The 144,179-nt window shown below is 46.9% G+C and overlaps 6 protein-coding genes across 8 annotated transcripts in view; 4 read left to right on the top strand and 2 right to left on the bottom strand.

The window, feature by feature from the left end:
• LOC133350316 (L-lactate dehydrogenase-like) overlaps window positions 1-3,227 on the top strand; it is an 11,137-nt gene extending 7,910 nt beyond the window's left edge. The window contains 4 exon segments of the mRNA XM_061564529.1: window positions 163-336; window positions 888-994; window positions 1,567-1,719; window positions 2,238-3,227. Coding sequence (XP_061420513.1) covers window positions 163-336; window positions 888-994; window positions 1,567-1,719; window positions 2,238-2,402 — 599 coding nt within the window. The 3' untranslated portion in view covers window positions 2,403-3,227.
• Window positions 3,228-7,110: 3,883 nt separating this feature from the next.
• On the bottom strand, window positions 7,111-19,842 carry SMPD2 (sphingomyelin phosphodiesterase 2). Its single transcript, XM_061564774.1, is given in 14 exon segments — window positions 7,111-7,301; window positions 7,303-7,401; window positions 7,403-7,572; window positions 9,477-9,633; window positions 10,243-10,347; window positions 10,954-11,086; window positions 12,624-12,706; window positions 13,997-14,086; window positions 15,451-15,544; window positions 15,904-15,980; window positions 16,113-16,209; window positions 17,663-17,792; window positions 18,966-19,052; window positions 19,833-19,842. Coding segments are annotated over 14 exon segments (1,431 nt in total). The 3' UTR covers window positions 7,111-7,202.
• A 9,168-nt stretch (window positions 19,843-29,010) lies between these two features.
• Window positions 29,011-57,016, top strand: LOC133350315 (beta-parvin-like). Of its 2 annotated transcripts, none has more exons than XM_061564526.1 (13): window positions 29,011-29,153; window positions 39,347-39,436; window positions 42,846-42,916; window positions 44,004-44,106; window positions 45,996-46,136; window positions 46,882-46,997; window positions 48,580-48,638; window positions 49,656-49,675; window positions 50,521-50,582; window positions 50,865-50,933; window positions 52,276-52,377; window positions 53,326-53,398; window positions 54,736-57,016. In XM_061564526.1, exons 1-13 carry the CDS (start codon window positions 29,024-29,026, stop codon window positions 54,810-54,812), a joined length of 1,113 nt encoding a protein of 370 aa, XP_061420510.1. In that variant the 5' UTR covers window positions 29,011-29,023; the 3' UTR covers window positions 54,813-57,016. The 2 variants fall into 2 exon arrangements, with proteins under 2 accessions (XP_061420510.1, XP_061420511.1); XM_061564527.1 differs by lacking the exon at window positions 29,011-29,153 and adding an exon at window positions 37,611-37,801.
• Window positions 57,017-63,065: 6,049 nt separating this feature from the next.
• Window positions 63,066-89,410, top strand: LOC133350314 (beta-parvin-like). Its single transcript, XM_061564525.1, has 13 exons — window positions 63,066-63,194; window positions 63,859-63,930; window positions 64,606-64,676; window positions 66,670-66,772; window positions 67,028-67,171; window positions 67,920-68,035; window positions 68,976-69,031; window positions 71,648-71,676; window positions 71,806-71,867; window positions 75,218-75,286; window positions 85,453-85,554; window positions 85,903-85,975; window positions 87,253-89,410. The coding sequence occupies exons 2-13, from the start codon at window positions 63,864-63,866 to the stop codon at window positions 87,351-87,353; spliced, it is 993 nt and encodes a 330-aa protein (XP_061420509.1). The 5' UTR covers window positions 63,066-63,194; window positions 63,859-63,863; the 3' UTR covers window positions 87,354-89,410.
• On the top strand, window positions 76,873-83,230 carry LOC133350312 (uncharacterized). The gene is made up of 2 exons (XM_061564522.1): window positions 76,873-78,326; window positions 83,110-83,230. The coding sequence occupies exons 1-2, from the start codon at window positions 77,052-77,054 to the stop codon at window positions 83,119-83,121; spliced, it is 1,287 nt and encodes a 428-aa protein (XP_061420506.1). The 5' UTR covers window positions 76,873-77,051; the 3' UTR covers window positions 83,122-83,230.
• Window positions 89,411-89,432: 22 nt separating the features above from the next.
• WT1 (WT1 transcription factor) lies at window positions 89,433-125,839 on the bottom strand. 2 transcript variants are annotated; one of them, XM_061564523.1, is made up of 8 exons: window positions 124,513-125,839; window positions 108,481-108,618; window positions 105,261-105,375; window positions 103,191-103,278; window positions 100,637-100,808; window positions 99,017-99,106; window positions 97,471-97,563; window positions 89,433-93,980 (listed from the first exon to the last, which is right to left on the bottom strand). In XM_061564523.1, the coding sequence occupies exons 1-8, from the start codon at window positions 125,186-125,188 to the stop codon at window positions 93,859-93,861; spliced, it is 1,494 nt and encodes a 497-aa protein (XP_061420507.1). In that variant the 5' UTR covers window positions 125,189-125,839; the 3' UTR covers window positions 89,433-93,858. The 2 variants fall into 2 exon arrangements, with proteins under 2 accessions (XP_061420507.1, XP_061420508.1); XM_061564524.1 differs by having other exon boundaries at window positions 97,480-97,563.
• Window positions 125,840-144,179: the final 18,340 nt, after the last annotated feature.

The raw sequence follows: 144,179 nt of genomic DNA, 5'->3' as shown, positions 1-144,179 counted from the left end.
TAGGATAACGAGTAATTTTGTTTTCACAATCCTACACGATAAAGTTTTTGCGATCAGCGATTTGACACTGCGTAATGATCACCGTGGATTAAAGCGGTTAGTCTTTGTACATTTTTTTTTTCAACTGGAGTTCACAGCGTTTTTCTCCCTTGTGCGTGACAGTGGACATCTTGACCTACGTGGCATGGAAGCTGAGCGGGCTGCCCAAACATCGCGTCATCGGCAGTGGCTGCAATCTGGATTCTGCTCGCTTCCGCTACCTGATGAGCGAGCGCCTGGGCGTCAACTCCGCCAGCTGCCACGGCTGGATCATCGGCGAGCACGGTGACTCCAGCGGTAAGAAAATGTCTGGTCTCCCACAACTGCAAGCAAGCAATTATATTTGATAGTTCATTATTAGGAGCAGTGGCACAGTGGTTGTAGTGCACTACCTTTTGGAGCCCAGGCCATCCTTGGTTCTATTCCTGGAACTGGTGAACGTTATTGTGGCAGTTACATCTGAACCAGTATTTGGTACTCACCCCCACTTCACCCCTCCAAGTTTGATGAAATAACAGTCCATGGTGTGGTGATGTCTTTGTCCTAGCAGTGAATTGATGAAAGGCTGTAAAGTTGTACAGTTTGATTTCTTGTGTGGCTATAATAAGGCTCATTGTGATAGAGCTAATATTGATTTTAGGATTGTGTGTTTACCCCCCCCGCATCTAGATTACTTAATGTCACAAATTTTGCATTAAAATGTGTGAGTTTTAATATACAAGAGAAGAAAACACAATCTCGAACCATGTTTTATGTCATCCTTTGCACCTATTCATTGAATTATGAAAATTAAAATGATTCAATATGTATTTAATAATTGTGAGCATGCTTTGCTTGTGTGCTGCCAGTGCCTGTTTGGAGTGGCGTGAACGTGGCCGGGGTTGGCCTGCAGTCCCTGAACCCTGACATCGGCACGCCGAAGGATGGTGAGGACTGGAAGTCTGTGCACAAGCAGGTAGGTGGACAGGTAAGCTTCTGCTAACTATGCACATATTCTTAGGTTTTTTCGGTAAAGTCACGTAGGTGACTAAAAAGTGGGCCATTCCTGGCCCATCCCCCCCCCTCAACCAGTATATATACGGGGTAGTATCTCTTGGAATCTCTCATTTACTTGATACAGCAAGCGTGCTGTGACGGTTCCACCTGAAGACGGAAGCTTGTGTTGCCTCCGAAACGTCGTGATTTTTTATTTAATTTTTTATTTTACTTTTATTAATTTTAATTTTTTACCTACGTGACTTACCGAAAAAACCTAAGAATATGAATACTTGCAGTCACGAAAGCTTCAAATCTAGAATTAACTATGCACATTTAACATCCGTGTGCTTGAAAATTCTATACATGTAATGATGCACACACAAAGACTATAAAATATGCAGTTAAAAAACTTGAATAAATTGGTAACATTTTATGTTCATGTATAACATTTATGACTTCTGTCAAAATGTAATAAATGTATGAAGGATGTTTGAAAAGGTATGTTCTGCTGAGTAATATTTAAAGTCAAGAGTGATTCTTTGTGCACAGCATATTGACCACTTATGACGGTTTTTTAGTGCCTACGAGGTCATCAAGCTGAAGGGCTACACCTCCTGGGCCATTGGCCTGAGCGTGGCCGACCTTGCAGAGTCGATCCTGAAGAATCTGCGCCGTGTGCACCCCGTCTCCACGCATTGCAAGGTAATGTTCATTTAATGAATGCGGCACCACACACCACCTCTGTGTAAGCCACGTTGGCTGTGCCAGAGACACTAGATGGAATATTTTCAGTGTCTCCTTAAACTTTGCTCATGTGGTTGCCTTGTTTACGTGCATGTGGAATTTATAAGGACACTTTAATTGTCTAATCGGAGTTTGTTAGTTTTGCACGTTAAGTGAGAAAAGAACTAGCAATAGCATGAACACATTCATGCGGAGGGAGCTGGTAGGAACGTTGGGTTGCTCGGTCAATGGCCAGGGTCAACGGCGGTGTGGTGTATTCTGCAAATATGCCCGACTGTGAGAGTGGGCACAAGCCCCTCCCCACCCAGCCCCTCCCTGTGGGCTGGTGTAACCAGGAGGTTCCTACCAGTTTAACTACACACACACTGCTGTTTTTTTTTATATTATGTTTTTATATTATGTTATGTGATCTGGATGTCTTAGAACCTCTTCCGAGTGCTGCCATATCCAATACGCGTTTGCACTTTTTGTTGCAGGGTCAGCACGGAGTCCATGATGATGTTTTCCTCAGCCTGCCCTGTGTGCTTGGCTCCGAGGGCATCACTGACATCATCAACCAGACCCTGAAGAAAGAAGAGGAGGCTCAGGTTCAGAAGAGTGCAGAGACCCTCTGGAATGTGCAGAAAGAGCTCACCTTCTAAAACGGGAGTCGCAAACTCGACGTTCTGTAATGTTGAGCGTCGGGCATTTGAATCTAGAAAGGAAACATTTCTGGCTTTGGCACTGCTAGGCATATATACTTCCCTAAGCCTAAGTGAGCACAGCTTTGCACATTGTGTGTTAGGCTTCCAGTGTAATCGTTTGTCACCACAAACCTTTTGAATGTTGATGTGTGTACCTTGTGTGCCCTTGTAACAGCAGAAGTAGTGACACAAAAGTTAAATGTCTGAACATTTTCAATAACTTTATTTGAGTGCTGTACTGGAGAACAAAGTTTGCATCAATGTTCTAGACCTTGCCGTTCTCACGCCAACGTAAATAGTTATCCAATTAACAGAATCGATCACCAATTTGCAATGAACTTTGGTCCATTTATCAATGGCTGTGCATATTTTTTAAACCTACTCATGTTTGTCAATGTGTCCAATGTGATAAGCTTAACATCGTAATAAATAAATACATGTGATCAACATTTTGAAATAGTAATTAAATGTGATTGGTCAGTATATTTCACGCATTCAGTGTTTGCAATACCACTGGTTGAGCATGTGCACTTGTTATCATGTGTTTGTGCAGTCTTTTGAGTACATCTGACTAATGCTCTCCACTGGCTGTGCTTTGCTCTGTGTAACTACATGCAACACAAAGTTATAAGTACTGTTAACTGTGCTAGACGTATGTGGTGGAAAATGCCCACACGTTTTGAAACATAAGGCTGAACCCAAGGACGTAATCTGCATTGCTGTACCCTTTGCAAGAAATGGAATATCTGAGCGCGTCTGTGTCATTAAACTAGTTAAAAACCACACTAATGCGTGATCTTTTTTCATAGACATTCACTTGCAATACTGTCTTGTTAATGTATAAGCACCTTAATTAAGGCACTTCAAAGAATTAACAATTTGTACAGCAGAATAGTAAGATGAGTTGAGAAGGATGGTGGTACATTAATACAATCTGTGAATTAATGATGAAAGTGACAAGTGGTTATTGATGAGCGAGTCTGAATGGGTCGGGAAGTTGAGAAAATAGATATTTTTTTAAATCATATTTTGGTACTGGCAAAGGAGGTTCCAATGGTGTAAATGCTTACCCCGAGCTCTCATACTCTGATGGTGCATTGCCTTTGAGTTGTGTGCCTTTTGCCGTCATCTGGTCCAACACCATGTGAGACGAGGCTCTAAGAAAAGCTGTCGGGTGTGGACCAATCAATTTCAAGGACAGTGCATACATTATCAGAGTTGTGTTTTTTTTGTTTGCATTCCGACCGCAAGTATTGTGGTCAATGCAAACATGACTCCTTGTAAAAAAGGTGTCAGTTTTGTTGCCAGATAAAAGGGTAAAACATTTTTTTATCAAAATCGATGGTCTTGGCAAACGCTGAAAATCACGAGGTGGTGCTCAACTGTCTGCAGTGCTGAACCATCGATGGGAATTCCGATGGTGGTGTCTTAACCTGCTCAAGACCGCATGAATTGAGGGGATAGAGTGATGGAATCAGCTTGGAGGCAGGCATTAGTTTGGTGTGGATCGTTGCACGGGTGGATCATGAACTCCTGTGGCTTGAGGTCTGCATCCAATATCGCATTGGCCACTATATAAAACACATTCCTGCGGAGGGAGCTGGTAGGAACGTTCGGTTGCTCGGTCAATGGCCAGGGTCAACGGCGGCGTGGTGTATTCTGCAAATATGCCCGACTGAGGGTGGGCACAAGCCGGCGTGAGTAGGTTAAATGTTGAGTTTTATAAGGGCACCACGGGTTGACCAGCCCCTCCCCACCCAGCCCCTCCCACCCTCCCCACCCAGCCCCTCCCTGCACGACGGACACAATAATTCCCTGTGGGCTGGTGTAACCAGGAGGTTCCTACCAGTATAAATTACTGTTTGTACCAGTGGTTACATACGTGGTTTGCAAACTGGATGTTAGGACAATACAGGATTATCATATGCGTACAACTATTCTTGTGATAGTACTCCATGTTTATACTTTGTCGTGGTAATTGGCCACCGCTTCCACAAATATATGCTATACAACAGTTTTAAACGAAGCTGTTTTTAATTTAACACGAGAATTGCCTTATAAGAGCAACTGGCAGATTAAAATCAGCGTAACACTGGTTAAAAAAACCGCACTTTTTTCAAAAAAAATTCTTGCTGTGGTTTTCACACTTGATGATTGCTTGTGTTGCAATCGAAACGTCGTGATAATTTTTATTAACTTTTTTTTCTATCTACGTGACTTTACCGAAAGAACCAAGAATATGAATCCCTGCAGTCACGAAAGCTTTGAATCGAAGTTTACACTAGTCATTATTTTAACGGGCACCATTTAATGGCACGGACATTGCAACCAACGAACACCAGCCATCATCAGTGGATTGATCATGGCTGATGCATGCAACATCGGAGTAAAGTTGGACTTTTGCGCCACCTAGTGCAATAAAGATGACCAGACCCTGCACAGTCCACGGGAAGTGACTGGTGACTTGTCAAAGGGAACTCCCCACAAATCTTGCTTTTGAATGTCAATCACTCTACAAAACAACTATAATAATGCACAAATATAATTTCGTATGACAAATCACGCATTCACCCCGAAGTCGTCACGTCTTAAGGTTCAGCAGGTTGGAGCCTGAATAATAGTTCTTGGAGGAGCAACTTTCATGCATAACAAATTGTGTTCTCGAGGATTTTGTCGAGACGTTTTGTGCAGCAGAGGGCGGGTGCAGCAAAACATTTTTTGGACTGAGCCGTGCCCCCCCCCCCCGCCTTCACCAGCCCACAGTAACCAACGTGGCGAAGTATGGTCAAATAACCCCCATGACTTTCAACGTTACCTCTGGACTAAATGGCCGTATATGTACAAACAATAAAATACAGAATATAATTTTCTATTTCAAACGCAGTGTCTCACGTGCTGTTCATTGAGGCTCAATCAAGATGACCCTTAGATATAACGTACACAAGATTAAACATCAATCCACGCAAGTCCAGTCCAACTGTCAATTTAATTTGCAAATGTTTAAATTATACAGCAACATACTTAACAGTAAAATGTGCATTTCCATATTAACAACTTCTATCATTTATAAAGTTTCACGCATTGAACTTGGTGGTAATCTGTTGAATGTAATCATTCAAACGCTGTTGTTGACACCCTAACATTTCCACTGATAGAAACATATTTTGGGGACAAATTACTGGCCTAAACATAACCAGGTGCAGTCTTCAGGGATCCTGTACATCTTCAGTTTTTAACGAGAGCTGAAAACGTAAACGGGGTTTTGTATTGCAACCCCCAAATATTTACAACTCCCATCATTTGGTGTTTTTTTCCCCTCCATGAAATTAAATCCAATATTGAAAATCTAAAACGCTCTTCTACACTTTCAATATACATAATGGGCTTCAAATTTGTATTATCAGGTCACACCCAAAGTCTTTTGTTGCAGCTAAATGTATTCAATCTGAAATACATCGCCATACGGATAAACGTTTTATCGATGAAGCGCTGTGTTGCAATTCGCGCACTGCCCTATGTACCTGGCAAAATGAAGTGGATTCCCAGCTATGGCTAAGATCCATGGGGAGTGATACCTGAATTGGTCCTGGGTATCCTCTTCATCAACTCACATTGACCAGCATGGTGAAGTATAATCAAACAATCCTCATGACCGACATGGCATGAGAAGGCCTTCATTCATCGGTGGGTCAACAAAGGGTTTTTAAGATATGATTTCATGAATCTCGACATGCTTCAAACAGGATACTATTCTAAAAGGCAGTCTTTCCATATGAACAGACACAAACAGACATATACCAGCAAACCTTCAGCAGAGACAATTATTCAGATTTTTCAAGTGCAATTAAACCATTTCAAGTACCTTCGTTAAAACCCTTCAGTCGAAAGCTCCTTAATGTTGAGCTAACCAAGAATATATTTAAATGTTGGTTCAGGCTATTGCACATTAATGGAGTGTAATCATCATTTGAGTTTACAGAACTTCAATTATAGTTTAAAATATTTTTTTGCTCGTCAATGCAAAATTAAATATCAAGAAGTCAAGATATTCTGTCTAGTTTCAGTCTGAACTGAATACAGTAATTGATAAGCCTCCAACAACTAATAAGCTTCTACACAAAAAATACGCAATGCATTTTGCGTCTATTTTCATGTCAAAGGTCTATATGTGAATGAAATATGAATGCACAACAGCTGAATACATATATATGAAATGTATATATTTGGTGACTTATTTTCCTGGTTTATAAAATGTACAAGTACACCATAATCTCTAGCTGCTTAAGAGGAGAGTCTGTGCATGCAGATTTGTACATGTGCAATCGCCCTTGCAGACAACAGCCGTTTTGGGCAAGTGGCGATGGTGGTGAATTCCCTGTACCACAACCTCGGCAAGCTAGCCTTGATGGCCAAGCACATAGTTATGCAACGTTAATGGTACAGCACGGACAAAGGCATCATTAAATAGACGCTCGCCAATAGTACATGTCATAGCAAAATGGGGAAAATGTTCGTTTTCTACGTATATGTATGATGGGTAAGCAGAAGAACACAATATTTTAGCATGTGTTAAAGCAGTGCATAATTAATTTTGCTGCTGCTTGCCTATGGAATGTCATCATTCTCTTAAATTTGTACCACTCTATTAACTCATGATGTGCGATGCTTGTTTTAAATACGAGGCAGGTTCAGCCGCGAGTACGCAACCCGCTACATCGTTCGGCAATGTGTTTTTACTTCATCACAAAATTTCAGGCCTTACGGATCAGCCCCCCTCCGATTCATCTTGGTCTTGATCTCCTCTTCGGCACCGCGCAGGGCCTTGCTCTCGGCCGAGAAGAGAATGTACATGACGAGCTGCGACGACCGCGGTGGCCAGCGCGCACATGCCCAACTCCGACGAGCAAAAGAGCGTTGACGAGAGTCCAGGGTCGTCCGGCTGGGAGCCCGAGATGAGACATCCATCGCAGGGTGGAGGCCACCAGCGCCACCACCTGGAGGAGCAGCAGCCCACCGGACAGCGAGCCCAGCTGCGCTGACAGAGTGCGGCGGCGCTCTGCGTGGCGGAAGCCCCGTGCCACTTCTGCACGCGCCTCCTCCAGCACTTCCTGCTCCTCTGAGCTTTCGGCTGCGAGAAAGATGTGAGGTGTGGACGTGCGACAGTACTCCAAATATAAGACAACTGTAACATCTTTTGGTGTCTGCTCTTCTTTCCGATAATAGGAAGCCACTGTAGCCATGCACTTTTAAATCGAGATTGAAAACTCGTTTCTTTCAAACTGCTTTGTGTTTAGTTTGTTGTGCATTCCCCCACACCTCTGATTAGCACGGTCGGCCTACGTAAGGTGTGGGAAAAGTTCAATATACATACAAAAGGCTTAATCTTATGTGGTCAATTGATGATAACTTCACTCACCGATTTGTCCACCCATGTCGAGGACTCTACCAGACTGTTTTATCACATCCGTAGTGTGTTCAATCACCATGCTTCAGGCTAAAACATTTTACTTTGTTTCATTCCTCGCACGCCTCGACTTTGGAATTATCTCCCATCGTCTCTCTTCCCAATATTTTAACACGTTCCTTCGGAGTGGGCAGGTAGGAACTTGGTTGGACAGCACATTCGTGCACGACAGACAGACAAATAATCCCTGGTGGGCAGTGTGGAAGCTGTTGTTCCTACCTGTATAAGTGTAGTGTATCGTGTCCTGTATAGTGTAGTGTGTAGGTTAAACGTTGAGTTTTATAAGGGCACCACGGGGTGACCAGCCCCTCCCCACCCCTCCCACCCGGCCCCACCCGGCCCCACCCCACCCAGCCCCACCCCTCCCACCCTCCCCTCCCACCCCCCACCCTCCCCTCCCACCCCCACCCTCCCCTCCCCATATGCACGATAGACAAATAATCCCTGGTGGACAGTGTGGAACCTGTTGTTCCTACCTGTATAACCTTGCTCAATTCAAGAAATGTATTCACTCTTTATCTATTATACCCTCAAATCTTCAAGTGCTGTTGGTTTCTGGCCATTTGTTGGGCCATTGGACCCCCATACTCGGCAATCATGATTTAAACCATATTGAATTTAATACAATTCTAACTATTCTCTGGGTCTTTCGGTAAAGTCACATAAATAGGTTCAAAGAAAATAACAAAAAACTACGACGTTTGGACCGCCCGTGTTGCCATCGAAACGTCGTAGCTTTTTGTTATTTTCTTTGAACCTATCTACGTGACTTTACCGAAAGACCCAAAGAATATGAATTCCTGCAGTCACGAAAGCTTTAAGTCAAAATTCTACATCTTGGCATTTTCCCCATATATCCTGGTCCTCTTTCTAAAATTATTCCTGTCCTGCACCATCTCCATGTCCACTCCACAATCCAACATCACCTCCTTATAGGTCTGTCACTCGGTCTCCACCCTGTTGCTTCCATGTTCACCACCTTTCTTCTGTAGTTTTACTCTCTTCTTATGACATGTGCTAGCAACCCAAGTTGACTTTCTGAATGTTATTAAATTCGAATTTTAAATAAGCTTGCTTGACCATTCTTGTCATAATTGACAGAACTTTGCATTTTTAGCTGCCCATTTCGTGGTCTAACAACTTTGAAAACTGGTCACAAGAAAACTTTGCACAATATTCATAGAAACAAGCTGCACAATATTCTTGGTTCTTTCGGTTAAGTCACGTAGAAGGGAAATAATAAACTAGTAAAAATACAACAATAACATTTATTTTTTATTTTTAACCAAGAATATGAATCCCTGCAGTCACGACAGCATTAAATCGAAATTTAAGCTGCATAGTCTTTACTTTGCCATTTATAAGTTATCACTTGTGCAGATATGACTGAAGAATGTGCATTAACATTGATATATATATCTATATTGTAATAAAAAATGTAAATATAGGCTATCTATGAGACTTAAATTTAGAACAAGAGGCACAAGTGGTCAAAATGCAACAGCAGCCATTGAAGAAGATGACACGGGCCACTTTGAACCTGGCCCTTGCCCAACCCCTGTACTCACCTAGTGGAGATGGCTTGGCGAGTTTGGGATCGGGAATTTTTATGAGCAGGGTGGCAGTCACAGACTCGTGGTCCGAGAGAGGCAACCCCTGTCCATCGATGCTTATCCCTGTGGTCGTGTGGACGGCTTCACAGCTCATGGAAAACCCGGCCACACCCTGCCGTGCCAGAGGAAAGAGCAACGACGTTGAGGTTCTAACTCGCATGGCAAGGGCCATATTGATAAGTGATATTTTAACAATATTTTCCCAACTATACAAAATACAATTTATGCCATATAAAATACCAGAATACATATTTATTTTCCATTACCACTCAAGTTCACATAATGGGGATTATGAAATATTGAATAAAAGTCCCTTTAAAATTCCATGGAACTTATTTTCATCTTTTAAAAATGAGATGCATTAGTGACACGGCGCGTAACCTTGTGGGGAGATGGAATGTGATGGCACCTTGGCCAAAAACGCTTTTACAAATGACACAATGACAAATTTGGGAAACCCTTTGATCAATTTAAATGCTTTCTATAGGGCAATTTCCCCATAGGAATGGAACTTTAAACTAAACTATGATTTATATTGGTTAATTTTTATGAGAGTCATCAAGAGATATGACAGATCGGACACAGCTAATACTTTCCACATTAGTAGTTGTTAAAAATCTGCTCTGCTGCAGGCATTTAGGTAAGGCTGATTACAGCTTGGAGCAACGATGTGGAATTCATGACAGGCTGCTGAATGGGTGGTCATGCGGGCAGGCAATACCTTGTACAAAATGTAGTCGATGCGAATTCCATTTGGAAAGGTAGCCAGCTCATTTTTGCAGGTAAAGCAGTTCTGAGGCAGCAGCGTGCACCCATCCTGTGGCCCCTACAACACACAATGAGACAGTTATCATTTCACATTGAACAACAGCACCTTTGCAAACATTTCAACTCTTATTATTTGTAGTTCTTCATTACCTGGCATACAGATAAACCTAAACCATGTTGCTGAATGCAAACCACTCTCCACCCCTAAGAGTGTACTGCAGAAATCTACAGATATGTGCAAACAACTTTACTGGTTCCACATCAGTAGAAACTATGCGTGTAACATTTAACCCCCCACACAGAGATATGATAAATCATCGTGGCAATATAACGCAGAATTATACGTCTCATTTTAACAATACAAACACAATGTTTGTTGTTCACTTCATTAACATTAAGATAACGTGAGCATATAATTTGCAAAAAAAATATTAATAATTGACTACCAAATATTCGACATGTATCATAAGCGTAACAACATTTTTCATCAATTAATCTATGTACTGTTGCATGCCTATTATAAAATAAACCCAGTAGATTACACGGATATGCAGATATCGTGGGAACCTTTACATAGAATTTAACTTGGGTTCTGAGTATTTTCTTTAAATGGCGGCCAGTCTGGGGAGTAGACAATCGTTGTGGGGGAAGATGGCCGCCTTGCCTCGTATTTTTGGGCCTTCTCATACGAGTCGGTGAGGCCGGCCACCGAGCGTAGCAACCGATTTCCCAGGTCCCCCGGGTGCATGTTGAGGTCTCCTCCAAGGAGAACCACATTGGCCACGTGCGATGTGTGACTGCGGTGGGCGGTGAGGGGGGGGGGGGTAAAATTAGTACATTTAATATACAGAATGTACTTGGGGGTGAAGGTAGCTCTGTGAAAAATATGTTAACAGGCCCAACTTGTATGAAATTATTATATTAGTGTGTTGTTTGTAAGTGTATGGAGCATATTATCAAAATGATGACTATATATGCAGTTACTGTGCTGTTGCTAAAGCAATGACTTACACATTACTGGTGTTTAAGGTTCAGATTTAAAAACCCCAACTTTGCATCCATTATCGTGTTAGAAAGTGCGGGTTTGTGAATGTGGGAAGCATGATGTGGCAGCATAGAAGTACAGTACAACATGGATTTCGCTGTTATACCCACCACATAGCCCTACAGTCCAATGACCTCTGTTTATGGTGGTCAACCTTCCAAGCACTATCCAGGCTCAACGCCGCTTTGAAGATCCGCTGAGATTGGGTGCATTCTGGTTGATTAGATCATAGTCTCTGATTGTTTAATATGCTGTTACTTATCCTATTACATTGCCTGGAATAAAAATCCCTTGATTAAACACAATGAACACCTGAGTGGACTTTGGCCAACAGAGTTATAAATGATTTGACATGTTGGTGAAATCGAACCTATGTAATGGGGAAACTATCCCTTGCTCATTGATAAGTAATGACTGTGGCTGTGAGCGCTACTGTTACCGCTTCTCATTGCGGAGCCACATGTGCACGAGACCAGATCCAGTGTTGTCTGGATGTTTGCCTTAATTGGCCCCACAACTCCTCAACTCCAACTCTTAGCAATGGAGTGAATTGTAGAAACCTTGTATGACTGGAATTCCTTCAGCAGCAAATACAAAGCCAGTTGACAAATCCAAAAGAAACACAACTGCAAATGCTTAAAATCGATAATTTGTAACTGTTAACCAGGCTAGAAAAACTGATATAAAGGACTGTTGCAAATGTGAAATTACAATTACCCAAACATTTGCAGAATCACATTTCAGCCTTTTAGGCAACAAAGGGTAAATGTGCCAGTTCACGTCAATAATTTTTACGTTACAACACACACTAAAACAAGGGCAGCAAGGTACAAATGAATATCGCAAGAGGTTATGTTTATTGATCGTCATCTGCAGCTCAGACTGATGTTCAGCATATAGTCAGCAACTTCTTTTTTTCTACCTCGTCTGTTAGTTGCCACATGGAGACTGACGATGAGGCTGCAAGAATTCTTGCACTGCTCGTCCTTGGGCACAGCGATTACTTCCGATACACCTTCGTTGTTATCTTTTAGGTCGTCATTTTTTCTACCACTTCACCTCTTGTGTGAATGGTCTGTACTTCTTGCTCATTCCATGTGACAGTGCAAGGGACATTGATGGTACATTTTTGGCCTATATTATTTCCACACGTCCAAATCAAAGGCGTTTTGAAAGTCTTTATACCTTTTGCACAAAAGTCTGCTGCTAACTTAGCATCTTCCTTTTATTTGCTAGTGACTGCGTAGGTTGTGTGACAGTGTGATGGGGAGCAGGTGTGTGGCATGTACCGGATGACTTGGGCAAGCTCCCAGGCCTGCAGCACGCGGTGTGGGTGGTAGGCATCCTTCTCGCGGTTGTACTCTGCATGCAGCTACGACAACCAAGACCACCGGGACAACGAGAAAGCAAGGGAGTTTAATATAAATACATACATCACCAGGTAACTAATCTATCCCTTAAGGTACAACCATCGTTTTGGCGAAATTCACGATGAATTAACATTTTGTTTCTCTGTTCATGTTGACTTTTTACATCAAGTGACAACGATAGCCTGTGCTTTAGATTTGTGAGTTACACTTAGGCAAAAGGAACCTAAAGGAACTTAAAAAAAACACAAGAACTGCACAGATAATGGTCTTCTGTGAGAATGCAAACTCAACTGTACAAGTATTTTGGAGATTTGAGACGCCTACTTAAAATAAAAGCGTACTCAAAACAACAGCCCTTTTAGAAACATACCTCGACTCCTGGGCTGTCTCAAATGAGTTTTAAACTTACTTACAGTGGTGTCTATAACGGTATATAATTCATGACCGTACTAAAGCATTATAATCAGTTAAGACTATAGACTGTTAAGTGTGGTTGAAATGTTCGTGACGTATTCTTTCTGCACAAGGTAACAAACAAAAATCTTCGATGGTTTTCAACAACGTATAACAAAAGCATTTTAAACCATCACAGCCGAGATGATGGCAAACACATTGGACTCTCTCAAACATCGATAGAATGCGTGTTGCCTATGCCATAGCAGATGTGGAGATTTAAAGGGAGGAAACTCAAAAGACAAAAGACTTCATTAATGAAGCTTCCAACATGTATCAGATAGTCTGGGATAAGTATCTAAAAGACAAACGCTATTTGTTGTACAGTAAAACCTTGGATTGCGAGTAACTTGGTCTGCGAGTGTTTTGCAAGACGAGCAAATTTTTAAATAAATATTAATTAGATAAACGAGCGAGGTCTTGCAATACGAGTAGGACGTGTATACGCTTTGTCTGCGAGCGTCACGTGATCACAACCGATATACGAGTGCTTTGGATTACAAGCACGTTCCCGGAACGAATTATACTCGCAATCCAAGGTTTTACTGTATGAAAATTGAAATTATTTGGTGCCATACGTAGCCGACTGTACTAATTGGAGGAGCGGGGGAAGGACAACAAACTAAACACAAAAAGCAGTTCTAAAGAAGTGGGTTATCATCAACCTGAGATGCATCCTTTTTAGCCTTCATAGTGTGCCTTTAGTTGACAAAAACCCGGCAATTCAATGTATAGAATAAAACATACCATGTCTATGTATTACTTTTAAAGTTGCACAACAGCAGTACTCAAGGAACGTTCGAACTTTAGAACCCGACATGAACAAACAAAGTGCCTACATGTGTGATGTAAGTGTTGACGGTGATTCCTCCAATGTCAATCACAGCCAAGCCAACGGCTTTGCCTCCAAACCAGTCTCCATGGTTCACCTGCAACACAACACCGTGCGCACATTGGCACAGTTTAATGCATGTTACTAATGCCCTTCAATCATGTGGCGAAGCCTCACTGCCTCAACTGCTTTGCAAGAGGGTTCTGCATTGACATGTTTGGCAAATTCTATTTGTGAGCAGTTTGGCTTGTGGGAAGAAAACTGGAAGAGCAAGACAAAACCTGCATCACAAGGGGTGGGACACTCAAAGCTCTGTCCAGGTAAAGTCAAGAAATAATTTCTGCACTGCTCCCTGTTGGTCACCCCACACCCAGCATTAAGCACAGGAAAGGTATGGCATGGCATATATTTTCTACACATGTAATCTTTTTATTTAAAGAATAAATCAAGATAAAGGGTGTATTATAGTTAATGCCACGAACAGTCATGGCCCAATGAAATTTGGCAAAGGAGATGAATTGAATGTCCCCAGAATTGCTACATCTTGTATTGTTTTTGTATGTAATATGATGACAAAAATGGACAACCAGCATGAAGTGACTGAAATAGGACCAGATAACATACCCAAGCCAGGTTTCATATTTACTGTAAAGAGAAGTGCACGTGGGCAGATCAACATCACGGGGGAATATTAAGGGCTACTGGCCGAGACACTAAGCACAGTGGCAGCCAAAGGAGAGAACGTGCCCGAGAAGATGTCCACCGCGGAGGTGTAACGATGAAACCAGCTCGTGTGCAGCAGCTAGACGATCATGGAAGGGACCCCAGCTTAGCAAAGCCTTCTTCTAGCAGTGGGGCAAAGGTCACAAACGGGTTTTGATTCCTTACCCGTACCCGGCCGCACCAGGGTCACAAATGGGTACCCGTACCCTGGCTGGGTAGAATACGGGTACCCGTACCCGATACCCGGCCGGGTACGGGTACCCGATTGCGACCTCTGGGATGAAGCCATGTTGCAGGCGCGGGTGGGTTGATTCTAGGAACTTGAATTGTGAGAAGAGACAAGACGTTGGGAAATGAGTGACAAACGGTTACTCACCAGTGACTCACGGCCTACCCGTACCCGTACCCGGCCGCACCAGGGTCGCAAACGGTTACCCGTACCCGTACCCAGCCGGGTACGGGTATCGGGTAGGGTACGGGTATCGGGTACCCGATTGCGACCTCTGCAGTGGGGTAATCACAGCTGGTGATAATCATGCATATTCCCAGGGCACTGAAAGGCAGGTCCTTGGACCTTGTCATTTTAATTTGTTAAGTGCTATGCTGCAATGCACTTTGCCTTAGCGGGCACACACTGAGCAACTGCTTCTTAAAAACTTGGCAGCAGTGCAGATGCTGACATCATGAAGTTTCTTTTTTCCATTTTTGCATAAAGTGTGATTGATAAATGCAGGTTACCATGTATGGGTAGCCGTTGACGGAATACTTGAAAAGCAGGGTGTCCACGAGCGGGTGTTTGGAGAGGATGCACAGGCCACTCCCAATGACTCCACTGTGAAAAACATCGTAGCATCGTAAACATGTTTTACTATGTCATACAGGGCCTCGGAGTGTTAAACACAAGACGTAAGACTGATTGAGAGAGGTAGTTAATAGAAACTCATTCCTACTTTGCTCGCTATTATACAAAATGCATCTGCAATTTTCCATACGTATCCGAAACTAGAATTTGTTTTCAGTAAATCTCATTATAGCAATTAATAGCACCTCCGATTAGCATGGTTGGCGATGTACTGTGCGAAAGAAGTTCTACATATATACAACAGGAAAAAAACACACACAGATGACATGTAGGTTTCCCACCACAGCTGTACGCAAGCTACGGTTAAAGTAAACCCTTGTAATTGTTACCTCCTGAAGTAATGCGAGTGTGGGTAGGTCTCCCTGGTGCTGTCCTTTATTTGCAAGTAATCTTTCTCACTCCACACCTGTTGTACAGAAATGAAGGCAGAGTTTAGGCTAACTCAGAGTGACGAAGGTGCCCTAGACCGTCTTGTGCCCACGCGGTGCTTTCATTGGATAGGCTCGACGTCCGACTTAAAGGACAACAAAGAACTTGCCTCCTGCAGCATCACGATGTCGTACTTTTCGGCGAGTAGGCGCTTCTGCAGGAGGTCATAGCGTTCGCTGCACTGCTTGCTTAGGTACCGAATGCCCCTGTTGGAGAAAGAATGGATTTCATACAAGTGTCGAGTCGTGCTTCGTGATTACAGACAAAGACCGAATATACAGGGCTGCTTGCCGTTTATTCACACCGACGTCCGCACACTTCTTCCTGTCGCAAGTAGCCCCCTACTCCCTGACTCTCGCCCTCTCTCCTGACTCCCTCGACCTCCGTCCAGGCTACCCCCCTACTCATCCACCCGTAGCCTCCTTTGTCTCTCCGGCCCAGGAGCCTTTCTCCCTGCTACCTGGCTTCTCTCTCTCTCTCTCCGACTCCCCTTTCTCACTCTCCCCTCCCCTCCCCTTCCGTCCAGGTTCCCCTTTTATCCCCTTAGCCCGGGCTCCTCCCTTTTACCTGGCTCTCCTACCTGGGGTCTTTCTACTTACCCTCCACTCTCTCTCCCTTCTGGCACTCCCCTTTCTGCTTGGACCCCTTCCCGCTGTTGCCCCTCGTTGGGTCCCCACAGTACTCCTCGACACAAGATTTACATTTTAATTTGCTGCACGACGTTACACACAGTGATAAAACTCAACACATTGTCCTCCCCCACTTATGAACAATGTCAAATGAAAAACGCTGATATGAATGATTAAATTGAATAGCTGTACATGCAATGACGTACAGAGTAATTATAGTCACAAGGTCACTGATGGTGCTTTATGGCAGTAGGTTCCTCAACCTTCACTCTTATATGCAACTCAGCTATTGATTTGGAAGGCAATTCTGTATGCGATGCACAGATGATTGCTGATAGGCACGTAAATGTTAACTATTTATAGTTGAGCCCATTAAGGATGAAACTGAAAATCACTCTGGTATTAAAAAAACATATACAGCTGTTTTGATAAGGAACACGCGATTCACCCCTTTCATGTAATTTTTATCTCAGAGATTAAAAACAAACAGCCTGTTCTTTCATCTCACACAATAGGAATGGACGTAAATAATAATAAATGTTATCAACTACAAAAAAAGACGCAGGCTGACCTGGTACATGGGAAAACACTAAAATTACACGCAACTCGACGTACCAGTCGGTTGTGTGGCCTTGTTTTGGAGTGCCGTTGTGAAAAACCACTTCCACCCACCAAATCTCTGAATAGGTCAGCAATACATTCTGCCAACGCATTAACTTTATAAAAAATAAATTAAGAAAAACAAGGCTAGATAGCATCCAGATTACTCAACAAAGACATAGTCTCATGACTTTGTTGAGCGGAGAAAGCGAAGCAAACAGCAAAGCAAGTGCCAAAGACCCATTTAAAATGCACTCTTTTGTTATTTACATACAAGTACTTCATTGTTCATAAATAACAAACCTCAACTCATTCGTCAATAATACTATCTTGAACGGAAAATTACATTATGAGGGGGCGTTTCGGGCAATGTATATTCTTCATAGCACACAAAGCCATTGTTTCGTATCACGCTCACGGTTCATCTTACCAGCAGTTAAGAGTGAGGACCCTCAGGCGGATGCAGGACTTGTCCGAATGCATGCTGCTGCGAGCTTCGTCTCGTTGCCTTGGTGGTGCTGCTGCTGCTGGTCGTTTGGTTAGTGGATGTCGAGTCGAACCTGTGTGTTTAAAGCAACAGTAAAACTCTCATCTACACAATCAGCAGCTCCAGAACGTTGGCGAAACACCAATATCCGTAACAAGGGTCTGATCACGAATCCCAATAAGCAGGCTTCAGAATTGAATCCACCCTGAAAACTATGGTCCACATGAATTAATATCATCGACTCTCACGACAGCTCCCAACACCACCTTCACAAGTGGACATTCAAGGAAAGCGTGGTGAGCAATTGTGAAAACACGACACCATGGACTAACTGCACAGCAGTGAATCGCTGAATTCAAAACGGTATTCAATGAATTCACCGCCGCACATCAACTGAAAGCCATTTTCCTGGCCAACTAATCTGGACTTAAGACTATCCACGTCGGCTATTAATCCAGCCATGTGTAAGAAGAATACCGGCTTAAAAAAAAACACTCACACTGGCCAAAAGGCACAGTCATCAACCATTCTCAATCCACTGCTGGGTGAATTTCTCTCCCAACGGGGTCCCGTTTCCTTCTACATTTCGTCATTCCTGGCCACTGCGAACCGGCTGGCACAATGCGCTGGTGCGCACTGCGTCAAACGAGAATGCCTTGAACGCGGTCAATTTCACACTAAATTGAACCCAAACTCCAGTCCAGGGCTACGGAATTAAAGCGGTCGGAGACGGAACAAAAGCGCAGAGCCCTCGAGTCAAGGGGCGCGCAGCCTGCAAACCCATCAACAATGACAAACAACGTCGCTTTCGGCGACGCACAATTACGACCGCAAGGAAAAAACATCTAAACGATGACATTGCCTGCCTTGTTTCACTCGATATAGCTCCGAGCATCACAGCGGGATTCGTAAGCATGTACCGTAAACAAAGGCAGCAATAACAATAACAGCAGCGTGTGTGCGACGTCCCGACAAAGCCCCCGTCCGTTTAACCATCGCACGCGAATTCGCACCGATCTCGTTCATTAAGAGAGAGAGAGAAATAGAAAAGGAGAGAGACACGGGGGTGGCGGAAGACTCAAGTTACTTCATGGCTATTTGAAGAGCAGGCTGGCACTCTCGCGATGACATTCGCCGTTGTATGTGTGCGTGGGGTTTTTAAAATTATTATCGCCTTAGTAGAAAGAGTGCAAAGTCAAACGTCTCGGTCTGTCGCTCGCTGAAAGTGCGGAGCGGAGCGGCTCACCAAGTGCCCTCGCCGCGCCCTGGGTCGCCACGGAGCCGGCACTGCCACGCGCTTCCGGGTCCGGGGAAGCCACGCCCACGACCTCGCCTCATTTGCATGCAAGTGCACGCCCCCTTTTTCTCTTCCCCCCCTTTCTTACCCCCTCTCTTATCCCCCTCCCCCCTCTCATCCCCTCCCCCCTTTCACCCCCTCCCACCCTCCCCCCTTTCACCCCCTCTCACCCCCTCTCACCCCCTCCCCCTTTCGCCCCCTCTCACCCCCTTTCCCCCCCTCTCACCCCCTCCCCCCTTTCACCCCCTCTCACCCCTCCCCCTTTCAACCCCTCTCACCCCCTTCCCCCCTTTCACCCCCTCTCACCCCCTCCCCCCTCTCACCCCCTCCCCCCTTTCACCCCCCCACCCCCTCTCACCCCCTCCCCCCTTTCACCCCTTCTAACCCCCTCCCCCCTTTCACCCCCTCTCACCCCCTTCCCCCCTTTCACCCCCTCTCACCCCCTCCCCCCTCTCACCCCCTCCCCCCTTTCACCCCCCCCACCCCCTCTCACCCCCTCCCCCCTTTCACCCCCTCTAACCCCCTCCCCCCTTTCACCCCCTCTCATCCCCTTCCCCCCTTTCACCCCCTCTCACCCCCTCCCCCTTTCCCCCCCTCTCATCCCCTCCCCCCTCTCACCCCCTCCCCCCTTTCACCCCCCCCACCCCCTCCCCCCTTTCACCCCCTCTCACCCCTCCCTCCTTTCACCCCCTCTCACCCCTCCCCCCTTTCACCCCCTATCACCCCCCTCTCACCCCCTTTCACCCCCTCTCACCCCCCCCCCCCATCTCTCTCGGCGCCTATTGGTTTATTGCAAAGCACTAAAATTGAAAGCACTTTGACCCATCATGCGCTTAACTTCTACGATTACGATTTGTTTTATGTTACCAGCTAAGGCCCACTGAGCTATACTGTAGAACCCCACTTAACGACCACCCCTGTTAACGACTAATCGCTGTTTCTTTTAATATTGTTTTTAATGCTGTTAGTATCTTTATGCCTTAATATCCATTGTTTAAATATTTAAAAGTATGTTTTTAGGTGAAAAAGGGTAACTTTCTATGCTATCGGAACGAATCAATTCTTTAACATGTATTTCCTATACTCGCTTAACGACCAAATCACTTAATGACCGGTTTCTTGGAATCAATTTCCGTCGATAAGAAGGGTTCCGCTGTACAGCTCTTTATCAGAATGCGATTTCAACCCTCGATGACGCTTGGAGAGCTGAATGGAGTTCAAAATAACTCAAAATAACGCCACCTTGTGAAAGACACAACGCAGAAGATCCCTCTGGGTTTGATCTTCCACGAAGCTCATGCTCCAGCCGAAATCGCATCCACTGAACAACATTCCATGGCAGGTGCGAAAACCCGATGTACAAAATATGGAAATTTCGATTTAAGGCTTTCGTGACTGCAGCGATTCATCTTCTTGGTTTTTTCGGTAAAGTCACGTAGAAGGGGAATAATAAAATAATAAAAATAAAACATAATAAAATACAATTCTCACAACGTTTCGGCCACAACGCAAGCAGCCGTCCTCAGGTGAAGAACAGGGCTGTGGCCGAAACGTCGTGAGAATTGTACTTTATTATATTTTATTGTTATTATTTTAATATTTCCCTTCTACGTGACTTTACCGAAAGAACCAAGAAGAAAAATATGGAAAGTTAAGAACTATCCAGTATGCGACTGTGGTCATTCCAAAACAGACCACACAACATATAACGACGCAATGGCCGATCCACAAATACAAAGGAGCAAAGCCGTAATTATAATAGATATTGGGGGGGGGCACATCCCCTCCAATATTCAAATATGCTCAAAATGTTCCCCCCAATATATTGCTATAAATTTTTGTCTTTATATGCTATGTAAATAAAAACAACAATTTGCTAAACCTTGGCCACAATATCTGGACTTGTCTTCATATAAATCAATGCGTAGATTTCTGTTTATATGATTGTGGTTATGGTTATACTTTATTAATCCCTAATCTCTGCCATTACATACAATGCATCAAGACATGGTAAAAAAGTAAAAACAGAGCAATGTAATACAATACACTATTAGACATTATTGTAAAAAATAAATAAAAAGTCCATCCCATGTGTTAGTGAATTTTAAAATATTTTAGGCAGGAAATGAGTTTTCAAATTTCGATATTTTTCTGGGTTGGGACCCCCCCAATGTTGACTACATGGCTACGGCCTTGCAAAGGAGACATCAGGGAGATCCACTCCGCTGCTCTTGACGCTGTTGTCTGGCCTGACCACCTGAATGTGAATTTGTAGCTGTCGTTCTGCGTCTACATCAGCCGTACGACAAGAAAACGCAACTAAAATAATTCAACAACACTGTGTGTGACCTTCAAAGGATTCATAACCGGAAGTTTATTGTCCGACTGAATTACCCATTGAGCTATGCAGCTCTTCTTCAAGGGCGATTCGACCAGCAGACAGACACATACATAAATAAACACGATATAAACATATGAAAGTTTAACACGTAGGCTTTCGCGACCAATATCATCCATAATAGAGGTTTTTTTTTGTACTAGTGACGAATTGGCATGTTCTGTTTACGTGACAACCCTTTCTAGTTAGCTGTGTCGGGTGGTGGCGGGTTTAACGACACATTTATATATTTACGCGATCTAACCCAAAAACCTCTATTATGGAAAACATTAAAATATAAACAAAATAATTATACCCAAATATATAAAAAAAAAGTCCGCATATTCGCATTTGTTTTTGGATTAACATGGAAATTAAAAGACGTTTCTGGCAATGGACCTTCTTCATAGCACATGAATAGTAGGGATGGGGAGTCGATCCCGGTACAATCGATTCCCGATTCCTGAATGGAGTCGACTCAAGCCCCAAGAAAGATTCCAAATCTGGGAATCGAAATCACACGATTGGCTTAATTCTAGATTTGAAGCTTTCGTGACTGCAAGGATTCATACTCTGAGTTTTTTTCGGTAAAGTCACGTAGGTAAAAAAGTAATAAAATAAAAGAGTAATACATTCTTTATTTAAATGATTTATTTTCTCTTATTATTATTATTTTATTATTTTTTTACCTACGCGACTTTACTGAAAAAACCTAAGAGTACGATTGTCTTATTTGTAATTAATTTAAAACAATCCTAATTGATTTAATTGACGAGTCATTATAAATGCTTCTTGTTGTTAGTTATCATCTGATGTATTAAACGTTACTTGGTAGTCATATATTCTTTGGGTCTTTCGATAAAGTCACGTAGATAGGTTCAAAGAAAATAACAAACATATCTACGTGACTTTACCGAAAGACCCAAAGAATATTAATGTTACAAATCAAAAGCACTCGATCATAGGCGCCGTTGAGTCTCCTGTCAATCAGGCGATTGGAGGGGGAGGGAGAGGTTGCAATTCCACAACAGCGTTAGCAGCAGCAGCAATGTCAACAATGTCAGCCGCGTGGCGTTAACTTTTCGCTTGTTGGGGGCCGCCCATAAATGACGTCACGCACCTAGGGGGGGGGGGTCAGACATTTGTAACGATGTGTGACGAGGGGGGGGGGGGGGAGCAATGTGACGTTACATCAAAATGCGAAATTTTAAATAAATATAGCCAACACGTTCTACTTAATTAAATAGACTTTTTAATAAATGTTTTCTCCTATAACATCAGAGTGCAGCGCCACATTAAATACGCACTACAATGACAATAGGTTAAAGCGATTTGAAGCATGTTTTTTTGGGGGGGGGGGCAGAGCTTTGTGACGTCATATTTGAGCGGGGGGGGGGTTCTGACTTTTTGTGACGCCGTGTGACGAAGGGGGGGGGGGGGGTAAAAAATCGTCCAAAAGCGCGTGACGTCATTTATGGACGGCCCCTTGGCGAAACGCATCAGAAGGTGAAATGTAACATTAGCAGATAAGAGCTTGCTGCGTACAGCAAGAAAAAAAACTACCCAACATCGCCCGTGTGGAAACACCTTGCAATGTTGGCATCCGACGACAGAGAAATGGGCATGTTTAAAATCAAACCCGCAGGTATCTGTCTCTCGCCGAGTGGTGAAAATAAATGAAAATGTGTAATTCACCAAACATCTAATCAGTAATAACACTGTACCAATTTAATTATAGAGATTTCTTTGGGTTAGATCTCGTAAATATAAATGTGTCATTAAACAATTATAACCAGCCTGATTAGGCTCGTTGTAATTACCGGCGAAACGTCGTTCTCGAATTGTAAATGTTGTGGGTTCACTCTCCAACACATCTGTGTGCTGAACTAGTAACGAATTGGCATTTTTGTTTACGTGACAAACTTTACTAATTGGCTGTGTCGGGTGGTAGCGGGTTTAACGACACACATTAACGCGATCTAACCCCAAAAACATCCCTCTATTATTGATATTGGTCGCGAAAGCCGACGTGTTAAACTGATATAAATGTGATGCTATTTTCGAAGGCTGTGGCAGACAGCGGCCTGTGGACAGACAGCCACATGAGCGGAGGGCGATCTCTAAATGTGGAGCAGAGCCCCTGACACAAAGACGCCCAAAACTCAAGGACGAGCAGCTCAATCGTGGCTCTCTCCCTGTACCACAACCGGCAGCTGAACGAGGAATGTTTGGTGTGTTTCGTATGAAAATAGTTCTCGTGGTGTGAATTACGATCATAGTTTGGCTACGATTTTCATCATTCAAGGAGGTTGCTTCTGATGAAGAGCTATATATATCAGTGGGCCTTTACCTGGTAAAATAACAATACAATGTTTAGCTTTACCGACCTGGGATGTTGTTTACTGTAGTTTAGTGATTTTAGTACACACCATTGTGTGTTTTTTTCTTTCCTAAATTCCCCGCCAAAAGAGTTTAACTTTAGCTCTGGAGTATTCCCTTATAACGTAAATGCTGTTTGCTGGGCTGTGTTGTCAGCAGCGGGAAGTGTAGCAAACATCCTCTCTGGTTCTCAAATCAAGACTAGCGAACATATTTAATTGTACCATCATCCTTCGTTACGCGGCATCTCAATATGCGGAATTTCGCTAGAACGTAACTTATAAAGAAGGGGACGGCAATGTGATACGCATGTGTTATGTAAAATTTCACTTTCACGGAATTTTTGTAAAATCTCTAAATAAGAAAACATTTTTGGTGGGGGGAAATCCATCAAATGCACGGTCTTGTTGTTTGTGCCCGCGTGCATTTCAAGCCGCGCTCGTTTTCCGCTCTCAAAGTGCCCTCATTGACCGACCTTGGCGCGTGTTCGTGCCTTTTTTGTGTGTTGATGACGCCTTTAACAAAAAAGGGTTGCAACATTATTAAAAGTGTGATTTTATTACGGCAATTTTTTCCCCCGCTTAGGGACATGTACATATCTAATAGAAGTCAATGGAAAAAATGAGCGTTCGATATACGGAATTTCGATTTACGGACACATTTTTATGAACTTATCTGTTCCGTACATCGCAAGATGACTTTACTGTACTAATGCTCCAAAGTATACGGTCCGAACCTTGACCAACCCGCACTGGCCATTGTAGGAAGGCTCTCATCCAGCAGTGGATTAACAAAAGGGGGCTGTCCGTGTACAAAATACTGTATATCCACTCCATTAAACTTTTTGAATTATCAATTGTCTGATAAAATAATAGACAAATGCTAGTTTAACCACAATACATTTAAAATAAAATTCAACCTTCTGAAACAATGTTTTCCAGGAGCATTTAAACCTTCAGCTTGTGTTTCATTTAATTTATCATTGTCCATGTATCTGATCCATATGCCATAACAATAAAAATGATAGATGATGGATGATGATTATGTCTGGCAATGTTGACAGTGTCCCTTTGTGACTGGAGGATATAAATGTGACAAAGTATGGGAGCAACCGTGATTTGCACTGACATTGAAACCAGCGTAGCAATATAGTATATGTGTAGTGGTGATACGCGCTGGCAATAGGGATCGTGTGGCAGCGCGTGGTGATTGGCTGTGTGTCGGTGACGCGCGCTGACAGTGAGGGATCATAGGGCAGCGCGGGGTCATGGGTTATGTGGTGGTGATTGGCTGTGTGTTGGTGACGCGCGCTGACAGGGAGGGATCGTGTGGCAGCGCGGGGTGATTGGTTGTGTGGTGGTAACACGCGCTGGGAAAACGGATCGTGTGGCAGCGCGTCGTGATTGGTCGACTAGAGTGGGTGCTCACATCGCGGTCCGCATAGGCTCCGTCTCCTCGGGAGCGGAGGACTATAAAAGGCGGTGCACGCGGGCGCTCGGAGAGTGGGTGACCAGTGAAGACGGAAGACGGAGGAGGAAGAGATAGGGCCCTGAGGACCCCTAGTCCCGCCGTCCTTGTAAGGCTCAGAGGCGGGACCTTGGGACCCGGGGCCGGACGTCCGTGTGAGGGCCGGGCCACGGGACCCAGCGGTCGTGACCCATACCCAAGCTGGGGTGGGTCTGTAGGTTCCCCTGGAAGCTACGGGGCTGGAGAGCCCGTGTGTGTGTAGCCGGGTGGAACGTGTAGCGTGAGCTGTAGTGACCACACGTGTTATTGTGGCAGGAACAGTGAGCTGTAGTGACCACACGTGTTATTGTGGCAGGAACAGTGAGCTGTAGTGACCACACGTGTTATTGTGGAAAGAACAAGTGTTAATAAAGTGTGCTACCCGTCAAGTGGTCTCCCGCCGTAGTTTACTATACTACATATGCATTGATAACTTTTTTCGCACCGTACATAGCCAACCGTGCTAATCGGAGGTGCGGGGGAAGGACAACAAACTAAACACAAAAAAACTGTTCGAAAAAAATCTATTAGTGCAAAGTCACTAACTGCCTTTCTACAGGCAAACCTAAGTTATATTCGCATCAACCACACAACTTACACATTCAACTCTAGTACAGTACTTGATTTCGAATTATGGGGAATGTATTTATTAATTAAAATATTAACATAATAATGAGCATATCAACAATGGAGTCTATGCAATGCAATATGAAAGCACAGTCGTATGCCCAACTGTATTTAAAATGTTATCATATGCTTGGTAAAATAAAAATCATAAAGTTTAAACCCACATTGTTAATGCCATGTGCAACTTGCATAAATTGCATCCTCTACGTGTCTTCCTGCAGAGGATGCATTTAGCAGTATTGCACTTCGATACAACTTAGCGATTTCATTGCTAGACATAGCAACTTTTGGGGTTTCCCTTGCAACATGTCAAAGCGACGAGCGACAAATCATCTAGAGCGACTTTCTAGGAGGAAGACATGGTGCAGATGTATGAGTGATCCAAATGCATCTATTAGGGATGCCGCATCAACGTACTATGTGTGATATAGTACATTTGTGACATGTTTTACGACTTCAGAAAGTCTATCTGGCGACATCTCGCCATTTTATGAGATTCGTTTGATAGATCTTTTCGCCTGAAGGAGTTTGGAAACTGTCCAAAGACACCTCCAATGTATTTAGAAAAAAACAAAGGGGTCACCATACCACAATACTTTACAGTCTTCTATTCACAACCTATTTCGCATTATCGGGAATAGATTACGCTTGTACTTGACTGTTTTTCAGCTCCTATCCATCATCAGCATGCACCCACCTACCTACTTACCAGCCCCCACTGGACGTCTTTGAAAAAGAGCTTCATAGCTCATCGGATTCCTCCTGCAGTATAAATACATATTCTGATTAATATGAATCTCTGTTGTAAAATGCCATGCTATTTCTTTTGCACTCAGACGCTGACATACATTTAATTGTATCCACTTACGTATTATATACACTTATTATAACACCGATTTCATTGCGAATACTGCATCTAAACTGGACCCAAAAAGATGACCAACGTAGAAGTTAGAAAAAGGTCGCACGGAGAAGAAGACAACCTGATGATGATGCAGGCAGTGATGACAATGAAACCGGCACTATTTGGGACACACATATGTAGGATGCACAACAACAGGAAAATACAAATTGTGTTGTTCGGAAAAATGGAAGGAAGTGAAAAGAGAGGAAGACCTAACAGAGAATGGCTTGACGACGATATCAGAGATTGGTGCCAGAACTATGTCCACGACTTGAGCATCGTGGCACAAGGCAGAGGAAAGTGGAAACAAATGACGGAATGTGCAGCGGGACACTTAAGGGCGTTGTACACCCCTAGCTGCCACTTCTATTCAGTGGCCTAAAATCAAATGTTTTCGTTCCGGACGACCGCTGCAACGTATGATCTTGTGTTTTGATTTAGTGTGCTGATCTTGTGTTTTGATTTAGTGTGCTGATCTATAAAGGTGCATTTGAAAAATGATGATACTCCTACTGATGCTCCTGCTGTTGTGGAATGAGTCATGCAGCCAGCTGTGGATACAGGGTTTGGTGGTACATGTTGTTTATGTCGTTTATTGTGAAATTTCGGTCACAGTTCCTATGATCACTGTTACATTGCTTATGGCTTTATTTTGGTGATTTCGAAAATAAATTTGGTTTAGAATGATGGCTTTAATCTAAGTTGTCTTGTGGTTGTTGTTGTTGTTTGACTTGCATCCCACTGGGATTTTTGCACAGCGTTGGTGTACGGTGCTTTTTTTCTGAAAGACTTTTAAGTTTTTACCTGGATTTTTCTGTTTGCACATAGTTACTTTAATATGTTTTCTTGTTCATGTTTTTGTTTTTTATTTGTTGCTGTTGCACCCGATTCAAGAGCCGAACGGCTCACAGGGCGAAACCAAATAAATTAAACTGAAACTGAATCTTCCCACGGATCGCGATGATTATGCATTTAAATGCATCAGCTTTAGCCATGGTAAATCCATTGCTGGATGGTCTCTGTAAACCGTCTTGCACTACCACATCTCAACGAAACCACCGTGCAATGTAGCAATCCACTTAATTCCATCGCCCCATCTCATACCTTTCAATCCCTGATCAATGCCTACCTTATTACAGAGCAATTCAAACCTTTTTGGTCACCCCGTGCTCTTATACATCTCAACGTCCATCCTATAAAGTCCCATCACAAGGGAGAAACACAAATAGACAAAACTCGTTTTTTTTTGCCCCAATTGAAACGGCTGTACGCCCTATGGAGCTGAAAACTCAATTTCCCTGTTCTCCTTAAAACATGTTGATATATTAAGACCTGTTTTATTTCCACAAAGGGTAAAACCTATTCTTTTTTTCATACTTTAATACTGGCAAAAAGGTCCCATTTTGTAGCTGCTAACTCCCGAGGTATGAATGCTCTGAGAGTGGCATTGTCTTTGTGCTGTTCGCCTTTTGGCGTTCTCTAGTCTGACACTGGTGAGACTCGGCCTTAAAGAAGGCTGTGTCTGGTGTAGGCCAATCAGCTTCAAAGACAATGCATTTGTTATAAGAGCATGTTTTTTGTTTGCATGTTCACCACAAGTTTTGCGTGTGGTTAATGCAGACTCGATTCCTTGCCAAAATGTGTTTTTATTTGGCGTTTGAACATCTTGACACCTGTTTTATTGCCAGAAAGGGTGAAACATATTCTTATTTTGTCATGGTTATCCCTTGGCCTGCCGATGATCACCCCCAACCCTACCCCCTGGCAAATGAGCCACGACAAAGCGGGGAGCGAGAATGACGACCCCACCCCCTCCACCCCCTCCAACCCCAACGCCCTCCACCCCCCCACATCCACCACCCCCACACCCTCCAACCCCCACCCCCCATAACCCACCACCCCCTCCACGTCAACCACCCCCTCCACCTCCTCCACCTCCCCCACCTGCCCACCCCCCCACCCCCTCCAACCCCCACCCCCTCCACACCCCCCACATCCACCACCCCCTCCATCCCCACCCCCTCCACATCCACCCCCCTCCACACTACCCCCCCCCACATCCACCACCCCCCACATCCACCCCCAACCCCCCCACCACCACCCCCACCCCTCCAACTCCCCCCTCCACCCCCCCACCCCCTCCAACCTCCCCCCTCCACCCCCCCACCCCTCCACCCCCACCCCCAGTCTGTGTGACGCCACAAACCCGCGGCTATGGCGGCGTCTCCGCTGCGTTCCCCAGCGCCGCAGACTCCCCGCTCCAGGAGGGACGACTCCTCGTCCTCGTCCTCCCTGCTGGGGAAGCTCGGGGGCACCCTCGCCCGCAAGAAGAAGTCGAAAGAAGGTGAGGAGGAGGCGGCAGGCAGGGACCCGGCAGGGGCGTCGTCGGTGTTACCGCGTGTGCGTCTGTGTGTGTCTCTGTGTGTGTGTCGTGTGTATGTGTGTGTGCAGTGTGTGTCGTGTGTAGTGTGTCGTGTGTGTGAGTGTGTGTGTAGTGTGTGTGTAGTGTGTGTGTCTGTGTCGGTGTGCGTCTGTGTGTGTGAGTGTGTGTGTGTGTAGTGTGTGTGTCTGTGTGTGTGTGTGTGTGTCTGTCTGTGTCTGTGTGTGTGTCTGTGTGTGTGTCTGTGTGTGTGTGTCTGTGTGTGTGTAGTGTGTGTGTCTGTGTGTGTGTGTGTGTCTGTCTGTGTCTGTGTGTGTGTCTGTCTGTGTGTGTAGTGTGTGTGTGGTGTGTGTGTGTCTGTGTGTGTGTCTGTGTGTCTGTGTGTGTAACGTGCATCTGTGTGTGTGTCTTTAGTGGTGCTGGCCACACACCCCCTCGTGTAACCGTTCCGGCCTTCACAGGTGCTCGCTAACAGCACTTGCCCCTACAGTCTGTCAAGGCTACACGGGGGATCTTTGTCTTTGTCTTCTGTGTGCCTTTGTTGCATTGAAACTGGGAAGAGCAGCGGAAGAAGCCGGACGTGCTTGTCTCAACTTTTGCGCAATTCATTCATTGTACGGCATTCATTCATTCAATGTGCCTCGGTGTGTTTCAACGTGTAGTGTCAGACTACTGGATGTGTGAGTCTGTGTGTGCTTAGTACCACACATGTGTTTGTGTGTCGTATTCTTTCATGGGACTTAAAGACAAATACGTCAACAATACAAGTGTCGTCGTGGTTTTGGTTCCACGAAAGCACAGCGGTGTATTGTGTAGAGGAATCCTAGATGCGCACATTGTACCAGTGTTGAACTAATTGTAAATCTGCTGCTGAATGAAGACCTCCTCCCCTTGTGCTGTGAGGGGAGCGGTGGCGCAGCAGTTAGCGCTACGAACCCGGTCCTGGGCCTCCCCTAGGTCGACTCAGGCCTCAAACGAGTACCTGGTGCGGTGTGTAGGGAGACAAAGGCGGGTGGGCGTGGAGCTGGCCACCCACCCCCTCGTGTGCCGTGCCGGCCTTCATAGGTGCCCGCTAACAACACTTGCCCCAGCAGTCTGTCACAGGTTATACAGGGAGATCTTTGTCTTTGTTGAGGGTTGTTTGACCGTACAGTGCTTTTACTACCCTTCCCCACCTGGGGCAAGGAGTGGCCAGAGCTAATTCAGATAAAACACTTGCCACTGATGCCAGCCGTGGCCAGGAATTCAACTCGTGTGCCTGGGGTCAGAGGGCAGTGCGCCATCCACTGCACCACCGCTCTTCAATATTGATGTTTCTATTTTATATACAATCCAGTGTTGTATGTTATTTGTGACAAATACCTGGGTGGGCAATGCAGGAACAATACAAATACTCGCGTGATTAGGATCCTGACATAAAACAATACAATCACAGACTCACACAATGTCTTATTGTTGATAAATCCGTCAGTGCAATGCATAACAAGCACGCTGTTGCTTTTGGTGTAGAGATGTGATCATGAATGTGTTTAAATTAGTTGTATTAGTTTGTTCAACTTAAAGACAACACAGGGACAACACATGATCTAGTCTTGTTTGATTTTGTTTCGTAAAGAAACGGAATTGCAGTATGTAATGTATAGGATTTACTGATCCTTAGATTAAGCATGTCATTTTATCCAGCATAGAGCACGTAATTTCTTTAATTGCAGGTACAGTATGTTCATTCAAAGTGATATATAGTCAAGCGTTTAACTTCATGACGCAGTACAGGAGAAAACAAACTTAGTGTCAATAGGTTCCATAAACGAAACATTGCCTCTCGGAAGGATCGATCCACAGATTAAGCATGTCATTAATAAAATAGAGTGCCTTTAAGTAAGTTATAAAGATTTTCATGAGATATGTATTTCAAATATAATTTAAGAGTTTTTTTGTTTTCATTGTAAACAGTGATAGATATTTGAGTATCTGAATCTTAAGTTCAATACCAAATTGTTGTTCAGCTATACTTTTATGGCTATTTTGGGCTGATTTTAGTACCCTTCTATGCTGTACTGGACTTGAAATAATACGCTTTTCGTCTCTAAGTTCATCATCGTCAATAGCAGCTAAGCTCTATACTGCTGGATGAAAGCCTCAAGTCCTCTTAAGTGTGTTCACTCATTTGACTGCAATTCCATCACCAGTCTCAACCACCGGCCTTCATCACTTCCAGTGACGTCTCCTGGCCAAGCGAACTTTACCTTTCTTAAAAGTCGATGACTCTAACTTGAGTGTTATAATTTGTCCCTATTTCTGTATCTCAGTTTACAGTACAAAAGCATCCACCCCTCAAAACTGCTTGGCATACTTTTGAGCGTTTCTTTCTTTTCTTTGTCACTGTCCACGTTTTAGTACAATCCACAGATCAAATGTGAGGCGTGTTTACGTCACAAGGCAAGGGATTTTGAAGATTTAAGTACATACATTATTAATTTAACTGCTCTTTATTAAATCCACGCATGGATGAAGACCTCCCCCTGCCTTTCAGTCATGGGGTTGTTTGACCAAACTTCACTATGCTAGGTGGTGAAGGGAATTTGGAACTCTATAAAGTTGTATAAGCACCTTACCTGGATTTTCCTGTCATACAAGACAGTACTTAGCGTTTAAAATGATAAACTAAATTCCACGTAAGCTGTTAAAAGCAGCACCTGCCGAGAGGCAAGGCCAATTACCTACGGGGCCACACAAGTGGGTGCCATCTTTGTGAAGGGCCATTTGCTTGGAAAGAAACAGTTTCAGCTGTAAACTTAATGGGAGGGGTGAAATACATTTAAAATGCTTGAGACAGCAGATGTTGCGAATGAACTGCGCGTTTGGAGTAGTGCTGTCCTTCAAAGTTCGTGCTTGATACCATGGAGTTCTGACCTCGTGAAACAATGTCAGTTGAGGGGCTATGCTTGCTTACCCCACTAAAACGTGCTTGTATACATTTGCTGCCGTGTTTTCAAATGATAAAGATGATGCTAATAGTTTTTTTACCCTTTTATCTGGCAACAAAACTGACACCTTTTTACGAGGAGTCATTTTGCATAGACCACAATACCTGCAGTCATAATGCAAACAAAAAACATAACTCTGATAATGTATGCACTGTTCTTGAAGTTGATTGGTTCACACCCGAGACAGCTTTCCTTAGAGCCTAGTCTCACATGGGTTGGACCAGATAACGCCAAAAGGCGCACAACTCAAAGACAATGCACCATCAGAGTATGAGGTGTCAGTTTTGTTGCCAGATATAAGGGTAAAAATACAATTGTCATATATTTTACTGGCAAATGAGGTACCAATGGTGTAAAAGATGCTGCTGTTTGAGGTGTAATAGTTGGCACACTGGACTTTTAATCCAGAGGACATGGGTTCAATTTGATCTCCCGGAATTGCATCTGAATCGACTCACCTATGTCCACCCAGCAGCACATTTCACATTGGCAAAATACACGACCCTCTAGAGAGCCCCTCTCTAGTGGAGGCCCTTCTCTCAGCAGTGGCGTTAACAAATACTTGGGCAGCATTGATATTCAGGGCCCTCTCGGTACTCGGTGGGGTCCCGTGTACATGGGGTGAGGCAACGTAGAACCCAAAAGATGGATTTAGAGAAAGACATAGAGACACAAAGGGACAATGAGAGAGATAATGTACACGCAGGGAAAGACATGAAGAGAGACAAAGAGAGACATGGGTGGAGACAGACACGACCATGTAACAACCGGTGATTATGCACGTGGTTGTATACATGCGTGTATGGCATAGCATACACGCTTGACACTGAGATGGTAATACAATAAGAACTGATGTGGCATGAGACGTGTGTGCATACATCACGTTTACATTTTCCATTACTTTACCAAGCTAGGTTGCGAGCATCTGCTCTGCTGAAGCGGCATTCACCACGGCAGCCCTCAAGAGGGATTGACACCCGAAGCATCATGCGCTACACCAGTGGCTCTCAAAGCTTTTTGCACCACGGACCACTTAGCCGATGCAAATATTTCCACGGACCACCTAGCCCCCCCATCCCTAGTGACAAAACACATTTGCTTATCTCTCTAAATGCCAGTAATGCAAAGGGATTCATTTTACCAGAACATAAAACATTGTTTTTGAATGCAGTGATAAGGTTACATTTTTTGGGCAGGGGAGGGGGGGACATTTAGATCGTAGGGTTAGGGTAGTTTCATCAGGGTAGTTTACTTAACTTAATTTTTTTAAATTAAATATCACAAGTAAAATATTAATTCACCTTGGAAACAAAATGTATAAACGTTGTCATTATTGCCTGGATCAACCTGCATTTGCATCACAGCCCCACGAATCACTTGAAGGACCTTCACAACCCACCAGTGGTCCAGGCACCACATTCTGAGGACCACTGCGCTACAACAGATGATTCATGGCTGGACTCGCTGCTCACGACAATGGCAAACTGCGTATATGCCGTACCCTGCTGTCTAAGCAGATTTCCGTTGGCATGTCAAGTTTAATCCCACATCCAAGGCCCCGCATGGTACATTAGGTAATGGATTTTCCACGTCCACTCTTATTTGATGAATTAGGGTAAGGCATATATCCTGCAGACCATGGAAAATTAGCATCAATAGAAATATACAATATTTAGAATTAACTTACCAACCTTGAATAAAATACACAATTAATACTGTATGGAACAAGTAAAGGCAAACTGACATTAGGAGTGCATGCTACAATATGTAAATAAAGTTTGTTATTCTAAAAATAATAGGCTGTCCATAAATTAAGTTAAGTACAGTACTGTCGTAAGGGTTTTATAATCAATCGGCTGAATAACAAAACACCTGAATGGATTATATATAACAGTATTTATTTTTTTCGTTTTGTCATTCAACTGCTGGATGAAGGCTTCCTATGTTTGTTCAACTTGTGTAGGTTGAACTTCCTACAAACCGTACCTAGCCAACCGTGCTAATCAGAGGTGATGTCATGTCAGTCATTGGGGTTGTTTGGCCATACTTCATCATTCTGGTCGGTGCGAGTTCGTGAATGGCGAGGCCGAGGCCAAAGACCGGTTCGGGTTTTACTGCCCACCAATGTTAGCTGTGGCTGGCAATCGAACTCGGTTTTAGCCAGGCTGATAGCGCGGTGCGCTGACCACAGCACCACCGCGCCCCCACATAATGGCCAGCAAAATATGAACATTGCTCTTGACTCTCTACGCTAGGGGTGTAAAGACGGATCCCTCCAGTGATTTGATTCATTTCCGTGATGCGGGTTTACAATCTGATTCAAGAATCAATTATATTTTAACATTGCGTTGAATGGCAGCCCCCCTAATGGCTTCAGGGGTCACGTGAACCCATTGCCTATAACGAATCGTATGGAAAATCAAAGCCATGGATTCGTTAATTATTTAAGTCATGTGTGCTGAGCTATAGCATTTCTATTCAATGCACTGAATGCATGTGATACCCACACTGTATAGTGTAGATTGATGTTAATCTGAGTACAAGTGGATTAGCCAATATTGTGGTCAAACCGTTCAGACAGTGCAATGAGCCCTTTTTATGATCAAGCTGCAACGAATTGTGCAGTAGCGATGGTGGTGGGTGGGTATGCATGCATCTGGCTCCAGATCAACGAACGCGCAGCTTCGCCCTGACACTGATCGAATTCTGTCATCACACGAAACATATTTCAAAAGTAACCATCATGTCACCCAAGATGAAAATATTGTGGCTTTGAAGAGCGGATACGTGTCTCCTCCTCCCCCCCCCCTTACGATTGTCTGAGTAATCGGTACATCACAGTCAAGGTTAGCTGGAAGCGGGAGCGGACGTAGTTTTGAAGCACCCCTTGGGGACAGTCGGCAGTTCAAACTTTGCGTTTTGCGGTTTCGTCTCTGGGCGCTTGTTGAGGGCGCGTCTGGCCTTGCCAATATTGGCAGCCGCATTGCGGGAACCGCCCAGGCGAGCGCCAGCTTCTCTTGGTGCATCGCCTCCCCCGGATCGTCAAGGTTACTCCATGCGAACTCACCGCCTCCTGCCAGCTTCCTCTAATGGGGCTTTAAAAATACGTTTTATTTAAACAGTGGAATGAAAACGCACATTGAAAACTGCTGAAACGGTGAAGTTATTTTTTCTCCTGGCTTTATACTTTATTCTAAAAAGAGTGTTGCTGGCTGGCTGGCTGGTGGGAGGCACACGTCGTCCAAAGGACGTGTTCAGGCTGCTCGTCATTAACACAAAATAATGTCCAGTGGGCTATGATTTAGCAATTTCAACCTGCACCAAGCTTTTAATGGAAACACATGGGTGACTTGGTTGTTTGATAACATTTATAAATCTTTGTTCTTTATCTGCCGCTCATAATGTTTAATTGATAGGCTGTCCTTGAATACTGTAGCCGGTTACGATGAGCAGACTGTCAGTATTTATTTTTATTTGCTTAATCAGCCGGATATGCTTGGTGGGGCCAAGTGTGGGCACTCATACCTTTCTAAGATGCCTGGCCAACAGCGTGGACAGAGTGGACTCAAACATATAATTTATGTTTTTACATTTTTTTAAATTTAGTTTTTATAGATGTGTAGCAGACCTCAGCAAAAGGGCTTCAGAGCATCATAGTTAAAATGTATACAAAATTAACCCCGCACATCTGCAGTTTACCAACATATCCTCAGACATGAGTAGCATTTTAGTTTCTTTCTCAATGGGAGAATATCGGTGTTCAGACGCAGTTCTTCAGGCAGAGCCGTTCAAAATCTTGAGGCCCAAGGACTGAAAAAGGCCGAGCTCTGAAACGTTCTTGCCCTCTCAGAGGAGGAGCTCTTCAGAGCTTCTTCTCGTGGCGTGAGGAACAAAGTGCTGAGCTGCACCTTCACCGTTCGTTATTTTTAATTAGTTGTTACATTTTAGGTGGGTTTAATTAACTATTTAAGAAAAAAAAAATTGGGTTTCCAACGTATATTTTTTTCGGTTTCAGCTTGCGGTTATTTCAATCACGATGTCTGTGTGCTTTCAATAGTAGTGATGTGGTACTGTGCTGTATAATATTAACTTAAACACTTTGCTATGATAACGCCTGGCAAGTCATTGTCACTTATAGTTGTCAGCTACTGTCGTGTGTGACGTTTATTATTCCCAGATAGAATGTTTCTGTTTGTGGTAATTCTCCCCTTAATGCCAATGACTACCCACGAGTGAGGGAGGTTAAAGCGTGGCTTTATATCCACGCATTTTAGAAGTTGCATGTAAGATGACATTTTGAAAACATCCAGTCGGAGAACAGGGAGGGCATCTTCAAAGCTAAGCTCTCGGAGGCTCTCGCCGTTCCTGTGTCTGTTCTGAAGCTACTTTTGCAGCGTTCATTCTCTACAATGTAAACTCTAAACCGCGCGATGCTCATTTTTTTTAGCACTCGCCACCGGTAAGTGTGGTCAGCTGCCGCCGTGTGTTTGATCTGACACGAGGGTGGGAAGAAACTTTTGAGTGGACGGTGAAATGTGTCTCACTTGTGTTTTCTCTGCACGCAGAGCAATCATCCCATTTCCTTCTTGGAGAGTGGTCCGCAGGAAACGGGATCCCTAAATCATTCCCAGATTTCCTACAATTCTGCTGAACTGGCAAAGTAAATTCAGAATCGTGACCCGCATGTTAAACCCCGGGTGTTTTATTTCCCCTTCCCCTAACTAGAAAGTTCCATTTGCCAATGAAAACCTCAACAAAAACCCACACAGTCTTCAAGATTATCAGGGGAATGCCCACAACAAGAGAAATAATTAAAACACTTTCTGGTGTTTTATCACTCTTGTGTTTTACGTCCATGGCGCATTTTCAGGTTGTACCACGTGTTGGGGTGTTCGTGCTGGGATCTTCTTCAGGAATTGCTGAACAAAGTTTTCCACCGTGTGGACCTAAGTTGAATTCCTGGCCCAGGCTAACATCACTGACAGGTGATATCTGAACTGGTCCTCGGTACTGCCATCCTTTACCAGCCCACACCAACCAGCATGGTGGAGTTTTGAAAGCTCCCAGAATGTGGAGTGAAATGTTGGACAATCTTGCCGAACAATATGCGGGAACAACCCTCAAACGAATTAGGGAGCTGTGCAGCACGACAGCAGAAACCTACGCAAATAGTAGAACTCATCTGTCTATTGTCTGTCGTGTTCTAACTGCAGTATATCGGCTTTTGTTTCCATGGCAGCTCTACCAACATTATTTATTGTTTAAATACGTCTGCTCCCCTTCGATAGCTGTGGATTATACGCGTGAGTGCGATCCACGGTGCAAACCGCAAAGTACATATCATTCCTGGCCGCATCACTTGCAGACACCCCGGTATCTGGAGGGGCAGGCGTGGCCCTTGCTGCTCGCTTTCCCAGCCGTTTTATCCCACAGTGGGCACACGAGCCTGGGCGTATACTTCCTGACAGCTCACACTCACAGGGTCCCCACACTATAAAGAACCATTCGCTTAATTTCCCAGCTCCTAGCCTAGTGCTGCCTTGCGTCGCGCAGTCCGTAGCTCGGTGGTGCCCTGCGTGTCCAAGATGAACAGTTTGTTTGGAGGAGTGAAGTCCAAGGGGGCAGGTAAGCTGTTGCTTGCAGAGGCCTTCATGCGGCACGCGATACATCAAGGCTGCTGATGATGATGGAAGATCGGCTTCGCCACTTGCTGTTAAATGGAATGAGGACCGCTGTTAAGGGATAAAATTATATTGCTGCATTTTGGTAGTTAACATAAAAATAATATAACAACGTGTTCAAGCTGGGTGACTAAGCTTCATAGTTGTCTGAGCCCAAGCAATAGATATGTTTTGAGTGCTGTTAAAAAAAAACGATTCCTGTGGAGAGGAATCTACAAAAGTCAACAAGAAATGCTTGGTTGTATGTATGCATGTTGAACTTCTTTCGCCACTGTACATAGCCAACCGTGCTCATCAGAGGTGTGGGAGATCTACTGATTGTAATCTACTGTCTTCGATTTGTACTGTAATTAAACAATGACACGTTCATAGCGTGTCCTCAACATAAGTACGTGCTAGCTATACATCATTCACATTTCTCATTTTCGGAGACTCATTTAATAGATTTAACCTGTGCTTACGCAACACGTGGGGAGCGGTGCAGCAGTAGTCCATGCACTGTGTTCTAAGCCTGCCCAGCTACGTTTAATTCCTAGCCATGGCTAACATCAGTGCCAAGTGCCGGGGCAGTGGTTGATGCACGTCTGTAGTCCAGCACTGTGGAGGCAGCAAGGGTTGGTCGATCGCACACAAATGTTATGAAACCTTCCTTTCCCCGCAGGTGTCTAGTAGATGCCATACCCAATGTCGCCAAGGGAAGGCAGTACAGGAAGTAGATTACTCACCATCTGTTTTCCTTTGTATAGGGATAGAGTGTTGCCCTCTCGTGTGCGTGGGTTTTCACTGGGTGCTCTGGTTTCCTCCTTACTCGTATCAGCCAATTAATGCTGAGTTGTGTTTATATTAAACACAACTCAGCATTAATTGGCTGAAAACGTCTTATAATAAAAACACAATGCAGCACCCTCCTGAAAAAAAGTCTTAAGACTCAGTGTGGCTTCCATGGATGAAGAAATTAATTATATGTATTAGATATTAGATTGTTATTATACGATTTATTATTATAAAATCTTCACAGGTCCTGGGCACCACTCCTTCACCAATTGACAATGACCAGCATGGTGCAGTATGCTTAAAACAAAATAACCCGTGACTGAAATGGCATGGGGGGGGGTGGAGGTCTTCATTCAGCATTATTTAAAATATTATTCCAGTCGTTATTTAATATAAGCTATGTTATCGTAATTGATATCGAATAAGACGTTTTCCTTAGTCACCTGCTTTGTGGTGGGTGAATGGTTCGTGTTCACCGTCCGGCGCTCGCCAGCATGGTAAAGTAATGATCAAATGACCGCCACACCCCACATGGCATGGGGAGGCCCTCATCCAGCAGTGCATCAATGAAAGAGCTGCACATGCACATGTATGGGTTGGTAGACTAAACGCACCGTTTAGCTACGGTCAACCTGCAGCGTGTACTCCGTACTTTGACGTCGCTTTCTATTTGTGCCCACTGCCCCGTCTCTCTCTCTCCCTGCCCCGCGAGCAGTGAACGAGCTGCAGGAGGAAGGAAAGAATGCCATCAACTCGCCCCTCTCCAACACGTTGCCCGACATCCGCCCGGAGGACACCTTCCTTGGTGCGTAAGTGAATCGTCTGATGTCGAGCCGGCCCAGCTAAATGCCTGCCAGCCCAGTGGCAGGAGCTATGCAGGGTTTAGGCGGTGCAACTGCACCAGACCCCATGAGCAGGTTCGGCCCAGGCACTGGGCCGCCAAGAGGGTGGGAGGGGGGGACGGGGGAATTGGACAGGCGCCCCATGTCAGTGTGGAAGAGTAGGCAAAATAGCCTCTGGAGGGGGCTCTCTAGAGCTCTGTCTCGTGGAGAGCTTCTAGCAGTGTCGTAAACAAGGAATTGCAGGGCTGCATCTTTACTGTTTCAACGTTTACGAGGGCCCATACCAACCACACTAGGCTACTTGTGCGCGTCATACCTCCAGTCATCTACAGGGGCACAGAAACGTATGTGTGTTGTCCCCTTATATAATTGTTTTTTTTTTCCGGGTAATCCGGTTTCCTCCCACGCACAAAAATGTTCAAAACATTGGCCAAAAATCTTCAACAGGATCCTCCTGACAAAAGGTTTGTGCAGACTCAGGCTTTTAATTGTTATATGAGCAGATGTCTATCATGATTCATAACTTGTCTCTTTTTTGTTAGATCGTGTTGATATGATTATACATTTTTTCTAATCTTACACCACCCGAAAGAGCCACTAATCACGTGGGCAAAAATGACAATTTATTTCATTTATTTGCTAAGTTGTAATGTTCAAAAGGAAGCAAACTGATCCTGTTTTGTGGTGTTGTGTCATTGGACAAAACGACCTTCTAGATCTTTTGCAAAGCAGTGCAACCAGTCATGTTATAAAACGACCCACAGAAGCAGATATCACCATGCTACCTCTGAGATCCCTTCACTTTGCCACTTGTACTTCGAGTAGAGGCCAGCACTTTCCCACCTGGTTTGCATATGAAAGTAATGTTCATAACATGCGAGGATTTTTTTATCATCAGAGCTGGAATTTAGAAAAAAAATTAAGTGTGGCACAAGGTTTAATGGCATGGGTTTTTACTGGTAGGAACCCACTGGTTCCACCAGCCCACAGGGGATTATTGTGTCCGTCCGTCATGCAGGGAGGGGCTGGGTGGGGAGGGTGGGGCTGGGTGGGGATGGGCGGGGACGGGCTGGATGGGGAGGGTGGGGAGGGGCTGGGTGGGGAAGGTGGGGAGGGGCTGGGTGGGGAGGGTTGGGCTGGTTGGGGAGGGTGGGGCTGGGTGGAGGGTGGGAAGGGTGGGGCTGGGTGGGGAGGGGCTGGATGGGGAGGGTTGGGCTGGTTGGGGAGGGTGGGGCTGGGTGGAGGGTGGGAGGGGTGGGGCTGGGTGGGGAGGGGCATGGTCACCCCGTGGTGCCTTTATAAAACTCAACATTTAACCTACTCACGTCGGCTTGTGTCCGCCCTCACAGTCGGGCATATTTGGGGAATACACCACGCAGCCGTTGACCCTGGCCATTGACCGAGCAACCCAACGTTCCTACCAGCTCCCTCCGCAGGAATGTGTTTGGTCATTGTGCTGAGACCATCAAATAACTGCACTTGAAAACCTGGTTTCAGTCAAGCAAATCTTCGATTTGAACCGAGAATCTCACCAGTTCTGGCCGATTGGTCTGACCTCTGAACCACCCGACCTCAACAAAAATGTATAGTTGACCTCTTGATACTTTGAAGACTTTTTCAAAGTCTCAAGAGGAACTGCAAATCAAAGTACACATTTAACCAAAAATAAAAGTATTTCAACCATAAATGTATTTTCTTTTATGTTTGATATACTAAAACTGTCCTCTTTAATATTGAGTACCAGTGGATTTAGAAACATTACTAGACCATATTCTGTGGAATTGACGACCTATTTTGTCTCCGACCAGTGTTTCATTCACACCCACCTGACTTCTTTGGCTCGTGTGGCCAGCATGGAAGTATTGAGCTGAAAGCATTCTGGGAGAGAGGCACACCCTCATCCTTGATGTGGAAACTACCTGTGTGTGAATGGCCTTCTCTTAAGTTATCCCTCCATACGTTCTGGATGGCAGAGTCCTCACAACCGGCAGCACCCGTGCTCACCAAAGAGGGCGATGGAACATTCCATTTTATGGAGTGGTTTATTTAACGAGTCAAAGTCCTCTCTGGGGTGCAAAGCTTACAACGCAAGCTATGCAGCCTGAGTGCAAATGACTGCCCACTGCTATTGCTGCTGTACACTAAAGGAGTAAACATTAACCCCCTTACCCCTCCCCTCCCCCCGGGGCGTTATGATGATGAATTGCTGAGAATTATGATAGCGATTCAATTATGTAATTTATTCTTAACATTGCGGTACATGGCAACACCTGTGGTGGCTGTAAGGGTCGGATGAACCCATAAAAGCATGCAATTTAATGAATGTGAATAAAAACCATGGCTTATTTATGCGATTCAATGCACGTATCGGGACCTTGGTAATTCTATTCATCGATGCATAGTTACCATGCCCCTATGTAAAACTATAAACTCAACTCATTTTATTTGACCAGGTAAGGCCCACTGAGCTACATAGCTCTTTTTCAGAAGCAACCTGGCCACAAATGATAGCTCAAGAAAGTGGCTTATCATGTGGAAATCTGTAGCAGCCAAATACTCTAAACGCATGTTTCTAAATGTGGAGGGAAAAACCTGGAGGACCCGTAGAAAAACCCACACGACCATGGGGAGAACATGCACACTCCAAATATCTCCTGTATACCAGGCGAGGTAGTTAACATCTCACTGCTGTTGCGCCCTGTGTATGTATGTTGAACTTTTTTCGCACCTTACGTTGCCAATCGCACTAATCTGAGGTGCAGGGGAAGGACAACAAACTAGGCACAAAAAGCAGTTCTAAAGAAATAAGTTGTAAATCTACATTTTTAAATCCTTTATATTAAGTTTGCTTGCTTGCTTACGACCGTGCAAATCTTTCGGTCGTTTTTTAACCCACTTCCCGTGATCCAATCGAGCTGACATTTTCCACACACACTCGTTGTGCGTGACAATTAATGTTCGTGAACATTTTTTCCCAAAATTTTACACTTTTTAGGACAAAAGTATTAAATTTAATTACCAATTGCTTAATGGTGCAATGCAATCATCTGACCCATAGGTGGCAGCCATCTCAAGCCAGAGAACGAGAGGACTCTAGCCGCCACGCATATAAAGGATTTATAGTGAAAAACTTTGTTTTTACGGGTTATACTTGTTTCAAAGTACAGAGCAGTTCCAGTGGCTCCCTAATATCAGAATGAAGAGTGAATACCGTATATTGATTCTTAACCGCATTGCGTGCGGATCAGCCCGCATTGGGGACAAGCCATTCGCACGCACGTTGATATCCGCGCTCAGGATCTGATGTGCACGTAGCCCGTGCGCGCGTGGCCCCGGTCATGCTGTTGAAGCGCCGCTGTCTTTCTCGCTCAGAGGAGAACGAGGAGCGCACCATGATCGACGCGCAGTCCAAGAGGGACCCCAAGCTGCAGGAGCTGATTAAGGTCTGTGGAAGCATCGGTGTGTGTACTGTGTTGTAATGACGATAATTTAACATGGAACTCTCACCGCCTTGTGTTTCATTTATGGCAACTATCATTATTATACAGGTAAAAAAAAATGTTTAACTTTTTAACAGTTTTTTTTGTGTAGTAATGCATTGATAATGATAGGGTTTCCCCCTTTTTTGCCAACAAAACTGAAACCTTTTTACAAGCAATCATGTGTGCATTAACCACAATACTTGTGGTCAAAATGCAAACAAAAAACACTGATAATATATGCATTGTCCTTGAAACTGATTGGTCCACACCAGATACGGCTTTCTTTTGAGCCTCGTCTCAATTGGTGCTACACCAGAGGACGCCAAAAGGCGTAGTGCACTGCATTATAAACCTAGTCACCCGAGTTTAATTCCTGGCTATGGCTGACAACATTGGTGAGGGATATTTTAACCCATCCTGGGCATCCACTTCACCAACCTGCACTGACCAGTTTTGTGAAGTATGGTTAAACAACCCCCATGATGGATGTGACATGGAAAAGCCTTCCCCCAGCGGCGCATTCACAAGGGATTAAAATTACGTGTTCGCACACACACATGCACTCACACATCAAATGACTCAATCGTGCATGGAACGCTAGACTGTCACCGTGAACATTCTTTGGGTTTAATGCAATTGCTAGTGGCTTAGAGTTAATGGCAGCTTTAGAATTCTCATGGTTCAGTGTTACTGCCCAAGTTTCACAGAGTCAGACGAAGGCTACTTTATGATTCTTTGAATCAACTTCTAGAAAGCCAGCATAACAAGTGGTAAGTTTTACACTTTGTGTAAAGAAAAGCACAATCATAGTATAGCACTGCTGCCATTTAATAAAATAAAATAAACATTCTAAACACAGTATATGAATATAAAATGTTGTATTTGGTTATTGATGGTCTAAAGCACAGACGACAGGCCTTTGTACATATAATTGCTAACATAGGGCCGGAACTATTAATGCCTGCAAGCTAACGCCATGGTGGCCACGTGTCTAGAACCTATGAAATATGATTGCGAGTGACATGACGTGTTTGACCGTGTGTCTCAGGTGTTGATAGACTGGATTAATGACGTGCTTGCAGAAGACAGGATAATCGTCAAGAGCCTCGAGGATGATCTTTTTGATGGGCAGGTTCTTCAGAAGCTCCTGGGTAAGTTGTCTTTACTACTGCGTGGGCTTTCACGTCTTTGGGTCGTGCCGCGTATTGTTAGTTTGGCATTTCACATGAAAGACCCAAGTTGCAGAAGATCCCTGTTTGATTTTCCACGAATCGCATGGTCCACCCTAAACCGCATTCACTGCACAAATCATGGCAGATGTTGATACATGATGCACAATTTTAAAATGTAAAACTCTCCAGTAGTTTGCGACTGTGGTCATCCAGAACAGACGGTACAACTGTATGATGACGCAATGCCCGTTCCACAATTATGAAGGAGACAGGGCGATCCACTCCCCTGCTCCTGACAGTTATCTGGCTTGACCAGCTGAATGTGAAATTGTCGTTGTTGCTCTGCATCTACATCAGCCGTACGAAAGAAGTAGATGGCATGTCACGCCGTGTGCTGGAAACTTCTTGAAGAATTGGCGTTTCAGTTTAATATTCAATGGTCACATCGGTGAGCTACACAAAATCATTATCTTCTTACCAGCAGAACCCTGCAATGCAACGTTTCCCTGCTGTCCCGGTGGCAGTATTCGGTATTTAAAAACGCTTAATGGATTCCGAGGGTATACATTGGATTCAGATAAACTTGGCCTGCTACTGCCGCTTATTGAGTGCAAGAGCCAAAAGCCGTCATTAACTTTGGACGATTTCCCCTTTTTCTTTCTATTAAAGTGCAAAGCTGAAACAGATGTTGTATCGCCCCAATAAAATCCCATGTGGTTCCGTTACCAATTGGTAAAATAAACAGTGGGGGAGGGGTATAGTGCTGACATGGGGCCTCTGGTGAGATGTTAATACCTCGCCTGGTATACAGGACATAATGGGTTCGATCCTAACCCTGACACCTGTTGTATAATTGGAGTTTGCATGTTTCCGTGGTGGTGTGGATTTTTGTCTGGGTCCTCTGGTTTATCCCTCCGCATTTGGAAACCTGTGTTGCGTGTATTTGGCTGCTGTAAATGTCCACGTGATGACAAGCCACTCCGTTGAGCTTTCATTTGTGGCCAGGTCGCATCTGAAAAAAGCTGTATCGCTCAGTGGGCCTTATCTGATAAAATAAATAGTTTAGTTTATAGTTTACCATAGGAGCGTAGTAACTACGCCTCCATGAATATAATTACTAAGGTTGCAATACGTGCATTGAATCACGTAAATAATCCGTAGTTTTTATTCGTACACATTTATATTGCATGCTAGTTTGTATGGGTTCATCCCACCCCTACAGTCACCACAGGCGGTAAGACTTGGTGGTAAACCGCACTTTGGCGAACTTGTCCACTAGATGGCAGTGAACTTCTGCAGAAGAACACAAAGCAAAGGCACCTTCAAAGCTTTCCTTGACTTGAATATTACATTGTAATGGTAAGCGTTTAGGAGTCGCGATAATAATGTTTCAGTCGTTATTTGTAATATGGGTGAGAATGGTTTACGAACAAAAGCCCAAATTTAATTTTTCCAAGGGAGATGGAGCATTGGCACAGTGGATCGCACACTGCACCCTGAACCCAGGTGTGGATCTGAGTTTGATTCCCAGCCACAGCGAACATCCATGGCGGGTGATATCCGAACCAATCCTGGCCAACTTCCCCACCTCCCATCCAACCTCACCTCCCCCCCCCCAACAACCACTTGGCAAACCCGCAATGACCAGCGCGGTGAAGTAAAGTCAAATAACCCCTCAAAACCCACACGGTGTATATATTTCACACTGCAACCTTAATCAGCAGCAAAAGCACGTGAGACGACTCACCTCATTTTCTCAATTGGGTCCCGTAGCAGCAACGGTTGAGTCGCCGTCTCTGGCACAGAGAACCCGTCCGCGGGGCTGAGAGGAACGCCGGTAACCGCCGGTGCTGCCCCCGCCTGTGCAGAGAAGCTGGGGAAGCAGAAGCTGAACGTGGCCGAGGTGACGCAGTCGGAGGTGGCGCAGAAGCACAAGCTGCAGACGGTGCTGGAGGCCGTGAGCGCCGTGCTGCGGCCGCGCAACTGGAACATCAAGTGGAACGTGGAGCGTGAGTTCACCGTCGGATGCCGCTGGCCAATGCGCTGGGACTGTGCGATCGCGTGAGACCGGGACTTTCTTGCTGGTGGTGAAGCCGTTACAGAAGGGCAGGGTGGAAAATGTGTGGTCGTTCTTTTGTTTGTTAATGTAATCGTTTCGTTTTTTGTCGGTTGGTTTCAGGTTGTGTATTTGTGTCTGTCATCTTCAGCCGTAGTCTGTCCAGTGCTGCATGAAGGCCTCCCCAAGCCGTCGCTATCACGATCCTATGATGTATCAATCCACCTAGCACCTGCACACAAGGCAGTTGTAGCTCACATGCATATCTTAGGTGGCGTGATCCTGCCTTTGGTTACTACATCATTAGTCTTGACCACAAGCCATCATCCATTCCAGCGACATCCTGCCCGATCAATATGATGTATTTAAGTTCAGTACATTCTTTAATCCATGCGTTCCTCTTCCTCGCTCTCAGTGTAATATGCCAAGCAGGCATCTCTCCATGCCTCTTTGTGCACTTTTCAGCACTTTTTATTTCTTGGCTATGCCAGCTGAATATAGTGGCCTCTCTAGAAAGCGATGCTGCAGTGTGTTTTCGACGTCTGCTTTACAGCATGCTTATAATTCACCAGGCATTTGCCAGGACTTGAATCATCGACTAGATGCACACAGACTTAGTGGCAAAACGAATTTGACCACTTTGCTGACCTGGCCACTACTATTTGTGATCCACGTTGATATGTCTCTCTGTGCTGCAGTGATTCATTCCAAAAACCTGGTGGGCATCCTTCACCTGCTGGTGGCACTCGCCATCCAGTTCCATGCACCAATCCGCCTGCCAGAGAACGTGTCTGTCCAGGTCATCGTTGTACAGGTAGGAACTCTGTTTTGCTGTAGTAGTAGTAGTAATATTATGATTGTCCTAAGGATGAAACCCTGGTTCTAAGAGACCCGGTATGATATGTCCTGCCTGATTTTAAACAACATTTAAAATGTTATGCCCCTAAGATTAAAAAAGTAATCTTTTGTGAGCAAATACGCATTCTTGCTTGCACACTGTCTTCCAGACAATGACTACTGGAACAGTGGAAAGTATTTCAGGTCTGCATCATAAGGTTAGATGCCAAAACCACAACTTGGATTTATGCGTTTATTAGGCTGGATATATCGTTTTTTCGTTGGTTTATGTAATTTTTTTTTATTTGTGAAGTACGGTGACATCTTCTTGGTTCTTTCGGTAAAGTCACGTAGAAGGGAAGTAATAAAATAATAAAAATATAACATAATAAAATAATATAATAAAATTATATAATAATATAATAAAATAATAAAATAATATCGTAATATCCTAATATAATAATATACTAATATAATATAATATACGGTGACATGTTTAATTTACAACCAATGTTGCAGTCGTTCTTGAGAGGGCTATTTCTTTGGATGCTACGTCGCACTTTTTGAGAAAGGCAAAGTCTGATGAGAGTCTAAATGCAGATCCTGTGAGACAACGGGAAGGTTATGAAGTATTTGGCGGCTACATCTTTCCATGCACGCCTTTGTGAAATTATAATGACAGCTTTACGCTTTGTGGGAGTAGCGCATTAGCGGCGGACTTTGACAGAGTGCTGTGTTTCAAGTGGCACCGTGTTAATTTATGCTGCAGCTACCATGGAATATTTATTCATTTAATGAGGTAGTCCTAGACCTCTGGTTTATTTGCTTGCATGGCCAATCTTGACTCAAACTAAAATGATCTTGGGCATCAGGGTTCCTGTTTCTTTAGCCCTAAGCTAAGAAACTTGCTTACCAAGTGAATTGTGTGACCCAGAATCATTACTATTATTTAAATTTCATTAATTACATAGCTTGATGCTCTTTTTAATGTTTCGAGAGCTATTTTTCTCTTGGTAGGTTTTATTTGGTTTTCACAAGGCACTGTGGAATGGCTCATTTGAAAAGGTGTATAAGCTTTTATAGCAAAAAAACAAACCTGCATTTCTGTGAAAATTAACAATGTTGCCACAGTAAAAAAATCGAGAATTATTCATCTGCATGAGCATATAAAGGGTTGATCAACATTTATTTCATTAGGATGTACTCTGCAAGTGTAATTGCTGTGTGGATGTTGCACTGTGTTGGAATCATGGTTGTGCTTAATTTCAAATACAATTGAAATAGCAGTTTTTAGTTTTGTTATTGAATACATGTTTAGTTTGTACCAATACATTTTCCCATTCTTCTATTTCATCCCATGCTTTAATTCTCAATTTTGCATTAATTTTCTTTACACTTGGAAATCGTTGTTTTAGTGCATATTAATGTTATTTAAATTATTTTTAGTAGTAAATTTTTGCATTTTTATGGTGTATTTAATTTTACTCAGATCTGCCTCAAACAAATGAGTACTGGTCTAATTTTGTAGGCTATTAGTAAACATCTCTTTTCTTTCACAGAAGAGGGATGGTTGCCTCGCTTCCCACAGAGTCACAGAGGAGATCACGAGTACCACCGAGTGAGTGAGCGCACGTCACTACACGCGCAGTGCGTTTTAGATTCATATATAGAGCCTCCACATGCAACAGCATATTCAGACGCTACGCAAGCAGTGGGACTTGGGAATCCTCGAAAAAAATGGGCATACTATATTCACCTGGGAATGAAACAAAAATGAAAAAAAATTTAACTAAACTATTTTTTTTATTTTCCCAGGTAAGGCCCATTGAGCTATCAAGCTCTTTTTCAGAAGCGACCTGTCCACAAATGATAGCCCAACGAAGTGGCTTATCACGTGGAAATTTATAGCAGCCAAATACTTGAAATGCATGTTTCTAAATGTGGAGGGAAAAAGCTGGAGGACCCGGACAAAAATCTGCATGACCACAGGTAGAACATGCAAAACTCCAAATATACAGACGTCAGGGTCTGGATCAAACACAATGTCTCGTGTATACCAGGCGAGGAAGTTAGCATCTTCGCACCGTGGCTTGAACCACACTGGTATTTATTTTATAGAGCAAAAGTGACAGTGGTAGACACAGGAAAGGTACATACTCTTTTGGTTTTTTCGGTAAAGTCACGTAGGTAAAAAAAGAAAATAAATTAAATCACGACGTTTCGGAGGCAACACAAGCGTCCGTCTTCAGGTCTTCAGGTGAAGACGGAAGCTTGTGTTGCCTCCGAAACGTCGTGATTTCATTTATTTTCTTTTTTTACCTACGTGACTTTACCGAAAAAACCAAAGAGTATGGACCCTTGCAGTCACAAAAACTTCAAATCTAGAACAGGAAAGGTAGTCTTGAGGCTGGACTAGAATATGGGCAGGGAGCCTACAGCACGGATGTCTGGAGGAAGGGAGTTCCACACTATGCAGGCAGCAGGAAAGATTGAACCGAGCGAAGGTTGACTGGGGGCTTTTTGGCAGGAAGCGCTGGTTGCTGAAGCGGAGAGTTCATGGAAGCGAGTAGAGCCAGATGAAAATGCAGTAGTCATTGTAAATTTCTTTCATCCTTAAACATTTTTTTCCCAACAGAGACATGACTGGAAAATATGGTGAGTTGTTAAATATACATTTTTATACATGTGCATTCACCTCCCTGTCGTAATTCAATAAATTGTTATGATTTTATTCAAGTAGCAAATGTTTATTTAAAATGAATGTTGTGGTGAATATAGCTCCTCGAGTTGCAGCTGGGGTCATGAGGACTCACATGCAACAAATATGAATCAGAAAACTGATTCGTACACACAGAGCCCAATGCATGCATCATCATTCGCGTAGGAATTAATTCGAATCAATTAATCTGCATTGTTACACACCTGGAACTCGTGAAATGCATTTCTGTAATGAACTGGTTAATTATAGTCGTTGCAGGCACAGCGATGTTTGTTTAATATTTCATTTGTCAAAATTCCACAGCAAATAGTACATGAGGACAGTGAATGCGACTAGAGACAAGAGACAGGGTAGAAGCACACGGAGAGAAATAAAATCAACAGCAGTCGAACTCATGCATGAGAACTGACAAGCACGGTGGAGCATTTGAGATCAGATCGGCTCGCGACAGTCACATGTGCTGCGCTACTTGTGCCTGATCACAAGCAGCGCAGCACATGTGCATTGGCACCGTGCTAATCGGAGGTGTGTGGGAAGGACAACAAACTAAAAAGAAAAAGCATTTCTAAAGAAATTAGTTTTCAATCTGGATTTGAAAGTGCATAACCCCAGTGGCTTGCTAATGTCGGAAGGAAGAGCGTTCCAGACGGCCGCAGAAGTGCATCTGAAAGTGCGCGCGCGATGCGGTGACCGTGTTTGTTCGAAGCTTCACAAGCTCCTAGATGAACGCCTTAGTTACAGTGGGCGCTCTGTGATGCGTGTGTGGCGTGGGAACCCACAGAGCGCGACGCCTTCGACACGCTCTTCGATCACGCCCCAGAGAAGCTCAACGTCGTTAAGAAGGTATCCGGAGGCTGCGTCTCGTCATCCCATTCTTCCCGCTCGCCGATTTTCTTCTGGACAAACTTGCGCCTTGACAATTTTTTTGGCCAGACAGATCAAGGCTTTGGCTGCTTAGGCCTGAGCTGTCAGGATAAAACATGTTTGCTTCTTCCTCCTAAACATCCCTTTCCGGCTCGTACCTTTCTGGTGTGCGGGCCCTGATAACATTAATCCGGCACTCATCAAAGGGCAGCGCTGCGCTGAGGAATGTTATTTTTACTTGTTGAATTTTTTTTTTCGCAGTCGCTCATCACATTTGTCAACAAGCAGCTGAACAAGTTGAACCTTGAGGTCACTGACCTGGACTCACAGGTCAGAGTCGTGTTTTGTGTTTTCTATTTGCACCTCGGTCACAACGGCGTCATTTCAGACGTTTCTCTCTATGCGCCACGCATCCAAGCCGCTGTAAGGCAAGGTTTGCGCGTGACTCGCTGGAAGTCCATGTAAACTCGACGAAGGGGTTTTTTGCAAAATACGCGAAGAACATTCTCTGCATTAGGTGTGTTTTTTTTTTCCATGTTGGGGTTTAACGTACAAGTGTCGAGACTGGGCCATACTTTTTTCCATTTATTTGACTGTGTTCCCCTCATCATCGCTGCTTGTTATCTCCCAGATGCAGTGTTTACATTTATTCCAGGAAGGATTTACTGACACCCATTTCTCCAAGTCCCATGCACTGTGGATGTCACTGCCATGATGTCACTCACTCGTAGACAATCATTGGGTTTCCGTTAAGATGTTAGGAGAATAAAATTCCTTACATGCATTTGTTAATCCACTGCGGTAGGGAAGGCTTCCCCAACATCCATAGAGTGTAAGCGGGGGTTGTTTGACCATACTTCCCCTTGTTGATGAGCGTGTAGTCGGTTCAAATTTCACTCGGCACTGATGTTTGTCATGGCGGGAATGGAACTCGTGTTCATAGCGCAGAGCGGGAACCACTGTCGCACCCCTTGTATATTGAGTGGCTTTCCATTTACCAAAAGCAAAATTACTTCTGATTAAATGCCCACTAATGCTAGTTCGCTGTGATTTATGCATTGGTTATTATTACAACTGTCTGCCTGCCTCATTCACTGCATTCTAAAGGCATTCATCAGAGTCAACAGAAAGGAGGTATACATTTTGATGCTGTCCACAAGCAAGATACGTTATCGTCACATCAATGTTACAATTTTTAATCAAATAAAGCAATTCTTTGGGAAGCAGTAAAGTAGTGGTTAGTGTTCTGCCCTATGAACCCAATAATGATGGTTTGATTCCATGCCAGAGCTAACATCAGTCGTGACTGATATCTGAAACGTCCCTTCAACCCATGCTGACCAGTGTGGTGAAGTACGGTCAAACAACCACCACGACCGTCATGGCGTGGAAAGGCTTTCAAAACAAGGAAGTGAATTGACAACGGGTTGTGGAACAGTACTCATTCTGACGTAAATGTCAATTAGAAGCCCAGTAAAGCTCGTCAATTAGCGTTACCTGATCACACAGCAGAGCGGTGTCGGGGTTGAAGACCAAGGAGACAAGTGGCAGAGAGACATGTCAGGCAGTTGAGCACCGCGAACATTGCCGACCTGTCAGTGTCTTGAATTGTACCTCCCAAAGTAAACCATGAAACTGATATCACGCGCGTTGTCTCTTTGTGCGGTGATAGTTTGCAGATGGAGTGTACCTCGTGCTTCTTATGGGTTTGCTGGAAGATTACTTTGTGCCGCTGCATAACTTCTTCCTCACTCCGGAGGGCTTCGAGCAGAAGGTAATACGGTGAAAGATACATTTAAATACTCACAGGTGCATACACAGGCTGCATCGACCCAGGGGAGACCCTGGATCAGTTCAGATATCCCTCGCCACGGGTGTTAGCTGTGGCTGGGAATTGAACCCAGGAGGCTGGGTTTGTAGAGCAGTGCGCTATCCACTTCACCACCTCTCCTCCCACATTCATACAAAGTTAAAGATTCCCAATGTAGCCTGAACAGACTGTTGAGGCAAGTGCTGTTAGCAAGCACCTACGGAGGCCAGCATGGCACACGAGGGGGAGGGTGGCCAGCACCACGCCTGGCGGATTGTGTTTCTCGAGTGATGATGTTTACACATTGCACCAGGTACTCAGTTTACTCGACCTAGGAGAGGCCCAGGACTGGGTCAGATAATAGTTACTGCTGTTGGCCACAAAACTACGAAGTTCACACACTATACTTGCTGCTCAACAACACAACAACAGATGTTTATTTTATTATTTATTTTATTATTTATTTTATAAACTGGACTTAACAATGTTGATCTTACCAAATATGGCCCACTGAGCTATATCACTCTTTTTAAGAGGTGACCTGGCCACAAATGATAGCTCAATGAAGTGGCTTATCACGTGGACATTTATGGCAGCCAAATACTCTAAACGCATTTTATCTAAAATGTAAGGGAAAAACCAGAGGAGCCTGAGAAAAATCCACTTGACCACGGGGAGAGAGACATGCAAACTCCAAATCAACGTGCGTGAGAGTAGGGGTCGAACCCACCAGCTCCTGCATAGCAGGCGAGGTAGATAGCATCTCGTCACCAGATGTCGAAAAATCCATATCCCAGTCTTGATTGCCAACGTAAGAAAACACGAACGGGGTGGAGAGTTTCGTTTCTGCTGAGCGTCGGTTTCTCTGCCGGCGGCACGATTGGAAATGACCGTGCCGTGTTGTTGTTCCAGGTGCACAACGTGTCGTTTGCATTCGAGCTGATGCAGGACGCGGGACTCAACAAGCCCAAAGCGCGTCCCGAAGGTCAGGCTCCCCTCGCCACTGGATCACCATGCTTTCACGAACGCTGCGCTGTGGTTACCGCATCGTCATATGTTTAGTTTGTTGCCCTTCCCCGCACGTCCGATTTGCACGGTTGCGTACGGTGCAAAATAAGTTAATCGTACATATATACATCAAGCTTTCCTCCCCGAGATGGGGATATTCTTGTAAATGAGCAACACATACAAGTGCAGCCCTCTCATTAGCCCTCACTGTAGGATGAGGGCCTCCCCACGAGGTGCGGGTAGCGGGGGTTATTGGACCATGCTTCCAACGCGTTGGTCAGCGAGGGTTTGTGAAGGTGGGACTGTCGATGTTGGAGCATTAACAGGGCAGACCGATGGAATTTTCTGCAACACCCTCTGCTTACAACGTAGCTCTGCAGCAGCCTATGGAATTCGTTTTTGTTCTGCACGGTGGTTACCGATCAAAGTTTATCTTCTGAGATCTAATGAGATCAGGTCCATTCTGAGTAATTTGGCAGAGACCTGATACACAAACATCCTTGTAACTGAGATATACTCATTGGATGTTCCTGACACAAATAAATTGTGCCAAATATGACAACACCTTTTGACAGTTTGGCCCCTTACACTGATCAACACGTGGGTGTTCATGCCCTGGCAAATATTTTGTTAGTGGATTATTACGTGGGTTATTCATCAAGTTTGAGCCACAGTTTAATGCAACACCACTGACAGAATCACTGACGATATTCCTAGATCCCATCAGATCTCGGAAGCTAAGCAGGTTAGAGCCTGGATAGTGCTTTGGTGGGTTAACACCGTCCATTAAAGGTGTCGTAGATGGCTGCTGCTGTTGGGCTATGTTGTCAGCAGAGGGCAATATTGAAATTGTTGTTTTTTCTCACCGTCCCATTAAAATGCTCTTGATAATACATTCTTCGACTACAAGGCTACACAGCCACTCCGTATCAAAAAAGTCCTTTAACTTTTGGCATCATCTGGTCCAACACCAATGGAGACTAGGCTCTAAGAAAAGCTGTCTCGGGTGTGGACCAATCAACTTCAAGGACAGTGCATATCATTATCATTATCAGAGTTTCTTTTTGTTTGCATTTTGACTGCTTGTGTTGTGGTTATTGCAAACATGATGCCTTGTATAAAGGTGTCAGTTTTTGTACCAGTTGAAAGGGTAAAAACCTATTACTATCCTTTAACTTACTTGCTGTTTTTGGACATTTGTGAAAAAGAGCTTGATAGGTCATTGGATTCCTCCAGTCTTGATTAAGATTCTGATTTTAATTTTCAGAACATCATTCTCAATGGTTTTTTTCCCACAATTTTTTTTCTTTTCAGATGTCGTAAACCTGGACCTGAAATCCACCCTGCGAGTCTTGTACAACCTCTTCACCAAGTACAAGCACATGGAGTGAGATGCCATGCTGCAGTCTGACCGTGGAAGGCTAGAACACGTCCCGACAGGATCCACTCGCCGCTCTCACAGAACGCAATGGCCGCTTGCTCGAACGCAGGATTCTCAACACATTTGGTGTCTCCGTGGATTTGTTGTTGTTGCTGATGTGTATCACTCGGGATGCAATTAATGCATTTTACTACTTGATTATTTGTAGGGGTATTTTTGTTTGTTGTTGTTGTTGTTCGTGTTTACTAATTTAAAATGTGCCACATTCTGTCAGCGCGATCTACAATTTAGCAAATACTGGAAATTACTTGACCATTAGGGCTCTCATGAGGTATATCAGTATTATTAATATCGTTTAAAATATATCAAGATCATGTTTGGGGTTTTATTCTAGCTTTGTAAGCCCGTTGTCGACGAAGCATTCTCATGCCTTGTCATTCAGTGATGTGTGATGGACACATTTTGGCCAGTAATGGTAGAGATCTAACCAATGTCCCAAGAACGTGCTATTTTGTAGCTCCACGCTCAAGATACACGCGGTTTTGGTTCGTGGTGTTAAATTGGTCTAACGACGGTGCCGCATTTGTTGAGAGATTTATTACATGCAATGAAATTCGGTGAAAATACACAAGATTAGACGTTTTATACAGGCATGACTGTATACAATTTCTATGATTGATACCTATATAGTAATGATTTCTAAATGAGGCATGCATTTTTCTTATCTGATGAAATCTATGCCGTAAAACATAATTTTTATGTCCCCCCAAAAAATCCTCATTGAAAAAAACCCCCAACTTAACATTCTCCCACATGGAACATTCTATTTGACTCTGTCCCCTGAGAAACATGTTACTCTATTGGAAAATATGGAATGGTAATTTCACCTTATTTAAACGTCTTCCCTGTATTTCATCGAGGGGTTATGCACTTGTTTGATGCTTCCCTTTTACTTCAGTTCGTGTGCATTCCATTGGGAGACAAATGCCCAGTCATCTCCACTCCGCCAAAGCTGAATGTTCCTCATTTTCTCTGAAGGCTCGTCCACGCTTGCGCAATCAGTTGCGCAATCAAATCGCTCTCGAAATCGCCATTTACATTTAGCTCCACTTTTTTTTATCGTTAGCTCCACCTACACCGTGTTATTGAAATGACCATCTTTGCGCACGTGGTGAAATACGTCACTCAAAAAAAAATCCGTCTCTACTTTGAGCAACCGGTTGCGCAACTGGCAACTTGCATGCGACCGAGTTGCGCAATGTCGCTCGGCTGTGGATGGGCCTCAAGGTACCTTTTGTACTGCGCTTCATGCGCTGTGTGAAGGTAGCGGCCAGCACCAAACAGAGTTGCTGTGAGCAGAGGGCCTCTCTCAATATGACTGCTTGCAGTCATGAGACATTTGTTCAGCTACATCTAAAGAACACCAAATAAGTAAATAATGCTGATTACCGTATAATTTGCCAAATCCGCACGAAAGGTAAATTTCCACCGACCGTCCTGACATGCGCGGTTGAAGTTGCACACAGTCACCGGCATTAAATCAAGAGCCGGTGCAGTGGTGCCACGTGGCATATGTGTGAGCTGTGGGCCATTCTAAAATTGCTATTTACGTCTGTTAAATCTCATTGCTGGCTTTTGATGATATAATGTGATGGGATTTGAGTTGACAGAGTTGTGGGAAATGCCTTGGTTGCAGATGCTCAGTGACCGCTGCCAGGTGTCTTCGTTTGGAGACGTTGAGTGGAATTTGCCTTCCTTACGGAGCTCGCGTTAAAAAGAAAATTGCACCCCGTTGCCTCGATGACGTTTCTAAACGCAATGACGATGTGCCTTTAAAAGTACGGGTCGCTGAGCATCCACTGCTGCCCGTTTATCAGGACTTTTGGTGAGATTTTTTGTTTTTAACGTTTACAGGTGTATCCATGATTGCCATATTTAGGATGTTGTGCTGCAGGAGTGGCAAGAAATAAAAAAAAAAATAACAACCAGTGTATTTATGCAAACCCCTGCAATGTTTCTGTTCGAAAATTATGCACTAAAAAGAAACGAGTAATATGCTAAACACTGCTTGGGTGGTAGAGGCTTGTGATTGGTGACCCTGAGGAAGACACCAGTATCAACATCGCGAAGTCATCATATTCCAGTGCAGTGTGTGACGTGATCTGTGCTTATAGTCTTAACATTAGTAATAAAAGTGACTACTTTGGTGTTTGAGCTGAGGGATTCAGTTTCAATGCTGTTTTTGAAGAAAATTATTCGTGTGTGTGTCATGATCCATGTGGAGAGCGGAGACGCTACGAACGCAACAACACGGGTTCGATTGCCGCTCACGGCCAACACCAGTGACTGTTATCGGAACTGGTCCTGAGCCTCCTTCTAGGTTGACTGAGCCTCAAATGAGTACCTGGTGCAGTGTGTAAACATTTCGACTGAGGAGACAAAGGCGTTCGGGAGTGGTGCTGGTCACCCACCCCCTCGTGTACCGCGGCAGCCTTCATAGACGCTCGCCAACAGCATTTGCCCCAAAAGTCTGTTAAAGGCGACATGGGGGAAAATTCTCTTTGAAGTTCTATGCAAATGAAAAGCAAAAGACAATCATTGAAGCAAAAACAATGAGCTCTTTATATTTTCATATCGACCATTGATTGGATATATGAGCCCATTATTCAATGTTTACGATACAAGGCAGTGTTAGTACCAAATGTGATGAGGCATGTAAGCAATATGGTGCACCACTACTGACACACTTCCTTTATATCTTACTTAAATATATCGGTTTCATCTGCTTTGTCAGCTGTATGTATCTTGTGGGTTCATGGGGGCAAATACAGCATTTGCCCCGTTGTAAACAAAAAAAATCAATTCTTGAGGATACACTGTGCTGATGTCTTCTAAATATTTTGATAACATAAGTCAAAGGCTCGTACGATAACCGTGGGGAAGTGACAGACTCAAACGATTACCGGAATTCTGGCCGACATTGACAAAACCCAAAGCGAGGTGACTGAACTGGCAGGGATGTGGCCTCGATTCACGTGATGGACACACGTTGTCGTGGCAATCACGCGTGTCGAACGGCCTGTGCGACGCCCTCGCTCAACGAAACCAACCACCCAACCAACCCAACCGATGGTCCATTTATCAGTCGACTGCTGGTTTGGTGTCTGGTGGAGGCTCGTGAAGGACGCCGCTCCTGGGCAGTCGAAGGCAGTCGCCCTCCGGCAACAACGGATGACAGAGGAGCGATGCTCGCAACAACGAGCGGAGCGCCGGGTGGCTAAAACGCAGCAAGTTGGCACAGTAGGGAGCACAGGTGGTGCATCAGCCAGTCATCTCAGTCGTCTCGGTCAGGCGACCCGTGGCACCTGCTGGGTCTGCCCCGTGACCTCCTGCCAGCGGGCGTTCGACACTTCACGTGGCCTTAACGTGCACATAGCCTGGCACAATCGCCGTGGTGATGTCACCGCCACTTAGTCGCGAATGGCGGTTGTTGTTGGTGACTTTTCACCGTGCTGGTCACTGGCCAGGACGGCTTCAGATGTCACCTCGCCGCTGGTGATGGCAATGGGCAAGCTCGGGTTTGCCGGATTCATAGGGCGCCGTGCTCGGCGTGTGTACGTGGTGCCGTACCACTTGTCATGTATCAATCATTTGGGTGTTTGGGTTTCTCGGGTATAATTGAATAATGACAGGTGACCCATGGATCAGCAGATTTCGTTTGATATCGTCGCATGCAACGGAATGGTTTCATACGCCTGGTAACCCACGCACACCGGTACAGGGCTTTAATGCAAGCCACTATTTTCTTGATTAAAAGCCCGATTGCCAGTCATTAGTATGTAACCAGTGACCGGTATAACTGTTCTGAATGTATATTGGTATAAATCAAAAAGCAAATCAGTCGGGCAATAATCTGCGTATAAAAACAAACAGAAAAAACCGCCCAATATCAAAAGGAGCAAATGTGTACACACGACTCAAAATTCATAAGGACTTGATACCACAGACTCGAAGTAGTTGTGATGCTTATTGACGAATGGACTTTCAGCACTGTCTGGTATCATTGATCTCAGTCGATAAGCATGCGTTTTCTCTCGCCTGTAGGAGGAGTTGCGCACGAGGCATCCTCCGGTGCAGTGCACATCGATGTTTGGGGCGCCACGGTGGCGAGATGTATCATGGACGATATTAGTCGCAAAAGCCTTCGTGTTAAACTGAAATGTTAACTACCTCGCCTGGTATGCAGGAGGTCGTGGGTTCGATCTCGACCCTGACGCCTGTTGTATATTTGGAGTTTGCATGTTCTTCCCCGGGTCGTGTGGATTTTTCTCCGGGTCCTCTGGTTTTCCCCTCCACATTTAGAAACACACGTTTTGAGTATTTGTCTGCTAGAAATATCCACGTGATAAGCCACTTCGTTGAGCTATCATTTGTGATAGCCGTGTCGTTTATGAAAAACATAGATATATAGTTCAGCGGGCCTTACCTGGTAAAATACAAATAAAAACTTTTCGTTAAATAGTAACGACGCGACACTGCAGCAACACAGCCACACGTGGCAGCAGCTGTCCAGCTTGATGAACGACGGTCACCGTCATGGTGATGTGGGATGCTGATGGCAGCGCAGAAGAGGCGGTGTTGTCAGCGCTCAACTCTGTCGAAGCGTAGGCGCACGATCTTCCAGCACAGCAATCTCGTCCCCATCAGGTGACAGCTGGACAGATCTCTTCACCGCGACGACAGTCCACCGACTTGTCGTTGTAAAGCCACGAATGAGCTCGTGTTCATCTTCTTGGTTCTTTCGGTAAAGTCACGTAGAAGGGAAGTAATAAAATAATAAAAATAAAACATAATAAAATAATTCTCACGACGTTTCGGCCACAACGCAAGCAGCCGTCCTCAGGTGAAGAACAGGTCTGTCGGAAAGACAGCGTCTGAATGAGGTCTGTCTTTCAGGTCTGTCTTTCCGACAGACCTGTTCTTCACCTGAGGACGACTGCTTGCGAAACGTCGTGAGAATTATTTTATTATGTCTTATTTTTATTATTTTATTATTTCCCTTCTACGTGACTTTACCGAAAGAACCAAGAAGATGAATCCCTGCAGTCACGAAAGCTTTAAATCGAAATTTGAGCTCGTGTTCGTTGAGACTCGTGACTTGATAGGCACAGCTCCGGTGATCTCTCCTCTTTGCAGATCTTCTCTTCGAGTCGCAGCTACCTCCACGTATTCGCCGACGAGTCTTTGCACGGTCACTCTTCAGCAACGGCAAATCTTCAGATCTTCTTCACAGCTTGTCCTGATTCTGCCTCGCCACTGCTTCCGCTCAGTGCCGGATTATCCTCGTAGCAAGAGTAGCTACCTACATAGTGCTACGGTCCCCGCACTTTCAAGGGCCCCCGCGCTTAAATGCTTTCAAGCTATCAATTCCGGTTCAGTGATTCTGCACTTGTTCTATCACTATAGTACTATACTGCCTTCAACGTTTATGAACGACTGGGTGTTTAAGGTTAGCGATTTGTCGTAATATATGGTTGCATGGCAAATGAAAAAATACAATTATTTTACTATGCAAGTGAAAAAATGTGTGTTTTAATATTTGTGTGTTTTAAAAATAAAAAATCTAGGGCCCCTTAATAACATATGCTACAGAACCCGCACCAGCTTAATGCGGCACTGCTTCCACTCACACTGCACGCTCAGCGGTGTGTGGCTCTCTGTCTCGTGATGATGGGGCGGCTTTCCAAGGGTACGAGCGATCGCGTTCGGGCCGACGTGAACCACGCAGCAGTGCCCAGAGCCACTGCCGTTCTGCTCACAGTTCAGTGGTAGCATGCGCGGATTTCTACAATCCGTTCTCCTGTGACGCGTGTTTTCATAACGCGAATTGGATGCAACGCGCGTTTTAAAAAATATATAACGCGGAGGCCGATTGGATATAACGCGATTGAGTGAACGGAAGTACGTTGTAGGAGTAGGAATACGCGGTTGTACGGCTGCCTCGGCGTAGCAATCACACGAGGCATTGGGGATGCTGCTGGATGCTTCCAGAAGCTACCCACGCGCCTCAGTCTATGTTCAGCCGGAATACGCATCTCACGTGTTACCGTATATTATATATTCATTAGAATGTGCTATTTTCAATGCGCGGTGTTCTTCAGGAACGCAACTACCGCGTTATAAGAGAACAGACTATTAACATCGTGAATCGTCGAAAAGTATAAACACTTTAATTTCTTATTCGATCTCTCCCATGAGAAAGACCTATCTCTCTACTTCTCTCGTTTGTGGGCAATGGAGACCTTACACATTTAATTGCACCTCCACAGCTTGGCCATCAATCTATCCTCCTTTTTTCCGGAGAGGCACGAAGTTTGCGTGTGTTTGGCCTCGTGTTCCACACCTGGCACGGCGCAGCTGATCACTACAACGAGCACCTGGGGAGTCGGGGAAGTCTGTGGGACACGATGAGCCAACCTCAAGGCCTTTCTACAGGAGTCTCATTCCATTGGTACCTCATTTGCCAGTAAAAATATGATATTTGGTTTTTGACCCTTTATTCTGGCAACAAAACTGACACCTTTTTTTACGAGGAGTCATGTTTGCATAGACCACAATACCTGCAGTCATAATGCAAACAAAAAACATAACTCTGATAATGTATGCACTGTCCTTGAAGTTGATTGGTCCACACCCGAGACAGCTTTCCTTAGAGCTTAGTCTCCATTGGTGTTGGACCAGATGACGCCAAAAGGCGCACAACTCAAAGACAATGCACCATCAGAGTATGAGGGCTCGGGGTAAGCATTTACACCATCAGGATTTTCATTGTTCCACAGCTCTCGAGTCAAATTAGACTTCTGTCTGTGGTGCCAAGTTCTTTTCAATTAAAATACTAAAAAACAAAAGTTTGTAACCACAGCAACGAATGCATTATTAGACTCAACTAATCTGTTCAATGGTATACCCACAGCAATGGAGATATTTACATAGGAATTGACCACTTCATTTACGAGTAGTTATTTTGTAATACTTACATAAAATACCCAGCAATACACAGAATCATATTTTATTTTAACAAACAGCCATGTGTTATATGCTTGTCCCTGTATATAAATAGTTTCTAAATGGGGTAAAAAAATAGAATGCTCATTCAGTAACATGGACAGGCCGAACAAAACTTATCAGGAGATGAATATTTGACACCCAAGGGATCACTGCAACCTGATGCCAGGTTGCTGACCCTGAGTCTGAGAGAGCTGCTCTATAGTTTCAATTGATTTCATCATTAGTGTTATACTGTATGGGCAATTACATGACAGCGACAGCCTCAAATAGCACTCACTATCCTTTAGGGGCCTTTATCAACATTTCCCTTCATGAAAGTTGGGTAAGGTATCAATATTGTTTTGGTTAAATTCAACACAGGGGATGGTGAATATTAAATAAATAAAAACGTGGCACTCAGTTAATCCCACCTCTTACATTCAACCACTTTGTGCGTTTATTGACGTGAAATATTTATTCGGCTGATCGTGTTGTACTTTACTCTGTAGTTTGTATGCACTTGTTGTGTGTTGAGGTCATGCAACAGAGGTGAGGGACCGACAGACAACTGGCCAGACCACGACCACACGAGGCCTAACTACTTTGGAATAGCCTACAAACAATATTGATCCGTAACTGTACTAATCTCCTATGAGAGAACCAGATTATTGATTTGTTCAACACTGTTTCTAATATTATTGGTTCTCTCGGTAAAGTCACGTAGAAGGGAAAACAATAAAATAATAAAATATTGTTTTGAATCCCTGCAGTCACGAAAGCTTTAAATCAATACTGTTTCTAATGTTTAGCTCCCTTCTTTCCCTGCATTTTATCCGCACTAATCGGGTACTAGAGGGGACTATCGTAGGCCTGACAGTACTGTTTCTGACACTTCTGTCACCGCAAGGGCCTCTTCCATTGACAGAAGTGAACTGAGGTGTGCGTCAATAACACTACCCACGTCAGATGTATTTCAAAGTTCCATTCGGCTCTCGGTTGAGAAATAAAAGGTTCTCCCCCTCGGCAATGCTCCAACACTCAACGCGACTCAAGGGAACCAAAGCCACGAGCCGCCGCCTGCGAGCCGGACGCGTGAATGCGCAGCCGCACGTGTCGGTGCCTCGTGAAGCTGCGGTGAGCCCTGGTTCGGCAGATAGCGCTGCGATTAAGGGGAAACTCGTGGCCCAAAACTTCCGTCTGCTTCTGTGCGAGCGCGCGGGTGTCACCGCCTGGGCACTGGCGTCACGGCACCGATGACACATTCAGGCTACGGGCGCTCTTTCGCAGCAAAGCAAATAACATAAACTTGTCCGTCGCCGCAACCCTTCGGGTAATATTAAGAGAGGTAAGCGTTATTTTTCGCACGGAACTATGTCAGGCTTATGCATTGTCGAGGGAATATGGACGTAGCAAGAGAATAATGCCGGATACTGAGAACAGGCACGGATAGTCGATGTCGAACAGTGAGAGTCGGGGAAAGGAAATGTTGCACTGTGTGATACCGATGCTTGAGACGGCATTCTACTCGTGGGTGTGGCATTAGTATGTTTCGTAAAGCGAGTGCCAGCAATCAGTTGTGTTTCACAAGGTGTGAAATGTGGTGGCCTCTGCTGTATTTTGTGAGTAGCCAAGTGTTGGGTAGACCACATCAATAGTTGCGTTAATATTTACCCAGATCCAGAAAACACATTTTTATATACCGCCTTGAGAGGGCCCCACATAGAGCCCTTGAGAGAAGATGTGAATTATGTTGATAAGATACAAAGGAGATGCAATTAGGACTGTGGAGATGCCACCGGTGCAGAGCAGATTGAGTCCAGGGACACTGAGGGTAAGATGGGGGAATGTGTTAGAAAGAGATGTGGGATGCGACCAGAGAAGAGGCAGAGAATAGAAGCACATGGAGAGAGAAACCGATCAGCCAACCCCATGCAGTCATGGGACTTTTGGCTTAGGAAAGGAACATGCCAATTCGAGTGCTTTCTAATGAATGTTGTGTGAATGCTCAGAGACCATGGCCACGAGTCTGAACGTGTCGGATGTCATGAAAGATCTACAACTTGATGAAGACTGCGATCTGGGTATGAAGATAAATGGGGTCAGATTCAAGTCTTGAAAAATGTTTATTTACATCGGATTTGTAGCGAGAATGTAGCAATGTGTCCGTTACCAATATTTAGACAAATTGCAAAGGCAATGGATGTGTTTTCGTCTTTTTATGTGACCCATATAGTTCATCTGCACTCCACAGCTCCAGTTTTTTTTACACATGTATATTTCTAAAAACGCAGGAGCTCTAGAGGTATAGTCTTGTATTATTCTAAACCCACTACTCTAAATGTACATGCACAGCTCTTTGCCAATTCAATGCTGAATGAGGGCCTCCCTACTCAACTTGTACTGACCAGCGTCAAGGTTGGTCAAATACACTGTCGTATCGGCACGTAAGTTAAAAGCAACATCAGCAGGGCGTGGAAGTCCCCAGGTTTTATGCTTTCCCTCGCCACACTAAAACATAATTTGGAGTTCGCCAAACATCCTAAGGCTGATGAAAAAAGGCCGAAGGCTCAGTTGAGCATTTATTGGGCAAATGAAAGAATCGACTTATAATTGTAACATTTAAAATAAGTTGTCTAAACAAAGACAACACTTTGTTAATACAGTGAACAGGAATATAAAAAATGTGGTTATTGATTAAGAAAAATTAAACCAGCATTTTGTGGTGCTCTTCCCCACCCCCCGGCCCGCCACTTCAGACGAAAATGAGACGACACTGGTGATACAGCCCATCGTGTATCGGGATGAAAAGTTTCTCCAGCTGTCTGAGGTGCACACTCCAACTCGGTGGTCGATCGGACCTCTGCCTGAGTCAAACCAGTTCCCACATTCATCTTCAGGACCCCTCTTCGTGTTTCCGTTTATCGAAGCTCTTTCCAAACTGCATGTTTCTCTCCCCACTTTACGCTGACAGCATTTGAAAGTTTCATGATATAGTTGTGTGTTTTTTTTTCATCACATCTCATTTAGAGTTAAAATACAAGCCGCTCCTGTAAGATGTTTGATGCCATCAAATTGTGTTGCCATAATTGCACGTGACCTTCGCGATCGCGGTGTGCCCTGGTTTTGGGTTTATGTCCACAAAACGGTCAATTCGCTCACAAAACCATTCCCGCTCTCCGTCAAGTGAACAGTGCAGTTTGGGAGCATTCGCTGACCGCAAGTGTAACTCCCAGGTGGCATGAAACATTTAAAATAATCACATTGTAGGCGACCAGGTGGCTCAGAGGTCGGGATACTGAGCTGGCATTGCTGAGATCCTGGGTTGGAATCCAGGCAGGCACCTGTGATTAAGCCGGCTTCTCAAGCATACTAAGTTCATGGCCTCTGCTAGGTGCCCAATAATATCATTGCACACACATTTTGGTTTTGCACTTAATTTGGTGAAATTCCAGCTCTGAGAGATAACAAAAAATATCAACTTTACTGTCATGTGACGAACATTACTCTCTGAGGCAGACCCGGTGGGGACAGTAATACCGGGTTCTGTGTTGACCAGAGTTTACGTGAAGGGAGCTTTTCGGTAGTTATGTGATATCTGCCAATCTCAAGCAAATAGCTGCATTGCTTTGCAAGAGGTCCGAATTGATACTTCGTCCCATGACACAATGCTTGGATAAAATTGCAGGAAAATATTTTTTAAAACATAAAAAAACAAAGTCCGAACAATGAAGGTATGGGTATCCGTGTAATGGGCAAGGAATTTGGAATTTAAGCGCCGCTCTATGGTCACAATATTAGACTAAAATCCGCGTGTTTCAGACAACAGGGGTAGGCAGCTGAACGTCCAGTGCCATTGCTCTTGTCAGACCTGGTGAGGGATAAGCAACCTCTGGTGGGTCTTGTGTGTGTGTGTGCTGTTTAATGTACAGCGCTGCTGTGGATTACATTAGGAGAGTTCAGTGTTATGGCTGGTAGATTAGCTGCTGGTTCCAGGCTCCGTGGAGGCGAGATGAGTGATAGTGCCTGCGCCACTGGCCAGACCACCGGCAGACATTTCAACCACAAGGACCATACCAAATCCCAGAGAAGGGGAGAATTGGCTGTGGTGAAATGGTGCAGTCCACTGGTCACTTCCTACTTTCTGCTTGCAATAAACTGCTTTGTTGCAACGGTTTTTTTAAATGTAATATATAATGAGCCTCCTCTTTATGGTGCATTACAAGTGGTTACATTTTGAGAAATACGTCACTTTGATTTGGTTTTACAAAAGCTAAATTGTTGTATTTTCTTTCATGTATAAATAACTACTGCCTCTGGGTGATCTTGTTACTTCCGAAGGGCTCCCGAAATTTCTAGTTTTTTTTTTTTAAAAGGACTCAACATGAATAAAAACAAAAACATTCCACGTATTTTATCTGGTAATGTTAGCACCAATTTTAGAGGTCCCTCTCCCCACCTGCCTTTGATCTGCCACTGGCTTCATTAACACAGTGCAAAGTTGCGTACAAAATCTACTCAAACATTTTCTATTAATAGGCATTGCATGTGTGTGCTACATCTCACTTCCCGAACACAAACCCACAACCGTTACGCTACCATGCCACATGAGTAAAACTCCATGCTCTTAATCATTGTTGTTGTTCCTTTGAGGGTTTAAATGTTTTCCTTTAACATTATTTTGTCCTTTTCTAAAATCATAATTGTGTGTTTATTCGTGTAGCCTTCAAATATTTCTCTTAGGTTTGTCTTGAGATATTTGTGCTGTTTGTGTATGCCGTGTGAATCTGCATCGCATCCGCTGTCTCCCCTGTCACTCGCAGGCTCTGCTGGCCTGGGTGAACTGCACCCTGCGAGAGGAGAACGTTAAAGTCCGCTCCGTCAAGGACGACTTCTTCGATGGGCTGGTGCTCCAGCATCTCCTGGGTAAGTGACTAGTCGAGCAGACGGACAGAAATCCATGCGTCTGCATTGAACCTGCCCTACTGGACATCTGCTAGGCCGCACGTCTTGGTAGAGGTGGACGCACCCATGGTGTGACTATGGTTGATAAACCCCGATGTCTAGAGAGATAAGTGTGAGCATGGTTGGCTACGTACGGTGCGAAAGAAGTTCAACATACGCACATGAAAGTACCCAGTGGAAATCACACCGTTCACCGCACCACCTCTCGCTCTGCAGAAAAGCTGGGCCACGTGAAGCTCGACGTGCCGGAGATTGCGCTCTCCGAGGAAATCCAGAACCACAAACTCAACCTCATCCTGCAGAACCTCGACCAGCAGCTATGTGCCCAGGATCCAAGCAAAGTCAAGTGGACTGTCAAGTGTGAGTGGAGACACCGGATCCGTGAGCGGTGATTGTGCCCGATGAGAACGTATATTTGGTTGGCGGGCAGAACATGCCCTTGACTATTCATTAATTTATGTATTACCAACAAAGTGCCAAATGCAGTGCATAATACATTTTTGCACGATGTTATGGAATATCAGCCAGGCTTCATGCCCAGCCAGGCTCATTCATTCATCATCACGATCCATAGGCAGATCGCCGGTAGGTGTTCACTGCACATTTGGTAATTTCTTTCCACTCTCCCTTGTGTTGTGCCACTATGCTCAAGTCGTGCACATATTTCTGGCACCAATCTATTTTGTCGCCAATCCATTGTGTGTTAGGCCTTCGTCTCGGTTCCTTCCATTTTTCCGTACAACACGGTTTAAATATTCCTGTTGTTGTCCATCCTAAATGCCAGCCATGTGTTTATTATCGTGGATACGTGATGTGTCTAAACCTTCACCCATTCCTTTCTTGGGTATCGCAGCAATATTTTCAGGAGCTAAATGTCGAGGTCTGCTGGCCACGGGAGGGCATCAGGAGAGCGTCTGTGTAGTTTTTTGCTGTTCCTACTCCATTGAAGTAGCGCAGGCAACAGAGGTTTACTACGCGGTCCTTAGTTTGGGTCGCATGGCTGCAGTTGCACCTATCCGCACCTGCCTTGCCGAAATGGAATGTTTTACTCTTAAGTCAGTGATTGATGCACATATTTGTGACGATGCAATGGCTGTTTCCCGTGCAGCGATCCACAGCAAGAACACCCTCGCCACCATGCACCTGCTCATTCGCATGGTGCAACATTTCTCCCCCAAAGTCCTCCTGCCCCACGGAGTCTCGGTCAAAGCCTACCTGCTGGAGGTGAGGTCGCATCTCGCTTAAGAACGAATCGATGATTTTCAAATACATTTTCTGCGACAGTTTTTTTTACACGAAGAATAACGCGGAGAAATTTGAACATGGGATAAATCCTCGAGGCTCCCAGCGCTGCAGGTTGTTCGACCTCAGTCTAGTCTCGCAAAAATACGAGTCCGGTATGAGTAGGTTGCATTGCCTACCCAGTGTTTTATTTGTCATAAACTATAAACTAAACAATTTTTTAATTTTACCAAAAAAGGCCCCCTGAGATATATAGCTCTTTTTCAGAACGCCACAAATGATAGCCCAACGAAGTGGCTCATCACGTGGAAATGTATAGCACCCGAATACTCGAAATACTCCAAAATAATGCCACGGTCAGAGGAGAATAGTAACTGCTTGCATTCAATCCTTACACGTAGGCCTGTCCATCTCCCCATGTATCTGTGTGGGTGTGTCGATGTATGTATGGATGTACGTAGATGTGTGTGTGTGTCTTTGTGTCAATGTTCGTGTGCCATTGTGTCTATCCACACACATCTATGAGTGACACACCTGGGAAATATGGTAATTCACATCTTGAACGGAGATCAATATCTCACCAAACTCACCGCAGCTCCAGTCTCCGTTCTTCTGTCTTGTTCAATTCCGATTTGCCTATTCTAGGTTATCAAAAATAATCATTCGCATATATGAACAGGCACATTTAATTTAGTAGCTCACCTTCATAGGAGCCTGCCACACTGGTAAAATACCAAAAATAATTTCCAGGACCATTTGCTTAACAGGGTATAATTACAGCAACTTATGAAAGCCGAATGCGCACTCATCACCTGCTGAAATTTAGTTACATTTTTTATAAAGAAACGATACGATAATGTCTCAAAAATGTAATGCGATCGTCAAGCTCACGATAATCCCACGTTTGTTCTGTGCGGTTCAGAAAGGCAAAGACACACTGAAGGCCGAGCAGGTTATGGAAGAGCTGACTCCAAATCAGTGAGGCAAACGCACGATCTCACGCACGCACACAACCCACAGGAGTGGGCCTAGGGATGCCGATTCTGAGGTACAAATATACTGAAGCATTATGAGACATCTCCGTTACCAGTGGCAAAATATAGTAGTAGGTTTTTACCCTTTCAACTGGTACAAAAACTGACACCTTTATACAAGGCATCATGTTTGCAATAACCACAACACAAGCAGTCAAAATGCAAACAAAAAGAAACAACTCTGACGATGATAATGATATGCACTGTCCTTGAAGTTGATTGGTCCACACCCGAGACAGCTTTTATTAGAGCCTAGTCTCCATTGGTGTTGGACCAGATGATGCCAAAAGGCGTACAACTCAAAGACAGCGCACTATCAGAGTATTGAGAGCTTGGGGTAAGCATTTACACTATGAGACATCTCCTTTACCAGTGGCAAAATATAGTAGTAGGTTTTTACCCTTTCAACTGGTACAAAAACTGACACCTTTATGTGGTTATTGCAAACATGATGCCTTGTATAAAGGTGTCAGTTTTTGTACCAGTTGAAAGGGTAAAAACCTACTACTATACTGAAGCATTTTAACACGCAGTAGGCTTTCGCGATCAATATCATCCATAACACAGGGTTTTTTTTGGTGGGTTACGCGATCTAACCCAAAACAATTTGATGGATAAATTTCGATTTAAAGCTTTCGTGACTGCAGGGATTCATCGTCTTGGTTCTTTCGGTAAAGTCACGTAGAAGGAAATAAATAAAATAATAAAAATAAAACATAATATAATTATTCTCACGACGTTTTGGCCACAACGCAAGCAGCCGTCTTCAGGTGGAGAACAGGTCTGTCAAGTAGACAGTGTCTGACTTATGTTTTATTTTTATTATTTGACAGAGTCTGACTCTGTCTACTTGACACACCTGTTCTCCACCTGAAGACGGCTGCTTGCGTTGTGGCCGAAACGTCGTGAGAATAATTTAATTATGTTTTATTTTTATTATTTTAGGTCTGTCAAGTAGACAGAGTCTGACTGTCTACTTGACAGACCTGTTCTCTACCTGAAGACGGCTGCTTGCGTTGTGGCCGAAACGTCGTGAGAATAATTTAATTATGTTTTATTTTTATTATTTTATTAATTTCCTTCTACGTGACTTTACCGAAAGAACCAAGACGGTGAATTTGATGGATACTGAGGCATTCCACGGGATCGAGCGGTGTTCTTCATTGCAAGGCCCCCGGGGGCTACTGGCGGTCCCTGGTGGCCTTGAGTGCGGCCCCTGACATGCGGCCCCCGTCAATACACAAACACCCCGCAGCATCATCGTGCTGCTCTCAAACCCAAATGGCTTCAAATGTGTGGCGGCCCTCGATGTCTTACCGGCGCAAGTAGCCCCCTTCTGAATAATTGTGAAGGGGCCGTCCATAAATGACGTCACGCACCTAGGGGGGCGGGGGGGTCAGATTTTTGTGACGATGTGTGACGAGGGGGGGGCGGTTGAGAAATGTGGCTTCACATAAAAATGCGCAACTTTAAAACAGGTCCCTGCGGGGTGGGCTGGTAGGAACGAACAAATACGATACGAAGGGAGAGTTTGAGGCCTAGTTCTAGGCTTTAGGCCTAGCTGTAGGCTTTAGGCCGCTGTGAGTTAATTTTTAATTTAAATGTTTTAATTAAAAACTATCTCAGGGAATTATAAGGGAATGTTACACTTGTTTAGCCAGGAAAGCCTCACTGAGTCTAAAGGTTTTTGTAGGGTCCTGCCAAGTGTTTGCAGTAGGGGGCGATGTTGCTACACCTAATCGGACATCGGACGGACGGACGATATAATCTATTGTAGGCTGGTTCACTTCGTTCCTACCAGTATAAATATAGAATTGTTATAACAACACTAATTGTTATAACAACACTCCTACAACATCAGAGTGCAGCGCCACATTAAATACGCACTACAATGACAATAGTTTAACGCGATTTGAAGCATGTTTTATTTTCAAAATGGAAATATGGTTTGGGGGGGGGGGGCAGAGCTTTGTGACGTCATATTTGAGGGGGGGGGTCTGACTTTTTGTGACGCCGTGTGACGAGAGGGGGGGGGGGTCAAAATCGTCCAAAATCGCGTGACGTCATTTATGGACGGCCCCGAAGAACACTGTGGTAGAGAATATCACTCACGATCAGGGGAGAGTGAGTGGGGAACTCCCCGTGTATGCATTGCCTTGAGTGGTGTATGATAATTGTGCAACGGAGAAAAACAAAGACGTTGAATGTCCTGGGAACGCTTACGGGTTTCCCAGGAGAGCTACCTCACACAGAGGATGCTGCTGGGAAAACCAGGAGAGGTGGCGAGCCAAGGCGTGTCATAGACCTGACACAGCCCAGGGGCAATCATGCTCACGGAATGGACGATGTGTTTGAGAAGAATGGCTGACAAGGAAAGATGCACATTGTGCTCTGGACATTCGTTAGAGTAGGTGTGCATCGTGTAATGGTCCTGTAGACGTTCACATACCTGACCTTTTCACGTATCCACCCATAGCTCAGTCCTCACAGAGCCAGATATGCGACGTATCACGTGTCGTGAATGGAGTTGCTAATTAAATTGTCTCGTTTCGTTTACAAGGTTGCAAGTAGAGAGAGAGTGCCAGAACAGTGAGTCATACATTGACAGTCGTACACAAAGAGCACCGCTTGCATTTATTTACAAAATCCCATTATTATTATTGCTCCTTTAAAATTGTTTCGATGAACACAACTTTAATTTCCACAAATATCTTCCAGGCGACAATCCCATCGACGTCATTTTCAGAGTCTCGCCGGAAAAAGTGCCTCAGGTTGAACAGGTAAATCAATCAATCTCTTTGAATTGTCGTGGCAGTTGATGTAAAAGGGGGTCTACATTTACACATTTATTTCTTGCAACATTCGGGGGGTGGCGCGGTGGCGCAGTGGTTAGCACTGCGCTGCTCAATGAACCTGGAGATCTTCGGTTCAATTGGCTGCGGCTCACATCTCTCCCCACCACGACTTCCCAGCCCTCCTCACTCTCCGTTATGATCAAGCTCTGACAGTCCCCGACTTACGAGCGGATTCCGTTCGTAAGTCGAGGACTGTCGGTGTGGTTAAACAACTCCAATGACTGACATGGCGTGCATAGTTGTGTGGGTGGACTAGAAAAGGGCTGGATACTCTGAATAATATATTTCCATCACCGCATACACAACCGGGCTTCAGAAAATGCTACCGAACTCAAGAATTGACCAGTGGGTGGCGTTACACACCCAAAGCTACATCTTAAATAAGGCTAGTCGCCAGGCACGCCATTCCCGTGTCTAAAAATCCCTTCAAAGCCAACCCCATAGCGTCTGGGTGGCGGGCGGGGGGGAAGGTGGGTGGGGGGGAAGGTGGGGGTAAGGTGGGTGGGGGGAAGTGGGGAGAAGGTGGGTGGGGGGAAGTGGGGAGTGGAAAGGTGGGTGGGGGGGGAAGGTGGGTGGGGGGGGGGAAGGTGGGTGGGGGGGGAAGGTGGGTGGGGGGGGAAGGTGGGTGGGGGGGGAAGGTGGGTGGGGGGGAAGGTGGGTGGGTTGGGAAGGTGGGTGGGGGGGAAGGTGGGTGGGGGGGAAGGTGGGTGGGGGGGAAGGTGGGTGGGGGGGAAGGTGGGTGGGGGGGGAAGGTGGGTGGGGGGGGGAGGTAGGTGGGGGGGGAAGGTGGGTGGGGGGGGAAGGTGGGTGGGGGGGGAAGGTGGGTGGGGGGGGGAGGTGGGTGGGGGGGGGAAGGTGGGTGGGGGGGGAAGGTGGGTGGGGGGGGAAGGTGGGTGGGGGGGGAAGGTGGGTGGGGGGGGAAGGTGGGTGGGGGGGGGGAAGGTGGGTGGGGGGAAGGTGGGTGGGGGGGAGGTGGGTGGGGGGATGGTGGGTGGGGGGAAGTGTGAGCACCTGGAGGAAGCCGACCTCCCCCCCCCCACTACTGAAGGCTCAGGGCACCTTTTAAATTCTTATCGTCAAAGTCAAGAGAATGTTGGGTGGTCAGAGCTGGACGAAATGCGACATTTTAGTCCGATCGAGTATTGGGCATCAGAGGCGTTGCACCAACACGTCTGGGCGAGAGCTCGGTCGAGCATGGTGGATGATAGACAAAAGGAGATTGTCGTTACTCATTCTATTTTCGCGTGCCACATTTGCTTCGAGTTTGTTTAACATTGGCTGTGGCGTGCCCACCCCCCCAGCTCCGTCAGGAGTGTTTGTATTGCCACCCCCACTCCACCACTGAACAAGGAAGGTCATGTTACGCGGTTGATTATGAAAGTTATTTGTTGGCATTACAAAAGTGTCTGTTGACAGAAGATGTTGAGAACACTTTTAGAAACGTGTTGAAGCTTTGATATATTATGCAGCATCTCTCTCTCGCCGTTGAGGCTATTACAACAGAGAAGCAGATAAAAGCCAACGAAAAATGTTCAGCAGGGGCGTGGGCCTTACCGTTGCTGAGGTGTGGTTGAGATTTGTCGCGGTCGATTGTATTATGAAAAAAATCCAACAGTATCCTGACAGCAACAGACAGAAATGCATGAAAATTTAAGTAGGTTAACATTATATTCTTGGTTCTTTCGGTAAAGTCACGTAGAAGGGAAACAATAAAATAATAAAAAAATATATTAAAAAAATATTTTTTATATATTGTATTATTATTATAGAATATGGATCTCTGCAATCACGAAAGCTTTAAATCAAAATTTAGGTTAACATTGCTTTATACATGGTACAGATTGTAAGTTTTGAAATAGAATGTGATAATGAAATCATATCATTAGCTAATTCGGTATGGGTACCATTTTTTTAGCGTGAGGCTATCATGAAGGCGCTCTGTTTCACACCCAAGTATGGTATTCTTTACCTGAGGACGGCTGCTTGCGTTGTGGCCGAAACGTCGTGAGAATTATTTTATTATGTTTTATTTTTATTATTTTATTATTTCCCTTCTACGTGACTTTACCGAAAGAACCAAGAAGATGAATCCCTGCAGTCACGAAAGCTTTACATCGAAATTTCACATCATTGCGCTTCACGAACAAGTGCGCAAACACCCAAATGTGCATGGTATTGCCGTAGTTTTACAGTCGGAGGTGATGTCGCTATGTGTTTTTTTTTCAATTAGAAAATTTGCGAGTAACTTTTTACATTTGTGTCGTGACGCTGGCGCACATGGCCTGCTCTTGTTCGAATAACGTCGCGGGATCTTTAACGTCCGCTGTGCAGTAGATGGCACGTGTTTGGTCAGTACACCTGGGAAGTATTAACCAGGGCTGCCGCTCAGCTCAAACCTCGAACCTCTGTAATGAGCAGCAGATGTGCTACCGCTCGTCCATGTCACTGCCCTGTATTCAGCAAAGACTTGTCATGAAGTTTGGACAATTTTCTATTTGATGAGTTTTTGGCATGTGTAAGGCAACGGGAGTACTTGGAGAAAATCGAGGTATTCAAGGAGATAAAGGTCAAAGATCCACGCAGATGGATTCCATAAATAATGACTTCCACCTTTGTGATTAAACAGTGGTGGTGATTTTAATTAGTCCTTATGTGTAAAACACAGTGCGCTTTATGTAAAACAATACCCATTGCACAGAGACGCCAGAGCAGATATTGGGTTTTGGGTCAATTGGTGAACTTTAAAGTTCGTGAACACCACGAGATCTGAACCCTACCCTCCTGCCTCATCAAACATGACCCACACGGGGGTGGCACGAAGCCTAGAGCAGACCAAGCCAAACGTTCAGAGCCCAAGCAGCTGAAAGGGCCCAAAATGAATGCAAACAAAAAAACGGTCGAACCAAATATGAGATCAATTTGAAATCCTAATGAACAGAAAAATCATACTCTATTAACATTTACAAAGCGAATTAATCCTTCTCATCCCTATCTTGTGTACATCTCCCTTCTGTAATAATAACTCAAACTTAGTTTTTTTGCATACATCTCTCGAATATCAACACTACATCCGTGTCTCATCTGTATCTCTCTTCTTTAATCTAACTCTATCTCTTCTGTCTCGTCGCTAGGTGTTTATAAATCCAAAGCCCCCCCCCCCTCATCCCATGAATAATTTCTACTTAGGGCCCTCCAAGAGGCCAGAACAACCACTGCAAAATCCCACAGTGAGTCCAATCCCTTGCCTGCGATGACCAGCTAAGGTGTGTCTTCAGATGCTGCTCGCCTTCGCAAACGGTCACCTATCCGGGCTGCATCTCGACATCACGGACCTCGTCACTCAGGTGAGATGTCCAGCAGGGGCGAGAGAGCATTGTATGTACAGTAGTACATATGTACATTGAACTTCTTTCGCACCGTACGTAGCCAACCGCGCTAACCGGAGGTGCGGGGGAAGGCCAATAAACTAAACACAAGAAGCAGTTCTCAAGAAGTGAATTTTCAATCTCGATCTAAAAGTGCATCGGTCCAGTGGCTTCCTAATATCAGAAGGAAGAGCGTTCCAGACGGCCGCAGAAGCGCATCTGAAAGCGCACGATGCGTTGACCGTCTATGTTCAATGGCTCGTCAAAAGCCACAGCGAGGATGACCAGAGTTCACGTGATGGTTTATGCTCCTTCGTGTGTTCACCATCAGTGTTCGATGGCTAGGAAGTTTGCACGGCCACCCAGAAGCAGTGCCAACAGGGGCAATACTGTCTGCCCCGGGCCTCGCACAAAACAGCGAGAGGCATGTGGACGGTGAAATAAGGAGGTCCCGCATAGAATTCTGGTCCCTGTCCTCCAGGAACCTCTGGGTGGGCGCCACGGTGGAGAGATATTAACTCCCACGTCTGGTATGCAAGGAGGTCTCGTGGGTTCGATCCCGACCCTGATGATGCCCGTATATTTGAGGTTTGCATGTTCTCCCCGTGGTCGCGTGGATTGTTCTCCGGGTTTTTCCCTCCACATTTAGAAACATGCGTTTAGAGTGTTGGGCTGCGAAATATGAACACGTGATAAGCCACTTCGTTGAACTATCGTTTCTGAAAAAGAGCTGTATAGCTCAGTGGACCTTACCTGGTAAAATTAAATACAGTTTAGTTTTGTTATTTTCTGTTATTTTCTTTGAACCTATCTACGTGACTTTACCGAAAGACCCAAAGAATATAGTTTAGTTTCTAGTTTAGGGGCGGCTCTGAGCGTCATTTTTTTCAGGAGTCTGTACATATTGTTGGGTGTTATGTTGTGGTGGTGTTTGAGAATTGAATGATATTGTTAAACACCTGTTCTACTGTCACGCGTACACAGCACTTTTCCAAATCCACTGCAGGATGATGGCATTTCCGTGCCGTGTGGGTTGTAGGGGTTACTTAACCACACATCACAACACTGCTCTGTGGTGATTGGTGAAGGCTGGGCACATAGATGTGACTACAGAACCATGATAGATGGGCGCAATGGAAATCTGATTGTTTAAGCATAAATATTGTTTTCCTCTGCCTAGTTAAATTATATAGAATAAATTTATAATTTATTTATTTATTGCATATTGAATTTGAATCATCCTCACCTACCATCGTTGCAGGACAGTCATGTAAGAAAACACCGGAGTAAGTTATTCTCAAGTTACTACACAGACATGGAAGAGAAAGATTCCAAATGGTCCTTTGGCAAGTGTGAGGCTTTATATTTATTTTAAGAGTCAGTGGCCGATGTCACTTTTTGACGGGTATTTATTTATGTGATTCTGTGCAAGCGCCCGTGTGTGTGTGCACGTGTGTGCGGGTGCCTTTGTATGTCTGGGTCTGTGCACGTATGATTGATTGTCCGTGTGCCTGTATGTATGTGTAGGGGTGTCAGGGGAAGGATTCCCACCAATAGATGGGTTAGTGGGAGGGGTGATCGAAGAGATATAAGGAGAGAACGGGCGGGAAGAGGGGGCCTTTGGCGGGAACGAGATTGGGACGGCTGGGGGACAGGTGTGGATGGAAGGAAAAGAATAAAGGACGAGACCCCTGCAATCTGGTGTCGGCTCCTACTTTACATCTGGTGGCAGCGGTGGGATCTCATGGCTACAAAGAAAAATCCCCGCGGGAAAGAGCCAAGGGAGGAGGAAGCAGGGGCCGGGGATCCTTCCCATCCCGGGCAACAAGGGGGCCTGCTATCAGAAGCAGCAGCAGGGGGCCCGGATCGCCTGGAGGACACCATGGAGGACCGCATGGCCCGCGTGGAGAGGGCACTCCAGGAGCTCCTACAGAGGCTCCCTATGGGGGACCCGCCAGCACCGGGACCCCCACCCCCACGCGTACTACGGGAGGAGAGGCCACGGGACCCGGAGGCCGACCAGCCGGCCGGGCAACCAACCTCGTCACGCCAGCCGCCGCCGGTCCCGCCAAAACCCCCAGGGCTAACCACCCAACACGGAGAGCAGGTGGCCGGACGGCCGCGTCGGCTGGGGCCCGTCGACAAGTTCGTGGCTGAGGAAGAAGACTGGGAGGAGTTTGTCCGCCGATTCGAGGCTGCCTTCCACGCTCTCGAGTGGACAGACGAAGAGGCACTACGAGCGCTGCCATCCGTTCTGGGCAAGGAAGCACTCGCCTCTTACACCTCCCTTCCCTCGCACAGCAAGACCACGCTACAGGCGGCCTACGAGGCTTTGGGGGAGATCTATTGCCCGGCGGAAGGGGCCTTTAAACGGTTCCAGGATCGCCAGCGAGGGGCTAAAGAATCCCCTTTATCCTACAGGGGTGCACTGCTCGTGTTGGCGAGGAGAGCTTTCCCTCGCCTGGCTGAAGAAGCGCTCGAGGATCTCGTGGTCGAGCACCTCATCGCCTACGCTTGCCGCGCCGGCGTTGTAATGCCCGTGGTGACGCCGGGGGAACGCACCTCGCTGTGGGCTGCCCGGACCATCCAAGCCCACGAGCAGGTCATGGGCCGGGCGCCACCCGTGGGCCCGGTAGCTGGCGCGGCGGGGGGGAACAGCCGAGCCGTTGCCGCGGCACTACTGGGTCCAGCGACACCAACCGCCGAACCTGCACCGTCGCCACAGGCTGCCTGTGGAGCAGCTGGGGACGGACCCCCGACGTCTGAGACGGAGCCATCGCTACGGGAGGTGTACGCGGCGATCCGGGGACTGGCGGAGCAGAGGGACCAGGGGCGCGACCAACCGCCGCGTCGCTGGCAGCCGCCTCTACAACATCGCGCCGAGCCCCCCCGACGGAACGCCCCGTGGGTCTGCCACCGTTGTGGTCGAGAGGGGCATGTGGCGAGGGGGTGCCGCACAGAGCCGGAGGCCGCCAACGTTACCTGGAACCCGCCGGGGCCGAACGCCGACAGGATCCAGGCGAGTGACGCCTTCCCGCCCGGCCTCTCGGTCGGGCCGAGCAATTATAATTCCGACGCCGCGAACTTACCGGGAGTCTCCTCGGGGTGGGCGCCGTCGGTGTCGTTCCCCGGTCCCCATTGTCCGGGTCGGGGGAAGGGAATCGCGCCGGGGATAGCGCCGGGGCCTGGGATTGCGTCGCGACCAGGGGTGGCGTCGCGACCCGGAGTGGCGTCGCGAACGGACGTGACGTTGCATCCGGGAGTGACGTCGCGGCCAGGAGTGGTGTCGCGGATCGCGCCGGGAATTGCGCCGGGGCCGTGGACCACGTCGGGGATCGCGCCGGGGCCGGAGACCGCGTCGGGAGTCGCGCCGGGGCCGGAGACCGCGTCGGGAGTCGCGCCGGGGCCGGAAGGGACGTCGCGGGCGGACGTGACGTCGCGGGCGGAGGTGACGTCGCGGGCGGAGGTGACGTCGCGGGCGGGCGTGGTTTCACCGGCGGGCGTGACGTCGCGGGCGGGCGTGACGTCCCGGGCGGGCGTGACGTCGCGGGCGGGCGTGACGTCGCGGGCGGGCGTGACGTCGCGGGCGGGCGTGACGTCGCGGGCGGGCGTGACGTCGCGGGCGAGCGTGACGTCGCCGGCGGGCGTGACGTCACCAATTGCCTGCGACGCCGGCGAGTTGCCAGGGGCAACGGCCCGGGGGCGGAGGCAGCCCACAAGATTGACAGTGCGCCCTGAAGCAGTTCCACGGGCTGCCTCACCACCGCTTTGCGGCAGATTGAGACGGAACCAGGGGGACCACGCCCCCGTGACAAAGGGAAGGGAGGGGAGAAGGGAGGGGCTCACGGGAAGGCCCACCCCCCAGTCCCCACTGCCCCCTACAATGGGGGGGGCCCCCCACACCACAAGGGGGGCCCATCCTACGTCACCAAAGGGGGGCAATTTGCACCACACAGAGAGCCCAGCCCGCAACCCAGGGGTAAGCCCACACTATGTAACAAGGGCGCGTTCACCCTGCTGCGACGCACTCCAAAGGGAGGAACCCCATCTTCAGTCCATTCACATCCATCCCCCATCATTTCACCATGCACCACAGGATAACGAGACGCCGCCTGGTCAGTGGCCGGACTCAGCCACACAATGGAGGAAGCTGGCAAGGCGGGTGGTAGCGGCCACGTCAGGAACCTCGGTCCTGGTCGGTGAAATCGCGGGAGTGTCGGCACGTATCTTGGTTGATACGGGGGCATCAGCCACGATCATCTCGAGCACCATGCACGAGATGCTGCCGGATAAAATCCGACCTTTAGTCCCCGTCAAGACAACGTTCATTGCAGCAAATGGAGGCAGCATGGGCTTCCTGGGCCAGGTTGAAGCCCCGATACAGATTGGGCAGCTTTCGGTAGCAGGACCCATCCTTGTCTCCGCAACATTGCCCGTACCCTGCCTGTTGGGGACGGACTTTCTGAGGCGGATGCCAATGAAAATCGATCTGGCCAATGGGCGGGTGGAAGTCCAGGGAACGCATCTCCATTTCCTAAAGGCGGAGGGAGCCAGCCGGGGAGTACCCTACGTGCAGGCTCTGGTCAGTAAGTCTGTCTCCATTCCCCCGGCAGCCCAGATGCTGATTCCGCTGCAATATCGGTCTCCCCTCGTGACAGCCCGACCAGACTCACCCATCCTGGTGTCTCCGGCATCAGCTGCCATGGATCGCCATGCGCTGGTGGGGGCCGAAACTATTGTACAGAGGAACCAGCATCTGTTCATTCAGGTGCTGAACATCTCCGATAGAACAGCGACGGTGCAGGAGGGAACAGTTCTGGCCCACGTTAGTCCCTTGTCACTAGGAGCCCCAGGGACAAAGCCCGAGCTTGTAGGCAGCATCAGCCAGTCCGAGGACAGAGGGGCCGAATCGTGGATGGACCAGCTGGCGGGGCCTGAGCCGGGATTGCCGCCCGACCAGAAACAGCAGCTGCACTCATTATTGCATGAGTTCTCGGACGTGTTCAGCCGGGGACCGTTCGACCTAGGGCGCACAAATCTGTCGCAGCACCACATTAACACGGGAGATGCCGCACCCCTGCGCCAAAACACATATAGAATGAGCCCAATGGAAAAAGGGCACATTCAACAAGCGGTGCAGGAGATGCTGCGGGCCGACATAATTTCTCCATCCTCGAGTCCCTGGGGGGCACCGGTGGTCCTAGTCAAGAAGTCAGACGGGTCACTGAGATTCTGTGTGGACTTCCGACGCCTCAATGCCGTCACGCTGGCCGACGCATATCCCCTACCACGTATTGACGACTCATTGGATGCACTGGCGGGAGCAAAATTTTTCAGTACGCTGGATTTATTGTCCGGGTTCTGGCAGGTCCCACTAGACGCGGACTCCCGGCCTAAAACAGCGTTCCGGACACCACAGGGCCTGTTCGAGTTCAACTGCCTGCCTATGGGCCTCCAGACTGCGCCGGCGACGTTCCAACGCATAATGGAGTTGGCCTTAGCAGGCCTCCAATGGGAAACGTGCCTCATCTACCTGGATGACGTCATTGTCTTCAGCCGATCATTCGAGGAACACATTGACCGATTACGTCAGGTATTCCTGCGGTTCCGGAACGCGAACTTGAAGCTCAAGCCGTCGAAGTGCCACCTTATGCAGTCGTCGGTACGCTACTTGGGCCACGTCGTCAGTGAGTCTGGAGTGGCTACAGACCCGGAAAAGACGGCCTGCGTGAGGGCCTGGGCTGTTCCCACAACGGTTCCAGAGGTACGCCGGTTTGTGGGTTTCGTTTCTTATTACCGCCGGTTCGTACCCAACTTCGCAACCATTGCCAAGCCCTTGCACGTGTTGACGGCGAAGAACCAGAGGTTTTATTGGGGCCCTCTGGAGGAAGAGGCATTCCAGCAGCTGCGCTCACGTCTGACAGATGCACCACCATTGGCTTTTCCGGATTTTGGCCTCCCCTTTATCCTGGACACGGACGCCAGCGATGTGGGCATCGGCAGTGTTTTGTCGCAAGTCCAGCAGGGTCGCGAGGTGGTTATCGCCTATGGTAGTCGCGTGCTTTCATCAGCGGAGCAGCGCTACTGCGTCACACGTAGGGAACTCCTGGCAGTCGTTCACTTCGTGCAGCAATTTCGACCCTACCTGTATGGTCGCAAATTTACGGTCCGCACTGACCACGCGGCCTTGCAGTATTCGCTCCGCATCGACCAGCCTTCGGGCCAGCTGGCCAGATGGATAGAGCGCCTGCAGGAGTACAGGTACCAAGTAGTGCATCGCAAAGGGACCAGACATGCCAACGCAGACGCATTGTCCCGACTGGCGCCCCAGGGCCCTTGTGCATGCACCACAGGCGGGGCACGCTGCAAGGAGGCGAGGCCGGAGGGGACAGTCATCGCTCCCGTACGCACGGCGGAGGACGCACAGGGTGAGGTCCAGCTGACCGACCACGACCTGGGGCTGACCTTGGACGATTGGCGACGGCTACAGCTGGAGGAAGCCCCACTGCGAACGCTACGCGCCTCAGCAGAGGCAGGGGGGGAGGAGTACATCGTATGGGAGGACCTCCTCATGCGATGGGACCCGACAGGGCGCCGACGATGCCTGGTAGTTCCGGAGTCGCTGCGTCAACAATTGGTTATGGACGTACACGGCCGCCAGCTGCTGCACCTGGCGGGGCGGAAGACACTGTACACATTACAGAGTCGGTACTTTTGGCCAGGTATGACCGCTGATGTGCATCGATGGGTCGCTACCTGCGTCGAATGTGCGCGGCGAAAGCCGCCACCCCGGGTAAGCCGGGCGCCCCTACAGCCCATCACGGTGACCAGGGTCAACGAATTGGTTGCGTTGGACATCCTGGGACCACTGCCGGTCACGCCACGGGGAAATAAATACCTGTTGGTCGGAGTCGAGTACTGCACGAGGTGGCCGATGGCGTGGGCCCTCCCGGACCAAACGGCACAGACCATCGCCGATGCCTTCGTGGGAGGCTATGTCCTTGATAAGGGGGCACCGGAGCGGTTGCTCACGGATCAGGGCAGGAATTTCTCCTCACAGCTATTGAAGGACGTCTGCTCTATCCTGGGCACTAAAAAGGTCCGAACATCTCCGTATCATCCCCAGACCGATGGGATGGTAGAGCGGCTTAACCGCACCATAGCGGCCATGCTGTCCCAAGTGGTGGACGAAAACCATTCCGACTGGGACCTCCACATTCCATCTGTCTTAGCGGCGTACAGGGTGGCCCCACACGCGGCGACGGGGTTCTCGCCGTTTTTCCTGATGTACGGACGGGATCCCGTTCCGCCTATTGAGGTGCAGTTGACGGACATTCCCGCAAGAGCCGACGCATGGCCGAAGGCACTAAAGACCTCCCTCATTTATTTGAGAGAGGCCCGCCAAGCAGCCGAGGCCGCATCGGCCACGAGCCAAGAGAGTAATGTACGGATACGGGAGAGGACAGTGACAGCCAAGCCCTTCAAAGTCGGGGACCAGGCATGGCTACACTGTCCTCAGGTGCCGGTTGGCCTCTCACCAAAGCTGCACCGACCCTGGAAAGGGCCGGTCGAGGTCATTAAAGCACTCCGACCGCAGTGCGTCCAGGTCCAACTGGGTAAGCGACGATGGTTTGTACACCCCACCCGCCTTAAGCCATACATCTCTCCACCGTCATCTTCACCAACATCACCACCAACATCACTGCCAACATCATCATCATCCCTACCCAGGCCAAGGTCGCCGACCACCACGCACCGACCGGCAGGGGGTTCGGTGCCCTGTGTTCCCTTGTCACCTACAGCACCCCATGTGAGGCCTGACGGAGCGGCGGCACGAGCGGGGGCCGGAGAGACAGCGGCGCCGGGCAAGGCGACACCAGCACCACCGAACCAGGGACCGCGACGAGAGGGCCTTCGAAGGAGGGGGCCGCCACGGTCATCTGCTGCCTGTGGATGTCCGGGCTGTTACGGGATGCTGGCTGGAGACCTGGGCAGGCCGCGCAATTGATTTCGTTGTGTTATGTTGCATTGTATGGTTGTGGGGGGGGTAAGGGCTGTCGTCACTGTCAGTGGGGGGAGGCATGGGGAGATTTAAATGGTCCATGGGGGAGGCAGAACCGAGGACGGTTATTTTTTTCTCCGGGGGGGGGGGTGATGTAGGGGTGTCAGGGGAAGGATTCCCACCAATAGATGGGTTAGTGGGAGGGGTGATCGAAGAGATATAAGGAGAGAACGGGCGGGAAGAGGGGGCCTTTGGCGGGAACGAGATTGGGACGGCTGGGGGACAGGTGTGGATGGAAGGAAAAGAATAAAGGACGAGACCCCTGCAATCTGGTGTCGGCTCCTACTTTACATATGTACTGTATATATTTGGTTCTGTGTATGTGTGTCTGCCCACTGACCTGCCATTCTTCCACTGCAGGAGTGGGCGTCCACCTCGGATCCAATTCAAATCACAATAGCCTGGTCTTGGCTAGCCGATAAACCTTGCAAGCAAAAATGTCACCATCGCTTGCAGCTGGGGTTGCCATCGTAGTCCCCTCCTCCCGATGCCGGGGGGAAATGGGTGAGGTCCAGGACTCTGACTCATGCGGCTGCCTTGGCCCAGCACCTGCTTGGGTGCTTTGTCATCAATTATAATCCGCCCACCACACCCATCCCTCCTCCACTCTTCACGAGTGATGGGATAGTTGTGGAGAGAATGGAGACGTTTCCATACCAGGGCAGTGTGCTTATGGCCAGCTCCAGTTTGGCAGCGGAGGTCTCACTCAGAATTAGTAGAGCGGCATCATTTTTTCATCAGCTGCATAACGCTGTATGGAAGCTACCTGGCTTATCGTTCCGTATGGAACTCCGGGTCTTCTCAGTCACCGTTATACCCTCCATTATTTATGCTTGCGAAACGAGGAGTTCTTTAAAGGAACATCTGTGCCAGTTTGAAACATTCAGGCTACCCTGCATATGATCCCTCCTGTGGTTTAATCTGACTTGATTGTGCTAGCTCACACATCCTTAAAAGATCTGGACACAGTACCATCAGTGAGCTCCTCCGGTAGGCGAGGCTACGTTGCCTGGGTCACGTAGCCCGCGTTCCCAGTCACCGCATGCCCAAGCAGCTTCTGTTTTGTCGGATAGAGGGGGCTAAATGGGCGCGGAACAGGCTCGAGAAGAGGTGGACTGATGTGGTACACGAGGATGGGGAGCTGGGTGGACTTGCCGATGACTGGTGCCAGCAGTGCAAAATCAGCCTCTGTGGAGGAGGCTCGCGTGAAGGACGCTGTCGGCGAGTTGGAGAATGTCGCCCTTCAACAACAACAGCGTGCAGAGGAAAAACAAACACAACAACGAGCAGAGCGCCGGGCGGCTTGAACGCAGCGAGTTGGCACAGTGGAGGTCACAGGTGGTGCATCTGCCAGTCAGCTCAGTCAGTCAACCCACGGCGCCTAGGTCTGTCCCGTGACCTCCTGCCAACGAGCCTTCGACAATCTACGTGGCTTCAAGGTGCACCTAGCCTGGCACAAGCACCGTGGTGACATCACCACCAATTAACGGTGAACAGCAATCAGTTGTTAGTGGTGTCTGCGAGGCAGTGTAGTAGTTCGCACACTGATTTCCGAACCCGGCGTCGCAAGTTCGATTCCCACTCGAGGTCAACATCGGTTGAGAAAAACGAACCAGACCTGGGCCTCCCCTAGGTCCGCTCAGCCTTAAATGAGTACCTGGTGTTGTGCATTAAACATCACCATTGTGGAGACAAAGGCAGCTGGGCGTGGTGCTGCCTGTGGGCCACACACACACCCTCGTGTGCTGTGTTGGCCTTCATAGGTGCTGCTCGCTAACAGCAATTGCCCCAACAGTCTGTTAAGGCAATACGGGAGATCTTTGTCTTTGTGTGTATGTCTGCGTATATTTGTGTTTTTATATGATTACTTTTATATGTGTGTGTGTGCATGTGTGTCTGTGTCTCAGTCAGTCAACCCACGGCACCTGGGTCTGTCTCGTGACCTCCTGCCAGCGGGCGTTAGACGCTTCACGTGGCTTTAAAGTGCACCTAGCCTGACACAAGCGCCCTGGTGATGTCACCGCCACTTAGTGGCGAATGGCGGTTGTTGTTGTTACGTTGGTGCGACCGTGTCCACATCAAGTTTGCAGATGGAGTGATGCTGGTGCTACTGCTTGGCCAGCTGAGCGGGTACTTTGTCCCTCTCCACAGCTACTACCTGAGCCCCGAGTCAAGAGAGCAAAAGGTGACATTTCTCACTGTGTGGGCCAGTCAGAAATTCAACAAATCATGTCCACATACAGCGAATCATTGTTTTAGCCACATGGTTGGTGATATCTCAGTCGAGTGATTCGTTTGCTTTCAAGAAAGGTTATATGGGTGTCGTTTCCTGGGGCAAATATCAAATATTGAAATGTTTATGACATGAAGTCGTTCTGTTCGTACTTTATAAGAGGAACGTAATTCTTCACATTGTGAGCGATTCGAAAAATGGTCACATTTCGGGGTCACAGCTCCGTAAGGAAAAATCCAATGTTCTGCTTTGTTTTTGCTCTCTTGTTTGTGCATATTTCCTCGTGTGTTACTACCGCAGGTGCACAACGTGAAACTGGCACTGGAACTCATGGAAGACGACGGGAACCCAATGTCACCCGTTCAGCCGGAAGGTAACGCAAGCAGGGCCACACGTTGAAGCACGGAACACACAAACGCTTTGCGTTCGGTGACTTGGAGAGCCGAACGCCCTTTCGGAAACCTTTTTTGTTCTTCTTGGTTCTTTCGGTAAAGTCACGTAGAAGGGAAATAATAAATAATAAAAATAAAACATATAAAATAGTTCTCACGACGTTTCGGCCACAACTGCAAGCAGCCGTCCTCAGGTGAAGAACAGGTCTGTCGGAAAGACAGTGTCTGTTTTCTTCCACGTGAGGAATACTGTCCTTAAAGTGGAATTGGCCAAACATAGTCGAGTCCATTTATATGTGGTTAACATGCGGTGCCTTTCTGGCACAAATCTGACACGCAAAGCTAAAACATCCCAATGAAGAGTTTTGCGATGTATACATCACATTGTTGTTATTATTAATCCGTGTAAAAAAGTGCAAAGGCATAGATAATTCAGTTGAGATTGCCTTCCACTATAAAATCTCACCTTCACCTACACGTACTCTGGCCAGAGATTAATTCGAGCTGGATCTGTCCAGGCCATCACACCACGACGTCCAGAATACCTCTCAATTTGACTGCAGCTACAAACGACGTGGGCACTCCCAGTCTACCAGTGACCAAGAAAATGATTCAGTGAGAAGTTAAGCTCCCGATGGTCGGGGCGATCACAGCACTTGCTTGGTATTCGAGTCTCCAAGAATGAGCATTGCCATATTCTTAGGTTTTTTTCGGTAAAGTCACGTAGGTAAAACATTTAAATTAATAAAAGTAAAATAAAAAATAAAATAATAAAAATCACGACGTTTCGGAGGCAACACAAGCTTCCGTCTTCAGGTGGAAACGTCACAACACGATAGCTGTATCAAGTCACAGATGGGTTTACAGACAAGTCACTTGATATAGCTATCGTGCTGTGACGGTTCCACCTGAAGACGGAAGCTTGTGTTGCCTCCGAAACGTCGTGATTTTTATTTTATTTTTTATTTTACTTTTATTAATTTAAAATTTTTACCTACGTGACTTAACCGAAAAAAACCTAAGAATATGAATCCATGCAGTCACGAAAGCTTCAAATCTAGAATGGGCATTGCCCTAAATTTTCACGTGGGCCTCAGGCAAACGGATGGAGGTCTCCACCTCGGATGTGCGTTGGCCGGGGCGACTCGAGTCTTTTCGCCGAGTTGCACCCACCCCTCCTCACGTTGGGAGAAGCAACTCTCTCTCTCTCTCTCCGCTGTCCCACGGCGAGCCGTCACGAGCTAGTCTCTCCCTGCAGAGATCGTGGACGTCGATGCCAAAGCCGCCATGAAGATTCTCTACGTTCTCTACAACAAGCACAAGACCTCGAGCATCGCGTCTCAACCCCAGCCCTCGTGACTCCTCCAGCAGCCACGGCGCCCTCTCGCGATCACCTCATTAAGTCGCCTGCTCGCTGCACGCACCCGATGTTTGGTAATCGCGCAATGTGGTTTAGGGAATTCTGTGGCCGGGGTTACCGCGGCGTCTGAATGCCATCACCCAGACACACCGGTGGAGGATAGGTGCTTGGAGCCATCATCTGGTGGTGTGCTTGTGTAGTTGTCTGTGTGTGTGCTTGTGTGGGGAGCGGTAGTGTAGCAGTTAGCGTGCTGCACTATGAACCTGGCGACCCGGGTTCGATTCCCACTCACGGCCAATACCAGTGGCGATTATCTCAGCCTCAAATGAGTATCTCATGCAATGTGTGAACTTCGCCACTAGGGAGACAAAGGCGGCCGGGCATGGTGCTGGCCACCCACCCAGGGGTGGCCCGGGATTGCCTAGTTCGCCGAGTTAAATGGGGCGCCAAATTCGAGGGGGAAAAATACAAATGATGAAAATACAAATAAAAAAATGAAGATGTCATTATTTCAATTCCCGTGCGTGTACAGAGGGAATATGAATTATAATTCACTTCTCAACATCTCTGAGAATGTATTGGTCAGACGGACGGACGTACAAAACGTAATAAGTACGCCTCTGTTTAAAAAAAAGATACGCTTAAAAAACACACACTAAACGTAAAAAATTAACCCGTAAAAACAAAGTTTTTCACTATAAATCCTTTATATGCGTCGCGGCTAGAGTCCTCTCGTCCTCTGGCTTGAGATGGCTGCCACCTATGGGTCAGATGATTGCCTGCCACCATTAAGCAATTGGTAATTAAATATAATATTTTTTTCCCTAAAAAGTGTAAAGTTATGTAAAAAAAAATTCACGAAAATTAATTGTCACGCACAACGAGTCTGTGTGCAAAATGTCAGCTCGCTTGGATCACGGGAAGTGGGTTAAAAACGACCGAAAGATTTGCACGGTCGTAAGCGCGCAAGCAAGCAAGCAAGTGAACTTAATATGAAGGATTTAAAAAGGGTCGAAATGTTTCCCAGTTTGCCAAACACCCCTCAGCCTGGAGCTGCCCTCGTGCTGTGGGGGTGTGGGGGTGGGGACTGCGCGCTTCGCCCAGGGAGCCAGTTGCGGGCAGAAGCTCGTCCAAGGCCGCCCTGACACCCACCGCCCTCGTGTGCCACCGTGCCGGCCTTCATAGGCGCTCGCTAACAGCACTTGTAAGCCACCGAACAGCATCCAGTACTGTGTGGAGCGCTTGGTGTGTGTGCGTGACGTGAGGGGAGCGGTGGTCCTGGGCCTCCCCAAGGTCGGCTCGGCCTTAAATGGGTACCTGGTGGGGCTGTGTTAAACATCGGCATCGGAGACACAAAGGTGGCCGGCCGGACGAGGCGCTGGCTACCCCCTCGTGTGCCACCGTGCCGGCCTTCATAGGCGCTCGCGAACAGCACTTGCCCCAGCAGACTGTTCAGGCGATACGCTGTGGTAACCCCGACACTGTGTGTTGTCGTTGAACGTGTGATTCGTGCGTGGCTATTCAGGGCACAACGCACACTTTTGACGCATGACACAGTTTATTGCGCCTTCTACGCGACACGCGGGACAACACAGCACGTCAAATAACAGATACGACCACTCGATTCCAGTCTACGTGTGTTTTCTTCTCGGTTACAAATCATATAAGCTATTTCTCAATTATCACCAATAATGTTATTTTTTTTACAACAAAAAGCAATATAAGCAGAATATCCCCAAAAGACGGTATACAACTCTATATTTACATCACGTAGCCCTCTGACTAATAATAAGAAAACAAATTGAAAATACTACAAACAAATCAAACGAGAATTTATCCTAAAAATATATTTAACAATAAATGCCTTGGGTTTTTTTTGGACCAGCCTGGTACAGTCTCATTAGGTTCTGGAATATAATGCATAACATGTACGTCATCTAAGTAACCACAAAACCAGTGTGGTAGTTGACACGGCTTCTACAACAGACACATACTAAGTGTCAATAGATACACGTAGGAACTGCGCTTTTAAAAAAAGAAGTGATTTAGTAACAACTAAATTACATGTCAATTATATTAAAAGAGAAACTAAAATGTTTAAGATGACGCTTAATAAAAAAAATCAATACTTTTAACGCATGTAGTTTTCCTCCTTGTGTTTGTAGTGCATTTGCAGTAAATCATCGTATTAATATTGTAATGTCGGTTTTCAAATGCTGCTGAATACTATGAATTCTATCAACGCATTAATACATCGAGAACAATACAACTAAAGCAGTGCTCAGATTTTAATCACAATCTCATTTAATTGGCCAATCACACAACATATAGAGGATCTCAGAACTTGGGCAATTGTTGGAGCTGGCTCACCGCCGTGGCTGCTGCTGCCTCCACGTTTTTTTCGTGGTCCCTCATGCCTCTGGGCTGTGCCGGTGCATTACAAACTGAAATAATAATAATTATTATTATCTAATTTTGTCAATGCTAGAATGGTACAAGATTAATGTGAGGATAATATTTGGGCAAAAAAAAACCTGATAGTGCATTGATACTAACAAATACAATCCATCAGCATCTTTTGTCATGGTGTATTTAGCAACAATGCACCGTTATCGTTCAGGGACATTACCTGGATTAATGATGCAACCCTTTGTCAACATGCACTGAGCAGAGTGGTGAAGTATGGTCAAATAACCCGCGACGACCTACACGGAGTGGGGGAGCCCTCATCCAGCAGTGGATCGACACAAATGGCTGCACATGTGCACAACAGATATAAGTTCCAGTCTGATTGCCGCTGGTAAATATGAATGGGTGAGCAAGCAAAAGGTGGACATTTATGGAAAAACATTTCTTCCTAAACGACGCATGTAATGGATCCTGGTACCATTAACGATGCCCTCAATTTGCGATTTTATTTCGGCAATCACAATTCGTCCATTTGTTAAGAGCAGAAATATTCCGGGCACAACGTAAAAATTCCATCCAGTGCGACGAGCCCGTGAATTGCGTGCAATCTACACACGGCATATACTGTGACATCTCAAAATAATAACATCATCATCATCACTCACCAATGCGGTACATTACGGCAGAAAACGATTTAAACGGGCCAAGGATCAGGAGGTTCTTCTGTAAGTGCGACCTCCACATCAATAACACAGCCATCACCACTTGGCTGGGTGCATCGTTAACCAGAACGGGTCACGCGCAAGACCCGTGCGTTGCGCGTTCAACTCGATCTGCAGCCTGACCCAGGGCTGGATGTACACGGTGGTGGTGGGGGGGGGAGCCACACGGGACATTCGCCTGGCTCTTCTTCGTGCACTGCAGTGCCACTTATTGTAAAGTACGTGGCTGCTGTTTTGTGTCCATCGTTTGTACGCAGTTTCAATGCGAGTTTTATTCGGGGGGGGTGGTAATCTGGGTTATTGGACCAAATTGACGAGGTTCAAAGTGGTGTGGGGAGAATCGTCGTGAGGCATCAGGCCACTCATGCAACGCAGTTTCGTTTTATACAGCGTTATGGCTTAGATGAACGCTCACCCCGTCCATAAGAAGGGCTCGCATCGGCTGGGTGCATCTACGCGTGGACTTTATAAACACATCAGAGCTCATTGAGACAAAGCAACAAAACGTTTAACATGTGGACAGGCAAACAATGTAGAAAGTCTGCCTCTATTGAAAGCTGTTTTCTAAAAAGCCAGAATTGTCTCCAGTGATTTTATCGCAATATTACCGCGTCGTGTTTATAGAACACGAAGTCAGAAACTGGCCACGTATCCTGATGCGGCAAACCGTGAGGTGCACACGGTGTGCAACTCGACCCTGGTTTGTGCTTGCACGAAGATTGGTAAACACAAGAAAGGTGTTCCCGTGGTAGGTCGCGAAGTCTAGAAGCCCTGGTCGAGAGGAGCTGCCAGGTTGAGAGGTGGCAACATTTCTGCCACACACTCACGTTTATGTTGTACTTCTACTACTTTTTATTCCAGTTGTGCAACGACACCTTGTCATGAGGCTACGTGTCCATTAGGAAAATCTCGCAAAGCAGCGCATCGCCCCGTCATTGAGAATGGCCTGCAGAAGTAGATATCACAGCACTACTTCTGAACTTTTTTTCCCCACGTACAGAGAAATGTTCATGGTGTGGAAGTCAAACTGATATTGTTAATTAATTTTGTCAAATTAAGTGCACGACCAAATGTAGTCAATGATGCCAGGCTGCGACCATCAACGCATTACACTTGAGGATCTGCTTCAAATCATGGGTGGCTACCAGGATTCAAACCCACCCAGGCGGCTCTCAGTGATGCCGACTCAGTGCTCGGGCCCATGGGCCCACACGGCCACTCCTGTGTACCGCTGCACACTCTGGAATAACACCGACCGAAGCCATCTCGAACCGTGCCGATTGGTGAGCACTAACCGCGCGTGGGTGACAGACTCAGGCAATAAATTCCACATGCGTGGCCGTGTCAGTTCCCGTGCACCAATCAAATGCATCGCAACAAAACACCGCATTCACGTCGTGACCCGTTTTCTGTTACGATGCGTACAATTGATGTGCGTCGTATACGACTATTCAATGACGGACACACAGCAGCGACGTCAATTGTGTAATATTGAGCATAAATTCCCATAGCACAAATACCTCATTCCTCCAACTCATCCTTCCACTGTGCCCGGGATGGACATTCCAATAGTAATGCTTTGCAGGTGTGGGACTTTCGCTTGGAATCTAGGGTCATGCTTGCCATACCAATAACTTCGTTAAGGGACAATTTATCTCTCGGCAGCTATAATGTGCATCGTGACCGGGGCCAACGGAAAGCCACGAAAGTGACCATTCTCTTGCTATGCCAAACAAGCGCACGACAACTTCTCGTTGTTACAACACGTCAGGTAAATGAAACTCGCGGTGTCTGATAATTTAAAAGTGTAGTGCTGTCGATGTGCAAAAAATATATATATTTTTTCTACAAAGCGAAGGGCCACCTTCCGAGTATTTCTATCGGCCCCGATAGCGCATTGCTTCATATTCCTTTTGCAGTGCCCTCTGCTGAGCACGGTCGCGCTACTTTGTAGCGAGCACAAGAGATCGGGAGAAACGATGTAAGGTCAAACGGCCGCTCGCTCGGACCGTTATAGCCACAGCGCACATTGGCGCTCCTTTGTTCATTTACAGGAAGTGTTATCATAGCTTTATGCCAAACACACGGCACTGTTGTGTGTCCTACACAGAAGACAATGAACTGCCTATGAAGGAAAGGACAAAAAGACACCAACGGACATTCCACTACAGAACGACGCATTAAAGAGAAAACGACTCAATATGCGTTGCTCAAAAAAGAAGGTTCCGACACGCACATTGTATACACGGAGGATTACGCACATGCTGCATAACTGCTGAGGTTGCTGCTTCGGCTGACGTGTGAAAGTTTACTAATCCAGTTAACAGAGCAAATGTTTATCGCCCTAAACACAGAAACCGCCCACCTCGGCAAAAAAACAACAACACTGCAGAGATTCCACAGGAAGAATTCACAGATTCCCGGATCCAAAAACGTGACGAACAAACTCGGAAGGGGGTTTCATTGAGAAGATGACGTCTACACAAAACCATTGTCACGACAGGAGCGGTAATCATGCACGCGCAGGTGTTGTTATTTACAATGCTCCGGCAGAGACGCGAAGCTGTTGATCACACTCATGCCCTGGAATGAGACCCAACAGAGGCAAAGACGTGCTCACTGCACGGTGAACCAAGCCACAAAGTGGCATCATGGGACCAGTGGAAATTCCCAGAGAATTTATTTGAAAGTCAATCATCTGTGAGTGATGGCCAAATCTAACAGTGGTGGGGGGCGAGGGGGGGGGGAGTGGTGGTGCAGTGGTCAGCGCACTGTGGTGTGAACCCCGCTTACTTGAGCTGGATTCCTGTCCACAGTTACCATCAGTGGAGAGTGATATTTGAACCGGTTCTGCCTCCAACCCTCCACCCCTACCCCCACCCCCCCCCCCCCAATCCACCGACACCTCTTCACCAAACAGCACGGACCAGCGTCACAAAGTATGGCCACACAACTCCCATGACCGACACGGCGTGAGGAAGGTGTTCATCCAGCAGTGGACTGACAAAGAGCTGTAACATTATATATATTTTATCTACTGTTGGACAGGACACCGTCTCCCTTCACCGCTGCACCTGAACCCCCCAGTGGGGAGCACAGCCGTGAGAGACAAATCATTTTGCCGTGGGGGGTGGGGGCAAGGGGGGGTCGTTGCCCCAACTCATCCGAATTCATTGACACCAACGCACAAAAACTAACTTCCGAAAAAGGTGGCGTGCAGGCCGACCCAACGGGGGCTCCGCCTTGCACCTTCCGTCGTCTTCCAGGTAGCCGTGGTGAAGGAGATTTCCCCTCCTCGCTGGGCACCTCGCACGGGGTTTCTCGCTTGGGGACATTGCGAGGGAACGGTCTGTCCGCTTTCCCCGGGGCCCTCTCAGATGGGCAGCTGCAGCTTGGTGACGTTGCGCTGGTGCATGTTGTGGTGGCGCACGAGTTCGTCGGAGCGGGCGAACTTCTTCTGGCAGTTTGGCCAGCGGCAGACGAAGGGCTTCTCGCCTAGAGGCAGCAGTGACACACGCAGCAGAGGGGAGTCCGGGCAGCGTTAGACGAACCAAACAAATATATTTTTTGTTACATTTGCCAGGTATCGGCTCTTTTCAAGAGGCGACCTGGCCGCAAACGATTGCTTCAACGAAGTCGCTCATCGTGTTGGAATTTATAGCAGCAGCTTAATGTTCTGACCGCATGTTGATTCTAAATGTGGAGGGGGGGGGGGGAAACAGAGGACCCAGAGAAAATTCCTCGTGACTACTCGAGAGAGAGAGAACACACGAACTCCAAATATACAGGATTCGGGCTTAGGATCAAACCTACGAGATCGCCTGCGTATGAGGCGAGGGAGATAACATCTTCCTACTCTAGAAGCTGCGCAAAGTGTGCACGAGTGGGGCGCACAGATGATACACCTGCCAGTTTCAAGTCAGTCGGTTAAGCCGTAACTCCTGGGAGTGGCTCGTGACCTCGTGCCAGGAAGCCTTCAACACTCCACGTGACCAGGGAGCCTGTGACACTTCGAAGTGCCCCTAGCCTGGCGCAAGTGCTGGAATGATGTCATCTCCACTTCGAGGCGAATGGTGGTTGTTCTTGTGGAGGGGTGAGTGTACAGCCCTTTCGGCAATCCACTGCTGATCGGGAATTTTCCTGCACCGTGCCGGTCACGAGGGTCGTTTGACCATACTTCACCACGCTGGCCTAGTGCGGGTTGGTGCAGGTAGGAAGTGTAGACGTTGGAGCATGGTACAGGTAGAACAATGGATGTTTCTGTACTGCCTTCGACTGCTCGCAACGTAGCACAGCGCCCATACCCATAGTCATTTTGCGTTGCCCTCACAATGTCGGAAGTAACGAAGTCGTACTTATACTCTTTGTTTTTTTTTTCCGGTAAAGTCACGTAGGTTAAAGTAAAACAAATACATTTTGCTGTGACGGTTTCACCTGAAGACGGAAGCTTGTGTTGCCTCCGAAACGTCGTGATTTAATTGATTTGTTTTCTTTTAACCTACGTGACTTTACCGAAAAAAAAACAAAGAGTAGTGAATCCTTGCAGTCACGAAAGCTTCGAATCGAAAATTAAGTCGTACTTACATGCTCACCGATAGCAAATGTAAACCTCCACGGTACTACTACCTCGGAGTACTTATTCTAAGTACTCTGATGTCAAGGCTCTGTCTCTGGAGTGATCGGCCTTTTGCCAGTGCAGCTCCCAGACTGTGGAACGTTTGTTTTTGTCTTTGGTAGTAAGGCAACCTGGAGTCGCTTGGAGCTATTTAAGGGCCGTCTTGAAAACTCACCCCTTTAAACTGGCCTTTACCCCACAGTTGTGGCCCCTTACCCTGGCGCTGTTTATTTCCTGGCTTTACAAACACAGCGGCGCATTGGGGTTTACGGAGGAAATGCGCCTTGCCAATGTAAATTATAATTTAAGAATAATAATTATTTTTCTTATTAAGAAGAGGCCATTCATCTGCGTGAACCCACGATTAGTTACTGGTTATCATATATAATACATTCCTACATTGTATTCACGTGTAAACATAAAAGCGCGTTTACACGTTATTTAAACTAAATGTAAGTATACTATATCTTATTATATTCATATGGATTTATATAAATTATATATATACACACGATATCGCAGGCTTGCTGCGATAACATGTATACAATATAAAATGTCACGATATGGAGACTATCACATTATCAGTTTCCCTGAACTTTGTAAATGCATTTTACATTTTATCATTTTGTTTTTGTGCTTCACCGTACTGTACTTCGAGTACGAATTCAAGATTACTTTGACGTTGTTCAACTGCAGTTCACTGAGTATAAGCCCATCATGAGTCTTCGAATGATTGTGACTTACAATCTATAGCGCAGTTATGTCAGTTACTCAATAATAAAATAACGAATTGCTCTACAGACACGATAATGGGACCTTTTCAATGACGTGCACTCTGGCAAAAAATTTTTATTATTATAAAACACTGAATTGTTTTGTTCGGACTATTATTATTGTTGTTGTGGACTTTAATTGTGATTCCATAAATATTTTTCGAGGAAAGGAAATACAGTACTACGAAAAGTTAAACAAACGGCAGTAACAACAATAACGATACTCTGAAACACGGACGATGCGATTACCGACGATCTTATATTGTACAATATATCGCAGTGCTGCCATGTCACCGTGACCCTAATACGCTCGATAAATACAATTACTATGACGGTTGGCTACGTACGGTTCGAAAGAAGTTCCACATACATACAAACTATCTGCACGTTAATCGAAAATTCGTTTTGGGTCAAATTGCGCGGGTACAATGCTAATGTGTGTGTTGTACACCCTACCTCCACCTAACACAGCCAAATAAATAATGTCGTCACGTGAGCAAAGGACGCCAATTTGTATTGCTTCAGCACATCACTCATATTGAAGAGTTATCCAAAATATTTAACAATTTGGTACGACGCTCCAATGAGGTTCTGTATCTATGTGTGTTGAACTTCTTTCGCACCGTACGTAGCCAACCGTGCCAATCGGAGGTGCGGGGGAAGGACAACAAGCTAAACACATAAAGCAGTTCTAAAGAAATGAGTTTTCAATCTAGATTGAAAAGTGCATTGCTCCAGTGGCTTCCTAATATCAGAAGGAAGAGCGTTCCAGACGACCGCAGAAGCGAATCTGACAGCACGCAACGCAGTGACCATCTTTAGAAGTTTAACTTTTGTGGGGTTCCTCTCGAACACGTGGGTTTGCTGAAGCAATAAAAAACAAACATGTGGCGCGTTTGATCGTCACGTAAGAACTTTATTTGTTTGGCTGCGTCGGGTGGAGGAGGGTTGTACAACGCACACTGGCTTTTACTCCTCGTGCAATCTGAACGAAACATCGATTACGAATAATCGATTACGAATAATCGATTACGAATAATCGATTTTGTCGCGAAAGCCCACCTGTTAAATAAAAAGACGTGCATATTGTTCACATTGAATTTGCATCGTGTTGATATACAACCTATAACAAGTGTGTTACCTAATCCTTACAATATTTACAACGTTTCAGTAGAAGCTGGATTTAAGCACAGTTCTCAAATATCATGGGACCTCCTTTGCCAATACCAAAATGTGAGAATAGGTTTTCCCCTTTTTTCTGGCAACAAAACAGGTGTTGAGATGTTAAAACACCAAACTGAAATCTTTTACAAGGAATCATGTCTGCATTAACCACAATAATTGTGGTCAGAATAAAAACAAAAAAAACATACTCTGATAATATATTGCCATTGTCTTTGAAACTGATAGAAGCAACACATGATTACATTACATTGGTCGGGGGGTGAAGGCAAAGATAAACTTCTGATATCAGCACCCTACTTCGGCTGACTTTGCTCCAAGGGGTGTGCTTATATCCAGCTTCTGCGGTACAGCATTCCGATTCAGCGAAGTGTCTGCAATGTGCTCAAGGGGAATAGAAGATAAAAGTACGCACTTGGTTTACCTGTATGAGTCCGCGTGTGGGTCTTCAGGTGATCAGACCGGGCAAACTTGCGATCGCACATTTTGCACTGGAATGGTTTCACCCCTGTGACACACAACAAAGACAAAAGATCCCCCCCCCCGTGTAGCCTTAACAGACTGTTGGGGCAAGTGCTGTTAGCGTGCACCTATGAAGACCACCACAGCACACAAGGGGGTGGGGTGTCCAACACCACGCCCGGCCGCATTTATCTCCCTAGCGGCATTGTTTATACATTGCACCAGGTTACTCATTTGAGGCTGAGTGGACCTAGGGGAGGCCCAGAGCTGGTTGAAATATCTGCCACTGTAAGCCTTGTAGCATGGAGGGGCAAGTACTGTTCGTGAGCTCCGATTATGCTGCCAGGAAATGCAACTGGGTGGTGTGACCAGCTCAAACACAAAGGCTAATATCACATGTCCTCCCCTGTAGCCGACATCGGCTGATGCGGCAAGTGCTGCTAGTTAGCGCCTATTCAAGCTGGCCTGCCACACACGTGGGCGGTGTGGCCAGCTCCACACCCAGCCACCTCGATGGTCTCTCCAGTGCTGAGGTTTACACACAACACCGGCACTCATTTAAGGGTCAGGATAGCTTCAGACACCGTCATGTCGCGTGTGCTCTGGATTCAAACTCCGGGATCGTAATGCAATGGACTGATCATCGCGCTGCAGACTCACAAACAACAACAACAACCGCCGTTCGTCATTTAGTGGCGGTGATATCACCGCGGCGTTTGTGCCATGCCAGTTTTTTTTTAAAAATTACCTTTAAAACTGAGAATATAGCGTATCGTTTTAAAATTCAAGTTATAGATATTTTCATCCATGCTCACTGCACTAGATTCATTTGTGTAGCAATGGCTATATCCGAGAGGGCACTGTAGCCTTCACGGGTTTACGCGTTTGCTCCACATGAGGCACCCATCAGTGGCATTTGCCCCGATATGTCAACAGCACATTCAGTTCCGTTCGCTCTGATACAGAGGAAACTTTGGCTTCGGGGTCTTTAAATTCCAGTGTGCGTACACCACCGTGTTTGTCAACATCTTGTAGTCCTGCCATCACCAATTTATCATGGAACAAAAAAATGTATAGGAAAAAAAATCGCGCATACGTATGGATTATGTTGCGCGCTTTCCAACGTTCGTTTGTTTTGGGAGGTACATAATCATGATCAGGACAATTTTTTTTGCATATTTGCGAATAGATTTTTTTTTTTGCTCTGGGTTGTGTCTCGAAAGTTTTGGCCAACGCTTTGATCCACTTTGACCGCCGATAGCAACGCATCTTGATGCTAAAAGTTTAGTTTACATTGGATCATCTTGATGAGAGTTACAGAGCCCCCGTCCGTGCCCCCGGCTGTTCAGGACAGAGATAATTGCGTGCACGCGTTCAACTGTACGTGGACAGCATTCAAGAAACCACACGTGCATGATCGATGATCCGACTGCTGTTAAGAGTTGGGTTCAATGATTGTGTTGATGCCGTGTGTTTTTACCCCACGAGTTCTTGCTCACCTGTGTGCCTTCGCTGATGCCTCTTGAGCTGATCGGAGCGAGAGAATCGCCTGCCACAGTCCTTGTAGTCGCACTGGTAGGGCCTCTCCCCTGCACCCGCAGACGGAGCTCTCATTAGCCACCAACGATCGGCAGCGTGGTTGTCACCGTCACTTGGGTGAACGTCTCAAACGTCGGTGACAGTCACGCACCAGTGCACGAGTAACCCTTACCTCCGAAGCACGAACATATTCGCTATCTACGCTGTGTCCTCAAAATAGCGTGAGCGGTGATATACATATCTAAATACCGTGTTTCGGATGTAATGTGGTTTTTGGAGGGACGCAAAAAATGGACCGGTGTGCAGAGCAATTTCGACTCGTTGTTTGCTGCATCCCCACGCTGTAGCGGGCCTCCACGCACGTTTAGTGCCGCACTGCACGGGAACGACTGCTTTAGTGGATCGTGAGTTCCAGCATTGCCTTGTAATTTTTGGTGGTTTCAGTGAGGATTTTTATTTTTAAAAAACTTTGATATTTGCTTTTTTTATCACTTTTATAACATAAAAAGTCATTTTTACTTTTGCTTGGTAGTCGGGTATTCACTTACGTGGTAGTAGCTGTATGTATCATTTGGTCCTCATATAATTAATGTACAGCGTTATGTGATGCAATTAGTATGAATTTCGCTATATTAAATGAATGTCAGTTACATTGCACGCTGTAAATGGGCTCAATTTGGTCTGCATGGAAATTATGGAGATTTGTTACAAGAACGGATTTACCAGGGCATCGCACCTCTGAATTATCCCAGTATTAGCATTGCACGCCTGTACCTGTTCTACTTTTATCAGCATCGTCCCCTTTTTGAGCGCTAGCAGAACAAGTCTTTGTATGTTGTGTAATACTGTAAAACACCGCTCAAGACAATGCATTTGCACGTCCTGTAATCCTTCACTTTTCTGGCATTGTGAGATATTCTTCTTCTGCAAGTGATATTTTGTCTTGTGCGTGTGTGCATCTCAAAGGTGGAAACCCTTCCCGAGGACACACGCGCAACCACAGCTGAGTCCTCCTCACAGCGACTTTTGCCGAGCCATTGAAAAAAGACGGTCACTGCATCGCGCTCTTTCAGATGCGCTTCTGCGGCCGTCTGGAACGCTCTTCCTTCCCATATTAGCAAGCCATTGGAGCCATGCACTTTTACATCTAGATTGAAAACTAATTTCCTAAGAACTGCTTTATGTGTTTAGTTTATCTTCTTTTGCACATCCAATTGGTTGGCTACGTACGCATGGTTGGCTACGTACGGTGAAAACGAAGTTCAACGTACACGCATATACATACGTGACTGGCGCCACCATCTCACAACGTCTCACAACGTCGAGGCGCACGTTCACATGTGTCAGTGTTCTTCACTCAATTTTTGCGGAGGGGGAGGGGGGGGGCACATTCGCCGATAAGCCACAAGACGTCGGCGTGAGGGCCGCCACACCGTCGGGGGTTTGACATCACGACGACTACGTGGATTGTTTTCACATTTGTGCATTGTTGGTGGGGTGAAGTGGGGGGGGGGGGGGGCACTTTTCAGGGGCCGCACGAAAGGCCGCCCGGGGGGCCACTCGCGATGAGGAGCACTGACCCGTGTGCTTGCGGCAGTGCATCTGCAGGTGCGACAGCTTGAAGTAGCGCTTGCTGCAACCCGGGTAGTTGCACATGTAGGGCCTCCTGTCGGCACGGCCCCGGCCGGACGGAGCCCCCACGGCCTGGGTGAGGGCGCCGCTGGCGGCCCCCGACACGCGGCGCATCCCTTGCTAGAGACGACGCCGAGGGAAGCAAAGAGGGGGGTGGGGGGGGGCAGCCGACATAGGCGATTGTTACAAATCGCAGTCAAGCGAGGATTTAGGTAGCGTCTCAAGACGCTGTGCAGAAACTTGGGGAGCGAAATTTTTTTTAAATCGGAGAGGTGGTCAGTCATACGTCTCTCTGTGAGTCTAAGGGTGCCCCCCGTCTATCTCTATGTTCGTCTATGGGTCTCTGTGTGAGTTTGTGTGTCCCTTATGTGAGGCTGTGAGTGTGCGTCATTACTATGCAATGCAACAACAATGTGGATTAATGGAGCATCTTAATGCAACCACACCTCAAGGCGTTGCGCATAAACAGTGGGTGTGTTTATTTCATCGAGACAGCTCTCTGTGTGAGTGTATGGGTTCCTATATGAGTATGTGGGTCTCTATGTGAGTCTATGGCTCCCTATGCGAGTATGTGGGTCTCTGTGGGAAGAATACAATGGTAATACAATGTGGATTTATATACACTGACTTGCACGCCAGTCTTAGAAATTGCACTCCTAGCGTTTTTTTTTTTATTGTTTGCTGTTGTAACTTTCTGGACATCTGTAAAAAAGAGCTTCATAGCTCATCGGATTCCTCCAGTCCAAATAAACATTCTGATTCTGAATTCCCGGAGCGGCGTTCCAGGTGGTTTCATCTGCGATTCTGGGCACCACCTCCCTGCCCAATCACCCGAAGGTTCCAGAAGCTTCGCCCCAAGGCAATGACGATGGCACCAGGATGTCACGACGCACGAAAGAGCGCGTGACGCGGTGTTTTCGAGAAGAAAAAAATAACCTCTCGGAAAAGGGCGTTGTTGTTGTCGTTGTTGTTCAACACAGAAATACTTGGAAAGGTGACGGCGGTTGCATTTTTCTCAACCACCCCCCCCCCCCCCATTATCATTTGTTCCTCGCTTTCAGAGAACAATTACATGAAGCTTTCACTCGGTGCCCTCCTGGCAGACTGCCTCGCCATCAACAGCCGCGATTGTAATTTGATGTGAACTGGTGAAGCCCGCTTCCTCAGGGCACCACGGATGCGAGCAGCGGTTACTGCCAAAGCCGTCGAGAGTGTTCCCAAAGCGCTCATAGCCAGAGCGAAATGAGTTCGTTGAGCAGGCGAGGGATTACTGAGACAGCGCCGATCTGCATTCTCTAACGGAGACGCGGAATAAACTCCATGAGCGTGGTTCTTCTGCACCCCCTGGAGGTGCGAGATGCCCCTTCTGGGGATGTGAGACCATCATGGCCAGATTCTTCTTTTAGAAGGTAAATAATCAAAACACAAATTCAGCACGTAAGACCAACTGCTTTGTTTCGTCAAACCTATGCCCTGTATGCATGAACATTATAAAAAAAATTATTATTGAGAACCAAAGGAGTGCAAGACTGCAGTAAAGCGTTAAGAACCACAGAATTAGATGAAGTATACAGTACTGTATACCAAGGCGGTAGCCATGGAGTCAACATTGGGGGGGACCAAATCTTCCAGGGGGTCTGGGGGTCCTCCCCCAGAAAAAAAAATCTAAAATTAAAAACGAATTTCCTGCCATTTCCTGCATAAATATAAAAAAAATTCACTAACACATGGGATGGACTTTTTATTTTATTTTTACAATAATGTCTAGTAGTGTATTGTATTACAGTGCTCTGTTTTTTCTTTTTTTTACCTTTTCTTGTTTCATTGTATGTAATGGCAGAGATTAGGGATTAATAAAGTACAACCATAACCACAATCATCTTAACAGAAATCTATTTTATAGCAATATATTGGGGGGGACATTTTGAGCATATTTGAATATTGGGGGGGGGGGGGATGTCCCCCCCAATATCTATTCTAATTACGGCCTTGCTGTATACTGTATACAGTACACATTGCGCGGTAACGGAATTACAAGAGCAATGCAGGAATATCGGCCACGGAATTGCCTCTTTAATGTAGCACACCGAACGGCTGTGAGAATGTCGAGTAATCAAAGCACCTCGAATGCGTTTGCTTGTTTGCAAATTGTTCCGTGCCGTAATTCCGTCAGCGTGCAGCTGATCTTACACTTTAGTGCGTGTACAAAGATACATCAGAATCTTGATGAGAATCAGATTTTTTTTATTTATATCGACTGGAGGAATCCGATGAAGCCGTGAAGCTCTTTTTCAGAGATGTCCAATATGGGGTGGAGGGGCGAGGGGTGGTCATAAAGCTACAATAAAAAACACGATATAGGATTTCCCCCGTGCAGCCTTACAGACTGTTGGGACAAAGTGTCAACCTGGGGGGACGGCGGATTGGGGTGGGTCAAATATTACTCGAGAAATAAAACGCAGAGCGCGCTAACCGCTGCGCCACCGCTCCTCACTCGCTCACCTGGATGCCGTGGGTCCACACGCGGTACTGGGTGCTGTAGAGGAACTGGCTGCTCGTGGCGTCCGTGCTGTACCCAGAGGCGTGGTGGCTGCGAAGCAGAACAGCGCAGGGTTACTCACAACGGATCCCTCCTTAGGGGCCGTCCATAAATGACGTCACGCGATTTTGGACGATTTTTACCCCCCCCCCCCATCGTCACACGGCGTTACAAAGAGTCAGACCCCCCCTCCAATATGACGTCACAAAGCTCTGCCCCCCCCCCCCCCCCAAAATATATAAAACATGCTTCAAATCGCTTTAAACTGTTGTCATTCCAATGCGTATTTAATATGGCGCTGCACTCTGACGTTGTAGAATAAAACATTAGAAAGTCTATTTAATTAAGTAGAACGTGTTGTCTACATTTATTTCAAGTTGCGCATTTTGATGTGACGTCACATTTCTCAACCCCCCCCCCCCCCAGGTGCGTGACGTCATTTATGGACGGCCCCTTACCCCAGAGTAGCCACAGGCAGCTGGCCAAAGTGATGTGCGCTGTGGTGTGTGCGGTCAGCACCGCGCCAGATCGCCCTTGTCTCCCGAGCACTGATGCGTAATGGCAACGTCTACTTATTTACTGCTGAGTCGACTTAGCGGTTGCATAGGACCCGGGTTCGGATACGACGTTCAGATGGTGTTAGGCACGAGCGGGAATCGAACCCGCCATAGTTGACGTGATCGGGGTGCAGTGCGCTAACTACTGCGCCACCGCTCCCCGTGGTGTAACACAGGCAAGGCTATCATCCCTGTAACCGAGGGACTTTTGGGGCAAGTTCTGCTAGCGAACTCCGATGGAGAGCCAGAAATGGCTCACGAAGGGCCGGTGTGGTTAGCACCACGCCCGGCCGTCTTTGTCTCCCCATTGCCGATATTTAGCACACACGCACGCACGCTCATCCAGTCACATGTACACGCCACGAAAACGTTTTAACTGAAGTTGCTGTGCAAACATAGTAACACAATTCACGCACAAAGCATGCATTGATCCGTACAGATATTGTATGTACAATGTATCCGTGATCGTTATTAACCATTGCCGCTGTTTAGAAAATAAAAATCTAGAATTTAAAGGGTTTGACCCACTATTAAATAGCGGATATTTTTTTTACCATAATCTTCGGATAATACGACGCACAAAGGTTGGTATAGCGTCTTATAATCCGGTCGAGGTGTGTGTTGTGTGTGACTAGATGTGTATGACATTATTGCCACCGGGCACAAGTTAAGGGGTGGGTCTTAATAATCCGGATCACACGATCGATCGGTCGATCAAAGATCGTTCGCTTTGCACCGCTGCCAAGACGCGCAGACGGCGAGTTGTAGCGCAGTGGCCGGGGGCTGTTTATGGACGTTATTGATGTAATGTTGCCGGCTGGTATTCTATTGCGAACACAGTAAAAGTTTACGATGTAATTTTTACGAGAAGGAATCGAGGGTAACCCGCGTGTAAACACGATCCGGGCGCGGGACCCATCTCGCAATATTTCACTTTAACCAGCACAGTTCAAGCACGCGGCAGTTAACACAACACGACACTCAGTGGTGATAATAACAATAACAATAATACAGTAATAACAATAAAACACAATTGCGCGTGTTGCTTATTCATTCACAGTATTGGAGCAGCGATACCAAACGATGCAAAGACCACTGGCACTTAATATCGTGTCTACGACGCCTGCCAATTAGTGCGTTGCAGGATTTCCCTCCCCCATCACCGTCGTAGCCTTTAACGGACTCTGCGGGGGCGAGTGCTGTTAGCGAGCGCCTATTAACAATGCCTACGCGCGGATGGCCAAACAGCACCACGGCAGGCCGCCTTTGTCTCCCCATACTGATGTTTACGCACTGCACCAGGGACGCCTTTAAGGCCGAGTCGACCTCCGTGGAAGCCCCGGGACTCGTTGAGATATTCGTCACTTGACGTTGGCCGTGACGAGCCCGGTTTTAGCCGGCTTCGTAGCGCAGTGCCGATCACCACTTGCGGCGCCACCGCTCCCCACAGCACCACACAGACGCACGCACACGCACCCGTTGTAGGAGGCGGAGGAGTTCTTGAGACGCATGGCCTGGCTGGAGGCGCAGCTCATCTCGGGGGAGCCGTGGCACGCGTACATGGGCGCCATGGAGAACTGCTGCTCCGGTGCTGCGCACAAAGACAAATATCCGCCGTAAAGTCTTCACCGGCACACGAGGGGATAGGTGGCCAGCACCCCGCCCGGCCGCATTTGTCTTCCTAGTGGCGATGTTTACACACCGCACCAGGTACTCATTTTGAGGTTGAGTCGACCTAGGGGAGGCCCACGACCGGTAATAATCGTCACCGGTGTTGGCCGCGAACGAGCATCGAACCAGGTCGCCGGTTTCGTAGCGCAGCGCACTTACCGCTACCCTACCACTGCACGCACACAGAGCCACACACACAGAGCCACACACACAGACACACGCACACAGAGCCACACACATACAGACGCACACACACAGACACACAAACACAGAACCACACACACATAGACACATAGAGCCACACACACACACGGGAGGCCTCAACTCAGCGAGCAGACCCGGCGATAGATGCGTTCCAAAAACAACGGACGCACAAAAGGAAAACCCCACGAGAGAGCTGCCTGCCGAGTAGCGCACACCAGTACCACGATGTTGCCCCAGGTCCGACCGCGTGTGAGTTTACACCGCATAGTGGAGTTAATTTTGGGTGGAATAATGTTATCCGCATAAGCAGCGCAAAAATCGCACAAACCGAAACCCGCGCAAAGCGAGGGAAACCTGCAATTCGTTCACGGGACCTTTGCGCATCCATAAGAAGCGCTTCACTGAGTTGCGATGTTATACAAAAAAAACAAACACGTAATGTAGCCAGCCGTGTTATTGAATCGAATCGCGATGTCAAATTGAGACAATCGAATCGTATGCGGGGCAAATCATCAAATACTGTAGTGGGCTCCACAGTGTACGCTATGTTCTCTTAACTACAAAGTCAAAATATCTCCCGATTCGATCTAAAATCGGATGTAATGTTGTACAGCAACGAAAACTAAAACCTAAACGTAACAACAGGAGCGGCTTACAGGTGTAATGTGTCCACAGCGTAACACGCGTCTCGGATCGCACACAATATGTACCCAGATTGTTATTGGTGTTAGTAGCTTGGCTTGCGAATACAAACAAATAAGTGGTGTCCGTAAGGAATCGGTTTCCTAATTGCAAATTTAAACTTAATAATCGTGTATGTTTAGAAACGAGTTGGGCGATTTTTTTTTTACAACGGGTCGAACACTACTTAAGGTTAATATAAAAAGGTTATTATATAACAATTATTTTTTTTAAATAATTTCCCAACGCAAAAGCAGGGGTGGGCAGCCGAAATAACAAGAAGAGCCATTTTTTTTATTCGGTACAAAACTCAATATTTCAAGAGCCGCAATGCGTGTATATGCATACTACACACGTACATCACGTGACAACGCGGGCCTTAAAGAGCCGCATGCGGACCCAGAACCGCGTGTTGCCGACCGCCCGGGTCAGTGCCGGATTATCCCAATAGCACAAGTAGCTGCAAAAGTAGCTACACAAGTAGCTACATATGTAGTAGCTACATATGTAGTAGTTACACATGTAGTAGCTACATATGTAGTAGTTACACATGTAGTAGCTACGGGCCCCGCACTTTCAAGGGCCCCGCGCTAAATGCTTTCAATCTATCAATTCCGGTTCAGCGATTCTGCACTTGCTTTATTATTATAGTACTATACTGCCTTCAACTTTTATGAACGACTGGGTGTTTAAGATTAGCGATTTGTCGTATTATCTGGCTGTATAGCAAATGAAAAAATACAATTACTTATCGATGCAAGTTCAAAATGTATGTGTTTTAATATTAACGTTTTTTTTTATTTAGGGCCCCTTTATAACATATGCTACAGGCCCTGCACTAGCTTAATCCGGCACTGCCCCATGTCTAAAGTAATTTGAAGTGATTTGAATGATCTTAAACACAGATGTCTCTCTCGGTAACCCTTAAATTGTTTTTTTATGTTACTATTTTTACTACATTAAAAACTAAATTTTGTTCAAACCCACCTATGCAATACCGGCTGATCACTCATTTACGTGTTCTACAAACGGCACTATGAATATGCGCTAACGTCTCTCTACAAATTACGACACGTACAATATCCAGTACATTTAATATAATATTACAGTGGTTACAATAAATGCATTCTGTTTGAATAGACATTCGTAATAGCCTAGTATTGTACAGTCATTGGGTACGGGAGCGGTGGTGCAGCGGTGAGTGCACTGCGCTATAGGAACCCGGCGACTCAAATTCGTTCCCTGGTCACGGCTAACATCAGTGGCAAGTGAAATTTGAACCGGTCAAGGGACCCCCCCCCCCCCAACATCACAAACCTGCAATGACCTGCGTGGTGAAGTATGGTTAAACAGTTAGGTTAAAACAACCCAACCCTATAAACAGAACGGCGTGGGGAGGCCTTCATTGAGCAGTGGATTTCCAAAACGTTTGTTAAAATGTATCATTATAAAGGTATTAATAAACCAGGCATTAACGCAATCCATTCCTGCCTAACCTATCTGAACATAGACTTATAAGTTGCTATTCATCCAGCCATACGCAAGAACACGATTATTATTATTATTTAGTGATTAAACAATTGCATATTCAGCGTGTCCCCTTTTGTACGAACCAATGTATGCACTTTTAACTGCACTGGCTTACAAGCGCTACACACATTACACATGCAGGGGGCAGATCTTTCGTGCTTACTAATCTTTGTTATTCCAACTGAACTTTCTTGAGAGATACAGAAACGCAAACATTCGCGGTGCCACGCAAAAATAGCGCGCTGCGTGCACGACCCCCGAAACTTCAAACTTCAACTCGTGACGTTGGATAACTTTGACCCACGCGTTCACGAAAAATGGGGCAGCCTTACATTGCTGTTGTTTGCCGCAGTTAGAACAACCAGCGACTAGTTGTCTATGCGATCGAACAACCCACCAAAACGACCTCGTGATGTGAAGCAGAGCTTTCAGCCTGCCCATAATAGCAGTCGTCGCAATCGTAAACATATCTCCGAGTCGAAACGAGCAACGAGTTACACGTGGCATCCCATCGCAAGCAGTTATACAATTTCGACTGACAAACCAGAGAGGATAGAGAAAGAGAGAGAGGTGGTGGGTTGGTGGGTGTGGGGCAAAATCGCGTGGGTACCGAAAGGTTGTGGCTGGTGCCCGATGGCCTCCTCGTGCTTGAAGAAGTGGGACGGAAACTGCGGCGGTGGATGTCCTGGGTTGGGTCCGTAGCACTGGCTCGGGCTCTCGTAGCTCATCGCCGGGTAGCCGGCGTTCACTGCCGTGGGAGGCACAGAGTTGGTATTAGAGTCGACAATTTGTCCGCCCTCGTGCGATGTTGTCTTCGGCGGTTGAAGCCGCGCGTTGCTCGCTGTGTGATTGTCTGCCCACGTTTTTGCTCTGCACGTGCTGCGACGAAGCTAATTTAGCACGCGGAGCGAAACGTCGGGCATTGCGCTGAACGACACGCAGCGCAAACCCTAAAGCACGGCGGCACAGTCTACACAACGGAGTCGCTGATGCACGCTGATGCCTGCTCTGCATAACCCGCACGAGATAAGAAAACAGAACCACCACATCTTACGCATGTTTGTGACTCTGTGTCTGTTCGTGCACGTGGACGAGGGCGTCCCCACGCTCTCTCAACCCCACGGGCTAAAAACTTAATTTGGAGCTTTCGTGACTGCAGGAATTACTCTTTGGTTCTTTCGGTAAAGTCACGTATAAAGATAAAATAATAAATTAAATACTAGCATGCGACGTTTCGATTGCAACACAAGCAATCATCATCAGGTATAAATGAAATAGAAACACAAATCTAGTATACTTAGAAATGTAATGTAATACAACAGAGAGTCGGATAACATAACAGTCAACACCCTACCTGGTTGATTACGTTCTTCCTGAGAATGCTACATTTGAGAGAGATAAAACACAGGACCAGAGACATATAGACAGACATATAAGCTGACAGATATCACAGCCCCGCAGTGGCCGATGACCCCTGCTGTGCATGGTGGTCACCATTGAAAACACAAATATCCAGGCTCAACCCGGTACGTTGCGGGTGGTTTTGTAATAGAAGCAAATTTAAAGTCAAGTTGTCATTTCTGTTGGATTTCTTTGAGATGTTACTGCAACACTTTGTCTCTGTTGATGAGAGGTGGGAAGGCAAAAACCCCACATTTATCCCACCGCCCGTGTTCGCTTTTTATTTTTTACTTTCTCCTGGGAGCTTTGGTGAACGCGGTGCAAAGGTGGGTGCAGAGATGATCCTTGCGTTTTAAAAAAAAATTGCCTTTGTGCCTTGTGCACGCCAACGTGAAAGACAGAGTTCATGCAACTTTATCATCATCAGCAGCAGCAGCAGCGGCATCACCAGCGGCAGTCACAAGTTCGTCATTGTCATCAAACAACGGCTTGGTCACCCAATCATTTCGGTCAAACTCAATAGCAGCACGAGGCCTTAGCCACCCGAAAAAAAGCTCAACACACGAGTCAACAACGCTGCCTTAAAATAAAATCCATGTTAAACGACGTTTCAGCGCAATGGCCCTTCTTCATAGCACATACAAACATCGTCGTCAATCTACAGTAACAAACTCATCATCAAGCAAAGCCTTAGTCACGAAGTCATCATCATCATTCTCATCAGTGTCATCATCAAATATCATCATAAACGCAATCATCGACAAACATCATCACCATCAACGGCATACTTAGCAAAATCATCATAACCGTAGCCGTCAATAAGGTGCGTGTGTGTGTTGTATGGTGATCAGTGGCAGAGTGGTTAGCACACTGCGCTACAAACCCCGCGACCCGGGTTCGATTCCCGCTCACGGTCGACACCAGTAACGATGATCTGAACCGGTCCTGAGCCTCCCCTAGGTCGACTCAACCTCAAACGAGTACTTGGTGCGGTGTGTAAACATCGCCACTAATGGCGTGGTGCTGGCCACCCACTCCCTCGTCTTCATAGGTGCTCGCTAACAATAGTCTGTGAAGGGCTATACGGGGGACCGTTGTCTTTGTTTGTGTCGCCATCAATGCAAGAACGTTGCTCTCTCTCTGTGCTCTCTCTGCGTGTTTACAGCCGCGCGGGGCGTCTCGGATCTGCCTTGTGTCCAGCGGTGACACGCGCCGCTTTCTCTAATCATCTGAGCAGTCACCTCGGCTCTCAAGTCCATCCATCAACGTCACCGTTGCCCTGCAGGGGACTTCCATTGCGTTGCTTTGTTGCCGGCGTCTGCCGAATTTGAAGCGTGTGCACGAGACCGTATCGCGTATGGAATTAGGATTATCGGCGTAAGGCACTACCACTTTTGTGCTGCAGTATTATTGCGCACTCTATTTCGATATTATGGCAAGACTATATCCGCATCGTGATGATAAAATAATGCCATAAGAGAGGGTTCTGGACTGTGCCGGCAAAAAAAAAACGAAGCACTGAATACGGTGCAGTAATGTAACAAATAACGCGTTCCTTCTGACGTAGTGTGTGGATCGGTCTGAAGCGGTGACCCAATTCCCGCCCACGGCTAACATCAGTGGGGCGAGTGACATCTGAACCCGTTCTGAACCCCCCACTCCTTCACCAACCCGTGCTGACCAGCGTGGTCAAGTATGGTCAAACGGTCCCCATAGCCGACACAGCATGGTGAGGTTTTCGCTTAGCAGTGAAGTGCCATTCCATCATCATTCATTCGGTTCCGAGTGCGATATCGGTGCTTCTCCTGGCATCTCATTGCAGCGGCTTTTGGCTCAGACGCGCTTCTGCGGCCGTCTGGAACGCTCTTCCTTCCAATATTAGGAAGTCACTGGAACGATGCAAGTTTAAATTGTCTAGCTTGACAACTAATTTATTTAGAACTGCTTTTTGTGTTCAGTTTGTTGTCCTTCCCCAGCCCGTACCTCCAATAAGAGTGGTTGGCTGTGTACGGTGTGAAAGAAGTTCAACATGCACATGTACAGTAGTGAGTAGTGTCGGAGCGAGTAGTGTGTAGCAATAAATGTGTAGTGAGTGTGTGGTAGTGAGTGTGTGGAGTAGTGAGTGTGTAGTAGTGTGTAGGAGTGAGTGTGTAGTAGTGAGTGTGTAGTAGTAGTGAGTGTAGTAGTGTGTAGGAGTGAGTGTGTAGTAGTGAGTGTGTAGTAGTGAGTGTAGTAGTGTGTAGTAGTGAGTGTGTAGTAGTGAGTGTGTAGTAGTCCGGCAAAACAACCCCCTACCTCCTCGCGGTGCCGGACGGGCAACTCTGTCGTGGGCAGTGCTGTGGGGGGAGGGCCAATGCCTATTGGCCTCTCCCCTCATGGCGTCTGTGACCACCACAGTGGCTAAACGGGGGCTCTGGACGGGTGCGAGGGGCTGGTATCCCCTCCACCCTCAATTCATCACCACGAAACCACGACTTAAACATAAATATGTAACTAATAAGCTTGTGCCGGAGGCCCCGGGGGGGCAGGCGTCTATGACGTCTCCTGGCCAAACCCCAATTGGCGGAGCCAGGAGATTGAATCTTCACCCTCGGGGCTCCTCCAGAAACAACGAAAAGCCGCTTTGTGTGGCCACATGGAATGTTCAAACGCTTACTGCGGAGGAGAGGCTGCCACTCCTTTGTCGGGAGCTGGACCGGTACCGCCTGGATCTCTGTGGCATTCAGGAGGTCCGGTGGACCGGTTCTGGCTCCTGCCACCATGAGGGGTGGACAGTCCTCTACTCGGGGCAGGAGACTGCCAAACAACAGGGTGTGGCTCTTCTTCTGAACAAAAGAATGAAGGGGGCGTGGGAGCGTGGCGGTGAGGTGTGAGAAGCTGTAAGCCCCAGGCTACTTTGGGCTCGCCTTCCCATCAACCGGAGGCGAGGAGTGGTGGTCGTGGTTACTTATGCCCCCACCGTAGACGAACATCCGTGGAGGGATGCGGGCAAAGCCGATGAGTCAGATGCCTTCTATGACCTCCTGTCACAGGTGCTGGCTAAAGTGGCCACTCGGGACAGTCATCTTGTTGGGTGACTTCAATGCCCGAGTTGGTCATGATGCTGGCACCTGGTCTGGAGTGATTGGAAGGATTGGCCAGATCAGCTCAATAACAACGGTAGGAGGCTGCTAGATTTTTGTGCAGCCCATGGGCTTGTAATAACCAACACGCTCTTCCGGCATCGGCGCATCCACACAACATCATGGATGCATGCCGGGTCCAAGCAAGAACATATGCTGGACTACATAGTGACAGACCAGCAGATGCGAGCCCATGTCCTTGACACCAGGACCTACCGTGGAGCTGATCTGCCCTCTGACCATCGACTAGTCATCTGTAACATGCGCCTGCCATTCTTCCACTCCGGTGGTGGGTGTACACCCAGGACCCCATTCCAACCTAAAGTGGCCTGGTCTCAGTTAGCTGATGAAAGTTGCAAGCGAGAATTTCATCATCGCTTGCAGCTGGGGTTGGCATCGTCCCCCACTCCTCCTGATGTCGAGGGTAAATGGGCGAGGTATAGGACTGTGACTCATGCAGCTGCAATGGCTGCTTTGGGTACGCGGTCCAGACCTCCCCAGAGACCCTGGCTGACAGAGGAGGTGTTCAGGATAGTTGAGAAAAAGCGCCAGGCCCACTCTCATCGGCTATATCATCCCACGTCAGACAACGAGGAGGCTTACCGCAGCCTTCGCTCGGAGGTTCGGAGAGCTGTAAGGCGCTGCAAGGATGGGTGGTGGTCGCGGGTTGCTGAGGAGATGGAGTCTGCCTCAGTGGCCCGCGATCACAAATCACTATTTAACTCCATCAAAAAAGTAACCTGCAGTGCCACACCTATTACCATCATTAGGGGAAAAAACGATGATCCAATCTCCGATCCCCAGAAACAGGTTTGCAGATTTGCTGATCATTTCTGTGAGGTCCTGGGGGAGGGGAAATCCCTCAGCCAGGAAAACATCATGGCACAAAGTGGGGATAACCCTGCTGAGGCTGCGGTGCCTCCAATATTGGAAGAAGTCACCCCCTGTGCGTGGCTGGCTGAGGTGCCATCTGTTGAGAAAGTACTGAAGGCGATCCGGAGTCTGAGACCAGGAAAGGCACCGGGCAGAGATGATCTCCCAAGCGAAATGCTGAGGGAGGGTGGCGTTTGTGCACAGACTGCCCTATATGACATCATAACAACAGTCTGGACCACTGGATGGGTTCCGCAGTATTGGAAGGATGCCTTGGTGGTCCACCTCTTTAAAAAGGGGGACCGCACAGACTGTAACAACTACAGGGGCATCTCACTCCTCAGTGTGCCGGGAAAGGTCCTGGCAAGGATTATTCAACATCGCCTTGCTAGGCACGCTGAGGAGAGGCTTGCGGAGCCACAATGCGGTTTCAGGAAAGGGCGGTCCTGCACAGATGCCATATTTTCTGTCCGTCTGCTACAGCAGAGGTGTAGGGAATTCCAACAAGACCTACATCTCTGCTTTATTGACCTGGTCAAGGCCTATGATACCATCAATAGGCCTGGGCTCTGGGTTGTTCTTCGTGCTTTTGGAGTCCCTGACCCTCTGCTCATGATCATTAAGGATCTTCATAATGGTGAGAGGGCCCGGGTAAAACTACGTGGCCGGGAGTCAGAGCCTTTCCCTGTACACCTTGGGGTTCGACAGGGATGTCCTCTGGCTCCCACATTATTTAACATCTATTTTGACCACGTAGTTCGTGAAGCCTTCAATAGCTGTACCGGGGGAATTTCCATTTGGTAGATATAATGGAAGGCTGATCGATGCCCGGGTGCGATTAAGGGATGGCTCCCTATTGGTCAGCCACGTTATGTATGCCGATGATTTGGTAATAGCTGCTCATTCAGAGGAGGAGTTGGAGACGCTGCTGCTGAGACTGGAGCATGCCACTAAGAGGTGGGGCCTTACAATCAGCCCCACCAAAACTAAGCACCTGCCTGGGTATTTTGTACCATCGGACACTCCACCCCCACAACTCCCAATCGGTGATGGGGCAGTAGTGGAGAGAGTGGAGAGTTTCCCATACCTGGGCAGTGTGCTTATGACCGGCTCTAGTTTCACAGCAGAGGTTTCACTCCGAATCAGTCGAGCGGCAATATGTTTTTTATCGGTTGTGTAACGCTGTGTGGAAGCTACCTGGTCTGTCGCTCCGCACGAAGCTTCAGGTCTTCTCGGCCACAGTCATTCCCTCCCTTCTCTATGCTTGCGAAACGTGGACCCCCCCCCCGGTTGGAAACATTTAGGCTGGCCTGCCTATGATCCATCCTGGGTTTAACCAGGCTGGATTGTGTGAGGAGCTCACAAATCCTTGAAAGATCTGGGCAAAGTCCCATCGATGAGCTCCTCCAGCAGGCAAGGCTGCGTTGGCTAGGTCATGTAGCCCGCATGCCCAGCCACCGCATGCCTAAACAGCTTTTGTTCGGCCGGATCGAGGGGGCTAAACGGGCGCGGCACGGGCTAGAGAAGAGATGGAGTGATGTGGTACAGGAGGACGTGGAGCTGAGTGGACTTGCCGATGACTGGTACCAGCGGTGTCAACATCGGCCTCTGTGGAGGAGGCTCATGAAGGACACTACTGGACAGTTGGAGGCAGTCGCCCTCCAACAACAACGGAGGGCGGAGGAGCGACGCTCACAACAACGAGCGGTGGCTAAAGCACAGCAAGTTGGCACAGTAGGGGGCACAGGTGGTGCATCAGCCAGTCATCTCGGTCATCTCAGTCAGTCGACCCGTGGCACCTGCTGGGTCTGCCCCGTGACCTCCTGCCAGCGAGTGTTCGACACTTCACGTGGCCTCAAGGTGCACATGGCCTGGCACAAGCGTCGTGGTGACGTCATCGCCACTTAGTGGCGAATGGCGGTTGTTGTGTATTGACAGTACGCGTGGCGTTGGGTAGTTACGTTGTTCTGGTGGCTGGGTTTCGGAACCGCCACTGGTTTCTCCATCATCACGATGTGTGTGTATATATCACGATGTGTGTATACATGTCACGATGTATAAAATACATTTCTAGGTGTGTATGTTTTGCACGTTCCTTTTTTTTACTCGCGATTGTCGTTGTTACTGCCGTGCAACAGATTCAGACCCACGTTGGCGTCTTCTCCGCATTCTAAGACGCACCTCAACACGCGCACCCAGTGTCATCGGAGTCCCACGACTCTCGTGGGGCATTACAAGTTGTGCTGCAGACGTCAGCGCGTCTTACGATGCGCAGAACACGGCCACAGGGAGAACGATTTGGGCAATGCGCCTTGAGCAAGGGGGGCAACGCTGTTAATGAGTAACGAACGCGTTTGATTTTGACTCTGTACACCGCTGCCAACGCAGTCACTCTACCTTTGTGTTCGTCTTATTCTTCATGTATTTGTGTGTGTGCACGAGTTAATGACTCAATTAATTGCGTAGAACTTAACCATCGTGCGCTGTGTTTAATATTGAACTCTGCGATACGTATCGTCGTCCCCGGATGCGGTTGCATTTCGACGTTACATTCGCATTTAAATTGTGGCTGTTGTTATGATGATCATCATCATCATCATCAGCAGCAGCAGCAGCCATGAGCTATCCACTGCTGGATGAAGGCTTTTCCCCAGGCCGTCGCCATCTCTCGCGGTTCCGCGCTGGGACGAAGCTGCCGTGATTCCAATTACAAAGTTATCAATTACCTCGACTGCATTAACATTTATAAAATTATACACACTTCGTTCAAATGCACTTCTTTACAACAGAGGTTAACATGAAATTAACTTTCGCTAGACATTAGGATTGACGAAAGTGTTGCAAAGAAAAAGAATCCAAATACAAATCAATACAATTGTGGACAATCGTAAGCAAAGGATAACTGCACAGAGCACAAGATGATTCACAGGTAACGATCACACGTGGTTTGTGTGTACGTGTGTACGTGTGTGTGTCCGTGGTGTGTATGTGTGTACGTGGTGTGTGTGTGTGTACGTGTGTACGTGGTGTGTGTGCGTGTGTGTACGTGTGTACGTGGTGTGTGTGTGTACGTGGTGTGTGTGTGTACGTGTGTACGTGTGTACGTGGTGTGTGTGTGTGTGCGTGTGTGTACGTGTGTGCGGAGCGGTAGTGTAGCGGTTAGCGCGCTGCGCTATGAACCTGGCGACCCGGGTTCGATTCCCGCTCACGGCTAACACCAGTGACGATTATCTGAACCGGTCCTGGGCCTCCCCTAGGTCGACTCAGCCTTAAATGAGTACCTGGTGCGGTGTGTAAACATCGCCACTAGGGAGACAAAGGCGGTCGGGCGTGGTGCTGGCCACCCACCCCCTCGTGTACCGTTCCGGCCTTCATAGGTGCTCGCTAACAGCACTTGCCCCTACAGTCTGTTCAGGCTATACGGGGGATCTTTGTCTTTGTCTTTGTACGTGTGTACGTGGTGTGTGTGTGTGTACGTGGGGTGTGTACGTGGTGTGTGTGTGTGTACGTGGTGTGTACGTGGTGTGTGTGTGTGTGTACTTGGTGTGTACGTGGAGTGTGTGTGTGTACGTGGTGTGTGTGTGTGTGTGTACGTGGTGTGTGTGTGTGTACGCGTGTGTGCAATCTGTGTGCGTGTCGATGTTGGGAGCGGTAGTGCAGCGGCTAACGAGATGAACCTCGAACCCAACCACCCGAGTTCGATTCCCGCTCACGGCCAACATCGTGAACCGCGCCTGAGCCTCCGCTGGGTCGACTCAGCCTCAAATGAATACCTGGTGTAGGGAGGGGTGTAAACATCGCCACTGGGGAGACAAAGGCGGTCGGGGGTGCTGCTGGCCACCCGTACCCCCCCCCCCCTCTCGTGTGCCATGCCGACCCTTCAGCGCTGCTCGCAAGCAGTATGTTGTTGTCCATGCAGTCTGTAATTGTTCCTACAAAGATGCCCCCTTGCAAGGCTGCAAGGGCGATCCTTGTCATTGTTTATACGCGCGCACACTCAGCTGTGAACTTAAAACACACACACACACAGGAGACACGGAGAAGACTTTAAATACCACAACCACACTCACCCGCGCTAATCCAAGGATAATAAACAAGGACCGGAGCCAAAAAACATTCGCTTCGTCTCGTCACCACCAGAGTCCCGCGCCTGGGCCTCCCCTAGATCGACTCAGCCTCAAATGAGTACCTGGTGTGGGGGGGGGGTAAACATCGCCACAGGGGAGACAAAGGCGGCCGGGCGTGGTGCCGTCCCAGCCCGTTATAGGAGCTCGCTGACAGCGCTTGCCCCAACAGTCTGTTACAGGGGATCTTTGTCATCGTCATCAGCCATGGTCAATCCACTGCGGGATGACGGCCTCCTCAAGCGCAACCTTCGATTAGGACGGTCGGCTATGTACGGTGCGAAAGAAATTCAACTCTACATAAGAGTAAATAACAATCAGTCGCTAAACCTGTGCGTGTAAGCGACTTTTGTTCGCCGTCATTTCACAACTAAGTCCAATACCGTGACAGTGGCATCAGCAATAGTATTGATTCCGTATTATTTATAGTAACGCTCGTTTATTACTCTTAAAGTAGATAACATTTGCAGTACTATATTACTAACATATGTGTTATATATACAAGTATTGTATGTATTGCAATTTTCACACGATATTATTTATTCAGAAAATGTATTTCGAAGAGAAATTTAGTGCGTATCTGATATTTCTGAACAGTATATTGATACATATCAAGTACTGCACTAGTTTATTATATCCATCTGTTCGTAAATATTATATCAAGTACTCTACTAATATTTAATAGGCATATTTCCGATAAGCCTATTTCTATCATACGTATCACAACCCAATTGCAATATTATTTTATCGATTCATGTAAACCTGTAAAAACTATACGCATTACTCTATACATATAATGATATATTTAAACCAATGTGTGAATATAAGTGTAAGCTAAAACCCTGCACGTTGTACATGGCCACGCAGTGCACTTTGCCGTATTGCACGTTTACTATGCCTATATGTATCGTAAATACATTTTGTATAATTCAAGCACCGCGATTAAAGATATTGCCCATGTGTAGGATTGGAATTTTATCCTAAATGTGTCGTCCGTGTTACTGGAAATAAATATGTTCAGAAATAAATATGCGTTGTCGATTGATTGCGATGAACTCGTTTTGCAGTTTTACTTTAATGTTTAACTCTCATCCGATTCGCCAATTTAACGAATTTTTGAAAGTCGTCGCGAATTAATGACGCATGTCTCGATGGTATTACTCGCTGATAAATACCTTTGCAAACTGGCATACAAACGTACATACTCATAACTTAGATACACGATCATCTACTCGTATATTCGATATACGACAAAGTGTTCATATACGTATATCATTGCAATTGAGCTCACAGCGCTTTGTCAATCCACTGCTGATTTAAGGCCTCCCCACACCCGTGTGAGTCGTGGCGGGGTAGTTTGACCATACTTCACCACGCTGGTGAAGCGATCATTTATACAAATCATCATCATCATCAGCCATGATTAATCTAACACTTACAAAATCAGCTAACCCGGAATTTCCAAAGCCAGAAATGGAAGATACTGTAATAACTTATAGTGCTATATATAATCATGCGAAACGTCGTACTCAAAAATTGTAAAATGTTGTGGTTTCACGCTTCAACACACCGGTGGGCTATAGCAGTGAACTAATTGTCTTTTTTCAACGTGACACTTTTTTGCTGATTGGCCGTGTCGGGTGGTGGAGGGTTACGACACATTTATAAATAACGCGATCTAAACCCAAAAACGTTGATTATGAATAATATAGGTCGCGAAAGCCTTCGTGTTAAACGCAGTGGTTAGGGTCGCTGCGCTGTGAACCTCAATACCTGAGTCGGATTCCCGGCCAAGGCCAACGTCAATGGCGAGTGAATATCGAAACCAGCCCTTCTCCCACATCTTAATCAACCCGCACTGACCAGCGGGGTGAATTATGGTCAAACAACCTCCCCAAGACGAACATCACATTGTTTCATTTTTATTATTTTATTATTTCTCTTCTACGTGACTTTAACCGAAAGAACCAAGAATATCACAAAAAGGGTTGTACTTTATTCTCCTATCAAATATGTCACCCCCTCGATCAACGAATGCCTCTTCCGGGGCCGATATTTTCCAGCAGTTACCGTTGTTTAAAATCAAGAAGAACTCTGACGACCGGGTTCGACTTCTTTTTCTTCTCATTCCGACCATCATCGGCAAGATCGTTGTTCCGTTCAACAGATGCTTTCGCTGCACTGTCAAACAGACGCAGTGGACTGTCACAGGGGCCGGATGACGGACACGCGCCTGCACGCGATGCGCACGCCGAGAGCGTTGAACGCTTTCGGCACGAGACGTACAGCGAACGCGCGTGGGATGTTGATGGATTATATCGAGGCTCGCGCATATATTTTTTTTTGCCGGACAAATCGCTGTACAAACAGGGCGCCTTTCCCCCCGTCGGAATATGAACGCGTTTTCCCCTGGAAAGCATTAACGAAAGACGAATTGAGGTGCGGCGATGCGGGTTGACGTGTCTTATTAGAAACAGATTGCGTTTTTGTTGTGCGTGCATGTGTGCGTGTGCGTGCGCGCGCAGGGGTTAGCGCGCTACGCTACGAAACCCGGCGACCCGAGTTCGATTCCCGCTAACGGCCAACGCAAGTGACGAATGATCCGAACGAGTTGTGGGCCTCTCTTCTAGGTCGACTCAGTATCAAATGAGTGCGATGTGAAAAAAAACATCGCCAACTGGAGGGACAAAGGCCGACGTGGTGCAAGGCAAATCGTTGCACAGGCACTGACTGAGAGCTTCACTGGACTCACCACGCACTCTACCCCGGGCACTGTCAATGCCCTCGGTGAGATCGTGCTGCTAATTCTCGGTCAAAGCGTCTATCCCGGTGAGCGTAGACTCTTGTTCATGATTTCTCACGTCTGTGAAATGCGCCTGCCCTTAAGTTCATTCGTCTGTCCACGTCTTATTAGTTTTACGCGCCATCATTTACGAGTTCATGCTCCTGTAAATGCCCGTGCTTGTACGTTCATGCGCGTCGATGCGCCTTGTCTAAAAGTGTACGCCCTTGTCAACGAGTTCATGTGCGTGGCAGGGTACCTATCTGTGGGTTAATGCGCCTATCTGCGATTTAAAACATCTGCCTGAGTTCGCGTCCATATTTGTACGTCTCTGTGTTTGTTTAAGTTCACGTGGCTGTAAATACTACGAAAAACAAGGTCATGCGTCCGTCCGTTTATTTATCTATCCATGAGTCCATGCGTCCATCTATGGGCTCGTATGCCTATCTGTAAATCCGTACTTTAACCCATGAGTTTCAGGGGTAACTTCACACAGACGCTGATCGCCACGCAGGCTCCACAATAAACATGCGCATCGACTCAATTAACCACTCGTGCAAGTACCGATTCCCAAAATATACGCCTCTTAGCCCTGCAATATACACATATACTGCAGTGCGTATCTCTAATCGATATGTATCAATTCCATCATGTTAACACGCTAGAAATCCTGCGTACATATGCATCACACATATTTAGAGGAACGATCCATTGTTGTACTGTCCTTCTATGCTCACTCGTCTAAGCTCCCCACTTTCACAAACCCGCACTGTCCATTGCGGTTTAATAACCACCACGACCCGCACAACGTTAGGAGCAGGGCCTTCATCCAGCAGTCGATCAATACCGATCTCTACTGCATTCAGGAACTGCTGGTGGTTTTTCGAAAATGCGCAGACCCCGCGCGCGTTTCGCACACGTGTCTGTAATGTTGTTGTTTGAAATGTATGCTTTTCCGACCTGCAATATTATTCTGTTATGATGATTTGATTTCTCGTCATTCATCTTATTGGTTCTTTCGGTAAAGACAGCTGTCTCCCCGACAGACCTGATCTTCACCTGAGGATGGCTGCTTGCGTTGTGGCCGAAACGTCGTGAGAATTATTTTATTATGTTTTATTTTTTATTATTTTATTACTTCCCTTCTACGTGACTTTACCGAACGAACCAAGAAGATGAATCCCTGCAGTCACGAAAGCTTTAAAGCGAAAATGTCTCGTCATTTACAAGATGTATACGACGCCATCCCATTGCCGACTCACATCCACTTCGAGGAAGGCGTCTATCAACGTACGAGCTCTGGGTATAGTTTAAAATGCCGTGTGTAACGTCCGTATAACGGTCTTGGCTTATGGACTTTGAACAACGCGAGCAAACAAGACGCGCGAGTTCACGTTGGTGGCCAAAACCATAATTTAGCCGAGCCATCGCATCTGCTTTCTGACTGCCCACGGAGTTGCAGACAGTGAATCATCATGGCCAAAACAGACTCTGCTATTTCTTTTTCTTTTTCGGTTAAGTGCAGAAAAATGCCGGGGACCAAATCAGCGGACATCTCTCTCTCTCTTGATTTGAAGCTTTCGTGACTGCTGGAATCCATACTCTTTGGTTCTTTCGGTAAAGTCACGTAGGTAGACTTTACCGAAAGAAGCAAAGAGCATCTCTCTCTCCCATAGGCGACGTAGAGATCTGTACTATTGAATGTTTAAGGCAAGTAAAACAAAACGTTTGCGCGTGGACAAGACGCTTGCCGAGACGTGATGACGATGGCCGATGGTCGAGACTAACGAGGGAGTGGCGGCCCAAGGACGGGGACCAAGCCGGAAAAAAACGATCAGACGGACCCATGAGATCAAGCGCACGTGCAGAAGAAATCCGACGCCTTGGGGAGGCCCACATCGAGCGATGGATCGATCGTGGCTGATGGCGATCAAGATGGCCGTAGGAAATGAGAACTATTTTTTTTTCTCGAAAGCGTCGTTACAGAAGTCGTAATTGTAACAACAGCTCCGTGTTGCACTGCACGCTATACGCGCGTGTCGTATATTGCCCGCCGTGTGCGCGTGGGATATCATTCATGGATCGGGCTTGTGGCGTTCACCCGACAGTACATACGTAACATTCTTCAGCTGCGCGTGATGGTCTAAATCAAATCCACAGCACGCATTGCTCCCGCCAAGCGTAAAACTTGATTATAAACACTGCCAACGAGGTTTAATCAGAACGACACTCAACCGTACAGCTGGCATTACGACAGCTATGAACAACTACAATAATAGAACAATACACAATTGTAATCATATGTCAGTCCACTGCTGAATTAATGTCTGCTAGGGGAAGGGGGTCGGTGATGACCTGGGCCCTGGAATCTGTTCAGATATCACTCGCCACAGACGGTAGCCGTGGCGGGGAATCGAACTCAGCCCACCGGGTTCATAGCACAGTCGAGTATCCAGAACATCATCCACCCCTGCCATGCTTGCGAAACATTTCCGCCAAAATGCAGTTGGTATAAACTAACCGGTAAATTGAACTCGAAACATCAAGTTTATTTTTAGTTTCACGGTCACTGAGAGTAAAGTACGATCTCGACGTTTCAGCCGACCAGCCTTCACGAAACATTGACGTTTACAGAGAGTTCCCGCACCGTTTGTTGGTCGGCGAAGTTTTATGCCAGATGATGCCCTAAGCGCACCGGGTTCAATGAAGCGGCGATGAATTTAAAACGTGCAAACACCCTGGGGCTCATTCTACACACAGACCTATTAAGTGCATGTGCGGTGTGCGCTCAGAAGGTCGACTCAGATGGCTGGGAACACGTCTTAAGAACAGAGGAAATCCACATCGGAAGAAGGAAGGTGGTGAAACATTGAAGCAACAGGGATGGATCATGCGAACTGCGGTCATCCGGTCATCATCGCAGCAGCTTTAAGCAAGCCATCGAACAAAGACGGTCACTGCACTGCGCGCTTTCAGGTGCGCTTCTGCAGCCGTCTGGAATGCTCTTCCTTCCGATATTAGGAAGCCACTGGAGCTAGGAAATTAAAAATCTAGATTTAAACGTCATTTCTTTAGAACTGCTTTTTGTGCGTTGTTTGTTGCCCTTCGCCCGTGCCTCCTATTAGCACGGTCGGCTACGTACGGTGCAAAATAAGTTAAATATACATGCATACTTCGGAAGAAGGAAGACGGTGAACATTGAAGCGCCAGGATGGAGACTTAGAGGCAAGGTCTAGAAAGAGGTGGTTTGAAGTGGTGAGACCAATGATGTGATGGACTGTGGTGGAGTGGACATGGACATTCTAAGTTTCTATTCTTGCATCTGGCAATTTGATGGCCCAGGACAGGAATGAGTGGAGAGAGAGAGATGGGACCAGGAAGGTAGACGCCTCGCACACGAGTGGGAAACTGGCCGGGCAGAAAGTAATGTTGAAGAAATTATGTTTACTTTTTAAAATGTATGATCCACCCGTATACGTAAACACGCGCATGCTCCCCGTGTTATACAGAGGCAATGTGCGCGCTGATTATCAACGTACGTGATGTCCAAATTGATAATATAATCGATATTTTAAGTAAATTATTTGGACATAAGATATTCATTTATGACCGGGTGAAAGCTCATTGGGGAGATCGCGAGTATGTTTTTAAAGTGAAATTTTAGTTTAAATAAGCGCAGCGAAAATAAAACTCTGAAAAAGAAAATGCAACTACCCAGACATGTTTTAATTCCTTTGTAACACTACAATTAATGTGAAGTCAAAATTAACAAAATATACTTTTGTTTTACAAATGGATAATAATTCACTTTATTTATACAGGAAAGTCTTAATGAGTCTGTATACTCTTTTAGAAGGGGCTAGCATCGGGATATTTGGCAAATTCCATTTGACCTCAAGTTGTAGAAAGGCCGAAATGCTCCGCACAGATCGATGCAAGAATACGCTTCTGCAATCTCCTGGCAACCTATGGATGGGTTCTACTCCCGTGTTCAGGGATTTAAACAACTGACAAAGCTCCCAGCACGTGGGACGAAAAATGTACGCCCTTGTCAATGATTTCATGTTCGTGGGCAGAGTACCTATCTGTGAGTTAATGCGTCTGTCTGTGAATTAAAACATCTGCCCGTGAGTTTGTACGTTTACGTGTTTGTTTTATGTCCACGCGTCTGCAAATCCGACTAAATACAAGGCCATGCGTCGGACATAACGCCGAACAAACACGCGTGAGTTAGCAGGGCCAGAAAAAACACACAACACGCCGGCGAGCCGTGAGAGACCACAACCGCGAACAGCGCGGACAGACGACAGCGGTGTCCACAAACTCCGTGCGGTGCTCACCCTGGGATCTGCTCGACGTCTCCAGGCAGGGGTTGAGGTGGTATCCACCTCCCGGATACACCCTGGCTTGACTCGACGGGGCCATAGCCATGGAGGACAGCGACTGAGCCGCTGCCACCATGGGGCCTGGATGCTGCGGCTGATTGCAGGATTGCTGCTGTGGTGGTGGTGGCGGTGGTGGCGGTGGAGGAGGAGGCGCCGGTGCCGGCGGTGCCGATTGCGATGCTGCGGGGACTTGCGACGCGACCGATGCAGGAAGCTGCCCCGAAGATCCGTTCCCGAACTGCCCGTAGCGGCAGGCGCTGGTGCCCGTGAGCTGCCCCGTGAAGTGCACCGTGAAGGCGCTGAAGCAGTCCTCGTGTTGCTCCTGCGCAGACGCAGCGGCCGCCGCGGCCGCCGCGGCCGCCGCCGCTGCCGCCGCCGAGGGAGGCCACCCCGGCGGCTCCTGCTTGATGAACGCCGGCGCGTGGGCCCCTCCGTGAAGGCCCGCGGCCGGGTTGTAGGCGCTCGGGTGCGCGAAGTCGATCCAGGGCGAGGCGGCGGACACGGGCATGCCGGGCGACAGGAAGGTGTTCATGTCGAGCACGTCCGAGCTCATGGCAGCGCCGAGGTCTGCGTGAGCCGCGCCGCCACCCCCGCCGCACGGTTTGTTGTCCTGGAGGAAGCGGGTCCACATGCGTGAAGAGCGCCGGTCCCCTTCCTCATTCACCTCCTCCTACTGCCTCTATCCTCCCTGCCTCCTCCTCCTCTCTCGTTCTCCTCGCTCGTCTCTCTCTCTCTGTCTCTCTCGGGTTCTTCTTCACACAGTTGAGCTGAGTTGGTCGATGCACAGCAACTCGATACAGCGCGCGCACGCACGTGCGCGTGCGTGTCTCGGTGCGTCTTGGTATTTGCGTGCGTCTTCGTGTATGGAGATCCCTTTTGGTTTGATGTGCGCGTCTGTGCGTGTCCGCGAGTTGTATCGCTGCGTTGCCGATGTGTCAGAAAGTGTGCAAGTGTTCTCTTCGCTTGCGTAACGCAGAGTTTTAGAGCGCACGAGGAGTCGGTGGCGACTCCACGTTCGCGCCTTGGTGGCTGTACAAGCGAGCGGTATAGAACTCGTGTATAACGTACAACAACAACAACTTCAACAAAAAGTAACGGGACTAAAACGTTGCTGCTATCGGGCTCTGTAAGACGCGTTTGTAGGAACGGCGGCTACATGGATGGAGCAAAAGGCTGACGACGCTCTGACGATGGCTGTGATGAAAGCAGAGCGAGGCTATTGAGACGTGAGAGAGCGGTCTGCGTGTGTCGCCGGAGACTTTCGCGTGTGCCGCTCAACTGCCCACACGGCGGGCCCTTAAAGAGGCGAGGGGTGCGGAGAGGGGAGCGGGAGGGAGGTGAGTGCGCGTGTGTGTGTATGAATGTGTGTGGGGGGAGGAGCGGTGGTGTAGCGGTTAGCGCGCTGCGCTACGAACCTGGCCACCCGGGTTCGATTCCTGCTCAGGGACAACATTAGTGATGATTATTTGAACCGGTCCTGGGCCTCCCCGAGGTCGACTCAGCCTCAAATTAGTGCCTGGTGTGTAAAACATTGCCCCGAGGCAGACCAAAGCGGCTGGGCGTGGTGCTGGCCACCCACCCCCTCGTTTGCCGTTTTGGCCTTCATAGGTGCTCGCTAACAGCACTTGCCCCAACAGCATGTTAAGTCCGTACGGGGGATCTTTGTCTTTGTGTATGGGGAGCGGTAGCACAACGGTTAGCGCTACGCCGCGCTACAAACTCGGCGACCCGAGTTCGATTCCCGCTCACGGCCAACACCGGCGACGATTATCTGAATCGTCCCTGGGCCTCCCCTAGGTCGACTCGGCCTCAAATGAGTATCTGGTGCGGTGTGTAAACTTGGGGAGACAAAGGCGGACGGGCGTGGTGCTGGCGACCCACCCCTCGTGTGCCGTACCAGCCGAAATAGGTATTTTAATAGGTGCTCGCTAACAGCACTTGCCCAACAGTTTGGTAAGACTACGCGGGTAACTTTGTCTTTGTGTGTGTACGTGAGTGTGTGACGCCGCGCTCACTCAGAGCTCTGCTCTCATTCGTCACATCATAAAAACGACAAATGCCTTTACACTCTACGTATGTGTAAGTTATATATATAGTATATATCCTGTAGCTAATGACACACACACATAGCAACGGCGAATAACCTGCCTGTGTAAATCAGAGAGAACCATTTAACACACCAGTCCATCTTTAAACAAACTTGAATCAACGGCCGCTGCTTGACAGTGGTGAGCCCTAAGGGCGCTTTTGTATATTCTCAGTGATGTACATCATCATTATCATCATCCGCTCTATCCAGATTAAAATAAGTTATAATACGAGCTAGCCACGCAGTTCCAATACGTGTTCAACTACGCATAGTTGCTTTGAATAAAAAAAAGATGCTCATATAATCTAATTGTAACAAAGTTATGACTCTAATAATATTTGTGTGCGTGTAAAAGTTCACAGTAATAATCATCGCCCATATCCTTTTGTAAGTCTTTATGTTGAATGAAGATCCTCTCAAGGACCGGGTCGGTTATGCGGGTTGTTTGACCATACTTCACCACGCGAGGCAAGTGCGGGCCAGGGTTGAGTTCGGAGCCACGGTGACAGCCGTGGCTCGGGAATCGAACTCAGGTGGTCGGGCTCATAGCGCAGTGCGCGAACAGCTTACCAGTCGTCGCCAAACCCTGCGGGGTATATATGATGAGATGCATTTTATTTAAAGAAAATGAGTGTCCATTGCGACTCAATGTATATGTTACAAGGCAGAACATGGCTCATGCAAAGCGCAGCGTAACAGCAGAGATACACTATTTTAAATAAAGTATTACTTTATTTAAATTACACTATGTTCTCTATCTCTGCGCTATAATTAATCAAAACGTTATTTTAGTAACTGAGCTAGAGTCCATGAACGCAACTTTCCTTTGCAATAGATAATTAAAATAATTAAGACTACCGATGAAAACAAAAACACGCTTTGACAATAGAGTCCACGATGAGTATCCCACTGGACTTGCCATCGAGTGATCGTCGGATCAATTCGATCTCTCGGCTCGGCAGTTAAAACAACCCGGCACATTTCGAATTTTCCCCACATCTCCCCCAGCAGTATAAATGTGTACCACCACATGTAGTTGATCGGCAGGTTGCGGACGGTGGGGTAAAATGTGGATACTCCCCACTATTTCAAAATGACTGGGCAGAATGGAAGAGTAGACCAAATACCCTTTAGTCGGGGCTCTTCCGCAAGCAGCGGTGTGTAAGACGCAATTGCAGGGCTGCACCTATCATCGATTACAAATAAAATAACAAAGTTAAAATATTTTCCAAATGCAAAAAAACGGTCGTGCCGATTTTTTTTATAGAGTCCACAACGGCAGACGATACAATATATAATGATAATAATGTCTGAATCAGAATATTTATTTATACTGGAGGAATCCGATGAGCTCTAAAGCTCTTTTTCATCATCATGAATCATGGTCGATCACGGGTCTGCGATGCCACTACAATTCATCTCACCGCTCCATCTCATCACAAGTACACTGACAAAGAGGCCCCGTACAGCCTGTAACAGACTGTTCGGGGCAAGTGTTGTTCGTAAGTACCAATGGATGACGGCACGGCACACCAACAACCCAACCCCCGCCTTTGTTCCCGCAGTACTGATCTTGACACATTGCACCGGGCACTCGTTTGAGGCTGAGTCGACCAGGACAGGTTCAGATATTCGCCGCTGGTATTGGATGGTGAGCGGGAATCGAACTCGGATCGCCGGGTTCGTAGCGACGTGCGCTAACCATAAAATACAAAGATCCCCCTGTAAGCCTTAACAGAATGTTGGGGCAAGTGCTGTTAGCGAACACCTATGAAGGCCGGAACGGCACACGAGAAAATGGGTGGCCAACACCACGCCCCATCGCCTTTGTGTCTCTTGTAGCGATGTTTTGAAGCACCGCACCAGATATTCATTTGAGGCTGAGTCAACCCAAGGGAGGTCCAGGACCGGTTCAGATAATCGTCACTGTTGGTCGTGAGTGGGAATTCGAACTTGGGTCGCCAGACTCCTAGCGCAGCACGCTAACCGCTACACTACCGCTCCCCATATATAAAACACACACACACATATACAGTACATGCTAACACGCGCGCACAAACATGACACTTGAACTGATCTTCATCGCTCCATCTCCGCCGTTGACGTGCTCTCGGCCTCCATGTGGCTGTCATTCCCCTCGTCAGTGTCGTCCATCGCCTATTCTAGCGACACACGGGGCCACTTTTTTTTCTGAACAGTCCACGTGAAATGCCCAATGCGTGTAAAGTTCCCCGTTTCGTGGGTTCACCTTTCCGCGTATCGGTGTGATTCCGATTGTGCGTCTCTTCGCCTGTCGTTTCAACTGTTGTTCCGTTTAATTTATTTTCTTTCTACGTGACTTTACCGAAAGAACCAAAGAGGAATTCATTCAGTCACGAAAGCTCCAAATCAAGTTTGTTGTGCCATTGTTTGCGGCAGTGTCCACCATCATTACAAATTCGTTTGCAGCATCCACATATGACACTCGTCTTCTCCCTGACATTTCCTATTGTTGTTTATTTTCAATTCGCGTGTTTCTCTCTCTCTCTCTCGCTCTCTTCCTCGTGGTGGTCGCGTAGATTTTTTTCGGGCTCCTCCTGTTTTGCCCCCCCCCCACACATTTAGAAACAAACACGCGTTTAGATTATTTGGTTGCGACTATAAATTCCAACGTATGAACACAAGCCACTTCTACGCGCTATCGTGTTTAGCCAGGTCGCCGCTGAAAAGGGTTAATAGCTCAGTGGGCATTTGCGTGGTAAAAAAAATCAAGTGTATAGTTTAAAAAAATCCGATCGGTCTATACAGTACACACATACATGCATGCACATGTAGCTGATGCGTGTGGTTGTAGTATCAGCTTCGTCCCGCGGGTGACACACGTGAGATGATAAACGAGAGTTCACGCCGAGTTCAGAGCGCAGTGGCCGACGTGGTCCCAAAAAGTGTAATTATAAGGGCCTGCTCTTATCGCGAGCTGTGCACCCATGCGTGCAGACCCTGCGTCTGGCTAAGCCTCGCCGATGAGCCCTACACAAGGGGGCCATTCGCATCCGTGTCTCCTATGTTGCGGACTGTGTCATGCATTTCATCGGAACACTCACGGGGTCTGCGTTGAAAGCGCATCAGAACATCGCACGGCAGATGAGGCAACGGCATCTCCACCGACACCAATGGATAATCAAGAACAGTGCGACTGGAGGGTCACCAATCTCAAACTACAAAACCACATAGTATAGTACCGCACGTGAGTCTATGGGTGTCTATGTTTGTATATCGATCTCTCTGTGAGTCAAATCGTCTTTGTGTATGCATATGGGTCTCTATGTAAGTCTATGAATTTCCATGGGGCCATATCTCACTCAAACTTTGGCCCAGAGTAGTAACAGCACTCTCCATTTTCATCATTACTGTAGTATAAATACATGTTAATTTTGGCAAATATTTTTTCTGACTTTATGTGAACGAAAAGACACAGATTCGCCCGTTTTCTCATTGAAAATAGATACATTTCAAAATATCATTGTCCTGGTCACAAAAGCAAAGTTTGTGGGCAATAATAGCAATTTTCTGTACTTTTGAGGCATACGCAATTAGGAAATAACACTTCCTATCCAGGAAAAAAAATGTGTTACACAGTGTAGCTTAACGAAGTGGCTTATCATGTGGAAATTTATAGCAAACAAATACTCCAAACGCACATCGATTCTAAATGTGGAGGTAAAAACCGGAGAACCGGGAGAAAACTCCAAATATACTTTAGAGATTTTGATAGCACCTATGATTGATATCGCCATCTCCAACGGATATTAATACTCATTAACGTGCAGTGCCCGCTGACATTCAGCATCTCTCGCACAACATAAGTGCGTGCTTCCAGTATACGAACTCGCCGGTGCATAGGAGGGAACGCATGCATATTTTAGATGTGAATAGGTGCTCGCATAACTTATTAACTCCAAATTAAGCCTCCTAGTACCTCCAGTGTTCATCTCATTGATACGTTATGGACTTCTTTTCATGGCAGTGTTCATATTTATTGAGAATAAAGCTTAGAAATACATCTGACCGTCCGTTTTCCTCTACGAATCTCAGGCAGAAGGGGGAGCAGGGCGGTGTTGGGGGGGGGTGCGAAACGTCGGACTACAAAGAAGTAGTGCACGTAAACCGGATGGGGGCAATTAATTCCCTCGTGGCAAACAGGGGCCCATGCCAACCTCGTTTTTCCGCCTGCTGATCATAACGGGGTAGACCAACAAACCAATTCTTCTTTCGAAATAAATAAGCACAGACATCTCATTCGTACATCTGTCCTTCCAGATTGCAAAGTCAGGTTGTTTTCCTTACACTTTTCGTCAGAGCACAAGGGCCCTCTGGGAGTGTATAATTCCATCACCGTTGGTTTCGTAACAAATTGAATCTCCGGGACCGGCGTTCGTGTGGGCAGCAGGTTCAGGCTCGCGTAGACGACCACAATCTTGTCGGTTTATTTTTAAATCCTTTATTTTAAGTTCACTTGCTTGCTTGCTTAGGACCGTGCAAATCTTTCGGTCGTTTTTTAACCCACTTCCCGTGATCCAATCGAGCTGACATTTTGCGCACAGACTCGTTGTGCGTGACAAAGCATTTTCGTGAAAAAAAATGTCAAAAATGTTACACTGTTTATGGAATTTTTTAAAAATATTTAATTACCAATTGCTTAATGCTGCCAGACAATCATCTGACCCATAGGTGGCAGCCATCTCAAGCCAGAGGACGAGAGGACTCTAGCCGCCCCGATGCCACGCATATAAAGGATTTATAGTGAAAAACTTTGTTTTTACGGGTTAATTTTTTATTTTTTTAAAGCCCCACGCATAGCAGAAGCACGCACTCAGGGCCACACTCAGAGGGCACCCACGCAAGCGGTGGGATGAAGCGGCGACAGAGGCACCACCGGGGAAGAGCGCGTGATAAGCGAGGCTCTGCTGCTGCTGCTGCAGCTGCTGCTGCTGCCACTGGGTTCCCTCTTGGGCGCCGGTGTCATCAGTCAAAGCAGCGCCTCGCAATGTCAACACGGGCCGATTATCGCGCGTCTCGCCGCGTGAAGACACGGTACTCCCCACAGATTGCGCCCTACCTACAGCAACATGCAGGACCAGAAGCCCCCCCCACACACACACCACCACACACACACCACCACCACCATCCCACTAGAGGCTTCAGCAGACTGTCGTCGGGCAGAGTGCTGTCATTAGCGAGCTGCAACTATTTGAAGACCGGCACAGTTAGCACCGCCACGCTCGGCCCCAGGGGTTGTGTTTACAACGTGGTGATGTTTACAACGTGGTTGTGTTTGTCTCTTGAAGGGTTGTGTTTACAACGTAGTTGTGTTTGTCTCTTGAGGGGTTGTGTTTACAACGTGGTGATGTTTACAACGTGGTTGTGTTTGTCTCTTGAGGGTTGTGTTTACAACGTGGTGATGTTGGTCTCTTGAGGGGTTGTGTTTACAACATAGTTGTGTTTGTCTCTTGAGGGGTTGTGTTTACACCGTGGTGATGTTTGTATCCTGAGGGGTTGTGTTTACACCGTATAGTTGTGTTTGTCTCTTGAGGGGTTGTGTTTACAACGTGGTGATGTTGGTCTCTTGAGGGGTTGTGTTTACAACATAGTTGTGTTTGTCTCTTGAGGGGTTGTGTTTACACCGTGGTGATGTTGGTCTCTTGAGGGGTTGTGTTTACACCATGGTTGTGTTTACACCGTGGTTGTGTTTGTCTACTGAGGGGTTGTGTTTACACCATGGTTGTGTTTACACCGTGGTGATGTTTGTCTACTGAGGGGTTGTGTTTACACCGTGGTTGTGTTTGTCTACTGAGGGGTTGTGTTTGTCTACTGAGGGGTTATGTTAACACCGTGGTGATGTTTACACCATGGTTGTGTTTACACCATGGTTGTGTTTGTCTCTTGAGTGGTTATGTTTACGCGTCGCGTCAAGAGTATTCGTTTGAGGCTGAGTCGACTTAGATGGCGCCCAGGACCGGCTCAGGTAATCGCCACTTGTGTTGGCTGTGAACGGCAATCGAACTCGGGTGACAGGGTTCATAGCTGTACATATATATGTGTACATCGTGTACATAACGCATCGTTGTTTCGAGCGTTTGCGTAATAGCTCACCAAGCTACAAGCTACGCACCCTCCGAGCTGAGCTCGATTCGTGACGAGTGATATCTGAACTTGTCCTGAGCATCCTCCCCCCCCCCCTCCATTACACTCAAACACAAAGAACTCCCGTAGAATCTTAACACACTTCAGGGGCAAGTGTTGTTAGCGAGCACGAGCGGGTGACCAGCACCACGTCCAGCCCCCTTTGCCTGCCTCGTGGCGATGTTTCCACACCAGGTACTCATTTGAGGCCGAGTCGACCTAGGGGAGGCCCAGGACCCGTTCGGATAATCGTCACCTGGTGTTGGCCGTGAGCGGGTATCGAACTCGGGTAGCCGGGTTCGTAGCGCAGTGCGCTAACCGCTGATGAGAACCGTGCACCGTGCCTGCCGCTGGCGACGATGATCGTGCATCACCTTCATTGCACACGATCATCGCCATCGCTAGCAGCAGGCACGATCTATCCGCTGCTGGATGGAGGCCTCAACCAGGCAGTCGTCGTGGATGGGGGTTGGCCACACGACCCCCTCGTGTGCCATTCCGGTCTTCATCACGCCACTCGCCCCAACAGCCTGTGTGGGGTGGAGGGGTGGGAGGTGACCTTTGTAATTGTGGTTCAACCTTTTGACCGCACTGAAATGACCAATAATGGCAGCGAGCGAGGGCTGGTTTGCAAAAAAAGACAACTAAATGTGGAGGAGCCCTTGATTTGCAATGCTTTAGGAGACAGGGGCGTTTAGAGGGCCAGTTGCGTGTGTGCTTAACGGTTCACTGCGTCCGCGAATGGGTTCTGGTCCCATCTGTAGCGCCCATAAAAAAGAAAATACCTCGAGAGGGCGACCACACGAGCAGCACCCAAAAGTGGTTCCCCTCGCACCTCTGTTGGTGCTGTTGTTGGGGTTTAGTTCAGGGGTCGGCAACCTTTCAAAGAAGAAGAAGAGCCATTGTTTTTTTGTTTGTTTTATCCTTGACCAACATAGCCGCATCACACGCAGAGCTATAAGCCAAAGCAGCAGGTATACAGCAGATGACTTAAACAAACAAAATAGGTGATGGAATAAACTGCGTCTGTTTAAGAACGAAACAGGAGGATTTCTCAACATATCTGTCTGTCGCCTGATGATGGTGGTTGTAATTATTGGAAAAATGTCTTACTCGGATTCGAAATGTTGTGTATTTATTCTCCAACACACTGGTGTGCTGTACTCGTAACGAATTGACATATTCAGTTTACGTGAGAAACATTACTAATTGGCTGTGTCGGGTGGTGGCGCAGGTTAAACGACACATTTATATTTATGCAATCTACCCCAAAAAACAAACTTCTATTATGGATAAAACTGCGTCTATTTAGTGCCCCCCCCCCCCAACAATTATTCTTTAACAATACAGTTTGACTGCTGTACATTTCGTTTTCACCAAGACATTCCAAAGTGACCCATTGGCCTGTCATATTTAATACATTGCTAATTATCTTCGCGTTAAATTGCGTGTTAAGATTTAGGTTTCAAACATTTAAAACGGCTGCCCGGAAGGAGGCAGCCAAAGACCCGCAAAAAGGGCAGCCAAAGATCCGCATGGTTGCTGACTACTGGCTTAGTCGATGCACACCAGCACCGCGTAGAACAGCGACCAGGCCACCCGAGTTCGACTCCCGCTCACGACCAACACCACAACGAAATGTCACAGTTGGTGTTTGTTGTTGTTGTTGGTGGCCACGGTTGCTGTTTGCTGTTGTTGTAGATGGTGGTGTTGGTGGTGCACTTGCTGGCCGCACCTCTTCCTCCCCGTCTGCCTACAGGAGCTGTTGTTGTTCCGCGTTGCGGCGTGAGTCACGTCCACACGCGTGGATCTCGGGGCCACTGGGGGAGTTGCGCCGCGTTGGTGTGAGAGCACGAGGCACGCCGAGAGGGGGACACTGAGCAGGGCTCATCCGGTAACATTCCCTTCACCTCGAACCGACACTCACTTGCGGCGCGCATTCCAACTCGAACCCTTCCTTCCCACAATCTCAGCGATCTGCGCCATCGTCCTGTGTGGAGGTGTTCGCGATAGTGCTTACTGTGCTCTGTGTGTGCGGTGGGGAGCCGCAGTGGAGCGGCTAGTGCCACCCGAGTTCGATTCCCGCTCACGATCAACACCGGTGACGATTATCTGAACCGGTCGTGGGCCTCCTCTAGGTCGACTCAGCCTCAAAACAGTACCTGGTGCGATGTGTGGTAAACATCGCCACGAGAGAGACAAAGGCGGCCGGGCGTGCTGTTGGCCACACACCCCCTCGTGTACCGTTCCAGCTTTCATAGGTGCTTGCTAACAGCACTTGCCCCTAGAATCTGTTAAGGCTACACGGGGGATCTTTGTCTTTTTGCTACTGCGGGGTGTACCGCGTATTCTTTGGCATTGTGTCCGACGTTTCGTTACACGTTTCGGGCACATGGGAGAAGCTCACGGTTCCGGAAGAAGCTCCCAGGACGCGGAGCAGCACGTCGAGCAACGAGTGACACAACCCGAAGTTCCCGTCTGCTGCATCGTTCCCCACTCAATGTGCGAGCGTGGCAGCCGAGAAACCTCTCTCACCGTGGTTTGCATTCGGAATCAGAATCTTTATTTATCTTGGACAAATCCGATGAGCTGTGAAGCTCTTTTTCACAGATGTCCGGTCGGGGCGGGTCAAAAAGTTACAACGACATTAACAAAAAAAAAACGATCGGAGCGCAAAGTGTAAAAAAGGTAAGCAAATCACAACACAAGTATTAATAACATAGATAAAGTATCTAAGTTCAAAGTGCATAAGTACACCAATTCCAAAGCTTGGGCAAGGCAGCACAACAACAGCAAAAAATCATTCCCAGACCACACCAAGACAACAACACACAGTCCATCAACAAAATTGCACGTAAAAATGTAACTAGCGATACATCGGGTAACACAAACCAATTGAATACAAACCAACACGCACCATCAGCCATCATCAATCCACAGCTGGATGAAGGCATCCGCGAGCCGTATCCATTTCTCACGGTCCTGCAATGCAAGAAATCACCTCGCACCTCCACACGTGCTCATTTCATTGCTCCATCTCCGCGGGTGACGTTCTGTCGGACGAATTCACTCCCTTGACTGCTGCTGTGCCATTATTCCTACATGCACACATTTGCGTGGATAAGCTCGCACACATATTGCAGGATGGCCCAAAAGTGAGGAGACGTAAGATGATATTTATTTTAACACTGGTAATAAAAATGTTTTATTGTTTATTATTTAAGGTATTCTATCTCTAGTATTATCATCATCATCATAATCTATTTTTCTCCCTCCTTTTCAGGTGAAATTTAAACAATTTAAATCAAATTAACTGAATTGAGACAAAACGTAATTGACGAATGTTCAAAGCTTACACCTGTATTATTTTTTTGAAAAAAGTCCTAAATTAATTTGATGCATGCATTCATGTTAAAGTAAGTCAGTTTGAATATTTGTTAAAATAAATTACATAACCCTATGTGGTGTGTTAAAATAAATATCGTGTAATAACCCTGTGTGTCCTGACTTTTGGGCCACCCTGTGTATTCTAGGTAAGCATGCAGCGACGCATTGCGTCATCGATTTCAAGAGATCATTGCGCTCCTGTAGGATGCATCGAATTGCTTGTGGAAGATAAGCGAGTATTTGCCACTTGTGTATCCTGTGCACACACTGCAACACATCTATATATCAGATGCTACGACGTTACGTTTAGGATAATAGAGCGAACAAACTCTACAAATGAGGAACAATACAATCGAGACAAGATATAATAATCGGTTCTTGAATCCAATCGCAGCAATTAATCGATTCGCTGTGTGTGGCGTGAATGTTTAACACCACATACCATCCATATCCCTGCATGTATCACGGGCGCTTGATCGGCAATGCAGTCACACTGATACAATGTCTGTATATAGACTGTATACATATTCCATTGTTTAAATACCCATCGTTCGTGATGAATAGACGATGTCAGATTTTCATCATCATCATGCAGTGATGATACGGTACGGGGGGGGGGGGAGTGACGAAGTGGTTCGATTAATCGTTGGGATTTGGATTTAAGTGTCAAGGATGACTGCATGTTATCTCGTATAGACCGTCTCGATTGGATTGATCCTCGCTTAGAAAATTTAGTTCGCTCGGTTATCCTATGTGTGACATGATTACGCAATGCATCGATGTTGCAATGTGTTTACACGTGATCAATAACTGATTTCGACCTACACGCGATTCGATGCATGCGTTGGGAGCGCAAGAAGCGATTAGAATATAACTAACTGTGTACCAGGCGAGGTAGTTAACATCTCGCCACCGTGGTGAGACGTTCACTAATCTTTATTTTATTTTACTTAAAACCACGCGAAGAGCTGGAGCGGTGCAGCAGTGATAATTACCGCACTCCACAAACCCCGGCCCGCTGCGCTTCATTCCCAGCCAGGTGGTATCTGAAACTTTAACCACCCCGCATTGAGCAGCGTGAAGCATGGCCCAAATCACCTTCACTCTCGACACGGCGTTGGGGAGGTCATCAGCGGGTTGATAAGAGGGTTGATAAAGTGCCGTAAACTGACCTCAACTGAGAGCCCCCATTAAGACGGAAAGTCTCCTAGTCCAGGGAATGCAGCAGTAACTCTGAACCACAGCCTCTAAATCTATCTCAAGCCCCTCGACCCTCGCTCCTCAAACTCTAACCCTGTAAACCCTATATCTCTACCACCCTCTCGAGCACTCCGCGTCTCACGCTCGCCCCCAACAGCCGCCCCGTGACCTAAGCGTTACACGCCCAGCGCCCCGTGACCTCAGCCGAGCAGTGAATCGCATCTCTTGCCCCTGCACTGACGGGGAAAAATGCGCATCCCGCGGACATAATTCGTCACCATCATCCGCACTTCCCGATTAGCACGGTTGGCTACGTACGGTGCGAAAGAAGTTCTACATACATACAGCAGCCATGGTCGATCCACTGCTTGATGGAGTTACCCACCACCACCACAAGCTGCCGTTATCTCATACGATGCTGCGATGTTGTTAACTGAAGCTATGCACTTTAAAACAAACTCTAGATTTAAAACTTATTTAGAACTCCTTTTTGTGTTTCGTTTGTTGTCCTTCCCCTGCGGGTGGGAAAGGGTGGCGGAGACCAACCGGGTCGGATATCACTCGGTGACGATGTCACAGCCGTAATCGAGACTCGAACTTAGGCCGCCTGGTTCGCAGTGCACGCAGTTCGCTAACCGCTGCTCCACCACTCCACCCCGTGTCCGCTCATTATATGTCGTCTTTAGTTTGTTGTCCTTCCACCGCACCTCCGATTAAGCGCGGTTGGCTTGCGTGCGGTGCGAAAGGCGTCCAACGCGCATACAACATGCATACAACATGCATACAACATGCATATAACACACATACAACATGCATACGACATGCATACAACATACATACAACATACATACAACATGCATACATGCATACAACATGCATACAACACACATACAACACACATACAACATGCATACAACATACATACGACATGCATACAACATACATACATACAACATGCATACAACATACATACATACTACATACATACAACATGTATACAACATGCATACAACATGCATACAACATACCTAGCGCCTGACACCGCGGCTGAGTCACACACACACACAGAGAGATGTGGGCACGAGCGCGGACACCAAAGCGAATCTCTCACGCGCGGTGTTCGCGGGGCTCTTCTGCCGGAGGAGATATTCGCGTGAGGATAAATCAGTTCAATCTTAATTTGGAGCTTTCGTGACTGCAGGAATTACCATTTGGTTCTTTCGGTTAAGTCACGTATAAAAATAAATAAATAAATAAGTATGCTATTACTTAATTTATTATTTTATCTTTATACGTGACTTTACCGAAAGAACCAAAGAGTGATAAATCAGTTGCTTGGCGAGTTCTTCTAAGGGGTCGAGCGCCTAGACCTGCGTGCTTAGCTATGAGTTATACCGTATACTCATGCGGAGGGGTGGTTCGCGGTGCTTTTGCTGCATTGCTCTCGGATCGTGGCTCTCCGATGTGTTGGTCGGGTTGTTACCGCGCGTGCTGTTCGTCCCGATGTCCGACGTTTCGCCCCACGTGCCGGCAGCTTCTTCACGAACTGAATTGTATCCGGAACGTGCACCGTTTCGTCGCACGCGCTGGGAGAATCTTCAGGGACTGAAACAAAAAACTGTTGAAGCTCCCGGCACGCTGAGCGAAACGTCGGCCACAAATGTCGGACGACGCAACACGTGGCACAACCGCAAGACTGAGCGTCGTTCGTGGTGCGAGGGAGGTGCAGCCCGTGTCTCTCTCTGTGTGGGGGTCGCGTCTCTGCACGTGTCTGCGACGGTAATCCCGCATCCCTACCCACGCATGCACCGTAAACAAAACAAAATCATCTCGTAAACCTCAAGGGGTGGAGCGGTGGCGTGAATGGTTAGCGCAATTTCGCACCTCCGATTAGCACGGTTGGCTACGTACGGTGCGAAAGAAGTTCAACGTACATATGACACATACATCAACTTGACTGTTCGCCACGGCTAACATCAGTGGCGAGTGATCTGTGAACCGACTCTGGACCCTCCTCCCCATTTCACCAATGCACACTTCACCCTAACAAGCATGGCGAAGTATGGACCATCACGAGCAATTGCTTCGTGTTCTTTTGAGTGCAGCGTGTGTCATTAGGACGCTGTCTTTCCGACAGCCCTGTTCTTTACCTGAGGACGGCTGCTTGCGTTGTGGCCGAAACGTCATGATAATTTTATGTTATGTTTTATTTTTATTATTTCCCTTCTACGTGACTTTACCGAAAGAACCAAGAATATGAATCCATGCAGTCACGAAAGCTTTAAATAGAAATTTAAATCGCTTCGTGATCGAACAGCCCCTTGTGATTAACACGGCGTGTGGATGCCCCTAATACAGCAGTGGATTGACACGAATCTGTAAATAATTGTACACTTTAAAGGGATCCGCTATAAGAATAACTTGGGAGGGAGTCGGTGTCTAAGCGTGGCTAAAGACTTAAGAATAACATTTGTATTCTTCCTGGGAAAATAAGAACATATCAAAGCCTGAAGTTTTATGTTTACATCATTACATTGCAAACACACACAATGCAAATATTACAAATTTTTTTATTTTTGCACATATTCGCGATTTGAAAATTCAAGATTTAAATACACCCCCCCCCCCCGAAGCTGTTAATGTATATACATCGCAGCGTATACAATACTACACGGTGCGCACCGCGGTACTGTTTGCATATATCGGCTGTGCATGGTGACTGAGTGATGCACGTTCTCGTGATGCTCGAGAACAGCGGTCGGCGACCGAAGAGTAATTTGTTTAGAAATCGGTAAAATAAAAAAAACAACTCAATAATATTTCAAGAGCCGCAATGCAGCAGGTTGCCGACCCATTGGGCTTGAGGGGCGAGACACATGAGACATTGTACGATCGCGTCCGCGCTAAACACAACAACAACAACAAAACAACACAAGCAATCGTCATCAGGTACCAATGAATGAGAAAACAAACCTAGTAAACTTAGAAATAGAATGCAATGCAACACAGAGAGTCGGCTAACATAAGTCAACACCCTATTATGTTAGCCGACTCTGTGTTGTACTGCATTATATTTCTAAGTTTACTTGGTTTGTTTTCTTATTCATTCGTACCTGATGATGATTGCTTGTGTTTCAATCGAAACGTCGTATTCTATTATTTAATGTATTTTCTATCTACGTGACTTTACCGAAAGAACTAAAAAGTAATTCCTGCAGTCACGAAAGCTCCGAATCAAGTTTTAAAAGACAACATGTTCAACATCATCGGTGAACCAAGTCGTTCGCCTTCACGTTGTTGAATTTTTCGCGTGTTCTACGGAACACACAGTTAAAATATGCCTTATGTATGTACTATGAACATTCGTATCGATATCATGATTGGCGTAGAATGTCTATACGTATAGCACAACAATAATACTAATACGACTTGGTTAAATTATTGTTAATCAAGGTAGCGAAACGCACGTTAATAATTCGGGCAATCGTCCTGTGGTTGTTCTCGTGAAAGGCAGCCCGACCAAAGCGATTACCTTGAGTATTTTTCCGGCACTTTTAAACAATTACCACTTTTCCTGCTCGCTAACATAGATCGACATTGTCCCAAATGCTGCTACGGCATCAGTAATGTTACGACTGCACGCATTGTGCACTGTCTTCACCACTGCACACTGAACGGCCACGCGTGCTCGAAGATCCGAGATCTGTAAGTTGCATTAATTTGGTTTTGAGCTGTAGATCTAATAACGTTATAAACGTAAAAAACGTTTCTCAATTGAGCTCTAATAATTGTCTACTTAATGATATGCTAACGTATTTGCATTACATACAGCATGCGTATACGTATGTTGATAAATTATAGTAATAGTCCATACTTCACCACGATGGTCAGTGCGGGTGGAGGGGGATGATGCGGATCAGACATCACTCGGCACCGATGTTACAGCCCTGAACGAGAATCAAACTTAGGTGGCCGTGTTCGTAACCTGCGCAGTTCGTTGACCACTGTTCAACCACCTCACCCACGTTCATATATAGTTTGTGTTTAGTTTGTTGTCCTTCCCCCCGCACGTACGGTGCGAAAGAAGTTCAACATATCGATGTAAAGCTTCTTTCGTGACTGCAGGGATTCATCTTCTTGGTTCTTTCGGTAAAGTCACGTAGAATTGAAATAATAACATAACGTCGTGAGAATTATTTTATTATGTTTTATTTGTATTATTTTATTATTTCCATTCTACGTGACTTTACCGAAAGAACCAAGAAGAAGTTCAACATACATACATATTCAACACTCGTTAAGTGTACGTGTCCGCATACACTCCCAATTAGTTATTTGCGTTCCAAAGTCGCTGATTTAATTGTACCGGTTGAATCGCTATTTAAAGTTGTGACCACGAATGATCGACTTGTCCTGCTCATGTTATCGTTTGAATTTGTAATGCATTTTAATAAACACAATGAAATATAACAGATGCTACGCGAAAGCATTCGCTGTAACGTTTCCCACGGTACGAGTGTATTTTATCATCATCATCACCAATAGCCGTGGTCGATCCACTGCTGGATGGAGGCCTCTTGCCCAAGCCCTCGTCATCTCTCACGACAACAATCCTCATCCAGCAGCAGCAGCGGCACAAGGAACGATTCCATCGCTCCGTCTCCCCGGTTCACGTTCCTGTACTCTTGAGCGCGTGGAGTCCTTTCCACTTGCCTCTGCTAAATTGCACGCATTGTCCGCAGCATACGTTTGTTCTTGCTTGTGTATTCCCCGTGGCTAAATACAATCGTGATTTAATGTCAGTACGGCTGCGTACACTACAGACTGCCGGGGCAAGCGCTGTTAGCGAGGCAACCTATGAAGGCCGGCACACTGTGGCACACGAGGGGGTGGATGACCAGCATCACGCCCGACCGCCTTTGTCTCCCCAGTGGCGATGTCTTTACACACCGCACTCGGTACTCATTTGAGGCTGAGTCGACCTAGGGGATGCCCATGACCGTAGCGCAGTGTAGCGCTGTCCACTCCACACCGCTCCCCACTCAGCGTACAAAGTATACATCAACACCTACGACGGAGACGGTGCAGTGTATAGCACTTAAAATATATACAATTAATTCATACAAGGTGTATTTATATAAGTGTAACATTATAACATGTAACGGTGACATTACCCTGAGCTGCGAGTGATTTCTGTGGGATCCACACATGGCTGTGATCGCAGCAGCAAGAGTAACTTAAAACACAACATGTTCATTGAAATAATACCAAAGCTATGTTTTAATACTGTCAGTGAGAGCAAATGTCGACATTTCGACCAACTGGCTTTCAAAAGTGACCGATACTAGCAGCAACAGTAATCCAGAGGCATCCATAAGCGTATAATCCATTGCTAAAGAATTATAATCTGCAAGCAGTCCAAGCCAGGGCGATGTAACTACACACACACACGCGTGTGGTAGTGTGAAGATTTCATCACGTGAGCTTGCACCCCTCTCATCCTCCACGTGTGCGACATCATCTCGGCTGTCACGGATTACGATGCGTCTGTTCTCTGCCCGATGAAGTTCACTCACACGTTTTGGGGTTTTCTTTGGCATACCACTTTATCTTGCATCAACGCGCGACCCCCAACATTGCAATCACTCACTTAAGACTACAGTATTGCCCAACTACAATTATTTAACGCAGGGTGGTAGACGAGCGGTACAGTACCGCAGTTGTTCGTGAATTGTGCTAGGAACCAGAGCACCTGAGTTCGATTTCTGGGCATGGGTAAGAATATTAGCACACTTTTTGCCTGCACTTCGGACGCGTATTTGCTCCGTTGTTGTCTGTTCCTCTGTACGGGTAATTTGGAAGTTGTTGTTCATGTTTTCTATGTTGATGCACCACGGATATTTTTTGAAAACCAGCTGGGTAATTGTGTATGTTGAACTTCTTTCACACCGTACGTAGCCAACCATGTTAATCGGAGGCGCGGGGAAAGAACAACAAACTAAACACAAAAATCAGTTCTAAAGAAATGAGTGTTCAATCGAGATGATTTAAAAGTGCATAGCTCCAGTGACTTCCTCATATCAGAAGGAAGAACGTTCCAGACGGCCGAAAAAGCGCATCTGAAAGCGCGCGATGCAGTGCCCGTCTTTGTTCGACGGCCAGCCAAAAGCCGCCAGGAGGGTGACCGGAGTTCACGTGATGGTTTATGCTCCTTTATCAGATCAGCAAGGTATTGCTGTTCATTGTGGCACGCACTTTGTGTGTAATGAGTGCGAAGTGATATCTGAACTTGTTCCCAGCTCCCATGCCTTCCTTCATTAACCTACACTGACCGGCGTGAAGGAAGATCAATAATCCCCCAAATACATAAACGGCACGGGGAGACCTTTATCCAGCAGTGGATTCACAAGGAGGCAGATTATGACAATGGATGAGACCTTTCATGGGCACCTTGGGTCACCGCAACACACGTGTGACTACGGGATCTGGCAGAAGGAAGGAAGCAATGGCGAGAGGCGTGATTACCCGCTGAGCTTGACACATTTACGTTTGTACAAAACAACTTCAAACGAGCAACAAACAGCAGCAACAATCGCTCCACAAAGTTGTATCGCTTGAATACATTAGCCATGAGCCACCAAGTCAACATGCCCCAATGGCTTCAAAGCCGACTGGACTATAGTTTGGCAGTGTAGACTGAAAATATCTTAAATATGTCACTGGTAATGTGTTGCTGCTTGGCCGAACTAACCTCCCTTGTAAGAAAGATCCCAGGTTCTTGTGA

Source organism: Lethenteron reissneri, chromosome 33, assembly GCF_015708825.2.
Source record: "Lethenteron reissneri isolate LAM-NWPU_2019-01 chromosome 33, ASM1570882v1, whole genome shotgun sequence".
In the NCBI taxonomy this organism is placed as follows: Eukaryota; Metazoa; Chordata; class Hyperoartia; order Petromyzontiformes; family Petromyzontidae; genus Lethenteron; species Lethenteron reissneri.
The sequence above is the reverse complement of the archived record's forward strand: the minus strand, read 5'-3'. Positions and strand labels throughout refer to the sequence as shown.

Bases quoted from the DNA above. Each gene is read 5' to 3' on its own strand.
- LOC133350315 (XM_061564526.1), top strand. From the start codon at position 29,024: ATGGCGGCGTCTCCGCTGCGTTCCCCAGCGCCGCAGACTCCCCGCTCC. The intron at 42,917-44,003 runs GTCTGTGGAAGC...CGTGTGTCTCAG, and splicing joins AGCTGCAGGAGCTGATTAAG to GTGTTGATAGACTGGATTAA. The intron at 44,107-45,995 runs GTAAGTTGTCTT...CCGCCTGTGCAG, and splicing joins GGTTCTTCAGAAGCTCCTGG to AGAAGCTGGGGAAGCAGAAG.
- LOC133350314 (XM_061564525.1), top strand. From the start codon at position 63,864: ATGGCCACGAGTCTGAACGTGTCGGATGTCATGAAAGATCTACAACTT. The intron at 63,931-64,605 runs GTATGAAGATAA...CCGCCACTTCAG, and splicing joins TGATGAAGACTGCGATCTGG to ACGAAAATGAGACGACACTG. The intron at 68,036-68,975 runs GTGAGGTCGCAT...TGTGCGGTTCAG, and splicing joins TCAAAGCCTACCTGCTGGAG to AAAGGCAAAGACACACTGAA.
- LOC133350312 (XM_061564522.1), top strand. From the start codon at position 77,052: ATGGCTACAAAGAAAAATCCCCGCGGGAAAGAGCCAAGGGAGGAGGAA.
- WT1 (XM_061564523.1), bottom strand. From the start codon at position 125,188: ATGTGGACCCGCTTCCTCCAGGACAACAAACCGTGCGGCGGGGGTGGC. The intron at 103,279-105,260 runs GTGCGTGTGCGT...TCTGCTTCGCAG, and splicing joins TCCTCCGCCTCCTACAACGG to CCACCACGCCTCTGGGTACA. The intron at 97,564-99,016 runs GTGAGCAAGAAC...TGTGTGTCACAG, and splicing joins GCATCAGCGAAGGCACACAG to GGGTGAAACCATTCCAGTGC.